General features: G+C 33.6%; 11 protein-coding genes, 3 long non-coding RNA genes and 3 pseudogenes across 32 annotated transcripts; 14 read left to right on the top strand and 3 right to left on the bottom strand.

Annotated features, from left to right (window-relative positions):
* The first annotated feature begins 4,780 nt into the window (after positions 1–4,780).
* LOC123892599 (receptor-like kinase TMK4) lies at positions 4,781–9,845 on the top strand. The gene is made up of 2 exons (XM_045942416.1): positions 4,781–6,299; positions 8,627–9,845. The coding sequence occupies exons 1-2, from the start codon at positions 4,898–4,900 to the stop codon at positions 9,724–9,726; spliced, it is 2,502 nt and encodes an 833-aa protein (XP_045798372.1). The 5' UTR covers positions 4,781–4,897; the 3' UTR covers positions 9,727–9,845.
* A 33,110-nt stretch (positions 9,846–42,955) lies between these two features.
* On the top strand, positions 42,956–43,900 carry LOC123888094 (annotated as a pseudogene).
* Positions 43,901–44,313: 413 nt separating this feature from the next.
* Positions 44,314–55,001, bottom strand: LOC123892278 (annotated as a pseudogene).
* On the top strand, positions 50,997–53,697 carry LOC123889921. 2 transcript variants are annotated; one of them, XR_006802674.1, is made up of 5 exons: positions 50,997–51,492; positions 51,647–51,744; positions 51,866–51,994; positions 52,845–53,035; positions 53,444–53,697. It is a non-coding gene; the product is annotated as an uncharacterized LOC123889921 (long non-coding RNA). The 2 variants fall into 2 exon arrangements; XR_006802673.1 differs by having other exon boundaries at positions 51,000–51,492; positions 52,849–53,035.
* Positions 55,002–62,773: 7,772 nt separating the features above from the next.
* LOC123891304 (zinc finger protein 6-like) lies at positions 62,774–63,456 on the top strand. The gene has a single exon (XM_045941141.1). The coding sequence runs from the start codon at positions 62,850–62,852 to the stop codon at positions 63,390–63,392; it is 543 nt and encodes a 180-aa protein (XP_045797097.1). The 5' UTR covers positions 62,774–62,849; the 3' UTR covers positions 63,393–63,456.
* Positions 63,457–64,344: 888 nt separating this feature from the next.
* Positions 64,345–67,651, top strand: LOC123892545 (chloroplastic group IIB intron splicing facilitator CRS2-B, chloroplastic-like). The gene is made up of 9 exons (XM_045942357.1): positions 64,345–64,495; positions 64,614–64,833; positions 65,158–65,242; positions 65,345–65,412; positions 65,614–65,664; positions 65,758–65,831; positions 66,835–66,893; positions 66,985–67,061; positions 67,479–67,651. Exons 2-9 carry the CDS (start codon positions 64,618–64,620, stop codon positions 67,593–67,595), a joined length of 747 nt encoding a protein of 248 aa, XP_045798313.1. The 5' UTR covers positions 64,345–64,495; positions 64,614–64,617; the 3' UTR covers positions 67,596–67,651.
* A 1,165-nt stretch (positions 67,652–68,816) lies between these two features.
* On the top strand, positions 68,817–69,846 carry LOC123892546. Its single transcript, XM_045942358.1, has one exon. The coding sequence runs from the start codon at positions 68,983–68,985 to the stop codon at positions 69,562–69,564; it is 582 nt and encodes a 193-aa protein (XP_045798314.1). The 5' UTR covers positions 68,817–68,982; the 3' UTR covers positions 69,565–69,846.
* Positions 69,847–70,624: 778 nt separating this feature from the next.
* Positions 70,625–75,290, bottom strand: LOC123888768. Its single transcript, XM_045937928.1, has 5 exons — positions 74,335–75,290; positions 74,151–74,206; positions 72,272–74,041; positions 71,590–71,701; positions 70,625–71,498 (listed from the first exon to the last, which is right to left on the bottom strand). The coding sequence occupies exons 1-5, from the start codon at positions 74,477–74,479 to the stop codon at positions 70,762–70,764; spliced, it is 2,820 nt and encodes a 939-aa protein (XP_045793884.1). The 5' UTR covers positions 74,480–75,290; the 3' UTR covers positions 70,625–70,761.
* Positions 75,291–83,859: 8,569 nt separating this feature from the next.
* On the top strand, positions 83,860–84,771 carry LOC123892277. Its single transcript, XM_045942078.1, has one exon. It carries the CDS (start codon positions 83,860–83,862, stop codon positions 84,769–84,771), a length of 912 nt encoding a protein of 303 aa, XP_045798034.1.
* Positions 84,772–86,719: 1,948 nt separating this feature from the next.
* Positions 86,720–91,227, top strand: LOC123888918. The gene is made up of 2 exons (XR_006802373.1): positions 86,720–90,216; positions 90,527–91,227. It is a non-coding gene; the product is annotated as an uncharacterized LOC123888918 (long non-coding RNA).
* A 988-nt stretch (positions 91,228–92,215) lies between these two features.
* On the bottom strand, positions 92,216–130,339 carry LOC123888913. Of its 2 annotated transcripts, none has more exons than XM_045938077.1 (5): positions 130,169–130,339; positions 106,857–106,985; positions 106,569–106,678; positions 106,295–106,475; positions 92,216–92,581 (listed from the first exon to the last, which is right to left on the bottom strand). In XM_045938077.1, the coding sequence occupies exons 2-5, from the start codon at positions 106,929–106,931 to the stop codon at positions 92,315–92,317; spliced, it is 633 nt and encodes a 210-aa protein (XP_045794033.1). In that variant the 5' UTR covers positions 106,932–106,985; positions 130,169–130,339; the 3' UTR covers positions 92,216–92,314. The 2 variants fall into 2 exon arrangements, with proteins under 2 accessions (XP_045794033.1, XP_045794034.1); XM_045938078.1 differs by having other exon boundaries at positions 130,177–130,339.
* LOC123888915 lies at positions 92,575–99,314 on the top strand. Of its 17 annotated transcripts, none has more exons than XR_006802369.1 (14): positions 92,575–93,131; positions 93,219–93,242; positions 93,447–93,473; positions 93,754–93,822; positions 94,363–94,438; positions 94,716–94,784; positions 94,879–94,961; positions 95,722–95,776; positions 96,273–96,356; positions 96,452–96,475; positions 97,566–97,695; positions 97,786–97,892; positions 98,368–98,422; positions 98,567–99,314. It is a non-coding gene; the product is annotated as an uncharacterized LOC123888915 (long non-coding RNA). The 17 variants fall into 17 exon arrangements; XR_006802368.1 differs by having other exon boundaries at positions 97,510–97,695; XR_006802361.1 differs by having other exon boundaries at positions 96,270–96,356.
* LOC123888914 lies at positions 100,015–101,813 on the top strand (annotated as a pseudogene).
* LOC123888912 lies at positions 107,343–109,262 on the top strand. The gene is made up of 3 exons (XM_045938076.1): positions 107,343–107,848; positions 108,317–108,748; positions 108,833–109,262. The coding sequence occupies exons 1-3, from the start codon at positions 107,702–107,704 to the stop codon at positions 109,181–109,183; spliced, it is 930 nt and encodes a 309-aa protein (XP_045794032.1). The 5' UTR covers positions 107,343–107,701; the 3' UTR covers positions 109,184–109,262.
* Positions 111,814–114,736, top strand: LOC123892276. Its single transcript, XM_045942077.1, has 7 exons — positions 111,814–111,862; positions 112,005–112,102; positions 112,189–112,623; positions 112,712–112,859; positions 114,017–114,168; positions 114,270–114,534; positions 114,636–114,736. Exons 1-7 carry the CDS (start codon positions 111,814–111,816, stop codon positions 114,734–114,736), a joined length of 1,248 nt encoding a protein of 415 aa, XP_045798033.1.
* LOC123892275 lies at positions 115,201–116,572 on the top strand. Its single transcript, XM_045942076.1, has 6 exons — positions 115,201–115,329; positions 115,412–115,566; positions 115,635–115,755; positions 115,842–116,018; positions 116,102–116,170; positions 116,264–116,572. Exons 1-6 carry the CDS (start codon positions 115,201–115,203, stop codon positions 116,570–116,572), a joined length of 960 nt encoding a protein of 319 aa, XP_045798032.1.
* On the top strand, positions 117,154–122,487 carry LOC123892273. The gene is made up of 6 exons (XM_045942075.1): positions 117,154–117,214; positions 117,319–117,408; positions 117,797–118,427; positions 118,508–119,436; positions 119,534–120,751; positions 120,842–122,487. Exons 1-6 carry the CDS (start codon positions 117,154–117,156, stop codon positions 122,485–122,487), a joined length of 4,575 nt encoding a protein of 1,524 aa, XP_045798031.1.
* Positions 130,340–144,179: the final 13,840 nt, after the last annotated feature.

Raw genomic sequence — 144,179 nt, 5'->3', positions numbered from 1 at the left:
ATTGAGGAATTCAAGAATGATACAGAGATTACTACACCTGAACCAATATCTGCTACTCCAAAGAAAGGGCATCCATTCGTACTCAAAAGAATCATCCTACAGATCTGATTATTGGTAATCCTAATCATGGAATTACTACTAGAAGGACACTTGACTTAGTTCCTAATTCTTGTTTTGTGTCTAAGTTTGAACCCAAAAATGTGATGGAAGCCCTCACTAATGAGTTTTGGATAAATGCTATGCAAGAAGAGCTAAATCAGTTCAAGAGGAATGAAGTTTATGACTTAGTTCCTAGACCAGAAAATGCTAATGTGATTGGTACCAAGTGGGTCTACAAGAACAAGTCTATGCTAGTGGGGTATTGTGATGCTGATTGGGCAGGTTGTGCAAATGATAGAAAAAGCACCTCAGGAGCTTGTTTCCTTTTAGGCAACAATCTTATATCTTGGTTCAACAAGAAACAAAATTGTGTATCTTTCTCTACAGCTGAATCAGAGTACACAGCTGCTGGTAGTAGCTGCTCCCAACTATTATGGATGAAACAAATGTTGCTGGAGTACAATGTGGTACAAGATGCTATGGCATTGTACTGTGATAACCTTAGTGCAATCAATATTTCAAAGAATCCTATCCAACATAGTAGGATGAAGCATATTGATATTAGGCACCATTTTATCAGAGATCTAGTTGAAGAAGGTATTGTGACTCTTGAGCATATTGCCATTGAAGAACAATTGGCTGATATTTTTACTAAGGCACTACACGTGGTTCAATTTGAAAAATTGCGAGGCAAACTTGGTATTTGCCTATCTGAAAAGTTATAGCAATTATTGCTAGTGTGGCGTACAGTTTTATCTTCAATTTATTTAGTAATGCACGCTGTTATGGGTAATGTTGAAACATCTGAAGATTTGGTAAGAATTCTGTGTTTGTTGATGATAAAAATGTTTCTTGTGGTGAGTAAATATTTGTTAGAAGAAGTTATGTGGTGTTCTCCCCTGCTGTGTTTAACAAATTCCAAGGAAGAATATGAGGAAGAAGATGTTGGTGATGACATTGGCGCTTCCACCAAGGCCAATGATGAATCTGTGTTGGAACATGTCAAGAAGAGTGTTCCTGAGAAGGATGCTGCACATGATGCTACAACATCTGCAGCACGGAAAAATTTGGATAACATTATGATACCTGAGTCTCCAGATAATGTTATTGTTCCTAACAAAGAAAAGGGTTCTGAAGCAACTACTACTGATAATGTTTTTGTTCATGATACCTGTGTGATCCCTCATGATGATGATAGTGGTAAAACTATGTGTGTTCCTTTAAATGTTGATGAATCTGCTGAGAAAAATTCAAATGTTATTGATGGGGACAATCTCAACCTTACTGAGAGGACTCATACTCCTAGTACTAGGAGGTTAAGAAGCAATGCTGGTAAAAGTATGGCTGGTTCTAGTGTTCCTGTCAAGACTGCCAAGGAAAAGAAAATCTTTGGTCTTAAAAGACAGTGGAGTAAGATTACTGGACCTTCTGAGCCAAAGAAGAAAATTTTGAAAAGGAAGGTAGTTTCCTCTAGTGACCCAGAATTTGAGGACGAACAATATGCTACAGCATTTGCTACAACATCCTCAAAAAGGTCTGTAAAAAGAAAGAGAATTCCTCAAGATGTATCTCTTGTGCCTATTGAGAACATTTCCTTTCATCGTGTTGAGAATGCTGACAGATGGAAGTTTGTGGTAAAAAGAAGGTTTGTTGTTGAGAGGAATTTAAGTGAAGAATTCTCACAATGCCAAGAGTTTGTTGATTTAATTAATGGAGCCGACTTGATGAGAACTGTGACTGGGTTGGGCAAGTGTTTTGAGATGCTTACCAAAGAATTTTTGGTAAACATAGGAGATGACTGTGATGATCCTAAAAATCTAGAATTTAGGAAAAAATTTGTTCGTGGAAGTATGCAAGACACTCACTGGAAAATACGCTCTCCTGAACAAGATTGCAGCAGCCAACTGGGCTCCAACTACTCATTCCAATAATGTGGCTACAGGTTTGGCTAGGTTTATATATGTTGTAGGGACCAGATCACCTTTTTGACTTTGGTTCTTATATTCTTGATGAAACTGTTCTGCATGAAAAGTTATGTGCTGTGAAGATGCCTATAGCCTTTCCTATACTGATGTGTGATATTGTTCTAGCTCAACATCCTGGCATCTGTACTGAGGCTGATAAGAGAGGTTGTGATTTGTCTTTTGATTTTAGACTGTTTGAGGGTACACAGGCTGCAGACTGTGCTGCATCATCTGTCAATCAGTCAACTGATGTTTTGCCTAGGAAGCAAATGATTGTTGACCTCAAGGTGTTTTCCAATGTCAATCCTGGTGTTCTTGATGATAATGCAAGTGGTGATACTGAGGTAGAGGAGGAGAACTCTGATGCTAGTCCTTCTATGTGACCTGCTTATGCTTTATTTGCATGTCCTTTCGGATTTTAATTTTGAGGGCTACGCCCCGATGCTCTCTGGATTGTAACATGCACAATTCATGTCTGTTGGCTTCGATACTCCAGGTCTGTAATATGCACTCTATGATCTCCTATGCTCTGATAGTCTCTACACCGTGTGTTTCTCTATGCTCTGATAACTCTGTGGAAGTGTGTATTTTGCTCCTATTCTATGGTACTGACTTTATTTGTCAGAATTTATGGCTAAAAAGGGGGAGTAATATATGTTGTGTATGATGTGATGCATAATGCTATAGCATCTAGTATAGCATGTTTGTTCTATATGATAAGCAAGTTTTGAGGGGGAGTAGGTAGAATTTATTTTTCTACTACATATGTTATGCATGTCTGAAGTACCAATATAGGAATTTATTTTTCCTATTCTATGTTGTGTTACTTTGAAATAGAGTAGTTTATTTCTCCTATCTTGAATCCACTATGTGAGTTTATTTCTCTCTGTCTGTACTCTGTGAGGCTAGATGTGTTATGTTCCGTTGTTGCATGCCTCTGATGCTTACGTGCTAGCTATCCTTCATCTGATGAATTTCTCTCTGTCTGTATCTCTCTATGCACTGGCCTAAGGTTGTTTTAGCCAAAATTTGCCAAAGGGGGAGATTGTTGGGTTTTTGAGATTGGCTAAAATTTTGCAAAAGCCAACCAGCCAGATGCTGGATCGCGATGTTGTAGCATCATCGTACAACATCCTGATACTCTGTTTTGCGCAGAATTTCTTTTTCAAATCAAAGGAAGATTTAAGTCGTTTTTATATCCAAGCACGTGCGACTATTCAAGACGTGGCTTGTTCTACAAGTTTTCCTGAAGGCGGTTTGAGAATTATTATTGAAAACAAAAATATAACTTGTTATATTTTTGAAAATAATAATTTATATTTTGGTGTGACAAACAAATTATATTTCTGAAAAAAAATATAGGGTTGGCCGCAATTTTTACAGTTGTGTTTGTCTGAAGACCTAGCTTGCACATCAAGACAATTGAAGACTATAAATATGTGAAGCCTCAAGCCTTTACAACTCATGTATTCTAACCCGTGTTCTTTACAAAGTGTGAGTTTTTAGGGTTTAGATTTTGTGTCTTTTGTCAGCCTTTCTTGTGTCAATTTGATGCAAGTTTAGGACTGTGTTTTGGTTGTTAATTGTAAGCTACTCCTAAGCTTTGAAACACGGAGTTAGTGTGTGTGATTCACTCATAAGCTTTTAAGCAAGAGTGTGGTCTAGTTTCTAGGAGAGTGTCTCCATCTTGATTATTATTATTATTGACAGCAACATGGTACGTGTTGTTAGAGGGAATTTAGGACGGGGTCTCATTATCTAAGAGGTTCTTAGATAGGATTGCACGGGTAGTGTCTAGGCGATAAGTCAAGTACCGGGTGTTGGTCGAGGGCTTTGAACTAGAGCTATTATAGTGGATTCATTCCTGGATTGGTATCCCCCAGGGTAGGTGACGTTGCACTGAACTGGGTTAACAAACGATCTGTGTTATTTATTATTCTGTCGTTTATTGCTTTATTTTATTCAGCGCCTGTCTTGCTGCAGCACATGCTATAGCATCTTGTGCAGAATTGTGTTCACTGCGTGCCAGATTTCAAATTCTAATTTGAATATCGTGTTAGAATTAATCAATGTCTCTAAATTCCTGTGTTTAAATAGGAATTGCTGGCCATTATAGGAGACTACTATCATATCCTATTAGCTTAGGTGTATTCTGGAAACAGATTTCCTGCTGTGTATTTTAACACAGTTTTCTCACTGTAATGTATCACAACCGTTCGATCTGTAACGTACGATCATGATCATTTTAAGAAATTTATCACTGAATCAATGTGTACTGTTCGATCAATAATTAATGGTTCAGATTGATAATTGTGTGAAAACTGTGTGCTATATTATTGTAGCAAATCTTGATCCGTGTATTCTTTTTTCTTATCCACACATTACAAGAGTTAAATTAGGAGTACTACTCTTATCCTCAAGTGAAACACATCATTCTACAGAAAAAAAAGTCTCGCGTGCCTTACTACAGTACTAATTTGTCTTTCTCTTTTTTCTTCTTATTATAGACAAATATTTAGGAGTTGGCTCATTTGTCTCAATCTCTCTTAACAATAAAACATAGCCATTATAATTAATATTTTATAAGTAAATTTTACCTTATACATGAATTTAAAAATGTAAAATTTGTTTATAAAATGTCATGGAGAACGTATCCAGTGAAATCTAGAAATGTAAAATTTACTTATAAAATATCACGGAATACGAATCCACTAATTAGTCAGACTCCACGCGGAAACAACTTTTCCTTATTTCCTTTTTAAGATAAAAAATATAGTACAATACATTACTTACTCTATTTATAGCCACCATTACTACCAAGTACTCCAACAATCATGAAGATATTCATCCATGGATATTTTTTGTTATCCAACCTCTTACTAATAATTTCCATCACTGCTATTATTAATGAAGGTGAATACAATGAAGCAGATTACATGTCCGACCTTTTGAAAGCACTTACCCCAACTCCAACAGGATGGTCTAACAAAACTCACTACTGCAAATGGAAAGGCATCTCTTGCAACTCTATTCAAGCTGTTACCTCTATCATGCTCCCATCAAGTTCACTCACTGGAACACTCCCTATCAGTATCAACACTCTCACTAATCTCACCCACATTGATCTCCACAACAATTCACTCACCGGTTCCTTGCCTTATTTAGATAGGCTTTACAGGGTCCATACAATATCCCTTGGTTACAATAACTTCACCTCCATCCCAGACAGTATTTTTTATGGCATAAAAGATCTCAAAACTCTTAACCTTAGCAATAACTTGAATCTCCCCTCATGGGTATTTCCTATGAAAGATTTATCTTTCTCCACTTCTTTGGAAACCCTCGATCTCAAAGCTACGAATATGATTAGCTCGTTAGATCCGGAAATGTTTAATTCGTTTCCAAATTTGCATACTTTTATTATTTCTCATAACAAAATGGACGGAAGTCTACCCCAGTCTCTCGGAAAATCTGCAGTGAGGTATTTACATCTTAACAACCAGGGAGGATATGGGTTTACGGGTACAATTGACGTTATATCAAGCATGAGTAATTTATCTCAAGCGTGGCTTCACAATAACAGTTTCACGGGTCGAATTCCCAATATTTTCAATTGTACTAATTTGTTTGATTTGCAGCTTCACTCAAATCGCTTAACTGGTTTGATCCCACCTTCCTTACTAGCTCTATCTAGCTTGAACAAAATCTCTTTGGATAACAATATGCTTCAAGGACCAATACCTTTGTTCCGCAAGGGTGTTAATGCAACATGGAAATCAAATTCCTTTTGTCGAAGCGAATTTGGACCTTGTGATTCCCAAGTTATGATTTTGCTTGAAATTTTTGAAGCTTTAGAGTCACCTTATTTTTTGATAATTAAAGGGAACAATGCTTGCACCGGAGGGTCGGCCAACGTCTTGATTTGTTGTGAAAGAGGGAAGATTGTTAGTTTTAAAATCTGGAATTTTATTTTAAGAGGAACCATCTCTCCGGCATTTTCCAATTTAATAAGTTTAGTGAACTTGACTCTTGCTGACAATTCTTTGACGGGATCAATACCATACAGTCTTACAACTTTGCCTCAACTTCAACTTCTTGATGTTTCTAATAATAATCTATCGGGAGCAATTCCGAAATTTTCATCCAAGGTTAAGTTAAATACCACTGGGAATGCTTTGCTTGGCCAAACTGGAGGTTCATCTAAAACAAACCTTAGACTTGTAATTTGGATTGCAGGTATGTTTCTATGTCCATTATGTGTGTTTCAATATTGTTTTGTTATGTTACCCTTTGGCCATGTGCATGTCTTGTTATATATTCCTTCTCATCTCGATTATAAACAATAAAAAGTTATATTTTGTGATTTAAAATATAAGTAAATTCAATTGCGTTTTGATAATATTATTCCTAAAATACTCTCTAGTTAACAGTAAAAATAACTACTTTCAAAAACAGTAAAAATAACTCTCTAATTAATATAGATATTTTTTTTCCGATAACTGTTTTATTTATATGAAACAAGTACAATAATTTTGAAATTGAAAAGTACAATATCTTTTGTTATTAACTTTATAAAATTGTAGAAACATCAAGTGGCAAATGAACTACAATCAACACCAATTAATCAGAAGCAAAAACTTTGTTAATTATCATTAAAGTTTTAGATTATTAGAGTCAATCTTTCTAACAACAGAAGTGTTAATACAAAAATTAAGTTGTTTTTTTTTTTTTTTTTTTTTGCTTAAATGCACTTTTGATCCCCCTATTTTCAAAAAAATGAAGTTTTGGTCCCCCTATTTTAAAAACCAACTTTTTAGTCCCCCAATTTTAATTATTTTTGAGTTTTGATCCTTCATCCCATTTTAAGGCTAATTTTATTGATGTGGCATTGCCACTAATGCATATCAGCGTCCACATGGACAAATTTAATATCCATGTCATTATTTATTTTTAATTCAATAAAACTTATTTTATAAAATATTTTAATTATTAAAATTATAGTATTTTTTAAAAAGAAATCAATCAAAAAATAATTCAAAAACATCAAAAATCACACCAAATAATCCGTAGCCCCCATTATCATCACCCACTTATCCAGTTATCCTTACTCTTCATACCAACCTAGAAAACAAAATAATCATGTTTCACATCATATCATCATCGTAAACTCATTAAAATAAAAAATCTCAAAATTCACAACCTCTGATTTATTAAACCTAAGAAAAAACAAACAATCACAACATGGACATGGTCCTCTTTGATTCAAATCAAACAATTCCATATTGAAAGCAAGTTTTTGTGTTTCAAGAACCTCCAACTTTCATCATCATCCAACTTTATATAAAACTAATCTAGAATTCAACTTCAAACTTAAAACAATTTCTAGGTTTTCATTCGAACTCATCCAAAGTCATAGATAGTTTAAGGCTAAATTGTAGTTTTGGCCCCCCACGTTTCATAATTGTGCGATTTTGGCCCCTCACGTTTCACATGTGCGATTTTGGCCCCCCACGTTTCATAATTGTGCGATTTTGGCCCCCACATTTATTGGTCCCCGTTGACTATTTTGACCAAAAATTGCTGACATGAATTATTCCTAATTTGGTGTTGGTAAAGAATTACAAGCGTTAAAGACAATTAGGAAACATGGAATGTTTATATATGCACTTTGTGCATTATTAGTATATGTAAATATTATATTTAGTATCAATGAAGAGACTCATTTAGTATCAAAACCAAATCTTGTATTCTTTAAACAATTAAGACACGTGTCAAAAATATTCCATGTCAGCAATTTTTGGTTAAAATAGTCAACGGGGACCAAGAAATGCAAAAGGGGGCAAACGTGGGGGGCCAAAATCGCACATGTGAAACGTGGAGGGCCAAAATCGCACAATTATGAAACGTGGGGGGCCAAAATCGCACATGTTAAACGTGGGGGGACAAAATCGCACAATTATGAAACGTGGGGGGCCAAAACTGCAATTTAGTCATAGTTTAAAAAGTATGAGTAATTTCTAATGAAACACAAAATCATCTCTAATTTCTTTTCGTTTTTAAAAATTCTAGTAGTTGAAGGTTTGATAATTAGGGTTTCAAATTTCATATTTTATAAGATTTAACAATTATTATTTCAGTTGGATATACAATTCTAATAATTAAAATATTTTATAAATAAAGTTTTATTGAATTTAAAAATATATAATAATGACATGGATATTAAATTTGTCCACATGAATGTTGCCACATCATTAGTTACAAGGCCACACCAACAAAATTAATTCCAAAATAGGATGGGGGATCAAAACTCGAAAAAAAAAATGAAAATAGGGGGACTAAAAAACTAATTTTTTAAATAGGGGGACCAAAACTTTATTTTTTTTAAAATAGAGGACCAAAAGTGCATTTAAGTTTTTTTTTTTTTTGATTGAGCCATCTATCTGACAACATCACTCAACAAAATAGATAAATAATATTGCATTTAGATTTGACAATTTAACTTATTTAATTTTCACTAACTACTCCATTTTTTGTTTATAACTCTCTCATGTACAAACATGCAGGGACATTGATGTTTACCGCTGGATTTATCATATTTATTGTGTTGATTATTTATAAACGTAAGAGGTATCATATTTTGGTAAAAAGGTTGGTCTTTAAGAAAACAAAAAACTATATTGATCACAATGTGGAGGATTTCATACAGAGTTATAACTTGTCAGTGCCAATTAAGCAATATAGATATTCAGAAGTTAAAAGAATGACAAACTCATTTAGGGACAAATTAGGTCAAGGAGGATACGGTGTTGTTTACAAAGCAAGTTTACTTGATGGACGTCAAGTGGCGGTGAAAGTGATAAACGAGTCAAAGGGAAATGGAGAAGAATTCATAAATGAAGTTGCGAGTATTAGTAGAACATCACATGTGAACATCGTTTCACTTTTAGGTTTTTGTTATGAGAACAAAAGAGCACTAATATATGAATTCATGTCCAACGGGTCATTGGATAAGTTTATCCTTAAAAGAGGATTTCCCAATACAATTTGTAGTTTGGATTGGAACACAATGTACCAAATTGCAATCGGCATTGCTCGAGGACTAGAATACTTGCATCAAGGATGTATTTCAAGAATTTTGCATCTTGATATCAAACCCCAAAACATTCTTTTGGATGAAAATTTTTGTCCAAAAATCTCTGATTTTGGACTAGCTAAAATATGTCAAAGGAATGATAGCGTTGTGTCTATACTTGGTACAAGAGGAACTATAGGATACATAGCACCAGAAGTATTCAGTCGAACATATGGTGGTGTTTCTCACAAGTCTGACGTATACAGTTATGGTATGTTAATTCTAGAAATGATTGGTGGAAAAAAGAATTATGACACTAGAGGTTCATGTACTTCTGAAATGTATTTTCCAGACTGGATTTATAAGGATCTTGAACAGGGTAATAATAATCTTGAGAATTGTTTAGCAAGTTCAAATGAAGAAAATGACATGGTGAGAAAGATTACTATGGTGAGTCTATGGTGCATTCAAATCAATCCATTAGATAGACCATCAATGAGTAAAGTAATAGAAATGCTACAAGGACCACTTCAGTCAGTGTCATATCCTCCAAAGTTTTTCTTACATTCTCCTGAAGTGTCATCATTATAAACTTCATATGTGTCTTCCTGCAATTTGTTAAAGACAAATTCAATAGAGAGTGGTGAAAGGTGAAAATGTAATTGTACTGTAATTATAATTGTAGGTATAAGTATAATTTTGCATATCCACTACACTTATTTTATTCAAATCATGTCTTGTTATATAAAGATATTCAACAACTTTCATTTCTTGTTTCAATATGATATTCAATTAGACGAATATCTTTGAAATTTAAAAAATTTCTATGACACTTGGGAGAATATAATGCATATTCTTGATATCTAAATTTGTTTCTCCACATAATATTACATTAGCTCTTCTAGAGCCTTTAATTATTTTTGAAGTGCCAGATATAGTACTAACATCAGTTTCTCGCTTCACTAAATAAGATAAATATTTTTTGTCCTTGAATATCGTATAAATAGTTGCACTATCAGTGAGACACATATCTCATATACTCATTCTCTTAAAAAATGATCAAACAAAAGATACAAGTATAGGAATAAAATTATTTAATCATACTGTAATATATATCATTATTGTCAAAGAAAGTTGAAAGCTAACACACAGCTAATTCGCGGTAAAAATCGTTCAAAAATTTGTTCACCTAGATATATAGCTAGGACACATCACACAGATAGATTTCCAATGATCATCAAACTTGGATGATCCTTAATCAAACTAGTGCAGAATCAGCTAAAGCATGTTTACAAAATTCTACATACCTTTCATGTCTATATACTTTGGTATATATCAGCTAAAGCAGAATCAATATAAAACTTGTTTTTCTTGTCCTTTTTCACAATGATAGTAATTAAGAACACAATGAGGTATACTGTTGCATGATGAGTTACAAGCTAGAAATTCATCCATCATTATGCAACTTACCAGAGGAAATAGAAAGAGCAGCCAATCCAGATTCACTACAAAAAAACACGCCAATTTACGGGGTTTTTTTTCCAATTTAGCGGGGGTTTCCAACCCCCACTGAATGTTTTGCAGGATTTTTGAAAACTGCCGATGAATAGGTTCCCATAAATTAACTGCGGGGGATTTTTTGAACCGCTGGCATCCCACTTTGAACCGCAGGTATTTTACTTTTAAACTGGGGCGGTTATTTTTTGGGGTTTCAAAACCCCCGCAAATAGGTTAAATTATTTTTTTTAAAAAAAAAAATCAAAATACTGACACTATTTTATATAGAATCATTGCAACAAAAATCTCCAAATGAGTAAAAAATAAATAAATCTTACAAGACAAATACACAGCATTTACTATATTCATTTAATCAATTTTTTTACTACATTCATACAACTAGCGATGTTACTTTTGGTGATAGAGCAAAAGGAGAAATTATTGGTGTAGGAAAGTTAATCAATAATGACTTACCTAAACTAGACAATGTTTTGCTTGTGAAAGGGTTGACAGCTAATCTCATAAGTATTAGTCAACTATGTGATCAAGGTATGAAAGTTAACTTCACAAAAATTGAGTGTTTAGTAACGGATAACAATGGTGATCTGTTGATGAGAGGATTAAGATCAAAGGACGTTACCTTTGGGTTCCACAAGAAGAAACCAATCTATCCACTTGTCTGATTACTAAAGAAGATGAAGTGAAGCTATGACACCAAAAGCTGGGACATTTGAATCTAAGAAGCATGAAAAAAGGCCATCTCAGAAGAAGTTATCAGAGGAATCCCAAAGCTCAAAATTGAAGAAGAAAACATATGTGGAGAGTGTCAGATAGGTAAACAGACCAAAGTGCCACACCAGAAGCTGCAGCATCTGACTACAACTAGAGTCCTTGAACTTCTACATATGGATCTTATGAGACCAATGTAGGTTGAAAGTTTAGGAGGAAAGAGGTACGCATATGTTATGGTTGATGATTTCTCTAGATACACTTGGATAAGTTTCATTAAAGAAAAATCTGAAAACTTTGATGTGTTCAAAGAACTATGTATTCAACTACAAAGAGAAAAGGACAATGTTGTTTTGAGGATAAGGAGTGACCATGGAAAGGAATTTGAAAATTCAAAATTCTCTAAATTTTGTGCATCTGAGGGAATTGTTCATGAGTTTGCTTCACCTATTACACCTCAAAAAAATGGTGTAGTTGAAAGGAAAAACAGAACCTTGCAAGAATCAGCTAGGGTGATGTTACATGCTAAGAAACTTCCTTATTCATTTTGGGCATAAGCTATGAATACTGCCTGTTATATTCATAACAGAGTTACACTGAGAACAGATACAACCACCACTTTGTATGAATTATGGAAAGGTAGGAAACCCACTATGAAATACTTTCATATGTTTGGAAGCAAATGCTACATCTTGGCAGATAGAGAACCAAGGAGGAAGATGGAAGAGTGAGGAAGGAATCTTTTTAGGTTATGCAACAAACAACAAAACTTATAGAGTGTATAATCCCAGGACTAAAACTATGATGGGATCCATTAATGTAGTTGTAGAAGACACAACAGGTAAACTGACGACAAGTGTGGCAGAAGATGCTATAGCATCTGACCTTTCAAGTGATGAGGCTGTTGAAGTGAAACAGTCAGAATCTGATGCTGAAGCTCCTATTCCAGAACCAACTAAAACACCAAAGAAAGGTCCTTCCATTAGAATCCAGAAGAATCATCCTATTGATCTAATCATTGGTAATCTAGATCAAGGAATAGCTACTAGAAGGACAAATGATGTTGTATCCAATTCCTGTTTTGTCTCAAAGTTTGAACCCAAGAATGTGAAGGAAGCTCTAACAGATGAATATTGGATAAATGCAATTTTAATCAATTTGACACAAATGTTTATCTACATTTCATCATAAATTGCAGTACAGACATTATCTACATTTAAAGTCAAAGTTTCGCTTTGTAGTGACTGACTTAACACATGAAGTGGCATCGGGAGGAGTCGAATCTGAAACCTTGATAGGAACAAACTCAAAGGTCTCAAACCTTCACCACCAGACCAACCCAAAACAAGAATGAAATTAACTGTTTTAACATGAAATGCAATAGTCAATAACCGAATAAACTAGTTTTTTTTTAAAGATAAATAAGTAACTAATAGTCAACGGTGCTTCTCACTAGAAATCAATTGAACTAATCTCATGGTCATAGTTCAATTTACATGGATATTGCAAGTAGAGTTGGAGTTGGGTCTCAGTTTCTCAAAAAATTTATTAAGCAAATTTGTACGCAAAGTTTGCATAGGAGCCAAGAACAGGGGCGGAGCCCTTCATGGGCTGGACAGGGCCATGGCCCGCCCCAGAATTTTTAATTTTTTTTTTCATAGGTATACTATTTAGCGGCGGTTATAAACCCCCGCTAAATAGTTTGTGTAGTTTGTTATATTTTGTTTTGCGGGGGTTTCAAACCATAAAATCCAGGATTCTTTAACAGGTTTACATTTTGCGGGGGTTTGAAACCCCCGCAATTGTTACGTCCCAGAATTCAAATGATTCAAATATACTTTATAATTTTTTTTTTTAAGCATCCCTTCTAATGTTTTATTGTTTAATAATTTATTTTGTCGAAGTATCTAAGTATATTTTTTTGGAGAAAAAAGTACTCAAATTTTTATTTAAAATAGAGTTTGTGCATAAAAATTCATGTTTGATCAATCTTTTATTAAAGAAATTTAAATTTTTGTTAGAGAGATACATATAATATTATAAACATAAATACAAAAACTAATTAAAAAGTATGAAGTTTACACATTTGATATAAAATATATTTCATAATATATTTTTAAAATTTATTTAATAAACATGTTAATGGTCCACCTTTTGACTATTTTTGAGATATCCATACTAGACAGACTCTCAATATGATATGTCTTTTTTTTAGTAATTTCTTTTGCATATTCGATTTATATTTGTAGCGGCCCGACCCAATTTTTCGGGCTAGCTCCGCCACTGGCCAAGAAACTGTAAAAATAAAAGGAAAATACAAGGAAAACACATCAAAGGTAAATACAAGTTACACAAACAAAACCATAATTTCCTTGTATTTACCTTTGATGACAGCAGCCCCTACTCAATACACCAAATTACACAGACAAAACCATAATGAAATTGCTCCATCCAATTTTTATCAATAGGTAGTGGGAATGGATTGAACACATGCTTGAACATGTACTTGAACCGAGCTATTACATTGTACCCCACAGAATCACGAAACTATTTTTTGTCCTATGCACAAATTGTCTAAAATACCAAAATAACATTTTGTTTACCAAACATCATACGACGCAAAATTTATTCAATATCTTAAACATTTGTTTTGTATTGTTATATCTTGTATAGTCTTATACTGTTATGTTTAGAACTTATATTTTGCAAATCAATCCTAAGTATTTTACATTTATTAGCTACAAATCATTGGTTGCCATATATCATCTATTTGTTATTTTTATCAAATAGAGCATAAGACAAACGTGTTTGGAGCAACGATTTATTTATTTATTTATTTTTACAAAAATGTCTGTGCAAAAAATTGTAGGTCCCTATTCTCTCTGCAAATAATTGACCAAACAAGGTCACAAGGCAGAGTACTTTTGTAACGTGTTTCACAAATAATTCAAAACAGTAGGTTCCTATCACCTTCACAATTTTTAGTCAAAAAAAAAAAAATCACCTTCATAATTTGAATTTTTCTTTTAACAAGCCAAAGAGATATATATTAATTGAAAAAAGAGCCTCCTCAACACAAAGTGTGCCAAGATAAACTACCAAAATTTATAACGGAACATAGAAAGAAAGACAACAATCAAAATCATACAAGGCTCATACATAACAAGGGACTAGACCACCAACTATGGTAGTTTGAAACTAAAGTAACATTAGTCGTCTTCAACCACCTATAGGAAAAAAGTTTGATCTTGTCCAACAACTGATGAGTAGTACTGGTTGAGCCTCTAAACAATCTGTGATTTTTTTTGTCCATATAACCCACATGCTAGCGAGCCAAATAAGTTGCAAAAAAGACCGACGTCCTCGAGATCAACCAGCTAAATAAGTGAACTGAACGAAGTGATCCCGGATAATAGTAGAACTCGTCGATGGAATGTCAATTCAAGTGCAAACTAAAGCCCAAAGAGAACCAAAAAAATTGCAAGAGATGAATATTACTTACTTTGGTTTTTTTTTTTTACTAGTCTAATGACTAGAAATTTTACTCATAAGTGTGATAAACGAGCTCGAACTCCGGCTCCCTACTTATATAATGCATTGTCCTGCCAACTGAGTTAAACTCACGGGTACTCTCATTTTTATTATAAGAAAAGAATTATTTTTTTAATTTGTAAAATATTTAATGTATCTAGTTTATAATACTCCCTCCGTCCCAAAATGTAAGCGAATTGGTCAAATAAATTTGATGTATTTAGTCTAAATTTTTAACCAAATATATTAATTTTCTTTGATTAATTTTCCCTTATATTTTGGGATGGATGAAGTATTGACTAAATATATCAAATATTATATTAATTTAAAAATTAAATTCATTCTTGTAATAAATACCGGATGGAGTAATTATTTTGCTAGCTCTAAATAAATTCAAAACAATTGCTAAATATTACCACTAGTTTTAGATAAATGCTAAAATTAATTCCGAAGACAAAATAAGTTCTACTCAAGAGACTATAAACATATCAAAATTAGGGAGATTCTATGGTGCATTCCATTTTTGGACTGTTCTACATCAGCGCAAGTTAATGTTGAGTCCTCTATCAAGTAAATATTCATTTACAAATTACAAATAAAAAAACAAATTTTATTTCAATTAAAAACAAATCATGCGTAAAAAAAAAAGATAATATATGTGATAAGCCTCAACGATCTATTTCCTTTCTAGCATCAAGTAAAGCTAATACTTGACCAAATTGAAAACCCTAAATCCCAAATTGAAAAACCATCGTGTGAGCCTGAAAACTCATGACAAATTTAACCTTAATTCCATCTTCTTGTCCCTATTAGAAATTCCATCTATTTCACTCACTCAATTGCGCTATCAAGCAATCCACCAACATAATGAACAACGACGAATTCATCTTCTTCATTCCAATGTTTTTTCGAATTCGTTCAACCTTCACTCCTGCCCTCAAGCTTCGTTCCAACAAATTTCACTCCTGCCCTCAAACTTCGTTCAACCTTCAAGCTCCAGGTTCAATATTCAAATTCGTCTTCAATCTATCAATGCTCGTTCAACCTTCAACATTCAGATTCGTTGAACTTGAAGATTCATCCAATTTTTTCATGATTTGGTTTCATAAATTGGTAATTAGGTTTTAGAAATTAGTTTATTGGTTTTTTGTATGTTTTGATTGAGTTTGAATATTTAGGCCAAAACCAACATTGAATAGGAAAAGAAAACTTCATGTCATGAACAAGCATGGATTAGCACATAACTATTTAGAAAATTCAGAATAAATAAATAAATAATAATTTGTATTAACATTGAACCATTAGAACATTACATGAGTTGATATTACTATAAGCATTTGACGAAAATTAGTAATAACTAATACGACAAAAATGCTTCGTTTTGATATACCAGGAAACTGTGTGTACTAGGAAACTACTTATACTTTGTGACTGGTTATTATTTATTCCAATTGAAGCCTGTTGTCATGGAAAAGTGGAAAAAGAATAGGGATGATCAAATAGGAAAGCCTAGTTTCAATTTTATGCGACTTTGTTTTTTTCAATTTTAGTTTTAATTTTGTTTTAATTGATTTACAATCACAATTAAAATTAAAAAAAATTTAAACATTGGGGTAATTTTGTAACTTTTAATATGATAAGGATTTAGTTGAAATATTAATAGATATAAAGATGCATGGTAAGTACCATATAAGTGGTTTGTAACATATAATTCAAAGTAAGTCAACACTATATCCTCATTGGCCAGATTATGACTGCACCAAAATAGTCCAAAAAAGGGACCGCACCATAGAATTTTCCTCAAAATTAATGTTACATGTCAAAAATCAATTTTGACTCCTCTAGAATCAAACACGTTGTCTACTACTCTTTCCGTCCCAAATGATGTATTTGTAGCAAAACATATTTGTACCAAATTATATGTTATTTTATATTAATATTTATTTTTCAATAATGCCATTTTCTATTTATTTCTTTATTTTTTTTAATTCTCTTAATTTATATTTTATACTATTAATAAAAGATATTTTGTAGATTAACTTAACTCAAAATAATTTCTTTTTTTTTTCCATTGTGTGTGAAAATGTAATAATGTAATATTGTCAAAGTTACATTCATTGAATTCAATTCAACTTTGGCATGGCATTTTTCCTTCCTCCTTCTGGTCTAGCGAATTAAATCTAGTAGGGTAAATAGTGTCATACCCCCTGCAAAATAGGCAAGTTTTGCGTTACCCCCCTGCAAAATATTTTTTTGAGATTACCCCCTGCAATGTCAAGATTCCTTGCGTTACCCCCCTGGCTCAACAAGTGGGCATATGACATGGACGAATCTTGACGTGGCATGACACGTGAAAATTAATTTATTTTTTATTTATTTTTAATTGCCAACTCAGTAATTATTTATTTTTTAATTAAAAAAAAATGAAAAAAACTTTTTTTTTTAAAGAAACTTTTTTTTTTACGGTAACTTTTTTTTTAAAGAAATCTTTTTTTTTTTAAAGAAACTTTTTTTTTTAAAAAAAACTTTTTTTTAAAGAAACTTTTTTTTAAAGAAACTTTTTTTTTAAAGAAATTTTTTTATTTAAAGAAACTTTTTTTTTTCGTTCCGTTCATATGCAGCGATTGTTCTTCGTTTTCAATTTCAATTTGGGGGTTAGGGCAAAGCGATTGTTCTTGCGTTACTATGTGATTGCAGTTTTTTTTTTGGGTTACTCTATTATTATTAGTTATTATTATTATTATTATTAGTTTTTTGGTTACTATTATTATTATTAGTTTTTTTTTCATCTTCATTTTTTTTTGGTTACTCTATTATTAGTTATTATATATATATAAGAATTTTTTTATATATATATATAATAACAACTTTTAGTAAAAAAAAAAAAAACTTTCTTTTAAGTAAGTTCATAAAAATATAACAACTTTTAAGTTTTTTTTTCATTTTTTTAATTAAAAACCCACATTAATTAATGAGTTGGCAATTAAAAATAAATAAAAAATAAATTAATTTCCATGTGTCATGTCACGTCAAGATTCTTCCATGTCATATGTCCACTTGTTGAGCCAGGGGGGTAACGCAAAGAATCTTGACATTGCAGGGGGTAATCTCAAAAAAATATTTTGCAGAGGGTAACGCAAAACTCGCCTATTTTGCAGGGGTATAACACTATTTACCCAATCTAGTAATATCATAACGAAAGGATCCACCAACATTACTGGATCTCATCGTACAATAACTTTAACTCTTCCTTTCTTCTGTTTTAGATATAAAATAGACATTACTTACTCTGTTAAAAATTACAACTACTACTGCGAATTACTCCAACAATGATGAAGATATTAAACCATTGCAACTCTACTACTCAAGTTGTTACCTCCATCAAGCTCCCATCAAGTTCACTCACTGGAACACTCCCTCCCTATCTCAACAGTACTCTCACTAATCTCACAATAACTTTACCTCCGTCCCAGAAAGTTGCTTTGATCTCTTATCAAATCTGAGAACCCTCAACCTTAGCAATAACTTGAAGCTCTCCGACTGGGCATTTCCTATGGATGATTTGAGTAACTCCATTTATATGGATGATTTCCTAATATACCCTTGTTAATTTTATAAAATTACATATTTCTTATACTATATATATTTATGAAGGTAATTAGAAACAAAAGTGCAATGACAGCCTAGTTGGTAGATGCTTCAACCCTTGAGGATAAATGATCATCTTAAACTTGTAAAAACATAATTTTGAGATTAATGTTTTTCATATGATATATCAATTTTTATTTTTACCAAAAAAATAAAACACAACTATTTTCAATTTAATTGATCCATGTGTAATTATCTTATATTTATTAATGAATAAATTTCAATCTAAAATTTTTTTATTGTATAATTATGCAACCAATAGTTCAAAGTCAATTATTGATAATTTCAAGTCACTTGACATACGTAGAGTATTATTTTCAGGTATGTAATTTAATTTTTTAATTATCAAATTATTGTTGTTGGTGTAAGCCCTAGAATTATTTATGATTGCATGATACTTGTATTGAATAATTCATTTATTAAATAAAGGCTCTTCTTTATTATGTTTGTGTTAAAATAATAAAGTCCCTAGAATAGTTAGTTCGTTAAGTGGAACGTTAAGTATGACTTAATCGTGAGAATCCAATAAACATAAGAACACTATTCTTATGGCATCCGTAGTCAAACTTTAAAGTGAAATGGGATAACATTAAAGCATAAAGGCTATTATGTTGGTAGACTGATGATCACATCTCACGGATCACAGATAAAGAGTTATGAAGTCTCCACATAGATATAAATGTTAAGGGTGACATTTGTATCAGATTGACCCACCGTGAGAATACTACATAGTGTGTTATGAAATGTCATAAGATATTCTCATAGTGATAAGTGGTGTATTCCACCCTTCGACCTGAAATCACTATGTACCCTAGATGTAGGAGTGTATTACCTTGTTGCCATTCAAACGTTATCCGTAACATGATGACTATAAAGTTGGTTGATGGGTATTCCACGAATCATGCTGAGGGACATGAGTGACCTAGATGGAATTTGCCCCTCCTACATAACAGGAGATATGTCTATGGGCCCAATATTGAACTTAGCAAGGGTGACATACTATGCCTTGTGTTCAATATAGACATAAAGGTAAAAGGGTAATTATACACAAGATATTTATCACGGAAAGGTTTGTCAGATCACGTGACATTCTTGTGACTTGGGTAGCAGTGATGTGTTGCTAGATACCGCTCACTGTTTATAATATTGAGATTAATATTATTGTCAACGTCATAGGAACCTACAGGGTCACACACATAAGGACAGTTAATGACGGGAGAAATAAGTATGACTTATTAGTGGGGTGCGATTAGTAACAGTAGGTTATTGGGCTTGCGAAGTCCAATAACCGCTTTGGCCTGAAGACAACATAAGAAGCTCTATAAATAGAGCCTTATGCAATTCAGTCTTGTCGTTACACACATAATCCGAATTTTGGAGAAACCCTAAAATTCTCTAAAACCCTAACCGCACTAAATCTCCCTCTACCGTCGTCTTGCAGCTAGCACTAAGAGGTGAATGGAAACTGTTCGTGTGGACCGGCTAGAGGTGCTGCGATCGTGCGGTGCTTGTGATCAACTCGGAATCGAGGAATTTGTTCTTCAAAGGTAACAACCGAAACCCTGATCATGTCCATTCGCAAGGATCCATCGAAGGAAAATTTTAATTTTCGCTGCGTTTTACATCTCTGTTTTGCTACGATTTTCCTTCAGTGGTATCAGAGCCACTTGTGAAACCATGAATCGGTTTGTTGCTTATTACTGTTTTATTAATATGGTTTTGAATCTGTATTAATAATAATAATAATAATAATAATAACAAGGATTAATAAAATTTGATTGATCGGTTTTAAAATATATATGTGATATATAATTCTAATACGACGTGTCGGTGTATGTGATACACTGATCGTGTCATTCATTCGAATGTTTAAGTGATTGGCGTTTAATTTGGATGATTGTGAGTGTGAGCTTCGGAACCGTTCACGGTGAAGCATCATATATCCGATCGTTCATCTAGAACTAGCAGTCCTGAAACATTTTGATGTATGACCGTTGTATTAGGGTTCATAACAATGTAAGTGTTATGTTGTTATGAAAACAGAAACGGTAAGGGTTCATATCCGAGCATCAAACGTTGATGCAATTAGGGTTTGTATCCTAAAACAGAATACAAGTGTTGTGCTCATTAAGATTTTGCTTCCGGGGCGCTGCCCCGGAGGCCCCGCAAGGGGCGGAACCCCCGGCCAACTCTACGTAAAGTGATCAATCATGGTATTTTATTAATTGGGCTAATTTAATGATAATAACTATGTGTTTATTGTTATTGAATTGCATGATGAATGGTTATGGCCTTAGTCCTTTTATTTTGTTTTGTTTGGGATTTTAAATACGGCCTGCATGTCGTGCCTCTCTTATATCTCTTGATGTAATTCTCTTCTCATCTCATACTCCCTCGCATGTAACGCGAGTATTCTTATAGTAATGTAATATAAAATTAGTAAACAGGACAGGAAGGACAGCCATGGAGATCTAACTTGGAGAAGCATAGATCGTTCTTAGGAATAGCATAGGTTCTCTCATTGGCTTGAGGGAACAAAATTTCGCTAGGGGCCATAACCATGTCATTTTATTATATTATGTATGTTGATGCATGTTGTGATTGGAGTGACGTTATTGTATGTAAGCCGTGGTGAGGTGAGATCTAATTAAATAAAAACCCTCAAAAGAATCTATATTAAGTTTTATTCTTTCCAAAGAATAGCACCCTTCAAGATCAATATCGACCAATGTATGTTTTGCCAACGTAAAGTGCATTGTCTATATTGATAAGTTGTGGTGAGGTAACCAGTTTACCTGATTGCTATTCATTGGGTCTAACTTAACTAAAAGAAATATAATATGATTATATGATTTTAGAAGCAAGTGTTGGGTTACTCCATATGATGGATTAGAATAAGTGTTATTCACCCAACGGAAAGGATATGAGAGTTGTATGAGATACAATTGGAAAGGAGTTTCCTACCTAAAATAACTATGTTTTGTGTAATCAGTCCAACGCTGACTTAGAACATAGTAAAATATGGATCTCATTCCCACTAGAAAATCTTCCAACGGGATTTTCCGAATCAAATGTCGAGGGTCATTTGTTTTGAGTAAAATAGTGGGAGGCGCATGTTTAATTAAAGGCCTAATTAAATATGACTTAAAATTATTTAATACTTATATCTTCACTTTCTTATAATGTAGATCACCATGACAAACAACAACACATCAAACAGTATTATGTGAAGCATTCTTGACAAAGAGAAATTGTCTGCGACAAATTTTCTCAATTGGCACCGTAACTTGAGGATAGTCCTCATGCATGAGAAAAAGTTGTATGCTATAGAGGGACCTCAGCCTGACCCTGAGGAGGAACCTGCTGCCAATGCTCCTAAGGCTCAAAGGGACGCTTATCAGAAGCGTGTTGATGATGCCTTGGATGCAAAATGTCTCATGCTGGCTACCATGACCTCAGAGCTTCAGAAGCAACATGAGGAAATGAATGTGTTCGATATGATCGAACACTTGAAAACGTTTTACCAAGAGCAAGCCAGAATTGAGAGGTTTGAGGTTTCCAAAGCCCTTTTTCAAGCTAAGCTAGCTGAAGGATCTCTTGTAAGTCCACACGTGCTCAAAATGATTGGGTACGTGGGGAACTTGGCAAAATTGGGATTTCCACTCAGTGATGAGCTTGCAACTGATCTCATCCTGCAATCGTTGCCGGAGAGCTTTAATCAGTTTGTGCTGAACTTCACCATGTCAGACATGGAGAAAACTCTACCACAACTATTAAATATGTTGAGACAAGCTGAACAAAACATGAGATCAAAAGGGAAGTCGAATCAAGTTCTAATGATCGGCAATGGGAATCACAAGAAGGGCAACAAAGAAAAGGGCGGAAAAGGGAAGGGCAAGGAAGTTGCCAAACCCAAACCTAACCCTAAAGCTTTGAAACCTACTGGTGGCATTGCAAAGGAGGGTAAGTGCTTCCACAATAACAAGACTGGACATTGGAAGAGGAACTGCCCAAAATACCTGGAGGACAAGAAGAATGGAATAGAGAGTTCCAACTCAGCATGTATCTTTGTTATTGAAATTAATTTATCTACTTCTTCTACATGGGTATTAGATACCGGATGTGGTTCTCACATTTGTACTAATGTGCAGGGGCTGCAAAGGAGTAGAGATTTGGCTAAAGGAGAAGTCGACCTACGAGTGGGAAATGGAGCAAGAGTTGCCGCATTAACTGTAGGAGTTTTTAATTTGACTTTACCTTCTGGTTTAATAATACAGTTAGAGAACTGTTTTTATGTACCTGCCATTAGCAGGAATATTATTTCTGTTTCTTTTTTGGATAAACTTGGCTTTTCATTTATAATAAAGAACAATTGTTGCTCCATTTATTTAAATGATATCTTTTATGCCACAGCACAAATGAGTAATGGATTATATATTCTTGATCTTGAAATGCCAATTTATAACATTGATACAAAAAGGATTAAACCTAATGAGTTAAATCCTACATACCTTTGGCACTGTCGTTTAGGCCATATAAATGAGAAACGCATTTTCAAGCTCCATAAAGATGGGATCTTGGATTCATTTGATTATGAATCTTTTGAAACATGCGGATCTTGCTTATTGGGAAAAATGACAAAGACCCCATTCACTGGTAAAGGTGAAAGGGCAAGTGATCTCTTGGCTCTCATACATACTGATGTATGTGGACCATTGAACACACATGCTAAAGGAGGTTTTCAATACTTCATCACATTTACTGATGACTACAGTAGATATGGATATGTGTATCTAATGAAGCATAAATTTGTATCCTTTGAAAAGTTCAAAGAATTTAAAAATGAAGTACAAAACCAACTAGGAAAGAAAATCAAAACCCTTCGATCAGATTGAGGAGGTGAGTATTTAAGCCTAGAGTTTCATGACCATCTAAAAGGGTGTGGGATCCTATCCCAACTCACTCCTCCTGGAACACCACAATGGAATGGTGTATCTGAGAGAAGAAACCGAACCCTTTTGGACATGGTACGGTCAATGATGAGTCACGTTGATCTTCCAAACTCCTTTTGGGGACATGCTCTATTAACAGCAGCTTATACACTTAATCGTGTTCCTTCTAAAACGGTTGAAAAGACACCATATGAGATATGGAGTGGCAAGAAACCACATATGTCTTACTTAAAGATTTGGGGTTGCGAAGTTTATGTAAAACGTCAAATTTCTACTAAACTTGAACCTAAATCTGACAAGTGCTTCTTTGTGGGATATCCAAAAGAGACGAAAGGATATCACTTCTACAATCCTTCTGAGGGCAAAGTGTTTGTCGCTCGAACAAGAGTATTCCTAGAAAAGGACTTTATTTCCAAAGGAATCAGTGGGAGGAAAGTAGATCTTGAAGAAATTCACGATCCACAAAGTAATGACACACCAATGGAGGAACAAGAGCAGGATGCACAAGATGTTGTGACACAGAATCCTGCTCATGTAACACAAGAACCACGTAGGTCCAACAGGATACGTCAAGAACCTGAAAGATATGGATATCTCATATCGGAACAAGGTGATGTATTACTCATGGATCAAGATGAGTCTGTGACTTACCAAGAGACCATTACTGGCCCTGAATCTGAGAAGTGGCTTGAAGCCATGAAATCTGAAATGGATTCCATGTACACAAACCAAGTTTGGAACTTGGTGGAAGCTCCTGATGGGGTCAAGCCCATAGGATGCAAATGGGTCTTCAAGAAGAAGACGGACATGGATGGAAAGGTACAGACCTATAAAGCGCGATTGGTTGCTAAAGGTTTCAAACAAATTCATGGCGTAGACTATGATGAAACCTTTTCACCAGTTGCGATGATTAAATCCATTCGGATCTTACTTGCCATCGCCGCATACTATGATTATGAAATTTGGTAGATGGATGTAAAAACTGTCTTCCTTAATGGGAGTCTCCTTGAGGATGTGTACATGACACAACCTGAAGGTTTTTGCATTCCAGGTGAAGCCAAAAAGATATGCAAATTACAGCGATCAATCTATGGATTGAAGCAAGCTTCCAGAAGTTGGAATCTTCGTTTTGATGAAACTGTGAAACAGTTTGGATTCATCAAGAATGAAGATGAACCTTGTGTTTACAAGAAGGTTAGTGGGAGCATAGTCGTGTTCCTAGTATTGTATGTAGATGACATATTACTTATAGGAAACGACATCCCTACATTGCAACAAGTTAAAACTTGGTTAGGGAATTGTTTTTCTATGAAAGATCTGGGTGAAGCAGCCTATATATTAGGAATAAGAATCTATAGAGATAGATCTCAGAAACTGCTTGGCTTAAGTCAGAGTACATACATAGATAAAGTGCTGAGACGCTTTAATATGCATGATTCCAAGAAAGGATTCATTCCTATGCAGCATGGCTTGTGTCTTTCGAAAACACAATCCCCTTCGTCTAAGGAAGAAAGGGATCGCATGAGTAAGATTCCTTATGCATCAGCTATAGGATCCATCATGTATGTCATGATATGTACTCGTCCAGATGTTTTATATGCCTTAAACGCAACGAGCCGATATCAGTCTGATCCTGGTGAGGCTCATTGGGTAGCTGTCAAGAATATCCTTAAGTACTTAAGAAGGACTAAGGACTCATTCCTAATATATGGAGGTCAAGAAGAGCTAAATGTAATTGGTTACACTGATGCTAGCTTCCAGACAGATAGGGATGATTTTAGATCGCAGTCTGGCTTTGTGTTTTGCATAAATGGTGGCGCTATGAGCTGGAAGAGTTCAAAGCAAGATACAGTTGCTGATTCTACAACGGAAGCTGAGTACATTGTCGCGTCAAATGCAACAAAGGAAGCTATTTTGATAAAGAAGTTCATTACTGAACTTGGCATATTCTCTAGCATTGTGGATCCCATTGATCTGTTTTGTGATAACAATGGCGCAATCGCACAAGCTAAGGAACCTAGATCTCACCAAAAGTCCAAACATATACTCAAGCGCTATCATCTTATTCGAGAAATAATTGATAGAGGAGATGTGAAGATATGCAGAGTACCAACACTCGACAATGCTGCTGACCCACTTACAAAACCTCTTGCTCAGCCGAAGCATGAGGGCCATACTAGGAGCATAGGTATTAGGAGTATGCCTGATTGGCTCTAGTGCTAGTGGGAGATTGTTGGTGTAAGCCCTAGAGGCCAATTATTTATGATTGCATGATACTTGTATTGAATAATTCATTTATTAAATAAAGGCTCTTCTTTATTATGTTTATGTGTTAAAATAATAAAGTCCCTAGAATAGTTAGTTCATTAAGTGGAACGTTAAGTATGACTTAATCGTGAGAATCCAATAAACATAAGAATACTATTCTTATGGCATCCGTAGTCAAGCTTTAAAGTGAAATGGGATAACATTAAAGCATAGAGGCTATTATGTTGGTAGACTGATGATCACATCTCACGGATCATAGATAAAGAGTTATCAAGTCTTCACATAGATATAAATGTTAAGGTAACATTTGTATCGGATTGACCCACCGTGAGAATACTACTGTTGGATATAAATTTGGTATTTATCAATTAAATATAATTGGTGGGTCCAATATTTATTTGGAGGTGATATTGTTAAAATAAAACTTTCAAAGGTGGCGTCGAAAGCCAGCTAGGTCGAAGCCAAAAAGCGCTTCGAAAGATATGGATAATACGTCCAATTTTGGTTCTGCCAGGAAGCTATCGAAAGCGCGAAATCGAACCGATGGAGAGTTGGGCCAAGCCCAAAGAAGGAACAACGAACGGCCCAAAAGGCCTTGGCGCGCGCTGAAGGAATGAAAGATGAAAGTGGAGAACGTGGTCGACGTGGCAAATGGAGGAGCGTCCAGATGATCGAGAAACAGTTACCACTTAGTAGTAGTATTTATAGTAGTTTTTCATTCAGAACAAGGGTCACAAAATTTATACAAACACTCTCTCTAAAAATTCTAAGTACTCAGCGATCGAACGAACGGAATTCGAAGGAGAAATGTATGTTTTGTGAACCATCTTTATTTGTAATTGTTTTCATTCAATGCAATTTGTTTTCCAGTAATTTTTTCCAAGTCTGAATCCAGATACTTGCTTGAGAAACTGCTACTTCGAGGCGATTCGAATTAGTTTCTCTTGTATGCTTTAAAATATTTTAATTCCTAAGTGTTTGTTTCCTTATTCAAACGAACATTCAAACAGTTTTCTTGAAGCGAATAAACACAAAATTGTCCTGAGATTTACTAGTTGATCTCGCGAGTTTAAATACTTAAACTAGCGGTTGTTTACCAAATTCCAACGTAAACAAATTGGCACGCCCAGTGGGACTGGTTTTGTGTTTGTTAAAGTTGTGTTTATTTTTATATTGTGGAATAAAAAACTTGTTACTTGCATATAACTCATGATAAGTTAGGTTATGGTTAAAACTACTCAGAGATCTAATCCTAGTAAAACTCCAAGTTCTAGTGCGATGAGTAGTGAAGCAAGTTCGAGTGGTGGAGTCGATCCGCCTCCACAAAGTTTGGTAACATCTGAGTTGGTGAATGTTCCAATATTCTCCAGTCCAACCATTTCGACTGTGCATGATGTTATTCCAACTTTGCCAGTACCAACTATGGCAATTCCGTCCGTGACTGCTGGTTTTGGACGTTCGAAACCACCATCAGGTCAGGGCTTTATGTATGGGCCTCCCCCCACACTTGGCTTAGGAATGCCAAGTTTCGAACCTGATAGGTATACTTCGTCAAGGGTAACTCCCACACCCTTAACAACTGCATCTGTGTTGTCTTTGAGACAGCAAATGGATGAGAGCAACCACGAAATGGTTAATCTCTTAACACAACAAATGGGTACTGTGTTTAATCCATTAATTCAGAATACCAATGAGAGTTATCAAATGTTGGCATTTCAAATGAGTCGAATTGCAGATTTTTTTGGGACACCTCCACCACCTCCTAGAGTAAATCCCATTACTCCACAAGTAATATTACCTGCAATGTCTTCGACCCCAGTGCAGCAGAGGCCAACCTATGTGGCTACTGAAACAGTTCCTAACCCAACACCTACGCCAGTTGTACAAGAGGAAACCTATTATCCTCACGAGGTTAATCAAATGCCTCAAGTAGTAAATCAAAACCCTCCTGTTATGAACCCAAATCCACAAGTGGTACATCAGAACCCCCCAGTGGTAATGGTTAGGAGGAACCAGGATCCTGACGAGGTAGTGCGAGAGGTGCAAAACAATAATTTGCTTGGCCAACACAATTTGGCTAACATGGTCGAAACGATTTTGGCCCAAAACGGCCTAAACACGGGTTGTCGAAGGCCAAACTTTGTCTCTGCTTTCACTGAATATGTGCTGCAAACCGAGTTACCAAGAGGTTGGAAGGTCCCAAAATACACTAAGTTTGCTGGGGACACTAATGAGTCAACCGTAGAACATATTGCCAGGTATCTAGCTGAGTCTGGGAATTTAGCGAATAATGAAAATTTGCGAATGAAGTATTTTCCTAATTCGCTTACCAAGAATGCATTTACTTGGTTTACAACTTTGCCTCCCAGTTCGATCAATAGTTGGGCCCAATTGGAAAGGATTTTCCATGAGCAATTTTATATGGGCCAAACCAAGATAAGTCTGAAAGAGTTAGCCAGTGTAAAAAGAAAAAACCAAGAGTCAATTGATGACTATCTAAATAGGTTTCGTTTGCTGAAATCCAGGTGCTTTACTCAAGTGCCTGAACACGAGCTAGTGGAAATGGCTGCTGGTGGGTTAGATTATTCAATTCGAAAGAAATTGGATACCCAATACCTTCGAGACATGTCACAGCTGGCTGACAGAGTGAGACAAATCGAAAGGTTAAAAGCTGAAAAAGTTAGAAATTCTAAGTTTCAGAAAAAGAAAGAAATAGGTTTTGTTGATTCCTATGATAATGAAATTGATTATGAAATGAGTGATGAATACTTAGATTTTGACGATAGTGATATTAATGTGGCTGAATTAAAGCCTGGGCCTCCTTACACTTGCAAATTGTTGAGGCCGTCGAATGGAAAAAATCCTATCGAACCAAAAAATGATAAGTTTGTTACGAAGACTTATACTTTCGACATCACTAAATGTGATGAGATTTTTGATTTATTGGTGACTGACGGCCAAATTATTGTGCCAAAAGATATGAAAATACCACCAATAGAACAAAGAAAGAAAAGAGGTTATTGTAAGTTTCATAATTATTTGGGACATAAAACTTATCAATGTGTTGTTTTCAGGGATTTGGTGCAAAAAGCGCTGAATGAAGGAAGGCTGAAGTATGCTGATAAGGCTAAGCCTCCAATGAAGGTAGATTCAGACCCTTTGCCACCTGCGGACGCTACCTATGTCGAAGGCTATGACTGCAACATGGTCGAAGTGATAGATGCTACTGCTCCAATCAAGGCGGTGCCTGAAGAGGAGTATGAAAAGAGGGTACGTGAGGTGTACCCCAATGCTGAGGAAGAATTGGTGGACTTCCTAAATAGGTGCAAGCTGAAGAATGCTGAAGTGATGCTTTGCCCTAGATGTAGTGCTGTGTGCGACAAAGAGGCTACTGCAGGCCTTCAAAGTGTTGTACCTTATGCTGAAAACAAGAGAAAATGGCCAAAATCTAGGCCAAATCAAAAAGCTTGGCCTTACAAAGGAGCCAACTGGGGAAAGCCTATTACCAAAGGCCTTTCGATCCAGCAAAGGCTAGGCCCCCAAAACACTTTCAAACCATCTGGGAGAGCACCTGTTAACCAATGGGTGAGTGGACAGTACGTCACTTTCAATCGAAGGATGATGGAAAATGGAAGCTCTAGCAATGTTAACGTGAACATTGTAGCCGAACCCAAGGGTTCAAAAGTGGTAGCTGGGAAAGAAACAGTGAATGCCGCCACTGAAGTCAACAAATACTCTTATAGGAATAACTATAAGGGAAAAAATCCTATGACCCGCACTCAGTGGCGAAGGTTCCAGAGGAAACAAAAGTTGACAGCAAAAGAGGCTGGGGGCAAGGCTGTTGCAACCCAGAAGGTTGAAAAGGTTGAAATGGCCAAGAGGCCAGTAAAGGAGAGTCTTTCCATAATATTGGAAGAGCCAATAGCTGAAAATGCCCAAGGAGGGGCAGAAGATGAGGATGACATGGAGGATGATGATCTCCTGGGTGAGGGGTCTGATTTTGATGTCATGGTCAATGTGGTGTCGATTCTGCCACTGGAATATGATATACCTACTGAAGTCAATGAACTGGAAGAGGACTTCGAAGCCCTTAATTTGGCTGATCATAAGCCAATGTGTTATTATGTTATGCAAAATGGTTGTGTTGAAGAGCAAAAAGCTGTCTTCGAAAAGCCAGATCTGGGAATGCAGAACCACTTGAAGGCTTTGTTCATTAGGGCAAAAGTCAATAATGTGGGAATCAATAAAGTCTTAGTGGATGGAGGAGTTGTGGTGAATATCATGCCTCACTTCATGTTGAAGAAATTAGGTCTCTATGACACAGACCTTCATTCCCACAATGTGGTGTTGGCCAACTATGAAGGAAAAACTGGTCATTCCCTGGGGGCAGTGCAGTTGGAAGTTTGTGTTGGTAGTACAGTTCGAAAGACCTTGTTTATGGTCATAGCTGCCAAACCTAATTACAATCTGTTATTAGGTAGAGAATGGATACATGGTGTTGGAGCTGTTCCCTCAACCATGCACCAAAGATTAATCATCTGGAGAGAAGATGGTTTAGTCGAGAATGTAGAAGCAGATCAGAGTGCATATGTTTCAGAGACAGGCACTGTGACATTACAGAACTTCGACAAAAACCTGGCCTCGATTGCTCCTTGTGGTGAGCAAGATGCTGCCTTCGATCCAAATGAAGTGGTATCAAAAAATGTATACCACTCAGTTAAGTTGCATCCAACCCATGGCTTTTGTTGGGAAAGGGAAGACATAGAGAAACCCTTGTGTGAGGATGCATACCCACCAGTGTCTGGATGGGTCAACCATGATGAGTTTGATGATTGAGTCCCCAGCATGGGATCGAATTACGGCTTACGCAGCCGAGAATAGAATCAAAATGGCTCTTGAGGCCATTAATGTTCAAGAAAATATGGCTGTCGAAGCTAATGATGTCTTAAGGGACAAACTGGCCTTGGAGGCTAGTGAAGTAAACGATGGAAAAAAGCAAAAGTTGGATTGCATCTATGATGATGAGCCTTTGGGTTTTGAGAGAGATCCACATAGTTCGATTCAGAGAATGCAAGCCCAAGATCCTTTGCAGGAGGTTGATATTGGAGATGGCTCTGTTAAAAGGCCAACTTACATTAGTGCCAATATAGACCCAACCTTAAGAGAAAAAATGGTCGAGTTGCTTAAGAAATACAGAGACTGCTTTGCATGGGACTATAACGAAATGCCTGGGTTAAGCAGAAATCTTGTGGAGCATAGGCTACCCCTTCGACCAGATAAGAAACCTGTAAAGCAGCTTCCAAGGAGGTTTGCACCGGAAATCATGACAAAGATCAAAGCAGAAATTGAAAGGTTGCTTAAATGCAAGTTCATTCGAACAACCAGGTATGTGGAATGGTTAGCTAACATTGTTCCTGTTATTAAGAAAAACGGATCACTTAGGGTTTGCATAGACTTTAGAGATTTGAATAATGCTACACCTAAGGATGAATATTCCATGCCTGTAGCCGAAATGTTAGTCGACTCAGCAGCAGGGCATGAATATTTGAGTATGTTAGATGGCTATTCAGGTTATAATCAAATCTTTATTGACGAGGATGATGTGCCAAAAAACCGCATTTCGTTGCCCTGGTGCTTTAGGCACCTATGAGTGGGTAGTGATGCCTTTTGGATTAAAAAATGCTGGAGCAACATACCAAAGAGCCATGAACTTAATTTTTCATGATTTTATCGAAATATTTATGCAGGTTTACATTGATGATATTGTTGTGAAATCCTCTTCCCAGGATGAACATATCGAACATCTTAAAAAATCGTTCGAAAGAATGAGAAAATGTGGATTAAAAATGAATCCACTGAAATGTGCTTTTTGTGTACATGCAGGAGATTTCCTTGGCTTTGTTGTGCATAAGAAGGGCATAGAAATTAATCAAAATAAGACAAAAGCTATCATGGAGACAGAACCTCCAGGAACAAAGAAACAGCTTCAATCTTTGCTGGGAAAGGTCAATTTCTTGAGAAGGTTTATATCAAACCTAGGTGGCAGAGCTCACCCCTTTTCTCCACTGCTGAGGCTCAAGAAAGGTGATGTATTTGAATGGGGAACGGAACAACAAAAGGCATTTGATGATATCAAGGCATACTTGTCAAAGCCTCCAACTTTAATGCCTCCTATTCGAAACAAAGCAATGAAGTTGTACATCGCAGCGTCAGATTCGACTATTGGAAGCATGCTCGCACAAGAGGATGAAAATGGCATAGAAAAGGCTATTTACTATCTAAGTAGAATCTTGAATGATGCTGAGACTAGATATAGTCCAATTGAAAAGCTTTGTCTATGTTTGTATTTCTCTTGTACCAAACTTAAGCAATATATCAAACCAGTTCATGTTTATGTTTATTCTCATTTTGACATCATTAAGCATATGTTATTAAAACCAATTTTGCATAGTCGAATTGGGAAATGGGCTTTAGCTTTAACTGAATATTCATTGACGTACCAACCCCTGAGGGCTGTAAAAGGTCAAGTAGTGGCTGACTTTCTTGTTGACCACTCGGTGGCTGAGATCCCAATAACATATGTAGAACATGAACCTTGGATGTTGTACTTTGATGGCTCGAAGCACAAACATGGTACAGGAATTGGAATCTTAATCATTTCTCCTTCAAAGATTCCAACAAAGTTTAAGTACAAGATTAATGGAACATGCTCCAATAATGAAGCCGAGTACGAGGCTTTAATTGTAGGTCTAAAAATTATTTTGGACTTGGGGGCAAAACATGTTAAAATCAGAGGAGATTCTGAGTTAGTGATAAAACAATTGACAAAGGAATATAAATGCATTCAAGAACATTTGATGAAATACTTTGTCATTGCCTTCTCGCTACTAAAACGATTTGATTCATGTGACATTCAACACGTGCCTCGGATCGAAAACCAAGAAGCAAATGACTTAGCCCAAATTGCTTCTGGTTATAAGGTAACGGGGAAAAAATTAGATGAGATAGTTGAAGTTAAAGAAAAACTAATCTCATGTGAGGTAATACCCCATCAGCTGGGGGCAAATGAACTAAATGTCGAAAGGGAGTCCGAAAGGGCTGATGCACACTTTGATGAAGCAATGACTGAAGTCTTCGTGATTGACAATTTGGCTGACACGGATTGGAGACAACCCATTGTTAAATACATAGAAAATCCAACAGGTACAGCCGATAGGAAGGTTAAGTATAGAGCCTTGAATTACACAATCATGGGAAATGAACTATTTAAGAAGACTCCTGAAGGGGTTTTGTTGAAATGCCTAAATGAAAACGAAGCGTATGTAGCAATTTCAAACGCCCATAGTGGAGCCTGCGGTGCCCATCAAGCAGGCCACAAGATGAAGTGGCTTTTGTTTCGACAGGGTTTATATTGGCCTTCCATGCTTAAGGACTGCATAGAATATGCGAAAGGCTGTCAAGAGTGTCAAAAACACGCAGGGATACAACACGTTCCTGCCAGTGAGTTGCATTCGATTATCAAACCTTGGCCTTTTAGAGGCTGGGCTCTAGATTTAATTGGTGAGATAAGGCCCGCGTCATCCAAGAACCAACGTTATATACTAGTTGGGATTGATTATTTTACCAAATGGATAGAGGCTGTTGCCCTAACAAACGTGGATCAGGAAACAGTGATCAATTTTATCCAAGACCATATTATTTATAGGTTTGGGCTTCCTGAGACGATCACTACAGACCAAGGAACGGTGTTTGTTGGTCGAAAGATGCAAGATTTTGCTGAACAATTGGGTTTTAAGCTAATGACTTCGACGCCTTACTATGCTCAAGCAAATGGCCAAGTTGAAGCAGCCAACAAGGTTATAATTAGTTTAATTAAAAAGCACGTTGCCCAAAAGCCAAAGAATTGGCATAAGACCCTGGACCAAGTCCTATGGGCATGTAGGAATTCTCCTAAAGAGTCAACAGGTTCGACACCTTTTCGACTAACATATGGTCACGATGCCGTGTTACCTGTTGAAATAATGATGCAGTCGATTCGAGTACAAAGGCAATGGGAACTACCTCCTGATCACTATGAGAACATAATGTTAGATGAATTAACAGACGTGGATGAGGAAAGGTTGCAGGCGTTAGATGCTTTGATTCGACAAAAAGAACGAATTGCTAGAGCATATAACAAAAGGGTTAAATCCAAACTCTTTGACGTAGGAGACTTAGTTTGGAAAGTCATCCTCCCCATGGACAGACGAGATCGAGTCTTTGGAAAATGGTCACCCAATTGGGAAGGACCATTTAAGATTTCTCAAGTTTTGTCAAATGGAGCTTATGAGATTGAAGAGTTAACTCCTGAGAAACGTTCAGTCAACATGAATGGCAAATATTTAAAGAAATACAAGCCAATGTTGCAAGAAATAACCATGAAAAATGAATAACGCAAGAATAAAATTTGCGAAATGGTAAAAGGAAATGCCAATAATCAAGTTTTATTTCATATAAAATCAACAATACAACCAATCATTCAAGAATGTTCAAGAAAATACAAGAAATGGTTGAATGTTGAAAGATAAACACTTAAGGTTTACCCTGAACCCGAGTTCCCTCATCCTTTGAATCAGAATTGGAAAGTTCTGAGATCTGAGAGTCTTCATCCTCAGAAGAAGGAGTTGGAGTTCCTGGGTATTCTTCATCAGGCTCTAGGGTACTGAGGAACTTGAGGTAGTCTTCATCTTCGTCATCTGAACTAGAGCTTGAGGAGTCAGAAGAGAGAATGATGGTTTCTACTACATTAGCTGGTGCCGGTCGAGGGCGAAGGATTCTAGCGCGTGGAGGTTTGGAAGCTGGAATCTTGATTCGTCCCTTTCTAAGAGGACGCAGCATGTTTGAGCTTGAGGTAGAAGAAGGAGGATTTGTCTTGTTATCCATTCTTTGTGGAGAGGTATTGATGCGTTATTTGTGCAAAATGATGAACAAAAACTTGCAAAGCGTGGGTCTTTATAAAAGGATTAAGGCGCGTTAATGGCTAGGTAGTTACAACTAACCATGGTCAGTTTGCATAGGGAAATGCCAAAGCATTAATGCCCAAAACCGTGTAGTTAATCATGTTGACTGCTTTGGAAACATGTTCATTCCATTCCTTGCAAAATGCTATTAATGAGGCTTGGGATAATGACCCAAAAGAAGGAAAGCAAGCAACAATAAAGGAATAAAATACTCAGCCAATACATGAACATGCACCATGAAAAGGCCAAGAAGGGCATACATTTAAAAAAGCATGTACAAAATTGTTCGATAGTTGCTAGTGTTAAAAGATCTACAGTTATGACATCCAAAAGAGAATAACAAAAATTTAAGACTAAAAGGAAAATTTATAAGGTCAAGATTGTTGCTGGGATGTCGAAGGAGGCTGTCGATTGGCCGCTTGAAATTGGTAATACTGAGTTCGAATGGACGCCAGTTTACGTTGTAGCATTTCTTTATCACTAGCAAGGTGCTCAACTCGCTTTTGGACAGCTAGACCATTACTGTAGTGCTGGATACCTTCACGTGCTAGCTCATCAAGCTTAACTTTTTGTGCTTCGATAGCTACTGCAGCTAGCTTTTCCATCTTAGCCTCTTCCTGTCGAACCTTTTCCTTTAGCGCTTCGATTTCAGACTGCCATTGAGCAATATTGTTCTCACAAGCCACAAGTTGCTCAAGGGCTTCATCAGAGGCAGTCTTGATAGTTGTGACCTCTGCATTGCAACTATTAGCTTGCTCGAAATGTTGTTGCTGGGTGGCAAGCAGAGATGTCAAAAGGTCGCTAGTCCTGGTTAGGAGTTGAGATTGACTAACGAATTGTTCTAGAAAGGTTTCAGCCTGAGTCACTAGAAGGAACATTGCTTCGTCAGTCTTTGGGTTCTGCAGCTTGCGGAAAAGAGCTTTGATGTTGTAATATATAGAAGAGTCACGCTCAAGCAGGCCCAACATATCCCCATTAAGAATTTCTCGCCTAAACCTGATTTCATGCTCAAACTGTTCTTGCTCAAGTACATCTCCGTTACCTTCTGTGTCCTCAAAAGTGGAGCTAGAGGTGCCATGGCTTGATAAAAGCTTGCTAAGTGCGTCTACTGGAGTTAAATCTTTTAACTCTTTAGCAAGTTCAGCTGGCAGGACAACAGTGGGAAATGGCTTTGACACGGAAGTTCCCTCTTCACCGAGTGAGTCACCAATATAGGAGTTCCCATCTTCAGAGTCGAAAGCGCCAGCACTGGGTGAACTAGATTCATGGTTTGACCCACTTGGTTGTGGTTGATTGGTAGTGGAGTGCTCACCATCAACTGTTGGCCTTTGTTCAGTATTAGCAATGGGGTCAGCTTGAAAGTTGGTTGGAGGATCATTATTGGCTAATACTGGGGCAGGATGTGTCGAAAGGATTGGTTGTGGTAGGCTTCGATCGAGTTGGTCTTCTTCATTGTTAGGCTTAAGATTGTCATCTTCGAAAGCGCGGTGAGGCGGGCTAGGAGCCTTGGGCGGTGATGAAGTTTCAGTAAGAATGGCCGTTTCGAGAGGCTGAGGAGATGAGATTTTTTCTGCAACATCTTCAGGAGGCGCATTGCTTGGTCCTTCGACCACCCCCTCAGCCGCTTTGCTGAGAGCAGGCTCATCCTGAGGAATAACTTGAGCAGAGTTTTGTGGCTGAAACAAACAAAACCATGAAAGAATGAGTAACACAGTCAAAAGCTGAAGAAATAACAAGAAGTAAGAATGGCTTACTTGGGTTTGAGGGGTAGCAGAAGCTTCAGGTTGTGAAGTTGTTTCTTTTGCAGTAGCAGAAGCCTCGACAACAGTAGCTGCAGCAGGAGATTTTTTCTGCTTCTTTTTCTTCTTTTTCTTCCTCTCCGATTGTTCCAAAGGAGGGTCTTCAGGTGATGCCAGAGTATCAGGTTGTGCCTCAATCTCAGAGGACTTGCGCTCAGGAGTACTTTCTTGGGTGGGTTGGTGTTCTTTCTTCTTCTTCTTCTTTTTCTTTTTCTCATCAGTAATGGGTTCAGCACTAGGAAAAAGATCTTGAGTAGTAGCAGCGGTAGTGTGCTCAGGGATGGTCGAGAGAACAGGAGTATCCTGCAGGCCACAGTTCAGTAAGTTCGCATTTAAGCCAAGGGAAATAGAAATCGTTGGATAAATGGATACCTCATCTGGAGCACTCGAACAAGTGGCCGGAACAGGTTTTTGCTTCTTCGAAACAGAAGGAGTTTCAGTTGAATGAGGCCTCTTGCGTGAAGCAATCTAGGAAGGGCATATCAAAGTTAACATAGAAATCTTACAGAAGTGTGAAAAGCCACAAGAAGGTAAAAGCCTACCTGTAGTTCAACCTTAGATGGTGGGGGAAGAGGCTTGCTAGAATCGCTGGAACCTGCCTTCGACTTACTCCCTACATCGAAGAGGTGTGCATAAGAGAAAAGCACGCAAGGTAAAAACGATGCAAGTAAAAGTAAAACTAAAAGAATACCTCTGGCGTTCAATTTCGACTTAATCTTGTTCAAAATAGATGAGTCGAACCCATTAGAGATAGCAGTGAGCAAGGCAGTCTTGTCGACCAGGCGTCCTTCATAGTGTCGAGACCACCAGGTAAAATATTCCCTAGTGCAGGCATGTGAGGGAGCGAAGTCGAATGGGGTAAGCTCATAAGAAGGCTGATTGAAGTGGTTCAAGAATGAATGGAACTGTGGTTCTGTCATGCCATGTTTGCCCAAACAAACCTCCCTCTCTTCCAAATATATGCTCTTAGGGAGTATTTGAGTTAAGCCAAATTGGCGAGACACCAGCTTTGGGAAGTAACCAACTAACCCAAAATCTCCAGAGGTCAAGCCAATTCGACAGGACAAGACTGTAGGCATCAAGTAAGCAGTCCAAATGTTGTTGGTTACCGTCTCGAATTCCGGTGGAGAAGGAAATCTGTGAGTAAACCAAGGAGGACCAAGTGGCCTATCCACAAAGGGAGCAAAGCTAGGCTTGAACTTCTTCAGGCTGAGGAAAGTATTAAAATACTGTTGGAAAGCCACATCATAACCAAGGCCTCTTTCCCTAGGCACCATTCTCGCCAACCTCGTGCCTTCGACTCGACGTGTTCTTGATTCCTCATAGTATGGCTCAGGCAAGAAAAGGTCAAGCTCAGCATGAAAAGTGGCAGTTAGCCATAATTGCAGTAACCAGAAGGGGCCAGCACCTAAAAAGGTGGATCCATCACCTGTTCTTTTAAGATGTTCACAAGCATCCCTCATGGATTCATAAAGACATCCAAGAATAAGCCGAGCGAAGTTGAATTACTGGCACTCATGTAATTGAATAGCCATAGGGATGAATTTCTTGGCTACTTGGAGAGATTGAGTGCAGAAGACATACTGCGATAGCCATAAGGTTAAGAAAGCGATGTGTTCTTCGCCACTTACTTCATCACTAGTCTTTCGATTCTCCACGATGTATTTAGAGTAAGACTTGTTTCGAAAGTCGAATTTGATGGTGTCGGAAGCTTTGCAAGGATCATAAGTGTCGCCAAGAGGCGATAAGCCAGTAATGGCAGCAACATCCAGCAGTGTAGGAGTCATCATGCCACATTCGAAGTGGAAAGTGTTGGTGGAAGACTCAAAGAAGTGCAAAGCAGCAACAATCATTTCCTGCTGGTATTTAAGGCCGGTCCGAGAAAGTTGAATAAGGTCATAAATGCCACAAGCTTGCCAAATGTCAGCTTTGTCACGTTGTACCCTGTCTAACCAGCCAAGGTATTGATCATTCAAAGAAGGAGCTGATCGAAACACTCTGTTAGGCGCCTTGATATAGCTAAAATTATAGGGTTCACTAATGAAAACCCTAGGAACACAAGGCTTATAAACAGGAAAAATAGACAAAACCTTGGAATTCTGACTTTTATCACTTGGTTTGGGTCCCCCAAATGCATGCACGAGGTTATCAACAGAATAAGGAAAGATTAATTGATTTTCCCAAAACTTTTGTAAATCCAGACGCAACGATGGTTCTGGAACCACATCCGTGTCGTAAGAGGAAAGAGTGGTGGCGGTCCACTTACCGGCGTAAGGAAGGAATTTTCCAACACCCGAGCCTGACGCCATTGATGAAGAGATAAAGATGGCGTGAAAGAATGGTGATTAGGGTTAAATTTGGGAATCACAGGTTGTTTGCAACGGTTGAGGAAAATCCGAGTGAAAAGAAAGTTGATGACTGGGTGATAAGTAGAAAAGTGAAGACAAGAAGTCTTTTGGAAACAAGAATTCAAGAAAGAATCGCGGAAGATGAAGAAGAAGATGAACAGTTGACAGAGAAAAATTGGAGAAAACGCAATAAAGGGAGGATATGGCTATTTATAGAGGCACGCGGTCTGTCGAAAATAACAAATTTTTCAACTCCCTTGTTGACAAATGTCCAAACCCCTTGACAGGTGGAAAGAAAAACAAGTTTTGGAGCCAATCCAAAGTTTGAAAGGCAGTCTAAACGATAGGAGAGATAAATGGAAAAGAAAGATATCCATTAATACTTTCAAAAACGCCACTTCCTCTTGCGATAAACATAGTCGAAAATGGCATTTTTGGGGGGCAATTTGTTGGATATAAATTTGGTATTTATCAATTAAATATAATTGGTGGGTCCAATATTTATTTGGAGGTGATATTGTTAAAATAAAACTTTCAAAGGTGGCGTCGAAAGCCAGCTAGGTCGAAGCCAAAAAGCGCTTCGAAAGATATGGATAATACGTCCAATTTTGGTTCTGCCAGGAAGCTATCGAAAGCGCGAAATCGAACCGATGGAGAGTTGGGCCAAGCCCAAAGAAGGAACAACGAACGGCCCAAAAGGCCTTGGCGCGCGCTGAAGGAATGAAAGATGAAAGTGGAGAACGTGGTCGACGTGGCAAATGGAGGAGCGTCCAGATGATCGAGAAACAGTTACCACTTAGTAGTAGTATTTATAGTAGTTTTTCATTCAGAACAAGGGTCACAAAATTTATACAAACACTCTCTCTAAAAATTCTAAGTACTCAGCGATCGAACGAACGGAATTCGAAGGAGAAATGTATGTTTTGTGAACCATCTTTATTTGTAATTGTTTTCATTCAATGCAATTTGTTTTCCAGTAATTTTTTCCAAGTCTGAATCCAGATACTTGCTTGAGAAACTGCTACTTCGAGGCGATTCGAATTAGTTTCTCTTGTATGCTTTAAAATATTTTAATTCCTAAGTGTTTGTTTCCTTATTCAAACGAACATTCAAACAGTTTTCTTGAAGCGAATAAACACAAAATTGTCCTGAGATTTACTAGTTGATCTCGCGAGTTTAAATACTTAAACTAGCGGTTGTTTACCAAATTCCAACGTAAACAACTACATAGTGCGTTATGAAATGTCATAAGATATTCTCATAGTGATAAGTGGTGTATTCCACCCTTCGACCTGAAATCACTATGTACCCTAGATGTAGGAGTGTATGACCTTGTTGCCATTCAAACGTTATCCGTAACAGGATGACTATAAAGTTGGTTGATGGGTATTCCACGAATCATGCTGAGGGACATGAGTGACCTAGATGGAATTTGCCCCTCCTACATAACAGGAGATATGTCTATGGGCCCAATATTGAACTTAGCAAGGGTGGCATACTATGCCTTGTGTTCAATATAGACATAAGGGTAAAAGGGTAATTATACATAAGATATTTATCACGGAAAGGTTTGTCAGATCACGTGACATTCTTGTGACTTGGGTAGCAGTGATGTGTTTCTAGATACCGCTCACTGTTTATAATATCGAGATTAATATTATTGCCAACATCATAGGAACCTACAGGGTCACACACATAAGGACAGTTAATGACGGGAGAAATAAGTATGACTTATTAGTGGGGTGCGATTAGTAACAGTAGGTTATTGGGCTTGCGAAGTCCAATAACCGCTTTGGCCTGAAGACAACATAAGAAGCTCTATAAATAGAGCCTTATGCAATTCAGTCTTGTCGTTACACACATAATCCGAATTTTGGAGAAACCCTAAAATTCTCTAAAACCCTAACCGCACTAAATCTCCCTCTACCGTCGTCTTGCAGCTAGCACTAAGAGGTGAACGGAAACTGTTCGTGTGGACCGGCTAGAGGTGCTGCGATCGTGCGGTGCTTGTGATCAACTCAGAATCGAGGAATTTGTTCTTCAAAGGTAATAATCGAAACTCTGATCATGTCCATTCGCAAGGATCCATCGAAGGAAAATTTTAATTTCCGCTGCGTTTTACATCTCTGTTTTGCTACGATTTTCCTTCAATTGCTTATTATGACTTAAATTTTTATACGCAATATAATTTTTTTTATATTTAATTTATATATTATAAATTTTATTAACGGCCCACCCAAGAAAAAAATCCTGGTTCCGCCACTGTTTAGACACCCTCCATCTCGAAGCTACGAATATGATAGGCTCGTTAGATTCGGAAACGTTCATTTGGTTTCCAAATTTGCATACTTTTATTATTTCTCACAACAAAATATATGGAAATCTACCCCAATCTCTCGGAAAATCTGCAGTAATAAGGTGTTTACAGCTTAACAACAACAGGTTCCAAGGTCAAATTTCTGTTATATCAACTATGAGTAATTTGTCTCAAGCATGGCTTAACAAAAACAGCTTCATAGGTCGAATTCCCAACATGTCCAATTGTACTAATTTGTTTGATTTGCAGCTTCAGTCAAATGAGTTAACTGGTTTTGTTCCATCTTCGTTGCTCACTCAATCTAGCTTGAAAATCATATCTTTGGACAACAATAAGCTTCACGGACCATTACATGTGTTTCAAAAGGGTATTAAAGCAACTTTGGAACCAAATAACTATTGTCGAAGTCATGTTGGACATTGTGATCATCAGATTATGACTTTGCTTGAAATTTTTTAATCTTTTAAGCTTGATGCTTTTTTGATTTATTTTTCAATTAAAGGGAACAATGATTGTACCGGAGGAGAATGGACCTTTTTTAGACCAATCAAATCTTGGTTAGGTGTGAAAGAGAAGAGATTATTACTTTTGAGATCCATAATTTTTCTTTAACATGAACCATCTCCCCGGCATTTTTCAATTTAACAAGTTTAGTGAACTTGACTCTTGCTGACAATTCTTTGACGGTTTCAATACCACACAGTCTTATAACTTTGCGCAAACTTCGGCTTCTTGATGTTTCCAATAATAATCTATCAGGACCAATTCCCAAATTTTTATCCAAGGTTAAGTTAAATACAACTGGGAATGCTTTGCTTGGCCAAACTAGAGCTTCATCTAAAGCAAACCATAGACATGTAATTTGGATTACAGGTATGCTTCTATATTTATTATATATTTCAAATTGTTTTGTTACCTTTGGTTATGTGCAAGTCTTGTTATCTATTCATTCTCATCTCAACTATATACAATAAAAAGTTTTATGTTGAAATTATATTGTTTTGATTATATCATTCTTACAAATACCCTCTCGAAATAACTCTCTAACTATATATATTTTTTTTTTTCAATAACTGTTTTATTTACATGAAACAAATACAATTATTTTGAAGAAAAAAAAAGAAAACAAAAACCATGTCTTTTTTTTTAACTTGACAAAATTATAGAAAGATCAAGTTACTAATGAACTTCAATCAAGACCAAATTGATCAGAAATAAGGAGTTTAAACCACATCTAAAATAATCTTAAATCAGATTTTGTTACTTACCATTAAAGTTTCAGATTATTAGTCATTTTTTCGAACAACCAAAAGTTTAAGACAAAAAAAAAATTAGATTGAGCAATGTATCTGACAAAATTACTCAACGAAATCGATAAATAATATTGTATTTAGATTTTACAATTTAACTTATTTAAACTTCACTAATTATACCATTTTCTTTTGTTTATAATTCTCTCTAATGCAAACATGCAGGGCATTGATGATTAGTGTTGGATTTGTCATACTTTGTTGATTAGTTTAGTTGTAAACGTAAGAAGTATCATATTTTGGTAAAAAGGTGGGTCTTCAAAAAAACAAAAAAATCTATTGACCACAAATGTGGAGGATTTCATATAACTTGTCAGTGCCAATTAAGCAATATAGATATTCAGAAGTTAAAAGAATGACAAACTCATTTCGGAACAAATTAGGTTAAGGAGGATACGGTGTTGTTTACAAAGCAAGTTTACCTGATGGACGTCAAGTGGCAGTGAAAGTGATAAACGAGTCCAAGGGAAATAGAAAAGAATTTATAAATGAAGTAGCGAGTATTAGTAGAACGTCGCATGTGAACATTGTTTCACTTTTAGGTTTTTGTTATGAGAACAAAAGAGCACTAATATATGAATTTATGTTCATTGGATAAGTTTATCCTTAAAAGAGGATTTCCTTATGCAATTTGTAGTTTGGATTGGAACACAATCTACCAAATTGCAATCGGCATTGCTCGTGGACTAGAATACTTGCATCAAGGATGTATTTCAAGAATTTTACATCTTGATATTAAACCGCAAAACATTCTTTTGGGTTAAGATTTTTGTCCAAAAATATCCGATTTTGGACTAGCTAAAATATGCCAAAGGAATAATAGTATTGTGTCTATACTTGGCACAAGAGGAACCATAGGATACATAGCACCAGAAGTATTTAGTCGAGCATTTGGTGGAGTTTCTTACAAATTCGATGTATATAGTTATGGTATGTTAATTCTAGAAATGATTGGAGGAAGAAAGAATTATGACAGTGGAAGTTCATGTACTTCTGAAATGTACTTTTCAGACTGGATTTATAAGGATCTTGAACAAGGTAACAACTTTGAGAATTGTTTGACAAATTGAGAGGAAGAAAATGATATGGTGAGAAAGATTACTATGGTAAGTCTATGGTGCATTCAAACAAATCCATTAGATAGACAATCAATGAGTAGAGTAATAGAAATGCTGCAAGGACCACTTCGGTCAGTGCCATATCTTCCAAAGCCTTTTTTATATTCTCCTAAAGTGCCATCATTACAAACCCCATATGCGTCTTCCAGCAATTTTGTAGAGATAAATTCAGAAAGACAACAGTGAAAATATGATTGTAATTTTGGTATTTGAGTACTACTTTGCATATCCTTTGGTTAAGCTTCAAAACCTGTTCATATATATTTGTAGTTGTTAATTTTTAACTACTAATGACTTTGAAGAACTTAGTTATATTCTGCGTTTCAAAATTTAATAACTATAATGACTTTAGGACTTTAAGAACTTGTAAATTTAATAAATGGGCAAATATAAGATAAAAATTCTAGTAATTACTGCATCAAGAAGAAAATTAGCAGCAAAAATTCTAAGTTATTGTAGGAGTAAGCGCACATAAAATTTCTTCCAATGAGCGACCCTTCGTTTCCACAACATTAGTAGCTATGTACAAGACACCAAGAAGACACACAATTGAGAACCAATCTTGTTTACAACACTCAAGACAAACCAACAAAATCTAATAACAAAAATCCAATTTTCCATATTTCATCATTAGCATAATTTTCAGACAAACCAACAAAATCAGTGTAGCAATTAATGCATTATCAGCATTGAAGTTTCAAAATTTACAGCAAGCTAACATAATAACATGTAATTTTAGATTCCAAATGTGTGCCTAATGACAAAGAAATTGCTTTTGCTCTGATTCTTGATGCAAATATTTCTGGTAGAAGAAGGGCAGGCACAGGACCAGCTCCAAGGGAGAAGGATAATACATAACTGCTTGAAATTCAAAAGCCACCAAAGTTAAATGAGAAATGAAAATACAAAATGAAATCAATTTTACAAAAATTAAATGACTTACAGGACAGTCGCGAGGACTGCAAGGGTGCCCGAGTATGGTGCAAGGACTTTCCAACTAAAAGACACAGAGAGAAGCTGATAGAAGATTAGTTAGTAGTTAATTAATTAATTATTATATAGTATTTAATTAAGTAATTTAGATATTAATGATATGAGCGCTGCTATATCACACGAAAAAAATCTCCCGAATGTATCACGAAAGCAGCATATTTATTATATACTCTGCACCGCTTGACCCCAAAAAAAACGCTCTGCTTTTGCTGCCACTGATACTTTTTCTCATGTGTACAAAAATGGCCAACAAATCAAACTCCAACATTCAGCAAACACTAACAATAACACTCATTTTGAGCATAATATGTTGAACAACCCAGCAAACAAAGAACAAAAGAGTAAGAACCATAGACTGTTTTACAATTTAGAAGCTTCAATTTCTTAATCTCTTCTCTAACCAACCAATTCCCCAATAATCTTCATGGATACACCATTAAAATAAAGAATTTTTAAACCCAAATTGTTATCAAAATTTTTACTTTAAAATACCCCATCTTGACAGTACTTCCAAACAAGGAAAAAATAAAACCCAGTTGAGCAACAAGTTGGCTGGCCTTGAGAGGTAATAGAAAGATATCTCAATTGAATGCAAGAATTTGAGAGAGATATTATGAAAGATGAGCAAGAGAAAATTGTATTGAAAAAAAAAAAACGGTGGTGGTGTTGTTGGGAATGAGACGAGAGAGATGAGAGAAACATGATTTATTAAATTAATAGCTTAGATGCTGCCACATCATTCGGGAAAACTTCGTGATCAACATTTTCGGTACAAGCAGCATTTCCCTAATGATATATATTATTTATAGTTGGTCATTTATGTTATTGGGTTGTTAAATGGGCTTTATGCTCTTAGGCCCATTAGGAGTCCTATATATGTAGTGTTCTTTCATATTTTAAGGGAATCAATGAAATGAATCAATTTATCTTTTATTTTATTTATCTTTCTTTATTGCTTTCCTAGGTTTAGCTTAGTGTAGCTTAATAGAGCTTCAACACTCTATCAATTGGTGCTTTCATTCCTTACACTCAATTCTCTCATGGCAGATTTTACATCTCCACTTTATCCATCATATACTTATCCATCTTGTTCACCCATTCCTCCATTTTATTCCACCAACACCCCTCTTACAACTCCATCACCAAATTTGTGTTTTAACCATGGCTACACACCACATTCACCCACTCCATATTCATCACCTAGCCCATATGCCACATCTACAGCTTATGTTCATTCGTATTCACCACCCCCACTCACACCATCTTCATCTTTCAACCCCTATAACTCATCACCCACAACACCACCCAACATCTACTCTTCACCTCCACATTCTAACCCATATTCATCCTATGTTTCACAGCAACAACCTCCTCCCATTCATTATTCAACTTTTCCTTCATATCCACATCACCTCCATGACCCATCATACCACCCACCACCAAGTTTCACCTACCCACCTTACTCTTCATACCCAAACAACGCCCCATCACCATCACTAAACCATTACACATCATACACAACTTCTTCACCATCACCAAACCCATATTCACCTTCTTCTGACCCATCCACTGTCACAACACTACCCACTCCATCACCGTTACCCAACCCAACCCTAAAGACACCACAAGCTGCAACAATCCAAAATGCTAAAATCCGTCAGAAAATTCCTACCTTTGATGGTAGTGAAGATGCTTATTGGTGGATTATTTGCTCTGAAAAAATCTTTAACAGTAGGAGCTGGAAACTATTAGATGAAGAAAAGATACTAGAAAGTTGTTTTCTGCTCACACATGGTGGCTGAGCTGGTATCCTACAGACCCAAAGCCAAGTTGGGACTCATTCACATGTGCATTACTTAGGCACTTCAAGCCTGAATGGAGACTCATTTTACCTGGTGAAGAAGATGCAAAAGAACAGACAGAAGGTGAAGAAATTCTAGAACCACTTGAGGAAGAAGAAAATCAAGTGAAAGAAGATGAGGAAGAGAAATTTACTAATGAAAATGAAGAAGATTCATTAGAACCAGTGGAAAAACAAGAAGAAACAGAAGGGTTTGTGGTTCAAGAACCATCCCACAAACTCAGTGTTCAAATTACTAAAATTTCTACTGAAATACTCACTTCTAAAAATTCGAGGAGCATCAGCATGTTGTTTCTACCATCTCTGGAGTTTGATAACGAGAAAAATGGGTTTTTACAACTTCCGGCGCCGTCACCACCGCCTTCACCACCAGCTCCGCCGCCCAAACACCCGGATTTACGTTCAATGATCGTACAGTTACCACCGTCACCGCCTAGGAAACTGCCGGAGGAGATTTTTTCTCCACTACCTTCAGCGCCGCGACCACTGCCGGACCCACCAGATCAACAGCCGCGACTGGAATTTTTTTTAACTCCGGCGACGCCACCACTCCCAAAACCACCAGATCTAAGGACGTTCGTTGAAACGCCAGTACCAAAGCCACCCTTTGAAGTATCATATCTACTACTGGCATCACCACCGCCTCCGAAACCGCCGGATCTACACTTGTCACCGAAAATGTTTTTATCTCCTCCTCCGGCGCTGCCACGTCCACCTCCAAAGCCACCGGACAAAGCATCTACAGCACTCTCAGTACCACGTCCATGTCCATCGCTGAGATCGTTGGATTTGAAATCGTCGTACCAAATTTTGTCCCACTCTAGTTTGTTTGTCATACGCGTTTTGAGGACTGAGAAAACGGCAAATAGTTCATGCGAGAGAGTGGTGCAAATATTTTCACGCAGTTTCAGCGGTACTATCAATTGATTCAATTCACTAGGGGACAAACTACATCCCTCCTTATGCCACCTATCACCCACTAAACAAATCCCTCCAATACAAAAATTGCCACATGTCCAAATTATTTTGTCTACTAGCACAACAACCCACAAACACCGCACGTGATGTAGGAGGCATCTATGTCCAGCTATTATCCATTATTAAGGCAACATCCTATGTGCAAATTTTTTATGGACTTCTTGATTTGGGCTCAAGAGTAATGGACAAAAAAAAATCATTTGGGCTGCTTCACTTCACATTCATCCAATCATGTTTCTGAACCTTGAGGACAAGGTTCAAGTGAACCCGGCGGCAATGATAGAAGATTAGTTAGTAGTTAATTAATTAATTATTATATAGTATTTAATTAAGTAATTTAGATATTAATGATATATATTATTTATAGTTGGTCATTTATGTTATTGGGTTGTTAAATGGGCTTTATGCTCTTAGGCCCATTAGGAGTCCTATATATGTAGTGTTCTTTCATATTTTAAGGGAATCAATGAAATGAATCAATTTATCTTTTATTTTATTTATCTTTCTTTATTGCTTTCCTAGGTTTAGCTTAGTGTAGCTTAATAGAGCTTCAACACTCTATCAGAAGCAACATAGAAGCAGCCTGGAAAACACAGAAAAATAAGGCTCAAACACCTTTTGCTTTAAGCCTTCGACAAATGAGAATTAAAATTATTATTACCATCCCACTAAAGCTAACAACAGTTTTTGTCCATCAAGGACGAAGCAACAACAGTGCCTGCACCAGAATCAAACACCAGGAAAAATGTATAAATTACAATGTTTGTCCGCATTTCATACTAATTCTTAAAATTTGGATTGTGTCGAATTCAACCTACAAAATTGATTTGTAAGTTGAGGGATGTTTCCCACTTGTAAACATATTTTCAGGCTATACCTCATCTAATGTGTGACTCTGAACACACCTCTCACATGTTGAGGACTGAACATGTTGAGGATGGTCCAATATCTGAACGGATATTAGATAGACTCTAGATTATCGTAAACTCAACCCTACAACATCGGTTTTGTAAGGATGAGTTACGTCCCACATAAAAACCTAATATAGTATATTAAATCTTATTGATTCGGGTCACCGACCATATTATCCACGCACCAAGCCTAATTGTCTATTGTTGGGCATGTGGGGGTGTATCGGGAAAATCTATGTCCCAAATTGAAAACAGATAAGGCCTGAAAAGAACATATAAAGAATGGCACAATTCATCTTCAAAGCTAATTTTGTAGAACCGAGTCACACTAAATCTAAACTTTTAAGACTATCAATTTTTAGAATGAAAAGTACTAACCAAAAACATTTGATGCACCAACCAGCCCACTTGCTGCAACATCTGAAGCAATTCCAGCACTGCGAAAGACAGAAGTTGAATAATAAACCACTGCATTTATTCCAGCCAATTGTTGGAACAAGAAAAGTGTCGCGCCAACGGTGACAACTGCAACAGCGAATATGTTAGAGAAATGCTACAACAATTCATTCAGCATTAATGATTTCAGAACAAACCAAAATGAAATTTAGTAGAGAAACTAAATATAATCATGACCAAGTCTTCAAAAGCTGAAGGTGAATCTAAAGTAAAAAACTATGCAATAAGTCTTTACTTAGACTATGCTTAAATACACTACAAACCTTTTCTACAATTAATAATCAAACATGGAATCTGTCTTAACTTAAATTTTCCAATATCGTCTACTAAACAGTTCAAACTTCAAACCATCCTGCTTCAGGTTCAGAAGAACCTTGACTTGCTGTTGTCAAGTCCTGCATAACCGAACGAACTATTTCTTTTCCATATAATGTTTTAATAGCTTTTTCAGCTTCAGCGATTTTCCCTTGCTGTAAAAGAAGAGATGTAATGTTCTCAGAAAATTATTGCAATCACTAAACTTTGAAGGCAATGCATTATACTCCCTCCGTCCCTATTTATAAGCACTCTTTCAAGTCTCTTTTCAAGTTCTTGGACACATTTATTACTTACTTTTCCAAACATAACCCTACTTTGCATTGAAATATAAAAAGTCAGCTACAAATACATCTTTCACCAAGGACAATTTAGTAATTGTAATATCCAAAAAGTACACATTAATTACACTATAAACTTTTCTTAATATGCGTAAAAAATGTCAATAGGAGCTTATAATAAGGGACGGAGGGAGTATATACATATACATCCGTTCAGTTGTATTAAGTTTACAGAAAATGACAACCTGGTAAAGCCACCGGGGACTCTCTGGACAAATTGACATCCCAAGAGCTAATAGAATAGATGGAATTACTGCAATTCCAAACATTGTACGCCACCTGATAATTAAACGATGATCAGACGAGGTAGAAGGGAATGCCAATTAACATTCATGCATTCACAAGGCTGGTGGATGGCATGAAAGTAACTTAGAATTTTGTTGTTGCCGGAGTTAAAAAATCGTTAATTTCAAGCCACCAGATAGATTACTGGCTTCAATCCACAAATTCACAATGGAAAACATGCATGCCCTCTATTGAAATTTGACCTATGAAGCAATAAACAGGTGACAAGAGATGAAGCAACACAATACTACATGCCACATAGGATTTCCTTCCAGAGGCAAACCGGCCACTAGTGCCGCAAGAATCCCAATACATATAAAAAGTTGATTAACAGATCCAAGTGCACGGTAGGAGAAATCTGTCCACTAAAAGAAGTCACCATAAGCCTGAGGTCCATATAAAATATGTAAACATGATCACAAATGCTAAAATAATTTATATAGGCATCACCTCAGATATGTACAGTGGTACTATCGCAGACGCAACGCCAATTCCTATGCCAGCTAACGAGCGGCCAATGATCATTGTTTGAAACACTCTGAGCAGTAGTACTGTAAATGAATTAAATTTAAAACATCCGGTATCAAATAAACATTAAAGATCAATCCTTGTATCAAGGAAAATTGACAGACCAAAGAAATCCTCCAATTGCTAGAGCCTAGAGGGATTGCATCCAACTGAAAAGTCTGGGTTCGACCAAATTTGTCAGCAAATGCTCCACCAGTAAAAGAACCGACAGTAGCACCGGCAAGTAACATGCTGACAATCCATCCTGTTCATGGATACAATATAAATCTCATGAAAATCACTAGAGCAAAACATAAATAAGGGTATTTGCAAAACATTTACAATTTCAGTGCCAATAAACTTATTTGCAACTACAAAGTACAAACTACCAAATGAAAAGGAAAGAAGAAAAAAACCTTGATGGACAGTGTTTTGAACGATACCAAGATCCTTGGCAAGGTACTCAAGATCCCCATTTACCACCCTACACCAAACAGGGCATTATCAGAGTTTCCCACCTAAGAAGTAAATCAGCAGTACAACAGATGAAATTCAACATAAGACATAAAGAAGTTGCTTATCATTCAATTAACTTAGATGACAGTGCACTAGTATAAATATGACATATTACACAAGTAGTTTACATCTGACGAGCATATGTCAGATGTAAAATGCTATATGAAGTTGTCTTTTCATCTGGTTTCAATATCCACAGATGTGAAAAATATATAGACAAAACGTTTTACATCTAGCCACAATATCCCCAGATGCAAAGCTAAACGCGGTGGCAATCCTGTAATTATGGTAAAAATTGTCTAAAATAATTTCACATATGACCATAATATCCCCGGATGTAAAAAGACTTCAAGTGATTAATAATTGGTCTCATAGTAACAGCTCTCTCACGATCTCCTTCATCTCTCACTGCTCACTCGAACCCTAGCGACCGGCCTCATCTCTCACGATCGATCTCATCTTCTCTCTCAGATCTCACTCGAACTCGGCGGCCTCATCTCTCTCACGATCGATCTCGTCTTCTCTCTCACTGATCTCACGTACTCGCTCATCTATGTCGTCTCTCTGTCTCACTGAAACATGAATTGAAGGCTGAAACGGAAATTCCAAAACCCAGTTAAACACAAATTGAAGGCTGAAACACATCTCTGTCATCTCTAGCTGAAACCCAGAGAAAAGGTCAAACCCTAATTTACTCATGAATTATGAATAATTTTTTTTTATTATTATGAATAAATTTTTTAGTTGGGTTTTTGAGTTCAGTGATATTTTGTTCAATTTGGCTTCAATCACTATTCATTCTATTTTTATGCATAAAGCTTCTTTTTTTTAGGTTTAATTGGTAGTGCATTTGCATCGAAGGGTTGATTTGGTTAGGTCAAGATGTTCACTGAAGGAGTTGACAAAAACCCATTTAGATGGGTCAGAGATGTATTATTCTTCACTCATTACTGTTGTTTTGCTATTGTTATTGTTGTTGTGTTGTTTGTTGTAAGAATGTGATGATTTTGAGTTGAATTCTTCCTAGAAAAAACTACATTGTGTTCATTAGAAGGAAGTGTCATTCATCGAGAGAAACACTTACTGGAAGACAAGGAATGACGAGGGATCCGGTGATGAGGAGTGCTGCTAATGGAATGCAAGGTCACGGGGTGTGTTTCACTTGCTGTGTTGATTTGAGGTAGGTTTGTGGTTGAATTGTGTAAAGGTCCGGTATTTTTATACTTCTGGTAGTTTGTGCTGAGCAACGATAGACGTATTTTAAACTGTGGTTCCGATATAATAAAAGAAAGATATTGTCAGTTTGATAAGAACTAGATTTGAGAGAAGGAAAGAAAAGAATTCCCTATTGGAATTGAATGAATGAACTACACTGAAGTGTTCTAGAGACCTTAACTCTGCTTTCTCTAGTCCACAAATTTCACTTTCTGGTGTCTTTAATTCTACTTGCTTACTAACTGCTAGGTTTTTTGAGAAGAAACACCGGTAATCTAGTCAAATAAACAAAATAAATCCTAACCTCCGATAAATCCTAACCTCCGAGCTACACTTGGGCATCCTTATATAGACCTCCAAAGTTACAAAAGGATAACTACCAATTAACACCCTAACTAAACCTAACTATCACAAGGGCTACAAAAGCCTAATTCCTAAACTAACTCAAACAACTAAAACAGCAACTAACTAAATAATGGAAACACATAGTTAATTAGTACCACTTTTGTTCATTCTTCTGCTATATACTTTAAAAGCTGGAACTGTGGGAGTGTTATTCCTAACACAAACACAGAGGTGTAATCCTTTATTTCTCCTTACATACACAATATTCCTGTGTCTCGGATGTATTTGGTTAGATTTCTGTTAGATAATTGTAGAATATTTATATTTATGTTGTCTTGTTAAAATTAACAAAAATGACCAATGTGCAAGCCTAGACACTCAACATTACCCAAATATTATCTGTTTCAACACATTATATTAACATAGGAAAGTTATTGCAAATGTAAAATAGCTTTTTGTTTACATTTGAGGTAGGTGATGAGGAGTGCTGCTAATGGAATGCAGAATGATTTCACTGAGGATGAATTGTCAGATCAGATTCTGCGGCCAACTCAGAATTTTCTACCACACAAGTAGGAAGTAGTATCAATGGTTCTCTTCCAAAAAGTAAGGCTTATATGTTACCAGGGGATGCTTCTATGTGCAAAGTTCTGCAGAAAAGGTATGAAATATCCTAAGAAATTTTTTTGCAATTTTTTTCATTTCAATTTTGGTTTTTAAGTACTTGCCACTACTTTCTCTGAATGAATGAAGTACTAATGTAGCACCAGCATTTTAGATTTAAGGCATGTCCGACATGTGTCAGTGTCCGATGTTGACACCGACCATGTGGTTACATTCAAATATTTTACTTTCTCAAATTATTATTGGTGTGTGTGTTTGTGCTTTATAGATGTATTATCTTGGCCTGCTGGAATTAGCCTAACTGTGTTTTGTGCCATGAAAATTTTCAAAATGGAAAACTATCTGAGTGCTCCGCCATTTTGTGCATATATATATTAGATCCTGGATTATTGCATTTTTTTAGATCATGTAGTATGAATAAGTTGATCATGTTTATGTATTGTAGGTGTTCAATGATCCCATGTCATTAACAGAGGAGGAGCTGTATGAATTACGAAACAGCTAGGCAACTTGTTTTCTTGACCTATACAATCCCGAGGTAGATTATGATGTTGCCGATGATGAGGCTTAGGAGCTAGCTAGGTTAATTTGTGTGATGGATTCATATTAATTATGATGTTTTGAATTGTAATGACTTGTATTTTGCTTGAATGTTATAACATTTTGGATGAATGAGTTGGTATTTTGCTTGAATTGTAATGACTTGGTATTTTATTTGAATTGTAATGACTTGGTATTTTGCTTTAATGACATTTGATCATATAATGTAATTGTATTTTGGTTGAATGTTGAATTGTAATGCTATTTTGGTTTTTTTTAATTACAAAATAGGATTTAAATTTAAAAAAAAAAAAAAAAACGCAGGATTTTGAAAAAAAAAAATTAAATAAAGTTACTATTTCACATCTGGTGACTTGGTCAGATGTAAAAGGTCCAATTTAATTAAAAAAAAAATTGGTCAGCTGAAACACGAGAACAGAGGTAAAAGGGGATAAATTTACATCTGGCGAATGTCAGATGTAAAAAGCGTAAACTTACTACTTCTTGTACGTCTACCTCTGACTGGGGTCAGATGTAAAATGGGGTTTTGGCCAGATGTAAAAAGTGTTTTCTGTACTAGTGGTGTAATGAAAAGGATGTAGTGCATTATAAGTCCATTGATCTTCAAACTATACAAAGATGAAATTCATACCCAAGATGATAACCAAATAAAAATACTCCGAGGCAAGCAACACCAACATATGGAAAAACAGTTCCAGAAGGCGTTCCTGGAGCTTTATTGGAGATAAGATCCTCAACATCTTCATCTGCAACGCTGTGTTACTCGGTAAACATTCCATAAACATGACATTTACAGTCATCAATGGGTATTAAACAAGAGGCATTTGTAAAAGATAACTAAAATCAACTTAAACATGATGGTACAGTACACTGGTAGGTAGGTTATTCTTAAAAGAAAAGTATTTTATTTTGTGTTATGGTTCTGAAGGGAAGGGTGCCCTGGGAATCTGTAGTTCGGCCAAGAGGTAACTAAAGTTTGCCTAAAATTACTCCTCAAAGGAGTCGAATTCAGATTCTCCCAAATGATAAAAGGTATTGACAGTACATTCTAAGAGGCAAGTTTCAGCTAGAGCAATATGATGATAAGTCAGTGGAACATGATTGTCTCCAATGCAAAACACAGTGACTTAAATAATCCAATCAGAAATAAGTCTGCCACATGTTACAAAGAGAAATGAATAATTTGAGTGACAATATTTGTGACTACAGTGTGTGATTACGTTGTGCCTACGCACTCACGTGCCCTCGCGCAAGCGCTCGCACTTTCGCCCGTTCGCGCTTATAGTTCGGTAAAATTCATGTAGGTTCCACCATTTTGTTAATAGGTCCCGCTAAATAGGGAATGAAACCCACATGATTTGACTTATGCGAAGTTACCCAAATAGAGGGAATATTTGAAAGAATGTTAAGGCTGTGCTAACGACACTTCGCTTCTTAAACATTACATAATCCAAGTATAATTTTAACTAATCGTGTGGTTGTTGGCGCAGTAGTGACTATCTAGCTTTATAATCCAAAATGACAGAGTTCAAATCCCTGTTGGGAGAATGAATAGCCAGACTAATGCCACCCCCTCCCCTTAAATATAAATAATAATATTATACCTTCCAATTTTTTGTTTTTTTTTAAGACTTGGTATCTGGCCTAAGGACCGACAGACTAATTCGAGAGACATCAATCACACTGTCCACTTGCGTGGGTGTTCATTTAAAGCCAGAACCTGAGGAGGCACTAGGAGGATTTGAACTTGAAACCTTGAGAGGAGCAAACTCCAAGGTCCTAAGCAGAAAAATGCTTCACTTTTTTTAGAGAGCTTTTTTATAGAATGATAAATAAGCTTTTATGATTAATATAATTTTAATTTTTGAGAATATTATATCGATATAGATTAAATTTGAAGAATTAATGTATACTCTCCAAAACTAGAACATCGACTCGTGCGGTGCACATGTCTGATTAGCTTTAAGATATATAATGATTAAATAAGATATGACAATTCCAATAATGTAAGGTATATGAAAAAAGTTGAGTAACATTAAACGATAGTTCAACAATAATTTTGGATAAATATTCATACAAAGAAAATTATGTTATATTACGGAAGACTTCCTTATAGACCATATTCGAAGTCTTAGTCGTATCTTCACCGTCTTCATCGATGATCAATATTTTTAATCCTTTTCTAGAAGTAACTCTTGAAATTGCACATACAACTGACCATGTGAAAATACTGGCGACGAAAGATATATCCCAACATGCTTTAAAGATTGTCCCTGACTCTTATTAATAGTCATCGCAAAAGAAATCATTATAGGAAATTGTCTCCGTTGAAATTTAAAAGGAATTCTCACGTCAGATGGTGTAAGAGAAAATCTAGGTATGAAAACCTGATCACCAATATTACTTCATGAAATTATTTTTCCTTCAAGAGCACGTTTTCACAATCTCGTAATAATATAAGTCTTGTTCCATTGCATAATCCTAATTTTTTATTCAAATTCCTTAATAGCATAACTGTAACTCCAACTTTAAGTCTCAACTTGTGATTTGGAAGTTCCGACGTATAAATCGTGTTCAAAAATTCGAGAGTATGAACATCATCCACTATTTGACCGTTTACATTTTGTGTGAGTGGAGTATCATAACTCAAATATGTTTTTTCTTCACCAGGAATTAAATCCAACATATAATCATTTATTGTGTCGACTATTGAATTTTTAGGAGCTAGTATAGCTCTATTTTGGAAATACGTTATATCGTTCATGTTTTGTAAAAGTTGGGGATAGGTGCTTTCAACGATAGAAGCAAGAGGATCACCTGAATTTGGAATCAATAAATCTGATGGAATGTCAAGTTCTAAATCATCGTCGTTGTCATCTCCAATTTCTCCATCGCCAACACTCAAAACTCATTCAGAAAACAATCTTCTTTGTTCAACGTCTGCACTCGAAACACCACCGAGAAGCCGCATGTTTTTACTCAATGTTAAAACTTCACAAAAATTCCAAAGAACCGAAGAATTAATAGCAGCATGACAACTTCTGGTCTTGTACCTTTTGATATTACTGGTAGAATTTGTCTAAAATCTCCGCCAAAAACAAAAAAATTTCCACCGAAGGGAATCCGTTTATTTTTTCATCAACAAACTTGAGAATATCTTTTAAAGTTCGATCAACAGCTTCGAAACAGTGTTTGTTCATCATTGGTGCTTCATCCCATATAATGAGTCTTGCTTTTTGTATTAATAGCGCCAAAGGGCTTTTAGGAACTATGGTACATGTTGAAAATTCCTCAACATTTAGAGGAATACAAAACCTTGAATGTGTTGTTCTACCGCCAGGTATAAGCAATGCAGCGATCCCACTTGAGGCAACTGTTAAAACTATCTCACCTTTTGAGTGTAATGCGGCTAACATGGCCCTCCAGATAAATGTCTTCCCTGTACCGCCATAACCATAAAGAAAAAACACACCAGGTTTGTTTTCGTTAACTTTTGTCATGATTATGTCATATACTTTACGTTGCTCTGAAGTCATAGTTGACATCAATCTAACATGTTCCTCAGCTAATGATTGTCTGTTATAATTCAATTCGTCGTGTAGTAAACTATTTTGTATATCAGGAACTAATGATGTGTCTGCTCTAGGCATTGGAGGATAATCTTTTAAACTCTTCCGACAACTACGTAACATAATCTCAATATCTGCTAGTGCATATTGTATCAATTGATCATCGGTTAATATTAAATCTGCAATGTTAAAATAAAAAAAAAATGAATGTGATTAGTAACATGACTATGGTTGTGTTTGGTTGTATTACAAAAAAAATTGATTTAGCAGAATTGGGTTTGATAGATTTGATTTTGGTTAAAAGTAAGTTAAACAGAATTGATTTATGTTTGGATACATTAACATAAAAATAAAGGGTATTTATAAAAAATATCAATTCTTTTTCTTTTCTTTTTTTTTGACAAAATTTTTTTTTTCAATTTTAAAAAACTACAATTTAATAAACTGCATAATAAATAATTTAAAAAGTGATATAAGCAATGTTACATGAGACATTGAAATGTGAAAGATGTTTTTTTTTTAATAGATTTCAATATTGTTGAAGGTGTTATAGTATGAGAATATATATATATATAATTTTCCAAATCACACGTGATAATAACTTTTCAATTCTCACATGATAATTATTCTCTAAATTTATGATCCGGTAGAAAAAAAAATCATTGATCAGGAAAGACATAAAAATATTTCGTGATGAATAATATAGTCAACAATAATTTTGATATGATATACTTTTAAAATTGATGGTGCTTATCAATTATTGCACATAATTTTAATCACAATTGATATACTTGTCATAATGGTTAGAAATATTGCTTTGCACTGCAGGGTTGTGGGTTCGAATCCTAGTCAAAACAAAATTAGAGTTTATGATTTGCTTGTGTATACAAACTTATAATATAAAAGATTTCCCTCTACTATAATTTTTGAATTTGACCAAATTAAGAAGATTTTGTATTATGAAGAAAAATAAACCTTCCAAAATCCACTTCTCTCAAACTCCTCCATTTCTTCCACTTCTTCCTTTTATTCATGGGTCTCTAATAAGAGTTTTTTTCTTTTTCTCCATATCATTATTTATTTGTGGCATCGGCGGATTAAGGGTTTCATGGACCTATTCTTTATCAGTCGATAAGTTTTTTTTAGATTTTTTCATGAAACAAAAGTTGACTTTGTTTTGAAATTTTTTGGGTAAATAAGTTTAAGTCTCGTGAATTTTGGAGATTTATATAAGTGGAGACATTTTTAACATTGAAGATCGTTTTGTCACTTAAACATATGGTTTAAATATACATCTATGAGTCTTTTAAGTTAAACTTTTGTAATATATTGGTCATTTAACTTCTTAAAGTATCAAATTATTCCTTTATGTTTGTAAATTGTTAACCTTTTAATAATTTTCCATTATAAATAATGTATATGTGATCGTTAACTAAGTGACATGATATGGACTTTACAAAAATTGTATTCATTACAAGACTAAGGATCCTGCACCCTACCTCCCTAATTTTTAAGCACGACAAACTTAAAAGTTGATATTTAATTTATTCTTGTTAACAAAATTTAAACTTTTGTAACAAAGTTTCTATAATGTACTAATCATAGTCGTGGAAAAAAATTTAAAATTTTGAATGATATACATGAGGTGACTTAAGAAGGGACCTAAAGTATGAAGAAAATATTTAAGAGACCAAAAATTGCTAAAAAAAATTATATTGACTACAAATGAAATTTGAGATGTTTATAGGGATAAAAAAACTTATTTAACCCTATATTTTACTATCAACAATTAAAAAAATCTCTATTAACAAAAATAAATAAACACCAAGTAATTATTCATTGGATTAACCCACTTGGGTTGGTACATTGGTATTGGCTTGGGACCTGGGAGTGTGCTCCTCTTGAGGTCTGAGTTTCGATTCTCTCTGGTGTTAATTTGAGTGGACTAATTTAACTTCTTCAAAAAAATTATTCATTGGATTAAAAAAAATAACATCCAATGGATCTCTAAAATATATAGGATATAATGAATTCATCCATATTTTTAAATGTATGGATTGAATCCAATTTATCGACAAGTTTTTTTACTTGTTGTGGATGGATTGGACGACTATTTAGTTGGATGAATGGTGTGATTGATGGATTAAATTGCTAATCCCTACTAATAAATACCTAAAGCAGGGAATATGGACTAATTAAGGTCCGCAAACCGATCCATATAACCGGCCCACAGCCCAGCTCACACGGCTTAAGACCAATTTATTTTGTTCCCTTTATACTATTTTATTTTAGACTTTGTGGGTTGAACCATTAAGACCGTGGGTTATACGGGTTCACGGATTGACCCGTGTGATCCATCTATTTGAGAAGAAGTTTGATATCGAATATGAGTTGGCATGTACATTAGTTTATAAGTGGAGATAATTTTTACTTACAAACTAATTTTAAAGAGTTGAATTAAGTCTAACACCCTATTCTCACCTTATTACAAACACGCAACAAATTTTATTGAAATACAATAAGGGCTCGTTTGGTGCGCAGGATAGGATAGTGATAGGATAGGAAATAAAACAGGATAAGGATAGGATATGATATCAGCAGGATAACAGTTATCCTCAGTTATCCTATCTTGTGTTTGGCGCACACAGGATAACAAACATGATAACTATTATATCATGTTTTTAATACATACTTGCTCATAATAATTAGTTTACTTTAAAATATTGTAATTTTAGTATAATTTTGATTTTTTTTTTATTATGTAAATTACAAAATTACCCTTGTGAGAAAATCACATGTATATTTAAAAATTAATTATTTTATTATTTATATTTTATTAATTTTCATTTTTTTTATTTTAAAATATATTTTATAGAATAAATCAGTAAAAAAAAAATAAAAATTATCCTATCCTGCTGGTAACCCAGCTCAAATTCAGGATAAGAATTTTAACTAGAGAGACAGGATAGGATAAGCTACAGGATTAACTTATCATATCCTGCTGTGTCACCAAACACTGGACTGAAACAAGATATGATACAGTTATCCTATCCTGTCTCTTATCCTGTGCACCAAACATGCCCTAAAGAAGCTTCTATGTTTGAGTTGGGTTATTTACGTTTTATTTTCAAGCCCTTGTGTAAGCTAATCGTCACCGTCGGAAAGTCATGGAAAAATCATATTTTTGATAGTTTTTTTTCCCTTTTCAAAGGCTTTTGTCCCTTAGAAACTAACGTTTTTCTTTTGGTGTGATATCATCAAGAATACATTGAACCCAACTAGTGGAAATTTGTAAGATTCTTATAGATTTGCCCAAATAATTAATGACTAACTCAACGTCAATCACGCAAACATGTTTGAGATAACAAGCATTCACCACACACATCATTGTGGACCTTTATTCCACTTGATCACACCATTTCTCTACTCCCTTCTTTCTTATTTAGCTGTAAAATGTGGATTTGTATCGATCTTAGTTGTTAATCCACCAATTGATATTATTGACTGCACTTAATAAATTAAGATGAATGTAGTAGATTGCACATCATCAATCTACCACCAGTGAGAATTCAAACCCGTAAAATGTAAACTTGTTTACCTTTTTCTATAGTACTAGTGTACTTGAAGATATAGTTAACAATAGACATTAAGAGAGGTTTTTTTTGCCATCCTACCACATTCTCTCACATTCTCTTACTAATTTCTTATTTTACTCTTTTGTTACTTAAATAATGGATTCCGTAGCGGATATAATCCACTACTTAATAGCGGACAAAGGGTATAAAAGAAATTGGTAGATAACAAAAAGAAGTTCTACTCTAAGAATATAATATGGTGCAATTTAAATAGACTAAATCACCCTTAACCCAATTATAGCTAAAGATCCATTATATAATATTGTCTAACACACATTTCCTAATAAAAGATGTAACTTTGTATATAAATGTATGATTATTATAATTATAAATATTAAAAACAACTTTTTGAAAATGATTGCTGAAAAGTATATAACCCAAGTTTCAACCTTTTATTTTATATTAGAGCTTGTTTTTATCTTTAGTTCGTGATGTCGATTTGTGAATTGTTCTCTTAATATTATCAAAAAAATTGTCCTCTTAATTATTCTCTAGATAGAGTATACCCACACAAAAATTATATTTGGTTAGAGTTTTTTGAAAAAATTATCTATAGCTAGAGAATTTAGATAATATTATTTTCAAAAAATACTTCATACGTCTTAAAATATAAAATCTCTTTAATAAAAACACAAAAATTAAAAACAAGTTACTTTTGCATTATATTTGCCAATAATGTATATTCTGTTTCTAAAATTACAATTCAATTATTAAGAGAGAAATAGTGATATTTTATTTCTCTTCATTTAATTAAAGGTATTTTAATAGTAAAAATTTAATTAATCCAGTTTGAATTTTAAAAAGGGTCTTATAAATTATGACAACAAAATTTAAAAAAATGTTTATCCACTCTAAAACACTTTTAAATGATATTAATTGTTTATCCACTCTACTTTATGCTGGAATAGGTAGAGTTTGTTGAGGTGTCGTGTTGGATCTCGATGGATCAGGAGGATTGGAGACCCTCTTGTTGTTTTGTCATACATGTAGTTGATCCTTGTCTCTGTTTATATTAAGGGGTATTCTTCTTCTCGTTGTGGTGATTTTGAGGGGTTATAGTTCATTGGTGTTTTCTTGTAATTTTATTTGTCTTTTTTTTTTTTGTTTTTTGAAGTGTACTTCGCTACTTCTGATACCTCTTTGTTGTTCAAAACATTCTCTTGTACTATTTTTATTTTAATATATAATATATAATATATTTGCCATTAAAAAAATATAGTAATTGTTTTAGCTCTTTCATTTAATTTTTGTGTAAATATTCAATATAAGACAAGATTACATCAAGAAAGAATCATAATTGATTTTAAATGACAACCTCTTATAAATTTTAAAATTAATCACAACAAAATCCATGCCAAAAGGGGTCAGATCTACTTGCAGAGAGATTAACGTATATGTTCAAGCTAGATTACAAACTTATCAAGCATTTAAAGCCAAAAAGCATATACCCTTTTGTTTTATGTGCCCAAACCACCATCACTTGATACACGTATAGGTACTTTTAAAATTTATTTTATAGGATTCTCGTGGTTATATGTATAAATTATTTAAATTTGTGGCAAATAATATTGACCATCTTTCTAATAAAAACAGAAGAAAACAAAAACATTATATAAATAAAAAAATGTAGATATTTCCTCACGCTCAAAATTTTTATAGTAGTACTATTTATGAATATGAAGCCCACATAAAAGCATTCCTCCTCTATAAACTCGAAATATGAATATAAATTATAACTTGCGTAATGTAACTTATCATATGTCATGCGTATATAATGTCACACTTCTCTATACTATATGAAATTATAATTATATATTCCCACCAAACATACCATGCTTTTAGCTCTTGATTCGATCCTTGTCTCTTTTCCGTTGAAATTTTCACAACAAACAATCTCTCACATCATCTACTTAATCTGATCCATGTGTGTTACAAATTATATATTAAGCTATATATCCCCTCCCCATCACCAAGCTTATGCATAAATTTCTACCTCTCTTATATAAACCCCTCACATATACATATTTTGTAACTCACACACACATCAAATATTTTGGTGCCTATTTCACTCACATATATATCACTAATGGCCAATGTTGATTTTCTTGAAAATTCCATTACTACCCCTACCTCCAATACTCTAAAGCTCTTTGGCATTACCATTCAAGAAGAAGCTTGTTTGATAAATCAATCTCTACCACTAATATCATCACAATCAGAATCATCTGAGCCTTTGAATGAGAGAAAATTATATGAGTGCCAATATTGTTGTAGAGAATTTGCAAATTCGCAGGCATTAGGAGGACACCAAAACGCGCACAAGAAAGAAAGACAACTTTTGAAACGTGCTCAAATGCAAGCTGCTCGTCGGTTTGTTCCTTCGCATTTTCATAACACATTCAGGTCGCAGCCGCTGCCGCAACATCATTTCCTTGCTGGTGGTGTACCATCTCAGGTACCTTCATCATCGTGGCTATACACGACGCATGCCACAGGTTCAGGAGCTTTTTTAGCTCCGGTAGCTGCGTTTGATGGGAGCACTCATTACCATAGTTCTAAATTTCATGGATTCAACGGTGGTGATTGTAGTGAACAAGGGTTCGGTTTAAATTTGCATCTTGGCCTATGAAATGTGAAACTGCCCACTTTGAGTTGTATGCGAATGTATAAATTTTAATATTGAAGTGGTTATTTTATTTATAATTGTTGGGAATTTAAATTTAATTTTTAATGCTTTTATATAAAAATACTCATAATTATAAACAAATTTAACTGTATTGAAACCGTATATAAATTACAGCGGCAAAAAATGATGTTCCACATAACATTCAAGGTGTGGTCGGGTACTAAATATGAGTATCACATTCGATTTTAACATTAACACAAATTTTCTTATCATATTGACTTTGGTATATTTTGCAAACACTTTTTTTTTTTTTAACGGGTTATGTTGGTATGTATAAAAGAGATGAGAGGTGATGGAATCTACTTTCAATTTGTGAGAGGTGATGAAAATTGAGTAGATCCTCTGTTGGTTGAGTGTGATAGAAATAATTTGAGCATACTTAAAATACTTTAAGAAGGAGCGTGTAAATAATAAAAAGAAGGTGTTGGTAATGTTATTTGTCCAAATTGAGGAGTTTGGATATATCAGCCCGTTTTTCTCACTGTTTTTTCCATTGGGCTTGACCCGTTTCAATCCAATATGATTTATTTTTATCACTCTATGAAATTACTAAAATACCCTCATCCGCTCCTTAAATTACAAATTCTACTTAGGAGGGTGTTTTTCTCTCAAAAATCTCACTTTTATAACATCTGCTGCTTAAGTACGGGATTATAATAAAAAAATGTTAGGGGGTGTTTTTTTTTTTCAAATTTCACATTTTTATATCATCCGCTACTTAAATAGATAACTGATAAAAATCTTAGTAGTGTATTTTTTTATTAAAATTTCTCGTTTTAATAACGTCCGCTGAGGCGTAGTTAATAGGATGAGTGGATGACAAAAGTAAATGTCAAACAAAGATTTTTGTGAGCACCAAAAAAAGAAAAATTGACACTAAACTAAAACAAAAGAAAAATCTTCTACTTCCATCCAAAAAATCTTCTCTTTTCTTATTGACACAAAAAAAAAAACACTTCTCTTTCTCTTCTCCACTCACTCAAATACTGTACCTGCTAAGAAGATTGTGTTTTTTTCATTCATATTTTTCGGTTAATGCTCACTCTGTAAGTGTTTCTTAATAATAATCCTACGCACCCCTCTTTCTATTACACAAAATGATGTTTTGCTCTTAATTATACTGTGTGTTATGTTTCTTAATCATTTCTATATATTTTTCAACAGATAAATGTTGCATCTTGCATCTTCCCCAACCTTATCTTTAACATATCCCAGGAAGAATCTTCATCATCCTCGTTTTTCAACAAAGCTTTCAGTTAAAACATCATTTTCTGTTCGTTGTTCTGTGCCACACACAAATAATGAAGATAAAGTTGAATATACTCCTTGGCTCATTGTTGGCTTGGGTAACCCTGGAAATAAATACCATGGCACTAGACACAATGTAATTATTATCCGATTTTTTAGTTATCGGTGTGTGTTTGGTTTTGTGGTGATTGATTCTGGCTAAAAGTGAGTTGAACCATAAATTTTAGTGTGAAAATCAATTTTAGAATTAAAAGCTCGAATTTCTAGCTTCGAGTTAGAATTAATTCTGGAGGCAAAATCAATTTTGCTCGAGAGCAACCAAACTTGTCAAAATTGATTATACATCTCTAGAATCAATATTGACTCCTCCAAAAGTTGAACCAAACATGCACACAATGTGTTTGAATCAATGTTCTTCTATTTGTAGTGATTCATATCTTATGGATTTTTTATCTGTTAGGTTGGATTTGAAATAATTGATAGTCTTTCTCAAACAGAAGGTATTCTGATGAATACAATACAGTCAAAAGCCTTGATTGGAATAGGTGCATCATCTTCTACCATTGATTCTAATTGTATTTACTATATCCTACCTCTGTATCGTTAATTGAAACATTGATTTGTAATTGATTATATGATATGTACAGGTTCTATAGGAGAAGTACCGATTTTATTGGCAAAACCTCAAACATACATGAATTTTAGTGGCGAATCGGTTAGTTTTCGTCATGCATAATAGCTAGATTTTTCATGTATAATACAAACATACACACTGAAATTGGTCCTGGATGAACTATCTGATTCAGTGCTTAATACTTATAGTTATTTTCGTATGCTTATTTGTGCTTACTGTGATTCGTCGCTTTGAATGTTACCTTTCTGTTACTGACTTATCTCAGTTTTAATATTCTTAAAGGTTGGACCACTTGCTGCATATTATCGAGTGCCATTGCGTCATATTCTACTAGTATGTATTTCTTACTTTGATCCTGGTTAGTTACAGTTTGCAAATTTGTTGAATTTTTCCTTTGGTCTTAAGTCTGCGTGAATTCTTATGTAGGTATATGATGAAACTAGCCTTCCAAATGGTGTTTTAAAGCTAGAACCTAAAGGTGGACATGGCCATCACAACGGGTAATGCTTGATTGTTAGTTGTATTTCTGTCATAACATGCTCATTAAGATATTTTAACGCCCATAACGAAATATGATTTCAACAATAGGTATTGATAGTCTAGCAAATCCGAACTTTTTACTTCATGAATGGTGAGATGGTGAATAGAATTTCTATAATCTTATCAGTGTAAGACATTGATGAACTAAGACATCCAACGTAAGGGTTGGGCTTCTAGGATGCATCAATTGTGTCATAGTAGAATTCTCTTGTCTGAATTTTAACCTGATTGAGTCTCCATAATGTCCGCAAGGCCTAGCTTAACTGGCAATGCCAATATTGCTAGGCTGTACACCTTCACCCGGATTCGAACCCTAGACCTCCCGGTGTAAGACATGCAAAGTAAGGATTGGGCTTCTAGGGTGCATCAATTGTGTCATAGTAGAATTCTCTTGTCTGAATTTTAACCTGGTTGAGTCTCCATAATGTCTGTAAGGCCTAGCTCAGCTAGCAATGCCAATATTGCTAGGATGTACACCTTCACCCAGATTCGAACCCTAGACCTCGCGGTGTAAGACATGCAAACTAAGGATTGGGCTTCTAGGATGCATCAATTGTGTCATAGTAGAACTCTCTTGTCTGAATTTTAACCTGATTGAGTCTCCATAATGTCCGTAAGGCCTAGCTCAACTGGCAATGCCAATATTGCTAGGATGTACAGCTTCACCCGGGTTCGAACCCTGGACCTCGCAGTTGTGTGTATGAGTTTCAATGTTACTTTGTCTACAGACCAAAAAAAACATGACTCCATAATATTTAAACCAGGATAATTGTTTTAATCTTGCTATAGGTAACATTTAGCATTGTATCTTAACTTTTTATAACTTTTTCTTCAATTCATTTTACCCAAAATTGTAAACATTATTTTCTTGACTTATTTAAGAACCAGCATTACATTTCTCTGTAATGCCTTTGGAAACTTTCAATTCTATAACTGGTGTTAACAATCATAAGATTATTGCAGATTGAAAAATGTGATAGGCCATTTGGATGGTTCTCGGGATTTTCCTCGACTTGCAATTGGTTAGTTTCTTGTCTACTTTCACTTTGCAAGTTTATAATCTTCGTCTGGCCTCTTCAGTAGTTTAGCTGAGTATATTTCAAAACTATGTAGGAATCGGAAATCCTCCTGGAACTATGGATTTAAGAGCATTTCTTCTACAAAAGTTCAGTTCGGTGGAAAGAAAGCAGGTTATACCTTCTAGTCTTCTACCAATCATAAATTGGTTTAGTTCTTCTATCATTGCATTGCATAGAATAGAGTTTTTCTGCTTATGCTAGTTGTGAAATGCTTAACAGTTACAGTCTACATGATTATGATAAGTGCAATTTGGGATGTATTTTAACTGTGGAACTTAATTTCACTAATAGATGGATCGTAACAAATTTTACTAAAATTACATAATTGCAGAATATATCGAAAAAAATTAGAAGTTAAACAATGTGAATATTTAGACAGTTGGTGTGACCTACAAAAGCAATAGGAGTAACAAACATGAAACCTGTGACACTGGGATTATAGAATATTACAAATTATGTACCTTTTTTTTTCGTATTTGAAATTTGATATGAACACTGTTTTCTTTTTTGTTGCCTCTTTTATGGCAGGTTGATGAGTCACTGGAGCAAGGAGTTCAAGCTGTTAGGACCTTAGTGCTCAATGGATTTAACCAACATATCAATAGATTCAATTTAGGACAAAAATACAAGTACAATAAAGTTTAATGTTTCTCAAATGTACCACTAATTTATGGTTATAGATGAAATCGATGGTTGCCTCATTGTGTGTCTGTGTGTAAAAAACATGGCCTGATCTGTTTATTCGTGCAATGCTCGCTCTCGTTCACATGGCTCTAGCAGATAATTGCTTCATGGTGAGAAAATTTAGCAGTTAGTACTAATTTACGAAATTGGTACCGTATGTGGAAAGGTAACTTTTGCTCTTTCGCTTCGTGTAAAATGAGTACATACTGAAAGGCCTGATGCAATGTTGGAGTGTATAAACTAAATGTATAAATACAGAGGAGGCAGAGCAAAATAATAGAGTGTGAACAAGGGAGTCCTAAACGAAACAACATGGTATAGAGCTCATCAAGTTTGATGATTTTTTATTTTAAATATCTTTGATTTAAAAATGCAAAATAAGTAATTTTTAGTCAAAAAAATCGATGGGAGACTATCAATTGCAATATGGGACAAACTTAGGGGGCTAAAATTGAGCAATTACAATTTGGGGAGCTAAAATCAAGCAATTGTGAAACTTAAGGGGTTGAAATCAAACAATTGAAACTTGGGGGGTCTAAACTACATTTAAGCCTTTTTAATATGGGTTTTGCTAACGTAGACTACTTGTTTTTTTAGAATGTATGTATTAGCAAGTCATAACTAAAAAGTGGTAACATACACCTTGAGGTGCTTGTTGCTAAAACACTCCTAAAAAATAAGCGGGTATAAGTTAGCAACTCCTATAAGCATTTGTTAGAGAATACACCCACTTGTTTTTTTAGAAGGTATGTTTTAGCAAGTAATAACTAAAAAGTGATTAAATACATCCTAAAGTGTACGTTGTTAATGCACACCTTCATAAAAATGAGCGGGTGTGTTATAGCAAATCTCTTTTAATATATCATTCACATATCAAAAATATATATACCATTCACAATTAAAATGAATAAATTATCAAATTGGTCGGCTTATGTGAGTAACTCGCATTTTATTTGCATTAAATTTTATGAGAATAAGTAAAACTAAATCTTAAAAACGATAAAAGTGAATGACTTTTGCTTATAATTTGAAACAAGAAAAAATGATTTTTTTTTTTTTCCTTATAATATAATATGGGACGGAGGGAGTACAACATTAGGGTAAAAAGCATTTCTCTTTGTACAAAAAAAAAAATAAAACTTCTCTCTTATTTATTAGACCGTTGCAGTATCAACCGTAATTACTGTTTTGTTTTATTTTTTTAAGTAGAAAAAGTGTTGAAAAGTACAAAGAGAATAATGATATGATGAACCAAACACTATAACGGCTCTATTTTCATTTTCATCATCCAATCCAATTCCAAACCCTATTCTTTCTTCTTCTCACTTCTCTGCAACATCATCACATCATGATCTTGGATATGGAAAGAGGACCCAGATACAACGCATACGCTAAATTGAGAGAAACAAAGCTTCAAAACAACTACCTAAGATTACAACAATACCAACAACAACAACAACAAGAACAAGAAAATGTTCTTCAACCAACAAAAATTCCAACCCCACCAACAAAACAAATCAAATTTCATGCTGGTGTTGTTTCTGGGAGAAAAGGGTCTTCTCTTATAGCTCAATCTGTTCCAGATTTCTCTTCTATGTTAAGAAAAGAGAATCGTAAACCACCGACGAATATGTTACCTACTATTTCTTCTACTGCTACATTAACACCTCCATTGAAAAACAAGAACAAAGTTTGTGGTGTTTTGTCAAATTCAAGAGGGAGTAGTAGATCCGCAAATTCTGCTGCAGAGAAGAAAAAGGGTGTTGGTGGTGGTGGTGGTGGTGAGATTCTTATGGCAAGGAAAAGCTATGCCAATTTCGATGAACTTCGGAGTTTTTCTTCGGCTACTGCAAATGCTATCAATGGTGAGAGTACTAGAAATAGCAGAGTTGTTGGGAAGAAAACTGTTCTAAGGTGTAGAGAGTTTTGAGTTCATTCAAATTTGTAGCTTTGAGAATTGAGAAGCTTTGGTGATGCCTTCAATTTTTTAAAATTTTTTTTAGATTTTTTCTGGTTCAATTTGCAATTTTTTTGCAGTAGAAAAGTGCAAGTTTAAAGGTATCTAGTGTGATTTGAGTATTGGTCACTGAGACATTATTGTAAGAAGAAGAATAGTGTTCTCATACTCCATTGATTCCTCTGTTTCTGTTGATTGGGATGGATGGACATTGTTTGTTGTATTTTGAATGAAATAAATCATTTTTTTGTTTCAGTATTTCTAATTGGTAAAGACTTTGTATTAATTGAAGTGTGTTATTGGAAAGAAACTCAAATTCTTACATTAATTAATCATATTTATTTCACATTTATAAAAGTTAAGACCTACATTATTTATTGGCGAACTAGTTAAGAATTTTATAGAACTTAAAAAGTCACGTCAATTTTGTCGCTTAAAACGTTGTAAGTTTATTCACAAATTTATCATTTACAGTTTTATAGAAGTTGAATTTGTGTTATTTATGATCTATACTACCAATTTGAATAAATGAAAGGTTTTTTTTAGTATATCAAAAAGAACTTAAAAATCTAAACAATTTTATCTTAAAAGTCAATTTTGCAGACTTTAAGCCTGAAAACCTAAGATTAATCAAAACTTGAATACATTTGCAAAATATATGGACAATGCTTGTGCTCGTTTGAGATTTATGTTGTTTAAAATGAGATTTCAAGGTGGAATTCATTTTAATCACTTTTCTGTCTTAAACATGTAATTTTTTTGTTTCAAAGTAAATGCTGAAACAACAAACTTGCTAATGATTATTTGTAGGCTAATTTGCAAAAATAAAGCATATAATAACAAAAGGGTCATGCTAAACAGTGCCCCTGGGGCACTAGTTAAGCATACTAAAAAAGGAAACAAATGATAAAGTTAATGATGAGAGAGAATAACTTTTCACATCATTAAAACATTGAATGCACAATTTACGAGATAAAATTTCTATATTTGTATCCTTAACTAGTGCCCCGGGGGCACTGTTTAGCATTTTCCATAACAAAATAATATTAGAGCAGCAATGTTACTTATTTGTCCATTAATTCAAAGAGATACCATAATCCCATTTGTACAAAAAATACACCATGATTATCAGACCAGTACAGAACAACATCTTATCAGCTGCGTCGAATTTCAAAAGGAATAAGAACTATGCTTGCAACCTACAAGGTCTACAACAACTTCATCAACCAAATTATGAAGAATGTATCCATCAATATCAACACCAGCCTCAAATGCTTCAATATCAAAATCATCCCATTTTCCGAGGGAATGACTCATCTCCCATTCGATTATTTCATCAGGTACCATCTCGGTCATACATGCACACTTCTTCACCTCTCTCTTGACCTCTTCAACCAAATTCTCGGCTTTTATGCATAATGGCAGCTTTGTCCATGCGTTGAAACCAGAGGTAAAATATTGGCAACAATTTGATTCTAGATATTCCACAACACAATCAGAGACAAATCCTTTAAGCATCGTTCTTGATTTGGAATCATCGTAACCGACAAAACTATTAAAATCAGTCCACATAGCATCATCTGTCATAGTGTCCAATTCGTTAAGAAGAAACCGATGAATTAGAAGCTGCGGTATTTCTTCCTCACTGCGTTCATTTGAAATTTGAAGCACTAGTTCAGCATTCAAGAGAACATCCTTCATATTGTTGAAATTGCTTCTAGTGAATTGTGTCCCGAAAGAATATAAACATTGCAATGCCATAGGAATTTGGTTGATAATAACAGCTAGTATCTTGCTTATACTTCCTTTATTGAAGGATGCTGCAGAATCTAGAAGTTCATCATCATGCTCCGATTGTTCTGGCTGACTATATGAGAAATTCATTGAATCGGGGTGAAAACCACGCCCTGGAATAAATCAAGGATCACAGAAGGATTAAATAAATTGAAATTAAGAATCACTTTTATATTATCGCAAATTTGTCAAGTTCAAATTTACCTGAGCTCTCGTCAAGACTACTAGAAGAAAACGAAGCTTCCAGAACAGATCCAGGGCTGAGATGATTACCACTGCAAGAGGTTCCTAACAAGTTTTCTTGCTTCGCTCCACACTAATAAGAAAACAAACCAGATATAATGTCAGGTATAATAGTCAGATTTCCAACATTCCACCGATCACAATATAAACTTTCCTATATTTGACACCTATTAGATGTTACACATAACATATATTCATAAATGATTCGAAGACTTGTGGTTCCGAATCAACTAGAATGCAGGGGCATTAAACTTTCGATGTGTCTATGTCTATGTAGTAAACTTATAGCGACACTGATGTCTAATCAATGGGATGAGGTAAAAGCAATAATAAGTTAGGGGGATAACAGGATGCAACGTGACACTATGTTTCAAATATATTAAGTGTGATCCTCCTCCCTCTAATACTGAAATATAAACAGCACCAAAAGCAAAGTTTGCATAAAAACGAGCAAAAAAAATCAGGCAGAAAAACATTTCTTATCGCAGTTTATCAAACACTATTTAAAGCAGGAAATTTAGACTCAAGCACTGTACTGCACATTTTCGACGAAAATGAGCAACTGCTAACTGTCATAGATAAAAGAAAAACGGTCAGAAAATATTCCAAGAAAGCTCAGACAGTATTGATGAAGAAGACTTACAAGGAAACCAGCATCTTCATTATGCATATGACCGTCGTGACAGATCAAATGTTCTGAACTTAGAGCAGATATCAGCTCTTGAAGAATCACGGCACTTGATTTTTGAGGTACGTCGTTTTGTTGAGAAGTTAATTCCTTCAACTTTTCTTCTAGAAAGGCACCTAAACCATCAACTTTCAAGGGTGAAGGTCTTTCGAAGTACTTATTCCTCTCATTGTTGTAATTTATCTTTTCCTCCTCCGTAAGCATTCCCATCTTTTGCTTTAAAGGGGCACTAAATGTGAATGAAACTGCATCATTGTTCCTATTGTGGCTCACCTTAACCGGTTCTCCTCGACCATCTCTATTTTTTACATTGGACACTATCAATGAGGAAGAGTCAAAGTCCCTCCTTTTCCCACTAATTGCATCATGACGAAGATTTCTCTGTTTCAAACCAACTGAATTAGCTGGAGTTGTGCCTTTGAGTGGTGTGACATTTGGTGTCCTTTTCCTCTCTAATGACCTTACATGAGACAAGGACTCATGCTGTCTATTACAAGGTTTTTTCTCTAAATCAAATTTGGAACTATCAACTTTAGTAGGTGACCTCATCCTCGTTTTACCACTTGCGCTTCTATTCAAAGCAACAAAGTCTTTAGTCCCTCTTGCACTGCTCGCACACGATGAAACTCTTTTTACTTGCATACTACACGTTGTAGATCCAGATGAAGAGCTTTCACTACTTAAATTTGGTTCTTGCGTTTTGTGTTTATAGGTAAAAGAAGATGCATCATCCTCTCGGGTCCTTAATGGCTGGCATGATGAACTCCATTTAGCCGGACCTTCGCGGGGCCTTGACATTCTTATGGTAGTCGGTTCATTCCACGACTGTTGTGAATAATTCTTCCCCTCTTCATCGGCAGCATGAGATGAGAACTTTTCCTGACTTCTTAGTAGTACAATATCTCTTTCTTGTCCATGAGAAGGAGTGAATGACTTTCCCTTATATGATGATGCCATCGAGGTAGCAGTGATCGCATCTGAAACGAGCGGTGGAGGAACATCGGGTGGTCCCCTAACCTCTGCCTTGCAGTCAATTACATCAAGCAAATTACCACAATTTTTGCAAGAAGTCTGCCCAATTAAAGGTTTGGATGTGCTGGAAACGTGACAGGATTGATTTTGCATAACCGATGACTTATTTCCAGCATCATCCATTACAATGCTGGTCTTAAGAGGACACGCGGAAGCATGATACATAAGAGTGCCTTTACCTCTACTCCCCTGCAATCCGGGTTCCAAAATTTTGGCAGCTGCTCCTATTAATCTAGAGCTTCGAGAAGCACTTTTTCCGGAACTAATTCTAGGACTCTTTAAAGGAGAAGCAAGTTTTGGATGATGATGATGATTATTGTGGTTATACTTTTTAGCTCGCGACAAAACACTTCTAATATGAAGGGCCTCCGCTCCAAACCTAGTCACCGCCTTTCTCTCACACACTCCGGTTTTCTGAAGCTTCTGAGGTCTTGAATCATGCTTTACAACTCTCATTTCCAAATCATTTCCTTGCCTATCCAACTCACAATCATTACCCAGACACCCTTTCTCATCGCCACAGCTATAATCAGGACACAAAGCTTTCTTCGATTTATCTCGTTGCGAAGCTGGAATAGAATCTAGACCCATCAACCGAGCTACCAAACTCGGAACTCGCATTTCCCTCTTTTGATCTACATCTACACCATAACTCCCATCTTTTGGAAAACCTCCACTATTTTCATTAGCAATCTATAAATCAAAACACATTCACAATAGCCAACAAAAAAATTTAGGCACTAAACATCAAAATACACCAAACTAAAAATTAACAGTCTCTTAAAGCATAATTAAGTCTTACCAAGTGATGTTTGGAATTTGGCATTTTTTCATCTCCCCTAAACTTTTTTGCACGAGCTGATATAAACTCGAAAACAAAGATCAAAACAACATCAATTTCATCATGCCAGTAACAACAAAACAATGCCAAATCATACTATTATATAAGAGAATAGATAAAATTACAAACTAACTAATTAACTAACCAGGAGTGAGAAGTTTCTTGGAGAAGAGCTTTTTCTTAACAAGTCTCTTCTTCCAGTCAATAAGCTGAAAGAAAATGCCAGCACAACCACCAGGTTTTTGAACCTTATCCGTAATAGCCAAATTCTTCACAGAAGAATCACTCATTTTTACAGCACTTTCCAAACACACCCCAAAACAAAAAAACTACTCCAAAAAACCAAAAAGACAAAACCAACTTCTTCAACAATGAATTTCTCTCTACAATGCTTAAAAGTAAAAAAACCTCCACCCCATAACAAAAGAAAAAAAAAAAAAAATTGAAAACCCTTTTACTTATTTACTTAATGAAAATTTTGCAATTGACATTCTCTTACTACCAACCACCTAAAAAAACCATCTTTTTGTTTCAGAAATGTAACCCAGATTCTTACAAAAGCATCCCAAAAACTGGTTCTTTAAGGAAACAAGGTACAATAATGTAATCTAAAACAAACCCTCTGCAGAAACCTCTGTGCTACTCACGACAGCACTGAGGAAAGAAAGCAACCTTTGATGCTACAAAACGATGAGTGACCCCACAAAGCCATAGCCACTTGCAACGTTAAAGAATCATTGAGGAACACTGCAGTGCAGAAAAATGCTCCTCCAACCACAGCTTTTTTGTTGTTCCTGTTTTTGTGTGGCGCGTGCAGGTGTGAGAGAGTGACAGAGAGGTGAGTAGGATAAGGTGAAAGAGACAAAAAGTACACAACCTTCGATCATCTATATGAATTGGTCAACACACGAAATATTTTGATATAAATACATTCTCTGTGTTGGTGTATAATATACTCCATCAGGATTCACATTCTTATATTCTTCAAATAAATAAAGACAAATTAACAACGATGAATTTGTGATAAGAGTTTTGAAAATGTAAATAGTTAGTGAATGGTTTGACTTTTACTCTCTCCATATTTTTTATCTTCGACGAAGTAGTAATTCACTCAAAATAAACTCACATATATAATTGTGAGATATCGGGTTCAAACAACGGGTCACGATGTTTAACCTAATAATTTTGACATATTTTTGTCGGTTGAGCTAAGAATTATGGACTATCTCCATGTTAAAATAAGTGTTGTAGTTTTTTTTTTTTTTTGAAAAAATAAGTGTAGTAGTGATCACTTTATTTTTATTTTTTTTATCATTATATTTGGCTCACTGAACCATCTAATCTGATTCGGAAATCAATTTTTTTATCAAATATTCTACCAAATTTAGCATCAATCACCATTATACTATCGAACAATTGGTGTAGTTGATCACTCTAAAATGTTTTTAAGGTACCATTTAACTAATTAAGCCAAAATATTATCGTTACTATTTTTAGTTATATATTATTAAAAATTATAAAATTTGATATTTACAAAGTATAAATTGAGACAAATCTAATAAATATAGTATTATTCTATGTTAACCACTTAACCTTTATTTTATTTTATCAAATATGTTAACCTTTATGTTTATACTATATTAGTAAAAAAATATCATTAAAGTAGATTATTTGAATGATATACATGATTAAAATATGTCATATGACATTTATTTTGTGACTGGGATAGTAACTTTTAATATTCAATTGAAACAGTATAATTTACTTCGTGGGCTCATAAGTTCCCGGCCAAGATTAGTGAGTGTTAGTTAAACACATATATCATCTTTGAAACTAGTCACAATTAAACAATAATGAAAATTTTGATTATCAAAAAAATAATAATAATAATAATGAAAATTTCATACAAATATTATGGCAATAAAAAAAGACTAAAATATAATGTCATGAAAAAAAAAGACTAACATATATCATCTTTGAAATTAGTCACAATTAAACTAGAACTAGAATGTCATGAAAAAAAAAACTAAAATGTTACCTCAAATTAAGTTAAAACGCTAAAAATATAATTTTATCTTCAAAAAATCAGGCTTAAATAAGTTTAAATATCTTTTGTTTTTAATTCCTATAATTTTTTTTAGTAGGTTTGGGTCCCTTAAATACTTTTTGTCACAATATTTGGTCTTTTACTTTTAAAAAAATGTTAAACAGTGCCCCTGGAGCACTAATTAAGCATACTAATATAGAAGTTTTATCTTGAAACTTGTGCATTTAACACATTAAAAACATAAAAAGACATCTTTTGAACATTAACTTTATTTTTCATTTTACTTTTTTAGTATGTTTAATAAGTGCCTTTAGGACATTGTTTAGCATAACCCTTACTTTTAAGTCAATTCCTATGTATCATTCAAAATTTTAATTTTTTTCCACGATCATATTTAAAATATTACTCCCTCCGTCCCAAAAAAAATGACCCAGTTGACCGAAACACGCATGCCAATGCATAACTTTGGCGACTAATATCTTTAATTGTATAATAGTAAAAATTATAAAAAAAATTGATATTTTGAAAATACTCATCGAGACGAATCTAACAACATCTTATATGTTAATATTTATTTTTATTTATTAGTAGAAAAATATGGTCAAAACAATATATATGAATAGTGCATATATTCAAAATGGGTCATTCTTTTTGGGACGGAGGGAGTATATAAAATTTTCTTGCAAAAGTTTAAATTTTTACGACGAGAGATGAATTAAATATGATTTTTATGTTTTTGGCGCTTAAAAATTCATATTTAATTAATGTTTTGATAAAAAAAAATTCTAAATTTTTCTAGCAGAAATTCTTATAATATTATTAACAATTTTTTTGACGCATAATAATATTATTAACATGAACACAAAAACTCATTAAAAATGTGAGAGTATACATAAATTGACTTAAAAACTGAGACTAAAAACGAAATTTGGGATACAACTCAACCTAACCTCTTCATCACAGCCACCGACACATCCTTATTAATAGATAATGAAAATAATTTGTTAAATCTCATCTTAAGAGACCCTTCCTCCAACCAATTGTTCTTTCAAAATAAAGAAGCATGTTCTTTATTTCTCATCACTCCTAATATTACCATTCACCAATCTACCCATAAATAAGTCATTCATCACTCTTACACTAGTCATCTTTCCACCAAACAGATATCTTAACTCAGTCCCCTAAAATAAAACCATCCTCCACCGGCCTATACTTGGCTACCAACACCTTATACCACAATTCTTCTTTTTCCTCTAACATCTTCCACCACAAATTTTCCTATAAGCAAAATGTTAAACTCTCCAACCTCCGTTCCAAACCACCACTTTTCTTGTCTAAATAAACACATTTTATCCCAATTAACCCAATTAATCTTCCTTGTCTCCTCACTTCCACCCTACCAAAAAATAAATAAATAAATAAATAAGGATTCAATGAAAAAATAATACTTGCGAGAGTTTTGAAGAAGAAAAGAAATAAACATAAGGCGATATAGCAAGACAGATTTAAGAAGAACCAATCGATCATTTAGGAGTACTATAGAAGTAGTATAGGGGCATACTAAGATGAGTTAGGATCCTCTCTCTAAAGGTTACATGTTAAAGATTCTACAAATATTAAAAAAATAAATAAAATAAAATATAAAAAAAACTTAAATGGTCTTTTGGTTTCTGTAAGTTGTGTGTTTTTGTTTTTAGTCACTGTATCTTTTTTTTAGCAATTCATCCCTATATATTAAAATCTTTTCATTTTAGTCCCTAAACTTAAAATCGGTAGGAAAATTCACAGGAAAACCTCTTTTGGTTTTTAGCAATATTTTACTTTAAATAAATAAAATAAAATACACATCTTTAATACAAACTTTCTGTTTTTGATACATTAATATTCTCTTGTAGTTCTCTATATAAAAAAAATTATTTTTTAGATTTAAGGAATGGTTAATGCACATTATTGACAAATTTAATGCAAAAATAATTTTTTTTATTGGTCAATGAGTTCTTATATTTTGGGACGGAGAAAGTAAAAAGTAAAATTTTTCTTATATCAAAGACCAGAGAAAATAAATGCCTTAAGTCTACATGTTAATTTTTTTCTTTCAATTTTTTTTTATTTGGGTAAAAAGGGCAAATTTTGCATCGAAAACAACATTATTCATATTTTAAATATGCAGTTCCAAGTATCTTTAACCGGTGTTCAGAGACACTATTGAACATTTTCCTTGCTTCATAAAAAAAAACATTTTCCTTTTTCTTACTATAGTACTCCCTTCATACCACAATACTATATGTTATTTTGATAATTTTACGCGTATTAAGAAATATAATTAATGTTGTATGAAAAAAAAATTATGAATTAATTTACAAAATTGTTCTTACTTTATGATTAGACAAAAATAAATTGAATAATTAAAAGAAAAAAGAGTAATAAATAGTTAAAAATATAATAAAAAAAATAATATTACATACTTTATTGATAATATAAAGTGACGTATAATTTGATACCGATGAATATCATATTGAAGTTTGTGCAGTCAACGCCTCAAAAATCTAAAAAATGTTATTTTCAATTTTAAAATTTCTTTTTTCGGTTTCCTTAACCAGTGCCCGGGGGGCACCGGTTAGCATGACCCTTTTTTATATTATGGAATGAAGACAAGAAACGAAAAAAGAGGTTCGAGTTTTTGTGTAACGTTGTGCCTACGTTTGTCTGCTGTATTTATTCTGCGCTGTGGGAGCGTCAATTTTCTTCACTTTTCCAATACTCGATGCCTACCATTTGAACTCACGCGCTTTCAAGGGGGAAGTGAGATGAGACCCACTCACTCTACAATAGGGGTGATTATGTAATTCTCTTTTCTTATTCATGGAAACAGCAAAATCACACTGGCCTTAGTTAGATTCGAACGGAATGGTACTACAAACCTTGCAAAAGTAAATTAATCATGCAAAACTTTTTGCTTTCTTTCTGCTTATTACAGTATTATTACATGCCAAAGTTACTTTGTTTAGTTTGCATCAACAAAAAAGTTTGATAATGCCTGCATGATGGGATTGGGAGATGCCATTGTTCCATCTTTTCCGGTTAAACTATTCACTTGTTTTTTTTATAAAACTTGGTGAATAATTGAATAGTAGAAATACATAAGGTACAAAATGTGCATCTATCTATATTATAAAATGCTAGTTTTAAAAACAAATATAAAAAATTTGACTTAAAAAGTTCGTGTATTCAATATTTTTAAAGTTTAACAATTATTCATTTCAATGTGAAATATTGTGCATGCTTAACTAATATTCTTAGGGAACTTGTTAATAAACTCGACCTAATGCTCAAGGTATAAGAACCAAACTAATGATCGGTGGCATTTACAATGCACAAATTGTTAAATTTGTGCATGGATGCACAACTTTATAAGATAATTGTTGACCATTAGATCAAATAAGGAACATATTTTTAGCATGGTCTGTCAGTATCAAATCTAACACCTATCATTCACTTTTCTTCATCTTCTTCTCTCTTCTCCTTCTTTATGTTCATCATCATCTATACATAGAAAAATTCCAGAAAATGAAAAATCTAAATCTAAAATTTTTCATTCCCTTAAACAAAACCCAAAAAACTCGTAAACATAGAAAATAAAAAATGAATGAAATTTTGGATCTTTATGAAGCAAATTCTTGAAAATTAAACCCATGAGAAAACACAATTTATAAATATTGAAATGAAAACCTCATATGGAAGAACTCAAATTGAATCCTCAGACTCATGAAATAATTCTCCTTCCACTGTCTGTGATTTTTCTTTCACAAATTTCGTTTTTCTTTTTTCAGAAATTTAGTTTGATAATATTGAAGTTGTTTATTTTAATAGCAAGGAAGAACCCAGAAGTTGTTTATTGTTGACATATACCGATAAAAAATCTTATAGATCTAAGAAAACTTATGGAAAAGAATTTGGGTTTACTTTCCAGAAATTTCCTTCATAAAACTCCAAAAATTCCTTCATTTTTTTTTTTAATTTTCTTTGTTTTGATTTTTTTGGGTTATGCTCAAAGAATTGAAAATTTCTATTTTGATTTTTTATTTTCGAGATTTTTTTTGAAATTATAAAGGTCATTGAACATGGTTATGAACATCAAGAAGGAAAAGAAAGAAGATGAAGAGGAAGTGAAATAAAATGAGGTGTATGTGGTTTACTGATGGAGTAATTTAACCATAAATAAATTTAGAAATTGGTGTGATGCTGTTTTGGGTGTTTGAGGTTGATGATAATGTGGCATTGGGAGGAAAAAAAATGTTGAGAGAAGTGATTGGTTAGATCTAGTGTGAGAGACACATGATAAGATGTAATGTAACTGCAAGATCCGATTGTTGATCTAAATTTGTGCATGGTGCACAAATTTTAGATTTGTGCATGCTAAATGCGACCGTATCAAGTGAGTTATAAGTAGGGCTGGTTCTGATTTTTTAGAGCACTGCTTGAATATTAAAAATGGATTTCTAAATTATCTTTTACTTAAATTTAAAAAGAATTATCCTCACACGAGTCTCTTAAATTATGAATATCTTAGGAAAAAGAAAAGTGCTAGCAACACACTCTTTAACAAACACACTCTAACACATTCTCTTTTATTGGTTAAAATTTATATGAGTCCCATAAAAGTTATATGGGTCCACTTTTTTTTTATGGGACTCATGTGAATTTCAACCAATAAAAGAGAGTGTGTTGAAGTGTGTTTGTTAAAGAGTGTATTGCTAGCATTATTCTAGGAAAAAATCTATACTCTATTAAATTGTTAAATTGGTCATTATATTTAATTCTTTATTATAAATTAAATCTTTATATCAATATATCTTCTCAATAAAATTGATAATTATAAGCAACTAATACATCAAAGTTATGTAAAAAAAGATTGAATAAATGGAAAAAAAAAATGGATCAAGTCAGACCCATTAGCCCACATGGCTCATACGTATTGGGCCAAACTCATAAATGTGTAGCCCACCAATAACTGGGCCGGGCCAAATTAACCCATATATATTGTCTGGCCCACTGGGCTGGGCCTGGGCAGCCCATTTGACAGCTCCAGCTCACATATGCCATAGAGATAAAGAGAGAGTGTTCATATAACTACTTGCGGTTAGACCATCTCCAATGGTGTAGTACCTATTAGGTACTACCATTGGAGCACAACACATTTTAGTACTTAATAGATATCAATTCTAATATAAGAACTATCTCTCTCTTCTTTTTTTGGGACCCACTTTATTTAATATATTCAAAAAATAAAAAAAATCATAACTTTTAAATTGGCATAAAAATTTAATGTCAACCATATATAGCCGTTGGTAGTCATTGTTTGTTTCTTTTTACCGTTGGAAAAAAAAATACTCTTATCATATAAATAAAAACCAAATTGAAGGATTCTACTCCTCTCAAAATTACCATTTTATTAATTATTTTAAATTATTTTTTAATTATGTAATTCTTAAAATTTGGCAATATTATTTTAAATTAAATTTTGAATTTTAATTATTTTTTCGAATTATAAAAAAAATAGACCATACTAATTTTGTAATTTTATCATTAATTCAATCAATTTATATTATAAAATAGATTATTAAATATATTGTAATGATGCGAAGTTATTGATGGGACCAATTTTAAAACTTTTTAAGAAATGCTCCATTGGAGGGGTTGAGTACCTATTAGGTACTATTATTAAAAAAATAATAAATTGATGATGTGTCCATGTGAGACCATTTAAGTACTAAAAAATGGAGTGCTCCATTGTGGATGCTCTTAGTTTTAAAATAAGTGTTGATCATTCATTAAAAAAAAAAGTGTTGATTTCAGGCCGGCCCAAGGGTCAAATAATTCAAGTAACAGTTTTAGGTCCCAAAATTTTGAGCATAATTAAAAAAAAGTTTCAAAATAATTCAACTAAATGACTCTGTACAGTTTTAAATAAATGCAATTTTAACCATATACAATCCAAATCATGTAAATCTATTAAAACGAGATACATGTAAAAAAAATTTTCTACCCTTCCTTATACCATAATTGGCCACATAGCCCAATCATTTTTCTAACCTACCCATTTAATTTATTATAATTAATCATCTAAATTAACATATTTATATAATCTAAAATAAACACTTATTATATTTAAATAGGATTTTTTTTGCCCCTATAAGAATCTTAAATTTCTTTTTTAGGCCTTATAAATAATTTTAACAAGTTTCGGTCCTCCAAATATTTTCGGTCGTATATGTATCATTTGAAATTTTGTGTTTTTTCCGCAGTCATGTTTATTACATTATAATAAAAGTCTCTCTTGCAAAAGGTTAATTTTCAAATATATGTAGTCGCAACTTTTGGTCTCTACTTTTAAAACAACTCATATGTATTATTCGAAATTTTGAATTTTTTCGACAGACACATTATAAAAATCTCTCACGCAAAAGGTTAATTTTTAAATATTTTTAGTCGCAACTTTTAGTCTCTACTTTTAAAACAACTCATATGTATTATTCGAAATTTTGAATTTTTTTTGCAATCATATTTATTACATTATAGAAATCTCTCAAAGGTTAATTTTTTTTAAGGGTTAGCTTTGGGAACAGTCTATTCTATAGAGAAGCCCTTAGGTATACAAAATTAACACAGGACATATATTTATCATTGATAATTAAAAAAAAAACACATTATTTAATACTCTATCCGTTCTTTTTTATTGGTCGTTTGGAAATCGTGTGCACTATTCATATAATTTATTTTGATCGTAATTTTTTACTAATATATAAAAATAAATATTAGCATATAAGATGTTGTTCGATTTGTCTCGACGAGTATTTTCAAAATATAAAATTTTCATAATTTTTTATAAAAGGACATAAAACAAATCAATAAACAATTTTTTTTTTTACGTATATATGAAAGAGAAAAAAAAAAAAACAGGACACACTTTTATTTTTGATACATACTCCTACGTCCCATTTTAAATGACATTTTTTTGACATTGATTTGTCACAAAATAAATAATCTATACAACTTTCAAAGCCATTTTTTCCAATTTTACCCTTTATGTGGGCCCCTATTTATGTGTGGCATACTCAACCAATTTAATCATTACTACTAGTAATGGAAAATGTAAGGACAATTTAGTAATTGTACAACTCTCTATCTTTTATTTATGCACTTTTATTAAAGTGTGTGAAATGGTCAAATATGTCATTTAAAATGGGACGGAGAGAGTAAAATATACGAGACAAATAATTTATGTTACACTCTCCAATATATATAGTTATTTATGTTACACTCTCTTTGGTGAAGGGATGGCCAATTCAAAGGGGACAAATAACTTCACTCCCAACTTCATTCAAGTTTGCAACTTTGTAAACCAAAGTTCTGCAACTTTGTAAACCAAAGTTCTGCACGTGCTACACTTACTTCAATGTTATATCTTTGCATTTTGCAATGATGCTTAGTATATGAAAGTATGATATATATGCTATCTACAAGAATTAAATCACACAAAATAACACACTCCTTCTCCTCCATAGTTTTCATTCACTAATATGTGATGGATCCATTACCCCCCCCCCCCCCCATATCACAATAATGCATCCTAACTCAGTGGCAGCAGTGGTATCGTCTCCTCGTTATCATTATCATAATGAGACAACTGATCTCCCACACGTGCCTGGTTCCAAACTCCGCCTCTTGTGCAGCTACGGCGGCCACATCATGCCACGTGACAACTCCCTCTACTATGTAGGTGGAGACACTCGCATTGTGGCCGTGGACCGCCACTCATCCTTAACACGCCTCTGTGCTCACCTCTCTTGCAATCTCCTTCATGGAAGAAGATCATTCAATCTCAATCTTAAGTACCATCTTCCCGATGAAGACCTTGACAATCTCATCACTGTTTCAACCGATGAAGACCTCCAAAATATGATCGAAGAGTATGATCGTTTGTCTTCAAACTCTTCCCCCTCCCCTTCTCGACTTAGATTGTTCCTCTTTTTCTCCAAACCAGAAACTGCTGTTTCCATGGACACTCTCCACCATGACTCTAATCATTCGTGGTTCGTGGAAGCTCTCAACAACTCAGGGATTCTCTCTCGAGTTGTTTCTGATTCCGCTGCAGTTGTTGATAATTGCCTCCTCAACCTTGATGATTATGAAGCGAGTGCTTCTAGCTGCAACGATGAAAATACTAATAATAATGTTAACAAGGAGCATTTAATTGATGTGGATTATTCTGTACCTGTGGACGAGGAGGACAACATGTTTAATTATTCATTTGATAATCTTCCTCAAATACGAGTTCGCGCTGATGAACAAAGGCCTGTTGAGATGGAGCAGCAGCAACAGCAGGAGGATAACAACTTTGACGATGTAAAAGTGGCTAACGTGAAGCAAGATGATGCTTTTCTTGTGCAATCACAGGTCAAAAGTGATCAAAATCAGCAAGAGGAACAACTAAACAATTCTACTTACGTCTTGTTGGGGTTGATTGCAATGTAAGTCCCACATTGCTAATGAAGGGAAAAAAAAGATCAAAGAAATTATATTGAAGAAGTTCCACATCGCTTAGAATGGTGAAGCAATGGGGAATCAAGGCTATATAATGGACCTAAGTTCTTTGTTTATAATTGCACCAGTTAGTAGCATTTTAAGCTTATATCTGACTTTTTTGTTTTTCTCTTGTACTCTTGTATTAGAGGGTTGAGAGATGTAGTTAGGTATTTGCTTTGGAGAGTGTGGGTGTATTGGGGGCCAAAGGAAGGTTGAGGGTAGTCTATGTGTTGTAACAATTTTCACATAGTGTTTATTCTCTGGTTGTCGTTTTTGACAACGACCGTGGTTTTTTCTCCGGTTTGGAGTTTCCACGTTATATTCTTGTGTTGTTGATTGCGTTCTTTTATTTTCTCTATGCCGGTTTTTCCCAACACGTCTCACCCCAACAAAAACCGGATCAAAATCCGCAACAACCTGCCACATATCAACATCAATTTGTCTATATTCACCGTCCTATAAGTACAGGTCAAGTGCCAATATCATCATACTACTCTTATTATGCACCACAATCACACCAACAACTTAATCAGTTCCCGGTTTATGTGATGCCTATTGGACTTGGATCTACACAACCATACAACATGGCTTTGCAATCCAATATAGCTGACACAAATGTAGTAGCCTCAGTAAGGCCACAAAGTGTTTTACCTGAAGTGAATCCAAGTGTTTATAAAGCTCCTGTAGCATCAAATTCTGGTTTTATTCAAATACCTTCCAACCAATTTCAGCAGCAATATATGACTTTGTCTCAAAATATTCATCATCCACCACACCCTATTTATGGTTATGATTATGATTATGGCGGAGCTATGCAAGAACAAGTATACTCTACACAAATGCAACAACAACATTCAAATGCAAATGCACCCTCTCAGTATCAATCCATGACCCCGGCAGTTGCTGGAGCAGCAATATCAGATGTTTCAAAACAATTTCCTATAGATAACATTCAGAAGCCAAACAAAAACTCACAGCAAATATGATCATATATTTCAAGCTAGTTTTTCTTATGTTATCTATAACAGTAATAATACAATTGAATAAGACAAGCTACTCCCATTAGTTTTTTGCTTTTCGTTTCGTGTTTATTTCTGTCTAAACTTTGTGTATTTTAATAATATCAAGGATTGCGACGGTGATCATAATTTAACATGTCGATGACATTTTTACTGGACCTATAAAATAGTTGTATTGTATCAGAGTGAGAGTAATGATGATTAGCTTAATAAGCACAGTGTATGTAGTAGACTTAAGCACATTAAAAAACCTCTAACTCCAGCACATAGTTTTCACTTTCACTTTGAAACCTCACATTTCCATTTGCATATGTCTGTACTCATGCATTAATAATTAAAACTGCTTACATTAATTTAGATTATTCTATTATTGAAATAAAAAAGACATGACACTCTAAAAAAGCTTCATACAATTCTTTGATGTTCCCTCGATTGTTGAGTTCTTCTATTTTCCATTTTAATATTAATATTGTACCTGACAAAGTATTAAATTTAAGCAAACATTTTAGGTGGTTTAGAATAAGAGTTAAAAAAAGTAGATACTAAATGATATATAATTGTTTCTAAATAAATGAGAGTTTGATGATTCTGATTTATATTCATTAGACTTAACTGATAGAAGGATATCTGTCATACCCCAATTTTTGACTTAAGATCCCACGTCATTCACATTTTTGTCCGGGATAGTCTTTATCTTTTCAAACGAAATTTCGGCAGAGAGGTATTTTAAAATACCTCATTTTTTGTTCAAGTACTCTTTTTGTTTAATTTTATTATTTATTCTTATTTTTTTTATTATTATCAATATTATTAACATTATTATTATTATTATTATTTTTAATTATTTTTATTTTTTATTTTATTTTATTTTATTTTTTTATTTTTCTAAACCCTTTCTCTTTCTTTTTCTTTCTTTACGTTTTTCTTTGCTTTTTTTTATTCATTTTATTTTATTTATCTTTTTTATTAAAAAAATCAAAAAAATCAAATTGTCCAAGAACAGCAAAGGTCAGACGCAAATTCTCCAACCCAGAAAGGATCTTTCCCTTCCCTTCTTTCTTTTTTTCAAAAATTCTGCAACACCACAGTGACAAGAGGAACACGTTAAAACAACCCCTGCATAACAACTGAACAGCAAACTCAGAGTACTGTCTTTTTTTTCCCATTTGAAACTGATGCTCTTAGCATTGGAAAGTTGAGGTCAAACCCTCCCTTTTCCATCAACACAAACCCTAGACATTTGGGTATAAAACAACAGAAACCAAACGAAATCAGGGAGAAAAAAAAGAGGGGAAGACAGCCGCAACCTGCAAAACAAAAACAAGCAACAAAACCCTAATTCTTTTCATTAACACAGAAGCCACAGCCACAACCTCAAACACAACAGCAAAACAAACCTTTTTTTTCCTCTTCAACCGTTCTAAAAAGAACAACAACCATCAAAACCCACCACCAACAATTTTTCAACCATCGAAACCAAAGAGAAAAAAAAACAAAAAAACAACAGAGGATAGAAAGAAAGAGAAGGAGTTTAGAGCGAAAGAGAAGAAGAAAAGAAAGACTTTGAAAACTGCCTCCGATCTGCGTTTGGGTGAGGCTTTTGAACTTTCCGTGCTTATTTTCGTATTCTAGGGGTTGATTAAGGGGGTGGGTTCGAATCCCCCAGGTGGTTTTTCCACCATTTTTACTTCTTTTTTTTTTTGCCTTTTTTCTTTTGGATCTTGGGCTTAAGCCCAGATCTACTATCAGCACCCCCCTATGTTGCTGTTTATCCCTCCCTGCCTTGTTTAAATTTTCTTTTTATTTTTTTTATGCCATTTAATTTATTTTTACCTTACATGTCATGATTAATATTGCCAAAAATGCCAAAAATATGTCATGTTTCTTGATGATATTTATTATTTTTGTTTAAATGTAAAAAATGCAAAAAATATGTGTTGTATGATTATCTGTTATCCAAGGGAATAAATATTTTTTCGTTAGCCTCGCGTTACATTTTTTTACTTGTCCCTTCAAAATAAAAAGTTTTTGTTCTAAAGAGGATTTGAAATGGAGTGGTTGGACGGATGACTTTCCACTCCCCGGTTACTTTGGATTTCTTGCCGGATGGCTTGTGGTCTGAGTAATCGACGCTAAAAAATAATACCCTTTTTTAAAATAATGATAATACCCTTTTTCATATAACAAAACAAAAAATTTCAAATAAATAAAAAAATACTTTTCAAAAAGAATCTTTTTCTAATAAACCTCGACTTTCGTCGAGAGATTTTTCCAACTCTCTTTTTTTAAATAAATGCCTTAATACACTTAAGCATGTTTAAATATTTTTTTCAAAAGAGACTAAAAAATATAAAAACAAATTCAAACTCTTTTTTGCCGCTTGGCTTTTAGTTTTAAAACCTTTTCCCAAAAAAGTTTAGACGTGAGTCATCTCCATGGTCGAAAATTCTAATATTCCCCATAACATTAAAACAATGGAAAATGTGATTTCTTCTTCATTTAGGAGAGTTAGTGGCATACTCGATCATGAATTCCGAGTGAGAGCCCTTCCCTATTATGAATTAAAAATCCCATTTTAACACGTTCGTGGTGGATTAAAAGGAGTTTAAAACTTAAGATGACAATTCGTCTTTCCTCCTAAAAAAATAACCAAACAAACCATTTTTACAATTTTTACCCCGAACTACGAGATTTTGATCCTTAACGGGTACGTAGTGCAAGAGACCTTGCGTCTTCCCAAATCAAAATTAATAAAATACATATTTTATTTTTCTTCTCATTATCCCAATTATTTATAAACAATTATTTACAAGCAAATCCTTTTTAGCACAAAATACACATAAACACAAGAGGTTCCCGTAGAGTACTACGGATACGAAGGGTGCTAATACCTTCCCTTTGTATAACTAACCCCCGAACCTTTTAATCTCTAAAAAATTTAATTTTGGGTTTATTCGATCTTTTTCCCTTCCCTTGGATAAATTAAAGTTCGGTGGTGAATCATTTTTTGAGAACCAAAGCTAACCAATAGCTTGGCGTCCAAAAATCACCGCGACAATATCATTAAAAGTATACTTTAGATGTGTACATCTAATTTAAGTAATAATTTGTGCTAATTTAAAATAGACATGCAAAAGGAGACATTTAAAATGGAAATGCAAAAGCTAAAAACCGAAAATAATATAGTATAGATACCAAGTAATTATAAATTTTGTAACAAAATAAAATTTAATTTCAGAAAAACTTAAAAAGTAGAAAATCACTCTTGTGAATGTTTTACTTGCAATTTTCATAAGTCTTAGTATTAGTACATGGGTTAATTAGGAGATGCTTTGACTATCCCGCATAGCATTTGATATTTGTTTTTATTGGGTTATACTTGTTTGTTTGTAGCACTATATCTTCAAAATAATAAATTAAGAGTAATTGAAGAATGGCTCACAAAATTCAAGGAATGTTGAAGAGAATAGGATTTAGATGATGGATTGGAGGTTACTCTTGTTAATTTAGGTAACCATAAGTGGCTGGAAAAAAATACACATGATAAAGTTGAGACCACTGTATTATGTATAGTAACTTTATATATGTTTTCATGTCAAAGCAAGTAATAAATAATTCCCATTCCACAGTTGATGTACTAAATGTGTAAACATTGCCAACCTAATAGGATATATAGCAAGTAAAAAGTGACCGAAAACATAATAATAAACTAATAAGAATCAAAATCAAGAGTGAAAAATAGAGATATATGCAAGAATGGCTCACAAATATTTATTGTTGTTGTTGCAGTCTCTGCAATATGTTGTTGTCTGCGATGTATCAAACTTGTTAGGAGATGATAGAACTAATTTGTTGGTTGCAGTTATTATGCATAGAGCAATTCTCTTTTTTAATGTACAGAAGCCTGAAACTAATACTAAATGAAGTGTGAAGGGTATATTTGGTATTATTAAAAGTTCACATATATGAGTCACGTTTTTCTCTGCATTTTGCTTGTCTTCTTCCCCAAATGGGGATTCAAATTTTTCAACTCATGAAAGTCCATCATCCTCGTACCAGATTTGCAATGTCCAAACCCTATTTCTTGGACTATTTAAAAGAAAAAAAAAAAATCATTGTGACCGTAACATCCCCAAAACCGCAAACTCAGAAACCATAATCCATCACCAACCCATTCAGAACAGAAAGAGAAGAGAAAAGAGACGAGGGAGGCGAAATCGAAAAAAGAAGAGTCCACCACCACTGTGGATCTCCGAAAAAAGAAGGGTTGCGGTGTTATCTGTTTTCAGCTCACGCTCGCGTTGGTAAGTTCGGGAGCTATCCATTCTCTGGTTTGTTGATCTGGGTTTAGGAGGAGGAGAAATAATAATAATAGGTTAGTGTTAAAATAATTTATTTTTATTTATTTTGACAAAAAAACATAAAACCTCGGGCCCAGGAGAGAGGACCCTCTCCATTTCTCAATTATTTGTTTTTCTTTATTTTATTTTTGTATTTTACTTGTTTGTTCTATTTATTTATCTCTTTGTCATTAAGTTTATTTATTTATACATCATATTCTCATATTATATGTTTAGATGATAGCAAAAAATACAAAAATATATATATGCGTGTCTTTTATTTACTTATCTCGAATAATTGTCACACTCTTATATTTAACAAATATTAATTAAAACTCTTTTCAGAAAAAGAAGAATCCTCAACTCTCGTCGAGAGATTTTCAAAACTCTTTTTCTTAATAAATGCTTCAAGTTATATGTGCCTTCAACTTATAGTAGTTGTTTTAAAAATATGTGTTATCTTCTATTTTTACTTTTGGTTTGTAACTTTTCAAACTAATTGTGATTAGGTACATTTGCTAATTCTCATCATGCTTAGTGAAAGAGATTTAAACAGCTTGCTCACTTTGCTAATATCTTCAACACCAACTACAACCTACGAACCCAAACCCTCCAAATTTTCTTACATACAAGTACTTGACCTACCCGCAAACGAAGTAATAGACAAAATAGATGCTACTTTTGCTCTTGCTTATGAGAGAAGCCCCTCATATAATTTCATATATCCTTCGCCTTCGAATGTTGTCTATTCCAAATCTATTGATCATTTAGTACTGAAGAAAAATGGAAATTCCAACACAGAGGATAAATTTAAAGCAAGGATGATAATATCCATTTTAGAAGCGGTACGAAAATTCTTAAGTGAGGGGAAAACCGTTACAAAGAGAGAGTTATTTTACCATTTGTCGAACGAGTTTGATAAACAAGCTATATTAGATAATAGGCTACATGACATTGCTATCATGTTGAATTGTAGTATCCGAAGTCTCAATATAGTGTCAGGAACAAGAGGTTCCATAATAGGAAATGTGATTTTTAAGACCAAGGGGGAGAGTTTTAATTGTAATATGTCACCAAAAGATATACGTGATGGAAACATCATATCATGTAGAGCTAAGTTTATTATGCTAGTTGAAAAATACACTGTTTTATCTAGGCTAGCTGAAGATGAGTTCCACAAGAAGTATGAGTGCATAATTATTACCGGTCGAGGTCAACCCGATGTGTTAACACGACAGTTTTTAAGAAAATTGAGCGTAGAGTACAAGCTTCCGGTCTTAGCATTAATGGACTGCAATCCATCCGGTATCCAGATTTTACCAATATGGATTTTATCTGGATACCGGATGGATTGCAGTCCATTAATGCTAAGACCGGAAGCTTGTACTCTACGCTCAATTTTCTTAAAAACTGTCGTGTTAACACATCGGGTTGACCTCGACCGGTAATAATTATGCACTCATACTTCTTGTGGAACTCATCTTCAGCTAGCCTAGATAAAACAGTGTATTTTTCAACTAGCATAATAAACTTAGCTCTACATGATATGATGTTTCCATCACGTATATCTTTTGGTGACATATTACAATTAAAACTCTCCCCCTTGGTCTTAAAAATCACATTTCCTATTATGAAACCTCTTGTTCCTGACACTATATTGAGACTTCGGATACTACAATTCAACATGATAGCAATGTCATGTAGCATATTATCTAATATAGCTTGTTTATCGAACTCGTTCGACAAATGGTAAAATAACTCTCTCTTTGTAACGGTTGTCCCCTCACTTAAGAATTTTCGTACCGCTTCTAAAATGGATATTATCATCCTTGCTTTAAATTTATCCTCTGTGTTGGAATTTCCATTTTTCTTCAGTACTAAATGACCAATAGATTTGGAATAGACAACATTCGAAGGCGAAGGATATATGAGGGGCTTCTCTCATAAGCAAGAGCAAAAGTAGCATCTATTTTGTCTATTACTTCGTTTGCGGGTAGGTCAAGTACTTGTATGTAAGAAAATTTGGAGGGTTCGTAGGTTGTAGTTGGTGTTGAAGATATTAGCAAAGTGTGCAAGCTGTTTAAATCTCTTTCACTAAGCATGATGAGAATTAGCAAATGTACCTAATCACAATTAGTTTGAAAAGTTACAAACCAAAAGTAAAAATAGAAGATAACACATATTTTTAAAACAACTACTATAAGTTGAAGGCACATATAACTTGAAGCATTTATTAAGAAAAAGAGTTTTGAAAAGCTGTGAATGTTTAATTACAAGGGGTAAAAGACTCTTTTTCTCACAAGGGTCTTCGTCCTCTTCTTCATCATCAGAGGGGGGGAAAAATAGACTATGTTGAGGCCTGGGATATGGTTTATCCGGATTATAATCTTCAAAGTCCAGCTGCATGCATAGACAGATTACAAAATGAATCCAGACCGATTGTAACAAAATTTCATGAACAAGAGATAAGTTTATGCACCCATCTTTAAAACTACACAAATCAGCAACACTAAATAGCAAAAAAAAACAAGTGTCATCCTCTAAGATAGTCCACATTGGATTTGAAGTTTCATGTCTAGACAAAATTTTAACCTCATTTAGGCAATGTTTTCAAATTTGATAATGGAGGGAAAAAATGATGAACAAATGATCAAAGGGCCAGCAAACTGGATCGAAAATGCAAGGCCCGGTCCAAAAAGCCCACATGGATGGCAAGCAAACAAAATCTGGTCAGAAGCAAAAGGGTCTTGTCATTTTCACATGCTCTGCCCTCAATTCAACTTTATCAAGAAACAACTATCACGCTGCTGCAATTCAAATTTCAAATTCAAATCACACACTCTCTCTCTCCCTCTTCTTTCACGTTCTTTAACATTCTTTAACATTGCTTTCACCTTCATTCAACATTCATTTCTTCGTCCGTTTCTCTGCTTCATCTCCCAGAATCTAGGTAACAATTTTTTTTCTCTCTTTGTTTTCACTTTGGTACAGATTAACTTCCACCGTTAATGATTAGTTAATGTTATTTTTCTCACAGATTCACTTCCATCGCAATCTTCAGGTAACGATAATTTACGATTCGTCAATTTGGAAGTTCATGATTTGATTTCATATTCTACTTTTGATTTTTTTTCTTCTTGCAATTTATTGTTTGTTCAGGTTCACAAATTAGAGTTCATGGTTTGATTTCTATTGTTCTTTATTTGTTTGATTTGATTCTGCTGCCAATCTCATATAGATGCTATGTTGCTCTGTATTTTTTCAGGTTCTTAACACACCAATCCAACGAAAGGTTTTTTCTTTTTCTTTTTTCTTTTATGAATCTTTAACATTGAATATGTGTGTAATCTTTTATCACCATTATTTATTGTTTTTTTCATCACAAGTTATTCATTTCTCCTTATTTTTTGAACCATTTGTTAGTTTTAGTATGACTCTTAATTTCTTAATTTGTTTGTGCTCTATCAGATTTTGGCATGATTTAATTGTTCTGTTTGGAACTTAAATTTCAGTGTATCCAAATGTAAAGTTAAGACATGAACTTAACATGATTGTTTTGTGTTGTTCTACAGCTACTACTTAAAGGTGGTGTAGCAGATTGTGCATATTGGAAGGATAATTCTCTGTGCCATAATTTAGATGTAAGTTAAACCAAGTTTTGATGGTTTTCCTAAAGGTATACTTGCTTAGCTTATTATGATTTGTAGTTAAACCATTGTTTATTAGTAGATTTCTAATTTTCAATGGAATTGATCTATTGTTTGAGTGATCACTTATAGTTTGATACTTTTAATTACTTTAGTTTGATTTAGATAGGAAGAATCATTGTCATCCCTTGAATTCCTCAGTTTAATGAGAGTTGGTGAACTACATAGCTTTCATTGTATTTGAAAACTCTCATTTGATTGTGAAAGTGAGCACTCAAAGTGTTTGAGGAAATGTCTCAATAGGAAAAAATGATGGCTTTGTGGTCTTATTTTTTTGTGCTTTTCTATACCATCATTTGTATGCAATTAGTGAAAGAATTAGTGAAAATAGATAATTTGTTAGCTTCTACATCACCAACTTTAAGGTATTTTATAAAAATGGTGTCTTCTTCATCATATATTTTTAAATGATTTATTTAAATTTTTGCAAAAATTGTATGAAATCAACTGTAATACTCTATTTGCACTTTGCAGGCCAAAAGATTTGTAGACTATTTGGCTACTTTGGTCCTCTAAATGAAGTTTTCGTGCCTCATGATTATTATATTAGGTAAGCTTATTTACTCCGTCTTAAACACAACTTATATATAGCTTCTATGTGTTGTTTTAATTTAAAGTTTTAATTTTCCAGTTCAATGTGTTATATGTGAAGTTGTATAGTGCTCCAAATTTATCATTTAGTTTTGGTCAACGTGATGGCATTATTTCTCACTTTCAGATTACTACTTTTAAATATAGTTTTTGTTTCTCATGTGAATATTTGTGTTTGTAAATCTCTTATAAGATGAGCTGAATATATTCCTGACGACTTTGACTTTTTTATTCAGGTTATTGGTAAAACATTGGTCCTTGATGAGATAATCAATTATACTCAATCATATCACCACCAAGTAGAGGTGTGAATTCTTTATCTAATGTTGTCATTCTTTGTGAAAATATGAATGTTTGATAAACTATCTGATATGTTTGATTCACAATAATTTATAGCAGCAAAGCTTTTGATAAATGGTTGCATAAAAGGGTTGAAAGTGATATAATGCTTCCAAAAAGGTTGTTGGAGAGTCTTTCACATGGTAAGCAAATAGACATGTGTAGGGGTTGAAAGTTTTTTTGTGATTGTACATGTAAATTGGTTTCATTTATGCTTTTTTTTTTGGTACATCATTTATGCATATGTTTTATTTCACACTTTTATTGGAAAGAACAATAAGCTAGAAAGAAACTATTGATTTCAGTGTTTGGTGTATGATGATAAAGGTCAAGTGATGATTATTGATTTCTGAAGTTGAGATATTTGTTCATAAACTTTGGCACTTTGTAAGATCCATCATATTTTTTAGTTTACTTTATTTCGAAATATCTTATTTGAATTGAGGGAATGAAGACTATCAAATTGAGGGGTCAAGGGTGTTGTCGTTTTCAGGCTGCAACCTAAAACAACTTTAGCAGGAAACAACTTTCACGCTGCTGCAAACTCCTCTGCACTCAATTCAAATTTCAAATTCAAATCACTTTCTCTCTCTCGCCCTCTTACTTTATTTCATGAGTTTTGATTATTTATTTTTTTTCTTTGAATTTCTGTTGAAAATACAGTTGGTTAGTTTCTATCTTTTAGTTAATAATCCCTACTTTTTAGGAGATCAAAACAACTATCCCAATTCCGGTTCCTTCCTAATGTGATGAGAATTTGCTTCATCTTTTCTCAACGTTTTTTTTTACTATTTGTATATGAGATGCCTTTTTATTTACTTGCTTTTTGTTCTAATTTGTTGCCTAATTTATTTGTTCTTTAACAAGTTAACCAATTATATTTTTGTTTCAACCGGTGGTTAGATGATTTTTTGAAGTTTCTGGAGCAAGTCCATGTGCATCTACATTATTGTCAGAGGTAAAAGCTTAATTTTTTTGGTAATGATAATTGTTTTCATATTTTTATTGATCAAACTGTAGTTTCTTTCTAATCTTCTTTGCACAAATTTTTGGTGTATCTTAATTGCCATACAAACAAGCAAATGTTTATAATCTGCTTTGTAGTTTGTAATCTTCTTTTACTTTTCACAAAAACAATAGCAAATGTTTATGAGTTCACTAAGTTTTCTGAACTATAAATTTGAGTAGTTTTTAGTTGATGTTTGAGATTTGAGTAGTTATGTTTTTGTTTTCTTTTTCATCTCATAATTCAATTTTATCGGAAAATATAGGTTTTGTACATGCAGACTTCTTTTGACTCCTAAATTTAATTGAGTAGGTAGTAAACTAAGAAAATCAAAGATTAATGTTTCAACTCACTTATTATTTGTTAGGCATGTGCATATGATATCAATAATATATATTGCTGTGAAGATGATTTTCATGATTATTATTTGTATATTTGGATTCAGAAGTCACAAAACCTTATGAAGATACTTTTGTATGGATTTGATGTATAAGCATGGAGAAAGGTTTCTTCAGCTTCTTCAAATAGAAAGGTTTCAACTTGCTTCTCAATCCCTTCCTTATTTCATCATTTGATTTCATATTCTGATTTATTTATTTTTTTGGAATGTTATTGTTTGTTCATTAGGTTCACAAATTAGGGTTTCATTGGGTAAGTTTTATGAACTTTAATTGATTGTATTTGAGTAGTATTTAGCTGAACTTTAATTTGAGTATGTGATAGAGTATAGTGCTAATTAAATTTGAGTAAGTTTCTTGGAGTATGACAAAGAAGAATGTGTCTCCGAATGGCAAAAATACAGAGCTTGTCTTTCTTAACATTTGGAAGATAGAAAAATGATTCATATATTGGAAGGTGAAAATGTTGTTCAAGAAGATAGTGCTGTTGCTTCTCAGTAGCATATCACATGTTTGCTGTAATGACAGTGATCAATTTAGTAGCTTTCACTGCTCACTAGCAATTTATTATCGTTCCTTCAAATTTTCCATAATTTGTAACATTGAGTTGTTTAAATTATAGAATCATAGAAACTTAGGGTCAACCTTGATATAGACTATAGAGTATTTTACTTTGACATGAATAGTTTTAAGAATGGAACTAAGGTTATGGACAGAGTTTAATGTCCATGCCTAATTTTTAATCAAGATTGAGTCACTTACTCATTGACAACCAAAAAAAATAAGATTTTCAATTTTTTTTATTGTAAAAGTGAGCACCGACAAAGTGTTTGACCAAATGTCTCAATATGCAAAACTATTGAAAATATTCCCTACTTAGAATTTCTGTTGAAAATATTGTTGGTTAGTTGTCATATTTATTAGGATTTGTTTCTATCTTTTAGTCAATAATCCCTACTTCTTAGGAGTTGTTAGTGGGATTTAGATGGTTTTCTCGGCACACCACTTTTTCAGAATTCCAGGTTTAGTTAGATTTTATAATAATGGTTAATTTTTTTTTTTCAATCTTTTTTTTCCAGTGTGATGTATATTGTATATTCTTATCATTATACTGATTTATGTATGTTCTTATCATAATATTTTTCATTACATGGTTAATTTTGTGTTTATTTGTGAAATAAAGATTTACAGTATATGTTTATTTGTGTTAATTTTGATATACTAGATGTAACTATCGATTCATTAGCTATGGTTGTTATATGTTTCTGAGAAGAATTTGATTTTCAGAGTGTTGTTGAATTGATTCTGGGGCATGAATAATGAATTATTGATAAAATCACTAGGAATCTTTAGTCAAATGGTTCTTGAGGTGTGACAGAGTTTTTCTAGGCAAGATGCGGTTAATTAATCAGACTCAATAGCCACAGAGGAAGCGACAAGGGATAATAGTAGTGATTTTCGTGAGTTTCAAAGGTAACCTACTACTCTCTCTCTCTAACCAATACAATTTTCATCGATTCTGTTTTAGGTTTTTGATTTACGCTTACTTATTTATTATATTAGATCTATTGGTTGAATTGTTAAGATCGAGACGTGGAAAAAGAAGGCTGGGGTCGCCTCTGTGGAAGCTCGAACTTGAAGCTTGAACTTCGACTAACTCGTGAGTTGAGGTAATTACCTGAAAATTTTTGATGTTGAGTTCGATTATGAAATTTAGACTGATTCGATTTTGTAGTAAAAAAAGTCTAATCAACGTGATTAGAAGAATCTGGTCTGATTTTGATTGTGATTTTTGCTGTTTGTGTTGAGAATTTGTGATGTGATTGAATGTTTGGTTGTTTGTTTGTTTTACAATGCGACAAATCTGTTCTCGCTGATTTGAATTTAGCTTTATATTGTGGATTTGATGTTTTGTTTTGTTGAAGTAGATTTGTCTGAAATTGAATTGCATGAATTCTATAGTTTGAGTAACTTTATCAATATTTCAGGTGTGTAAGCTAGGAACTAATTCTGAGTTGCTTATAGAATGAAAGTTCACCCAATAAAGATGGCATTAGAGTCTCTTAGCCAAAGCGTAATTATGAATTGTTCTTTAGCTTGCTTCTTTTACTTATATGTAGCTTCTTCTTTGCTCCCCTTTTTCAGGTTTATGTAAAGTTAAGGTGAACGATCATATCAACTCAATTTGAGAAGTTGATATGTAAGTGAATTTGACCAATTTGAATGTAGCAACTCAATTTTGATATTGTTGTGGAATTAGTAGTCAAGCTAAGATACTGTTATGGAATTATAGTTACAGTTCTTTTTATTCTCTAAAGCTATTTGGTTATTGGTTCTCTTGCAGAATATTGATTTGGTTATGCATCTCTAAAGCTATTTGGTTATGCAGAAATACTAAATTTGTTGGTTCGTCAGAGGTATATTTTATTCTATAATACCACAACTACATCAGAGGTATAATCAATCACTCCATTTTTTTTTTCATCATGAAATGATCATCACTTCTTTCATTTTGTTCTTTGTTTTCATATATAACTTAAAATTAAAGGTACTATTCGATACAACTACATCTAATGTAGCACAAAGTACAAACACTTCATTGTGGATAGTGTTTTTGTGATGCCTCAGTCACCGTATAAGTAGACCACTTATAGTTTGATACTTTTAATTACTTTTAGTTTGATTTAGATAGAAAGGATTATTGTCATTATTTGAATTCCTTACTTTAGTGAGAGTTGGTGAGGTACATAGCTTTGATTGCATTTTTCCTTTCTTCCAGATTCTCCTATAGATCGTTTGTCGCTGACAGAGTAGACCACCGATTTTTGTTTTTTTGTTTCAGTTTCTTTGGCTTTATTTTTTTGGTCTTATATATCATTCAATTGTGGTCTTATTTTTTTATGATTTTCTATACTATCATTTGTATGCAATTAGTGAAAGAATTAGTGAAAATAGATAATTTGTTAGCTTTTACATCACCAACTTTAAGAAATTTTATATAAATGGTGTCTTCTTCATCATAATTTTTTAAATGATTTATTTAAATTTTTGCAAAAACTGTATGAAATCAACTATAATACTCTATTTGCACTTTGCAGGCCAAAAAATTTGTAGACTATTTGACTACTTTGGTCCTCTAAATGAAGTTTACGTGCCTCATGATTATTATATTAGGTAAGCTTATTTACTCTGTCTGAAACACAACTTATATATCGCTTCTATGTGTTTTTTTAATTTAAAGTTTTAATTTTCCAGTTCAATGTGTTGTTACATGTGAAGTTGTATAGTGCTCCAAATTTATCATTTAGTTTTGATCAACATGATGGCGTTGTTTCTCACTTTCAGATAATTACTTTTAAATATAGTTTTTGTTCTCATGTACCCAATATAATTTTTAGTTATTTTTAAATTTAGAGCAATTGTTTTTCCTGCTCTGCTGCCCTGTGTTAAGTAAAGTGAGTTTAATTCTATCCTTGCCTTCAATTTTAACCCATGTTTTGTAGTTTGATGAAATATTTCATTTATGTCTTATCTCTGCATTTCTTATGTTGCTTATTTTTTCAAAATCATAGATTAAAAGTATAGTGATTTGATAGTTTTGATTTTAACCTTATGTTTAACCCTCAAAATTTAAGATGTCATACATGCAACAACTTTTCTATGCTACACTTTTAAGTGCTAGCTATTTTTTCCAAGAAGATTAGAGCTTGAATTTCCAAGAGAATTAGACTAATCTCATATTAATGTTTTACAATGTTAAGTGCTAATTTTTGACACCGTCATTGTCTAAGATTGCAGGTTTGAGTTCAAAGGATGGTAACTAAGAATATGATGGAGCAAAATTAACATGTTTCCTTTGAGCACATGTATTATTGTGAGTAAAATATTTTACATTCCTCACTCTCTGACATTGATACAGTAAACTCTTATAACTGTTAGCATTTTAATACATAGATAAATCATTGAAATCTAAATTTGCTCTAGCTCATCCAATTTCCGTTGTAAGTTTGGAATGTGCATCAACTTTGTTCTTTGTGTGATATCTATATCTATATCTATTGTATGATATTCAAAATGTGATTGGAGATTTAAAAGATAGAATTAATTAGATTTTCTTTATTTATTTTGTTCTGTTCATGTTTTGCTTTCATTGTATTTGAAAACTCTAATTTGATTTATTCTCATGTTTTGTATTTATTTTTTATTGACCGCCTTTAAACTTTATATGCATATGACTACATTTGGTAAATGTATTGTTCTATAAAGTATCTATCCAATTGATTGTTACCTAACTTCAATTTAGTATCTATAAAGGCAATTAATGTTATTTCCTTTTGTTTCTCTAAAGGTAATTAGTGTATTAAGTGAATGGTGTAGGAAACTCATACTTATTTTCTATTGGGATGTTCTTGAGTTGACTGTGTGCATGAGTTTATGGTGATTAGTTTATTACTTCTTTGAAGAGGTTTGGTTTCATAGGTCACTTTGGGGGGACACCATAATGTCACTTTTATAGGTTAGTTTATGATTTGATACATGTGTGAAAAAGTTTTACACTGTCGGTGTATACCAATTAACCTTAATTCTAATAATGGCTTCAAATGTTTATGTTACTCATCCGAGAGGTATAATTATTCATTGTTAATACTATATAATTTTACTTAATTTCTGATGTCTTACAATCAAAATTCAGTATATTGTGTGGGCAAACATGTGAATTATCATTTGATATAGTTTTTTTATCAGGTAAGACATAGTAGTGGAAAACCCACTTGAGTTGGTGCATTGGTATTGGCTTGGGACCTGGGAGTGTGCTCCTCTTGAGGTCTGAGGTTCGATTCTCTCTTGCGCCAATTTGGGTGGGCTAATTTAGCTTCTTCAAAAAAAAAAAAAGACATAGTAGTGGAAGTGGTGGAAGGTGATGCTAGAAATGTTCTCTGTGATGCTGTGGAGAAGCACCATGCTTCAATATTGGTTCTTGGTAGTCATGGTTATGGAGCTATAAAAAGGTACAAGTTCATTCTGATCACATTTATCATTCAATTGCATTACAAATTTACAATCATTGATTGAAATGAGTGTCTGATAAATACTTCATGTTCGGATAAACAACTTAATGAAAAGTTGTTCGCATAGGCGCTTAACATATAGGTACTTATTTACTTATTCTTTGAGATTGAATTTAATTGCAGGGCGGTATTAGGTAGTGTAAGGACTACTGTGCTCATCATGCTCATTGCACTGTGATGATTGTGAAGAAGCCAAAAACCAAACACTGATCTCATTGGCTGCGTGCGTCTAAATTGTCCTACAGCAATCAGAATATATATATTTTCAGCAAAAGGAAACATGAATGTTCTTTAAAGTTTTCACTAAGTTGTTTGTTCCATGTCATATTGACTCTATAGAATAAGGTTCATTTCACATTTTATTATGTTTTAAATACTAAAATTAGAACAGGATTTCTCCCTGTCCCAGCCAGTAGTCACCATGGTACTTATTTTGATTATGATCAGATTTTGTAAATGTGACAGTTCTATGCATAAATGAATAAGAATCATATGTATGCCATGATTTTGTTCATTCCTTAACTCTATTGCTTCTACGATAGACCGCGTACAAAATATGATTCTAGCTACCGAGCTGAACCAAGTTGTGATCAGGCTTTCCAGAGTCACAAACCGTGAAATTGTATCTATAATTCGCGCATTTTGTGATTAAGGAGGGTGTATTGGATTGAGATTTCATGGGATTTTAAAAGACTTTTTTATGACAAAAAAATCTTGAGGTATTCAATCAAGACTTTTACAAAAGTTAAATAAATCTTGTGGTATTCAATTAAGACAAACATGATTTTTTTTCCAGGCCAATAAAATCCGTTGGTATTCAATTGAGATTTGGTACTACTTTTAAAATGTCTACTGGTATTCAAAAGTCTACCGATTTTTGATGGATTCTTCTATGGAATGGATTTTGAGAGACTTTTTAGTTGAAAATACACTTGAAAGACTTTTTCAACAATCTCACCAAAAGCCTTGAGACTTTTTTGAAATCTCCAAGACTTTTTATTTTCATCATCACTGTATCAAATTTTTTTTTCTTTATTTTTTCATAGTTCATCATCACTGCACTCCTTCTTCTTTTCTTTGTTCACTTGTTCAAGAATCTCACCAAAAGACTTGAGACTTTTTCAAACTCTCCAAGATTTTTTACTTTCATCATCATTATATCAGTTCTTCTTCTTCTTCTTCTTCTTCTTCTTCTTCTTCTATCAAATATGTTTTTTTGCAAAAAAATATTTTAACAAATTCTACATCTTTTTTACAAACTTTTGATTCAATACAACTTTTTACGGCAATTTTTTTTTCGTTACCTTCATCTGCTTCTTTTCCCATCAATGGTGATAATGGTTTTTATTTGTGATTAGAAACATATACGTGAAAAAAATGTAAGGCTTTTTTTTTTGTTTAAAAATTTGGATTCCCAAAAAAATATAATTTCTTTTATTAAAATTTATTGATTCTTTTAAAATTTGCCTAATATACAAAAGTTTCTTAATATATAAAGTATTATGAAATCTTGATTGTAAAAAGTTTTTCGAAAAAAATCTCTCAAAATCCATTCAAATCATGTGTTAAAAATCTTGATTGTAAAAAAGTCTCTGTAAAAAAGTCTTTAAAATCTCACAAAATCAATATAGTCCAACAAAATCTCATAAAATCATCAAGACTTTTTTTGCCAAAATTGTCTCATGAAATCCCAATCCAATACACCCCCCTAAATGCCTAAATGTTTTAGCATTCCCCAAGAGCATGAATTAATTTCAATATAAAAAAATCTATTTTTTACTTAGTTGGGTAAGCATTAAAGTTCACTAAGCATTATAGTTCACTGCACTGATGTCGTTTATCTTCACTACTCATGTATTAGCATAGTAGCGCTACGAAAATAAACCTATAAGTACATGACATGATTGAGTTTTTTTTGTCACAATAATGAATATGTTTGGTTTCTTTCCCCTTTTCCTTATGTGCATATAAATCAGCCATTAAATAGGAAGAGTGACAGTTAGTTTGATTCAATATATTAAGATATGTCTTATTAGTAGGAAATTTTAGTTAGTGTTTCATTTGCATGAACAAACCTTCCTGATATTTTTAAGCCATAGACACATAAGTTGATAATTTCAAAATTAGCCTTTGTTGATATATAACACTTTATTGAAAAATAACTAAATATGCATCAGCTCTGTTTTGGAGGTTATGGTTTTTTCATGACTTGGTTTAATTTCAAAATTAGCCTTTGTTGATGTATTACATTTTATCGAAATGTCAGTGCAAGTGAGGATGAACAAAGTAATTGAAAGGATTAGTTTTCTTTGGATGTAGCTAAGTGGCTTCCCATTTTCAATATATCATGTTCAGAGCCAATAGCTACTGTGGTCATTCAACAAGATCAATCAAGTTGGAGGACAAAGAACACAAGCGTGTGATGGATGGAGCTTAAGAGAAGGAGAGATACAAGGAGAAATATATTGAAAATTCATTCAAGAACTTGACCTTGGTGACCGCAAAACATTGTTTTCTCCTATATTAACATTAATTTTTTAAGATATACCACATTCTCTTTAAGTTCATATTCTATTTCATTATATAGTTAATTGTTAAACTAAGTTTTCTTCGCCTATATAAATAATTAATGTTTGTATTATGCAAATGTTGCGTATTATGATTTCTTAGGAGTTTCTTATTTTTTCAAGCCTATCAATTATTATACAAATTTGCTTAAAATTAAAAGGATATAAAAGATATTAGTTATCTAAATTCTTACATGTTTCATTCAAAGGAATGCTAATAGTACAAATTTTCTATTGGGTAGATAAAGTGTCATAGAGCTCATGTTATTTACATACTTAGTTGTGTTTGAGATCTCTACTTATACACACTTTTTTTTCTTCTTTTCAATTGAGCAGAAAAAGGATGAGCTAATGTTTGTAACGAAGCTGAGAGTGCTATTATTAATTTGGCTCAATCCATTAGTTTGAGATCTCTACTTATACAAACTTTTTTCTTTTTCAATTGGGCATGAAAAAGATGAGCTAATGTTTGTAACGAAGCTGAGGGTGCTATTATTAATTTGGCCCAACCCATTAGCTTGAGATCTATACTATACACACTTTTTTATTTTCTTTTCAATGAGGCAGAAAAAGGATGAGCTAATGTTTGTAACAAAGTTGTGGGTGCTATTATTAATTTGGCCCAACCTATTAGCTTGAGTTCTCTAATTATACAAAAAAAAAATCTCCAATTGGGCAGGAAAATGATGAGCTAATGTTTGTAACGAAGATGAGCTGCTATTATTAATTTGGCCTAATCCATTATCTTGAGATTTCTACTTATACACACATTTTTTTTCATTTGGGCACGAAAATGATGAGCTAATGTTTGTAACGAAGCTGTGGGTGCTATTATTAATTTGGCTCAACCCACTAGCTTGAAATCTCTACTCATACACACATTTTTACTTCAATTGGGCAGAGAAAATATGAACTAATGTTTGTAACGAAGCTGATGGTGCTATTATTAATTTCGCTCAACCCATTAGCTTGAGATTTCTACTTATACGCACTTTTTTTTTTCCAATTGGGCAGAAAAATGATGACCTAATGTTTCTAAAGAAGTTGGAGGTGCTATTATTAACTTGGTCCAACCCATTAGTTTGAGATCTCTACTTATACACACATTTTTTTCTTCAATTGGGCAGGAAAAAGATGAGTTAATGTTTGCTTTGATCATTTGTTTAATGTAGCTTGGCTTTAATGCACTATTGATTCCCTATTTTAAAAGACAACTTTTTTATCCCCTATTTTGAAAAACCTAAACTTTTGATCGCTCTATTTTAAAAGCCAACTTTTTGATTCCCTATTTTTGATTTTTCTGAATTTTAGTCCTCCAACTCAATTTGGTCAACATTTTGCTGATGTGTCAAGCTCATTAATGATATTTTAAAAGTATTAAAAAAATAAAATAATTAATGATAATTAAAAAACATTTCTATGTCATTAAGCTTTTTTTAAAATTAAATATTTTAAAAGTATTAAAAAATAAAATAATTAATGATAATTAAAAAACAATAAAATAAACCTCTTTACATTATATAATAATAACTAAAAGAAACCTCTATACATTATTATATAACTTAAAATCAGTAATTTACTCAAATAAGTCAGAAAAGCAAATGCTGGTTCCCAAATAATGGAACCCTAAGAAATCAAAAACACAAATCATCACGCTGGTGTTAACATCTTTCGTCTTTGGTCGCTCTCTCTCAATCGTTCATTGACTTTGTTCTCAATCGTTAATTTTTTTTTGGGGTAATTTACTGATTTTTAATTATATATATTTTTTGGTAAGAATTTTTAATTATATATATGTATTGAGGTTAATTTTACTTATTTTATAATTATTATTAATTAATTATTTAATTAATATATTGTTTAATACTTTTAAAATATTTGATGTAAAAAAAATTAAAGACAGGAAGTGTTTTGTCAACATAAATACTACCACGTCATTAATGAGCTTGACACATCAGCATAAATTTGATCAAATTGACTTCGGCGACTAAAATTCAGAAAAATCTAAAATAGGGGATCAAAAGTTCATGCTTTTCAAAATAGAGGATCAAAAAGTTGGCTTTTAAAATAGGGGAACAAAAGTTCCAGTTTTTCAAAATAGGGAGATCAAAAAGTTGGCTTTTAAAATTGAAGGATCAAAAGTTCATGTTTTTCAAAATAGGGGGCTCAAAAGTGCATTAAAGCCATGTAGCTTATATTTTAAGAACCATGTAATGTTTTATTATGTTGTTATTAGTCTGATTTTCAATCAACCTTATAGATGACTTACATAATGAGTGAGTTGTATAATGATTATTCCTCTAATCTAATGACAATGTCGTATTATATTTAGTTTAATTTATAATGATATCGAGATATTATGTGAAATTATTTATTGGTCGTACTAACAAACGAAATATAAAATCATATGGTCGCACGGGTGGGAAATCTAGTTACCAAACATTCAGGAAACTCCTTCTGTGCCATTTCCATCATAAGCGATTTTAGAGTAAGCTGATCATCCTTGAAAAGCTTAATATTTTTGTTTAACATTTCATTGTTAGTAGACATCGGTGGATCCTTTTCAGCAAAAATTTTCACTATGTCTAAATTTTGACAAGCAGCTCCCGCAATGAACCTGCCAAATGAGTAGGAGGAATGTGAAAGAAAAAAAAACAAACAATTATGTGCATTCCAGAGACAGAGAGAGACACAAACAGATATACCATACCATCTTGCAAAATCTAACAGCTCCTGCTTACGAAGAGGTCCTGCCCTTGGACAATGCCAATCTTTTTCTTCTTGTTGTAGTTCTTGTTCTTCTAGTAATCGTAATCGTTTCTACAATGTAATTGAAAATATAATTAAATAAATAAATTAGTTCAGTTGTATGCAGATAATAATAATAATAATAATAATAATAATAATAATAATAATAATAATAATTTCAAGTCCAAATATAATGATAGAAGAAGAGATTAGTAAATCATTAATCTGAGTAAGTTGAAATCAAACACACATTCTCCTTGGGGATTGGAAGAGCCTCTTCCGCCTTGGATTTCCTTGTGCCGCTACTTTCTTCTCCTCTAGCCATAGCCTAAAATCGAATCCCTCCACGGATCGAGCACTAGGGTTTCGTTTTCCCAATCATATTATACTAAAAGATAGTGGACTTAGAGGCTCATCACCAAAACCCTAATCAAACCCTAATTGGTTTGGCCAATTGATGACTACCAACAAGGCAAATCACCCAATGATGCTTCGCCATTTTCACCCAATCATGTGATGCCTATTTTCTATCCAATTGTCATAATCCATGTGTATAGAATGAATGTCTTGCAACCAATGTATCTTTGGATCATGGTATGCACACATATATCCATCATGTCATTTGTGTCATATGTATATTGGCCTATCATGTCAACTAGGTATACATGGCCAATCAAGAGCATGGCCTATCATGTCAACTAGGTATACATGGTCAATCAAGAGCATGAGATCCTTCAATGTGCATGTCATATACCTCTACAATCGCATACATCCATATTCCGTTCATTAAAATGTCAATGCCTCATTTGTATGGTTCTTGGAAATTGTTCCTACTTATTTCTCTTCATTACCAATGTCAACTATCACACTATGTAATCATTCCTATTCCATTCTTCTTATTGGTTAACTCTTTTGTTTCACAAAGTCAACTAGCCATATTTTAAGAGCAAGCAAGTCTCTTCTCACAAGTCAGTGATTCGCCAACCTCTTCCTCCCTAAACGTTTTGCTAATCTGGTTTTCCATCCCATCTAGACCATTTTCTAACCCACATTCATTCTCTGGTTTGCATTGGAACACATTACCCCTTGCCAATCATGTCTACAACCAGTCACTCATTCATCAATTGCTCAACATTGATCGATGTCGGTTCTGTACAAGATATTGATAAGTCTCATGGTTCATGTGTGCATGATATGGTTAACAGCATCAACACTTACCATATGGAGTGTGATCCTTATAATGTAAGGCTTTGCTTTGTTTATTTTTCCTTGCTATATTCTCATAAGTATGTATAGATAGCTTGGTTTGTGATTTATGTTTATTAAACATAGTTATAAGCTTGATAACACTGTTGTCTGTGATAATTTTTGTGTTTTAACATTACAACCATGATAATGGTTATGTTTTTTCAAGTAATGCAGTTGTTTCAATTTATATAGGAATGTTTTGTGTGTATTGAGTGATGTAAATTTTAGATTTAGTTATTTTAGGACATGCTATGTTTGCAAATTTGCTACTTGATCAGCTATTTGGAAGTTTTTGTCAATGTTCTTTTATTCATGTGTGCTGGTGTTTTGATGGCTGTGTGTGGATTTTGTTTTTTTAATCTGTTCTTAATTGATATCGCGTTTTCTTGTGTCCCAAGATGTTGAATGGTTTGTGTTGTATTATCAATTGATCAAAAGAAAGACATGTTGTGGTGTTTGTAGGTGTTGGGAAGACTGCCTCAGTGTTTTGTTCGGGAATTTGGTGACTTGATTGACACACATGTTATTCTTCAGGATCCTAATAGCAATGAGCTTGAGGTTCGAATTTTGAAAAAGGGTAGTGAGATGTACTTTGAACAAGGATGGATGGTTCTTAGGGACTTTTATAATCTTTGGTTTGGGGCTTGGCTTAAATTTAGATATGTTAATCCCAGACTTTTGGTAATAAGTCTCACTTCAAGGTGGGGTATTGAAGTTCCTTACCCTTTGCACGATCCTCCCTTCAAACATATGTTAGCTACATTTGGTATTCAGCCAAAGATTGATCAATCAACGGTTGCTGGAGTTTCCTCTAATCCAATTGTGCCAACTAGATCATTTACCCGTTCTTATTTTAAGAAGTTGACATCCTATGATGTTGAGTCTGGTATTTTGGTGTGTATTCTATAATTGTTCTTTGTTAATCATATTGTACTTTAAAGTCCATACTAACATTTGACTTCATTTGTTTTGACACAGATTTTACCTTGGTATGGTTTTGGCGAATTTGCATTCGCATTTACATTCTCCCATATAGTATTGGTTGATCATATGGGATGTCGATATCCATGTAGTCTGGAGTTTAGCGTTGATGATGATGGTGAATTGGCTTGCAAGGTTTCTGGTTATTGGATGGAATTTTGCAAAAAACATCACTTAATCCAGGGCAATAGGATTCGATTTGCTGTCAATGAACCTGCATTAAATTATGTCATGTATGTCTGTGTTTATCCTCAACTAGGAACAGAAACAACCCTTAGTTATCCTTTGAGTGATGGCTCTTATCTCCCTCTATATGTATCCCAGCAATATTTTGTGGCCTCTTCATGATTATGATGTGTAATGTGGTACTCTTAAGACTAATTTCTGCCTCAAATATTTGTATGATTCATATGCGTTTTTCAATTTGTAATCCATTTAAATGAGTACAATTCAAGTTTGTGAATTGAATGTTGCTTTTAGTGTTCCCAATTGCCTTCTCAATACACACTTATTTTACATTCTATGTAACTCATAACTTAAAACTCACAAAATGTTCCTTTTATCTTATAACAAATTAATTCAAGTATGTACATTAGTTGATTTTCGCAATTTGAAGGTATGGAATGATATTGCACAACTCCTCCTTAACACTTCTTGAGGGACATGAAACATTCACTATTTTAACTAACCATTCGACCATTTTACATTCACACCTACTTAGTTTTCTTCATCATGGATGTCAATTATGATACTATGTTATCATTGTACTTATATTCTTCATATTGGTTCCCTATTTCCTTTCACAATGTCAACTAACCATACTATATCTTATTCAAGATTACATCCATAACATGGTGCTTGTACGGTGTTGATAGAGCCAGTATTTTAGATATGACTTGATATTACACAAATTCTCCTTAACAGTTCTTCAGGGAGATGAAAAACTTCATAATTTTAACTAAAAGTCAACATGCTTTGTTAGTTCATTGGACATTGATGCTACTTAATTTTCTTCCTTATGGATATCAACTATGATACTATGTAATCATTGTGTTTCTATTCTTCCTATTGGTTGTCTTTTTCTCTCATAAAGTCAACCAACCATACTTTAACAACCATATCCAATTGAATATATGAAACATGCTTTAACAGACTCGCCAACCTATTCCTCTCTAAAAGTTTTGCTATTCTGGATTTTCATCTCATTTAGACCATTTTTCATCCCATCTAGACCATTTCTAATCCATATCCATTCTGAAATTGTGGAATGTAAGATGATGGAATTTATAAGTTCCAATGTTTAGATTAGTTTTTAAATAACAGTCTTGCAATCTCATCCCCCGTTTAATTGTCCTAACCAATAGACAATGATTTGATTTAGTCATGATTATAGCAATTGTTGTGTATTCCATTGTTTATATTATCATGTGAAACTTCTTAAATATTTCAAACTGAATTCTGTTGTTTATAAGAATGTATAAAAGTTCTTGAATATTGTGAACTACACATCGAAGAATGTATAAAAGTTCTTGAATATTGTGAACTACACATCGACGTCCCTGATATCCAAGAAGATTCATCATCTTAATTAATTGACTTCGTTGGTAAAAGTTATAAGTTTCTTATGTGAGAAACTTTGTTTATACGGATTTTATATGTTCCAGTGTTTAGATTGGCTTTTAAATAATGGTCTTGCAACCTCATCCCTAAGTTAATTGTCCTAACCAATAGACGATGATGTGATTTAGTCGTCATTATATCAATTGTTGTGAATTTCATTGTTTATATGATCATATAAAAGTTCTCAAATTCTTCGAACTATGTAGCAACAATATTTTGAACTACTATGTGGTTGGGAAAGTGATGGTTAGATAAGAAACTTTCTTTGGTTGATTGCATTAACAGTCAGTATTCATAATCTTTACCATGATTGGCCATGTTAATGCATTAAACCAAATTGTGTGATTTTATACTTTTTGGTTAAGATCATATTTTGTCAAAAGTTTGGGACTTTTATTCAACTTCCATCGCATGTCTACCCAAGCCTACTTATTCAAGTTATATTCACTTGCAATTGCCCAATTAACATCTTAGTTGTGACTTTAGTCATAGGGCTTCTATAGGCTATTATATCATTATGACCTAGGCTCTATTTGGCCAATCCATTGTTCTTACCATTGCTTCTATGCGACCTAGAACATGTTCTATAATTATTGCATTTGCTTTGGGAATATGCTAAACTCATTTGCTTGCTTAGACGACCATTATTGTGACGTCTAAATAGTTCATCCTATGCAAGTTTCCAAACCTATTCGTATTCTATCTCTAAATTTTTGATTCAATCAAGACACACACTCAATTGCACTTTTGTAATTGTTATCATACTCCCTTTCTTCATATTTTACTGGACTCATTTCCATTTGATTTGTAGTAGACTAACATACACCACAATTGATAATCCACAATCATGTTGAACACATAATTTGTCTTTAGTAATTAGACTTTTTAGTTAATTGCTACTTGCATATAATCTAATAAGCTAAACTTATACTTAACAATTAACTCACATTAAACTATCCATTGTACATTTTATTCAATATCCTATTGAGTTTAACATATAAGTAGTAAAATATTTGAACTGATATTAATACCATGTGTAGTAAGTGTGTTTACATGATATCATTGAATTAAGTGGCAATTCACAAATAACTTAGATGAATTGCATTGTGATCACTACCCTTAGATGACTTTCGTAGCTTGCTTGCAACTTTGTACAAAATTATTGGATTATGCAATCTCACATAGGAAATATAAGTTCATGATTTCCCTTGCTATAATCATTTCACATCATGAGCTAGCATTAATTTGTATCACTTGATCAACTTAACACATAACACATACTCTTATCCCATTATAAATAGGTTGTCCGTGTGTTTATATGCCACTAACTAATCATATATCTTTCCATCAATTGAGACATGGCAAATAATGAGCTTGAAACCACAATTGCTTTGCAATCTTTGAGAGGTAAATACCTTTCATACCTGTGATTTGTAGTTTATGTGTATATATATATATATATATATATATATATATATATATATATATATATATATATATATATATATATATATATATATGCATTGCTTATATGTTGTCCTTTTTGTAGCTCCATTGGATCCTTTTCCTATAACACCCGAGGAAAGGTTCCTGAATGATATGCGGGTTAGGTACCGCACTTATTACCTTGAATGCAATGTTAACTACGTAAGTGTACTCATATACTCCATCAAAAAAATTGTTCTTTTGGTTTGTACCTCATTTATATTGTGTAACCAATGTCATTTTGTTAGGGTGCTGTCAAGCTACCAAGGATGTTTGCCGAGGATTTCGGGGAAGAATTGTGTCGCGTTGTCACTTTGGTTGATTCAAGGGATAATCACTTGGAGGTTTTGGTTGATAAAATCGATGAGGATGTTTATTTCACACGTGGTTGGGCGTCTGTTAAGAATTTTTACAACATAAAAACTGGTGCATGGGTCGTGTTAATTTATTCAGGTTTCGGACACTTCGGGATTACTATCCATGATAGACTTCAATTCCCGGTTTTAACCCCCACATTCGACCCACCTATGAGATTGGTTATAGATAAGTTAGATGTTCTTCCACACTTCGTTGATAATTTATCTGAGGATCTCCATGACCTATCATATGCTCATGATGAACGATTTTTTGACGTATCATTAGAAAAGACATTGACTTATTTTGACGTGTCTACCGGTTATTTGGTACGTCATTGGACATTCGTATATTTCCAGTCTTTCATAATAATTACTTATTTTAAATTTGATTTCTTAAATACAATGATCATTGCAGATGTTGCCATATGATGGATTCGGGGAGTATGCTTTCCATCAAGGAACCACTTCTATCAAAGTGGTTGACGAATATGGAAATGCTTGGTTTTGTAGTCTGATATTTGTGTCATTCCCATGCAAGCATTACAAGATTGGTGGACAGTGGGGTATTGGTGGCTGCGAGGAGGTTGATTGCTGGTTCAGTCATAACTATTGGTGCTCAGCCTGATGCTAATAGTGAAACTCTTTATGTTATTCTGGATCCTTAGTTTGCTCATAGGCATGTGTATCCTAATTGTATCAGTAATTTAGTTTATTTGGCTGTAGTAAGCATCTCTTTTCTATGTGTTTTTTAATGTGGTATGGATAAAGCTATTTTGTATGTGTACTTTATTTCAATGCTTTGTATGGATGGACTTTGTTTAATTAAGAGTATTTTTTGTGATCTTAATATTATTTGTGATTGTATTTGAAGTGTCCATTCTAGATTACATTCAAGTCATTATTTCATATTTTTGTTATAATATCTAATACACTTATACTTTCTTACAATACAAGAAAATATCACCTCTATCTAACTACATATTTGAATGGATCCTTGATTCCACTATTATACTCATTTACCATACTTTGTATGGATGGACTCTGTTTAATTAAGAGTATTTTTTGTGATCTTAATATTATTGGTGATTGTATTTGAAGTGTCCATTCTAGATTATATTCAAGTCATTATTTCATATTTTTGTTATAGTATCTAATACACTTATACTTTCTTACAATACAAGAAACAATCACCTCTATCTAACTACATATTTGAATGGATCCTTGATTCTACTATTATACTCATTTACCATACTTTCCTATGCCTTCTACTATTGAAGTACACCCCTATATTATTCTTCGTGTGGTTATACTTTCTTCCAATATAAGAAACTGTCTTCTATATCTAAGTATTATATTCATCTATTATCATGTTTCCATGTGCCTTCTACTATTGAAGTCCACCCCTATAATATTCTTCCTATGATTCTTTTGGCCAATTAGCTAACAAGTAATCATCATTGTCGTGTCATATATTTGTTGCCATCTGTGTAGCATGCAACAATGTTATATCACATCTATAACCTACAATTTTTATATAAATGGTACCTCCATATACACTCTATTCATCATAACACGAGCAATTTGTGTGTCATCACAACTTACTTCATATGGCTAAGTCAGGTAAAGAATCATATCAATCTACTACATTTTTCTCATGTTAATTTGTTTATAACCTAACACTCTTGCTTCTGCTTTTTTATTGTCTTCTATAACTCCATAGGCATGTATGTCAAGATGACCAAGGTCTCTGAGATTACTGGTGGCAAGATTGATTTTCAGTTGAGAGTAAGAGTAATCAATCTATGGTCTACACCGGATCGTTCTAATCCTAAGGAGGAAGGGGCTCTTCACATGATTTTTCTAGATAAAGATGTATGTTAAATAATTGATTCTATATATGAACAAAACCGTTGCCATTGAACTATACTATTATTTTTAATAGTCTCTTTTTTGTGTTTATTTGCTATGTAAAGTGCGGAAAGATATATGCAACTGTCCGAAAGGATTTGCTTTCTCAGTTCAAGGATGACATTGAGGAGGGTGCTGCTTATGTAGTGGAGAGGTTTATGGTTGGTAAGAACGACTCTTCCTTCAAAAGTACTCCTCACAAACACAAACTTAATTTTATGCGTGGAACTAAGCTGATTAAAGTCAAAGCTGCCGAGATACCACCAAATCATTTCAATTTCATGCCTTTCGATGAAATTCTTGCTTCTACTAAAGAGGATCAGTTACTTGGTATGTTATGTTGATTATTGTTGATAACAATTAGTATTTAAATAAGATGGTTGGTTAGTTCCTTATTTTTGTTTGTGCTTTTAATTTCGTGCTATTTGTAGATGTTATTGGTCATGTTGTTGAGAAAAATGTTATGAAAGAGACTGAGAAAAATGGCAAGATAAGTAAGCTTATGGATGCAACACTTGAAGACTTAGAGTGAGTTTAGTGCTCTAGCCATATCTTACAATCTGTATTTATGTATTGGACCATTAACTTAATGTTAATTTATTTCAGAGGGAATAGGATACATTGCACTTTGTGGGATGAACATGCCGTGAAAATGCAGCGATTTCTTGATGGTCATGATCCATCACTACCTGTCATAATTATACTTCAGCTGTGTAAACTTAGGAAGTATCTTGGTATGATTGATTTTATATCTCTTAGTTTTTTTGTCTTTTGATCTATATGGTCTGAACTTATTTTTTATGATTCATTAGGTTTTATGGGAGTTTCCAACTCTTTTTATGGAACAAAGTTATTTTTGAATGCTGAAATGCCTGAAGTGACTAACTACATAGAGAGGTTGTTATAGTGTGGCCATTTCCCCTAATATTTTGATTTTTTTTTTTTTGACTATCTATGTAAATTTATTGTTCTATTATCTTCTCTTTTTGGTATAGGATGAATGCTGCAAATGTAGAGTTGACTCAGGTTGTTAGTCAGATGTCTGGACCTCCTATCTTAAGTGTATCCGATGATTTGTTACAAACTCCTAGAATGACAATTGAGGGTCTCATTGAATCTACCCAAGTTAGATACTGTTCTCTTTTTCTCATGCACATTGTGTTTCACTTGCTAATTTTAATAACTTAATACACTACCTTTGATGTAGAAATGTTATGGCTCTGTGTTGGCTTGGGCATGTGAGTTTGATATGGAAGCTGGGTGGTTCTACCAGGCTTGCACTAAATGTGCTTCTAGGATCAATTTTGTTTCAGGGCAACTGTATTGTGATAAGTGTAAAATGCCACGAACTGCTGTGCCTAGGTATGGAGTTTAGTATAGATCCATATTTGACTATACATATTATTAACATTATTGTTATGTGTTACCAGATACAAGGTCCATCTCCAGGTTATTGATGATACAGGATCAATAACCTTTGTCATGTTTGATCGCGTGGTATTTCAAGTTGTTGGTCTCACAGCTCAGGATTTGCTCGATGCTATGAACAATGTAACCTTAATTTTAAGCTTCTATATTCTATATGTTCATTGAAGTTATGATTTTTAGTGATATCTTTTTCGTATGTTTGTATGTAGGATCCAAGTTCTCCTTCTTATCCTAAGGAGCTTGATATGTTTGTTAACAAGTGGATGCTTTTCAAAGTTGAAGTAACTGATGCCAATTTTTACCGCAATTGGCGTGGATATAATGTGAAGAAGGTTACTTCTGATGAGGACATTATTAAACGATTCACTTCACTTCATGGAATAAATGTACAATTTATCTCTTATCCATTTCAATCATGTGGATTGTGTTTCGTTTTACTGACTGATTGGTTATGTTGGTTGAATTTCAGTTGAATGATCATGATGATGACACTGATTTCGATCATTTACTGTTTGAATTAGGAGACATTGCTCCACTGGTGAGTTTTAATTGCTTTGTCTTTTGTTTATTTGGGTATGATTGTATTTTTTCCATTTTTGTTTACTCACTGTTTTGTGTTATTTGTATTTAGCCTGCACTAGATGGAGTGGAGTCAAGCAATAAGGCAGATAATGTGGTGTCTAATTCTGGACAGACTCCAACCAGCAAGATGAGTGGCAAACAAAAGGTTGGAATTGATGGATGTGATGTTACTGCTTCTGGAAGGTCAACTGCTAGGAGGGTTATTGACCTTGATCAAGATGATGCTGCCTTACTTGACATGGACAATCCATCCACAAGCAAGTTTATAGGGAAGGGGATTACTAATATTGATGAAAATCAGGTTGTAACCACCAATCAAGACAACCGTCCATGTGTGAAGATTCCGGATGCCAAGTGATAGTGTTTATCATCGTGTTTCCTTTGTTTCAATAAACGTGATTGTTCTTAGTTTCCTGTTTAGATGTTCAAGTGTCAGTGTTTATTTATCCAATGTGTACCCTTCATTACTTATCTTTGTATTGTCTTATATTTGGTGGATGCTCTGTAATGACATCTCTCTATGTACTATGTATCATTTCCTATAATATGACTTGGTGAATGTCTTTGTTGATGATCATTGTTTCTTATCTTACTATTCACATTTGTATTTAACTTAACTATGCCGTTGACTTTTGTACCTATATTAACCATGGTTATATGACTTAATCAAGTAATATTGTCAATTATATCATTACACATGTATGAGTTCTTTTGGATGTACAAAGGAAGTCAACTTGCTCCATCATGTGAATTATGATACTACATGTGCATTGATTCCTCTTGGTAATTGAGAGCTACGTTTTTTATAGATGACTACATCAATAGACTTTGTTAATATTTGCATGCAACATTCTTAGGGATACAATGACTTCACTCATGTTTGTCTAGCATAAATATATCCTCTCTTACTACTTGAGCTATAGAATTTTGTTCTGTAGCATGGCTAGCAGCATTGAATGTAGTGATAGTATACATTTACATGAGTCATGCAGCAATAATGGTATTATCTAATAACATCTTTCTACGTATCTCTCCTTACAACCATGCTTAATTGTTCTAATAGTTCTCTTTTATTGTGTTTTGTGCTTTAACAATGTGCTCTAGATGATGATGCTTCAATTCACAGTATATATGATGGTGATCAAATGATATGTGAAACTAATACTCAACAATTTAACATACCTTATAATTCAGGTATCACCCTCTGCATACATTGTGCTATTGATTCTATTTGCATTTCATGTTATGAGTAGTAACATTTTTATTATTTAGATACGCCTGCTCCATTGGATGATTGCATGGATGTGTCCGGTATTGCTTTATCCTTTCCTAACTACAGTTGTATCTCATAAATAATGTCAATAGTGGTGATTTATTGTCTGCTATCTTTACTTATATAATCATGCTTCTATTCACTACGCTATTGATCATATTTACATTTCATGTGCTCTATTAGATAATTGCGTACATGTACCAAGATATGGTATTTATTTGTATAATATCCACTTTCTTCCATTAATTGGCATAAATTATGCTTCTTTAGACTTATATTTGTCCTGGTGACATGCTTTTTGGTTGATAGCTACTGATGTTGACTTGGTCTCTGATCATTACGTGGCTCAGATGAGATGTACAACTAATTATGAGCAATTTGATGTGCCCTTTAATTATGGTATTAGTACATACAGTGTTGATTCTCTTAGTACAATTTACTATTTTGTTTATGTTGATTATTTTCCTTATCTCAACAATATATATGCAGTTTCTGATAATCCCAGATATTTCAACATCGGTCAGCCAAGTTGTGTGTGTCCAGATTGTGGTGCAATAATGTGGTACCAAGAACGTGTTAAGAGTGGCTCAAGGGTCAATCCCAAGTTTTCGCTATGTTGTAATCAAGGGGATATAGAACTTGCACCCTACAAGCAATTGCCACAACCCCTATATAATTTATACCATGGCCGTGATAGTAGAAGCAATTTTTTCATTGAGAATATTAGATCCTTCAATAGCATGTTTGCTTTTACATCAATGGGTGGTAGAATTCACACCAGTATTAATAGCGGAAATGCACCACCTGCCTTTGTCTTAAATGGTGAAAATTATCATCTTATTGGAAGTTTGCTTCCTTTGCCCAATAGACCACCTAAATTCGCCCAGCTGTACATATACGATACCGAGAATGAAATATCAAATAGGATGTCATCTGTTGGGTAATTTGTCATTTTGATTATTTTTTTCGCTCCATTGATTACATCTACTTCATAGTTGCTCACTTTATTTTATATCACAGAATGACAGATGATCCAGTTGCATTCAAGTCATCTATTGTGCGAGATATACGATATGCGCTGGACAGTTGTGGTAATCCGTATGTTCGAATGTATGCTATGTTACGGGATACCATTCATTTCCAGGAAGCTCCAACTGTTAAGTTACGTCTTCTAGGCAAACGATCCCGTGATGGCAGGCGGTATAATCTTCCGTCTGTTTCGGAGGTTGCTGCCTTAATTGTTGGTGACTTTGATGCTGCTGACTTCGATAGAGACATTATTGTTCAGACTCAAACTGGTCTTTTGCAGCGCGTATCAACCTTTGAACCGTGTTATTGGCCCTTACAATATCCGCTTTTGTTTCCTCGGGGAGAGGATGGATACAGTAGGGACATTGAGTTCAGAGATAGTCCAAAGAAATCTAAAAGGAAAAGGAAGTTTATCACTCAGCTGGAGTGGGTTGGATATACCATCCAGCAGAGGTGTAGAGATGAATCAACAGTTGTTTTTTCTAGGAGATTATTTCATCAGTTTTTGGTTGATTCTTTTAGTACAATAGAGTCTGATCGGTTGAGATATATGAGAGATCATCAGAAAGATTTAAGGGCTGCTATGTACAAAGGGTTGACGGAAGCCATTGTTAGCGGCGACTGTGATGCGAACACTACAGGTAAACGAATAGTTCTGCCTGCAAGTTTTGTTGGCGGGGCAAGGTATATGATACAGAACTACCAAGATGCAATGTCCATTTGCTCTTGGGCTGGATATCCCGACATATTTATCACATTTACTTGCAACTATAAGTGGCCAGAAGTTGTTGATTTTTTAAAAGTGCATAATCTTAGGCCATCGGATCGCCCTGACTTGATATCTCGATTGTTTAAGATTAAGCTGGATCAGCTCATAAAAGATATTAAGCAAGGGGATATTTTTGGCAAAGTCAAAGCAGGTTAATTTTTTTAGATACCACACTGTATTTATAATGATTTTTAGTGTGTCTCTTTTTTTACTCGGTTGTTAACGATATCTATATGTATATATTTCAGTGATTTACACAATTGAGTTTCAAAAGCGTGGTCTTCCACATGCTCACATTTTAGTCTTCCTTTACCAGTCACATAGAATTGTCGGTCCAGATGGTATTGACAAAATAATATCGGCTGAGATACCGGATATACATCGAGAGCCAGAGTTATTTAGCGTTGTATCTGCACTTATGATTCATGGTCCATGTGGACAGCAGAATAAAAAATCTCCATGTATGCAGCATGGTCGGTGTTCCAAATACTTCCCTAAGAAATTTACCAGTCATACAATCATTGATTCTGATGGTTATCCTGTGTATCGGAGGAGGGACAATGGTGTGTATATTCAAAAGGGTGAACATTTTATTGACAACAGGTTTATTGTTCCGTATAATAAAAAATTGTTGCTCAAATATAATGCTCACATCAATGTTGAGTGGTGCAATCAATCCCGATCTATAAAGTATCTTTTCAAATACATCAACAAGGGACATGATCGTGTTACGGCTGGATTCTATAATGATAGTGGCAACGGATCCGGTACTCAAATGATTGATGAGATAAAGACATACTATGATTGTCGGTATCTATCTGCATGTGAAGCTGTTTGGAGGATTTTTGTGTTTGATGTTAATTATAGAGAACCATCTGTTGAACGGCTAACTTTTCATCTTGAGGATGAGCAGCCAGTGATTTTCCATGACGATGCTTGCATTGAAGATATTGTTGAAAAACCATATGCTAGGTGCAGTAAGTTCATAGCTTGGATGGAAGCCAATAAAAAATATCCTCATGCGCGTCAATTGACGTATAATGAATTTCCTACTAAATTTGTATGGAACAAGGATGCGCGTCAGTGGACTCCGCGTAAGAGGGGGTTTTCTATTGGAAGACTTCATTTTGCCCCTCCTGGATCCGGTCAACGATTTTATTTGAGGACTATTTTAAATTACATAAAGGGTCCAACTTCTTTTGCTGATATAAGAACAGTTAATAATGTTACTTATAGCAATTACAAAGACGCGTGTTTTGCGTTAGGGCTTATGGATGATGACAGGGAGTTTATTCAGGCGGTTAAAGAAGCTAGCTACTGGGGCACTGGTGGTTATTTGCGTCAATTATTTGTCGCTCTGCTTCTTTCAGATCAATTACATTGTCCCGGTTTTGTTTGGACCAGCATATGGGAGTTTCTTAGCGATGATATTCAATATAAGCAACGACGTCTTCTTGGTCTACCAGGTTAGTTGTGTGTCTATATTGATAATATTGCTTTACTTAAGTATACACCTTTTTTGTTCCATATGTTTTACAATTATATATTTCTTGCAGATTTAGTGTTGACATGTGACCAGTTGAGAAGCTATGCATTAGCCGAGATTGAAATTGCATTACAAAGTAATGGCAAGAGTCTGAAAGATTTTTCTGACATGCCTCAGCAAGACGATGGGTTAGTTCCAGATAGAGGGAATAGGTTGATTTACGATGAATTAAATTACGATCGCAATCTATTAGCTGATGAGCATCGTATATTAATGTCATCCATGACAACTGAACAGCGGAAAATATATGATAAAATCATGACAAGAGTTCAAGAGAATATGCCAGGTTTCTTTTTCCTTAATGGTTATGGAGGCACAGGGAAAACATACATTTGGAGGGCTTTGTCAGCAGCATTAAGATCTAAGGGTGAAATCGTTCTAACAGTGGCGTCCAGTGGTATAGCTGCCTTGCTAATTCCTGGAGGAAGGACTGCTCATTCTCGATTTGCCATACCAATAAACATCGATGAATATTCTACATGTCAAATAGGGCCATCTGATCATCTCGCCCATCTAATTCGTCGTGCAAAATTGATTATATGGGATGAGGCACCTATGATGCATAGACATTGTTTTGAAGCCGTTAATCGTACTTTGAAGGATATTATGCAAGAGAAGCAGTTTCCATTTGGAGGAAAGGTTGTTGTGTTAGGTGGGGATTTTCGTCAAATACTACCCGTTATACCCAAAGGTACAAGGCACGATATTGTTCACTCTGCTATAAATTCTTCTCCTTTATGGTCCTCCTGTGAGGTCTTAACATTAACGACTAATATGAGACTTCTAGCGGGATGCGCAGATTCAGATATTGAGAGGAGGAGAGATTTTTCTCAGTGGATATTGGGAATTGGTGATGGGAGTATCGGACATGCGGATGATGAATGTATCGCTGTTCAAATCCCACAAGATTTGTTGATTGATGGTGGCGCTGATCCTCTTTCTAATATTGTTCAAAGTACTTACCCAAACTTATTGGAAAATATGAATGAACCATCCTTTTTCCGTGACAGGGCTATTCTCGCTCCAACGAATTCAGTTGTTGGTAGTGTGAATGACTATATTTTGGACATGATTTCCACTGACGAAAAAATTTACCTCAGCTATGATTCTTCATGTAATGAAAATTCAGCTGTCGATGTCCCGGATAATGTACACACTCCAGAGTTTTTGAATACTATTGCTTCTTCTGGGATTCCAAATCATAAGTTAAGACTTAAAATTGGAGTCCCAGTTATGCTCATGCGAAATATGGATCAATCTTCTGGGCTGTGTAATGGTACAAGGTTAATAATCACTAAGATGGGTACTTATGTTGTCGAGGGGATGATTATATCTGGTAGCCATATTGGTGAAAAGGTTTTCATTCCGAGATTGTCATTGATTCCTTCCGATAAGAGACTTCCTTTCAGATTTAAACGCCGACAATTTCCCTTGAGTGTGTCCTTCGCCATGACAATCAACAAAAGTCAAGGCCAGTCTCTAAAAAATGTCGGGGTGTATCTCTCTCAACCAATTTTTTCCCATGGACAGTTATATGTTGCTTTTTCAAGGGTTACTTCCGAAAATGGATTGAAAGTACTTTTGCCTGCTGAACCAGCCGACAATCCAGATGTTGCTCGGAACGTAGTTTACAAGGAAGTGTTTCGAAATATTTAATATTTGTAGTCATCGTGTAATTTTATATGTGAAAATATATATTAACGAATAAATATGTATGTTGAATTTTATTCGATATGTTCTATCAGTATTTTAAGTGTTATTCTCTACATAATTAATTATCCCTACTAATTAATATACGTTGTCTAACATGATATACTTTTATTTGTGCAAATACGTGATAACCAGCCGACAATCCAGGATGTGTTTGGAACCAGCCGACAATCCAAAAGTTGCTCGGAACGTAGTTTACAAGGGAGTGAACTTTTGCCTGCTGAACCAATCGATGATCTAGATGTCACTCGGAACGTAATTTACAAGGAAGTGTTTCGAAATATTTAATATTTGTAGTCATTGTGTAATTTTATATGTGAAAATATATATTAACGAATAACTATATATGTCGAATTTTATTCGATATGTTCTATCGATATTTTAAGAATTATTGTCTATATACTTAATTATCCCTCTTAATTAATATACTTTGTTTGACCTATTATAATTTTACATGTGCAAATACGTGATAACCATTTATGTCGGATTTGCTCTCATACATTACCAACATTTATTTATCCGACATCGTCCGATCTAATGATATTTTATACGTAGTTGACTCCGCAATTAATTTCGTATTTCAGGGAACCTACTTGGGTTGATACATTGATATTGGCTTGAGGCCTATGAATGTGTTTCTTTTCATATTTGAGATTTCGATTTGACTACTAACATGTAATGATGACTTTTTTTGATTGAGTGTGTTAGTTTCTTTAATTATCATAGTAGACTAGGATAGTAACTTGCCTATAACCAATTGGACTGCATGCAACGTCTTTACATTGTCAACTTCATAAAAAAACATCAACTCATACAAACAACACTTTTCGGCTACCTCCATTCTCCAGCTTTAATTTCCCAATAAAAAAAAACTCATTCCAAGAATTCCAGCACTTAATGTCCACTATAATCATTACAATGGTGGTTCTTTCCATTCTCTCCTGTACGCATATATTATACCGTATCTTTCTTTACCAACCATCCACATCATCTTTCATTACAGTCTCCTTATCCATATCTCTTCCGTTTTGTCTGCCAGAATCATCCAAGTCATGTCCAACCCGTCGGATCTTGTGGAGGCGTTGGCCACTTACGCCGCTACGACACGTGATGACGGTGGTGAGAGTAGCAGGATCGCTTCCCAATGCTCCGATCGTAGCGCTTTTGAAGGTATTTGATATAGCTTATTTCTATCGTGATGTTGTATTTATTGATTTTTAATTTTGTTCATAAAATTTGTTGGATTTGTTTAATCCCTTCATTTCACATTAGGGTTCATAGTGTAAATGGTATTTTAAGATTGAAATGGAACTTGCAAAGGAAAGACAAGTATTTTGCATGTGGAAGTAGAACAAACGTAATATTTAAGGTTGAATGATGAAATCTTACATGTTTGTTGGTTCAGTTGTGTTTTACATGCTTTGATTGTGTTTTATATAACATATTTACAATTAGGTGACTAGCAGATCTGTTTACATTCATTCAACTATAAGTATCGTGGGTTATTTTTATGATTGGAACACTACTTGGTATGGATGTGTTATGTTTGAATTGATTCCTATCCTGCTTATATTCGTTAGAATTTAACTTTATCACCAACAACTTTTTGCATTTTATCTCTTGCTATTTCCATTATTTGCGCTTACTATGGTTGTTTATTTGGATTATGGTTAAAACTAATGCCTTTACTTGAATGTATTATCGTCGATATTGATAGACTTTGTGTACATTTTGATTTTGATAGAGATGCGATTTGGCATTAGTTTTATGTGACTCTTTTATGATATGCAGTTATGACACACCGTTATGACAGGCTCCATGATGATGTAAAACCTTTCGCCATGATGACTAAAACCTGTTACATGGAATACGATCCAATGAGTGTAAGTAGTATTGTTTTTTTTAATTACAATTATTGTTTAATGCTTCATTGTTCCTCATCCCATTGTTATGTTCATTGTGCAGGGCCGAGGAGTTGTGCCAGGAATTTATGCACGGTGTGTTGGACCAGTTATCGGCAACACCGTTATTTTACAAGACACTAACCTTAATCAGATTCAGGTTGTAGTTGAAAAGGACAAGTCAGGGATGTATTTCACTCATGGCTGGTCTCGCATGCGAGACCTGTACAAGATTAGTATGGGAGCTTGGGTTGTTCTTACTTTTGTGAGTCCCTTCTTATTCCATATCAAACTCATAAACATAACTGGTATCCCCATTACCTGCCCTCTTAGAAAGCCTCCCTATAAGCTGATGTTGGAAGAAGGTTTTCAAGCCGGTTCTTGGGATGCACCTATACCCTTTTTTGTAATGCCAAAAGTTTTCACACACAGGCTCGAGAAAACTCTGACTGCTGCTGATGTTGCCAGTGGATATCTGGTATGTATTTTTTATGTTCCTGTTTTGCTTACTCTGTTTGTAGTTGTATATACAGATCAAATGATTGGAATTATGGTAGGTACATGTACATGATAAGGATGGATGCTTTTAAATATAGCGTGTGTTGTAGTATTAACGAATTTGGTTATATGCATGCTTGGTTGCTGTGATTTTCATTCAGGTAGTTTGTTTGATGTTAGTTATTGTGTTTGTTTTATGGCATACCAATCAATTATAAGTTCTTAATTTCAAATATTATTGGCTTCATATATTTTCCATGTTATTGTTTGGTTTTGCCTGCTCTGTTTGTATTTGCATATATGGTACATACATGTACATGATAAGGATGGATGCTTTTAAGAATAGCATGTGTTGAACTGTTATTTTTTGGTTAAATACTTGCATTAATAATGAGTGATTGCTTGACAGACTCTTTTCTGGAATGGCTTTTGCAAAGATGCCCTCCCCCATGAGGAGTCTAAGTTAACATTGGTTGATTGGATCGGGAACACCTGGAAAGAGTGTGAACTTCAGTTTGACAATGGCTCTCGCACCACCTGCAAGATATCTGGGGAGTGGAATGATATTTGCAAGGTCCATCACCTCGCTGATGGTGTTGTTGTCAAATTTGGTGCCACTGAAGCTTCCAATAACAAGGTGTTGTACTTCAAACTCTCTCCTTTCATTGGTGTACGAACAACTCTGCATGCTCCTTCCGATAGGCTGGTCACCAAGTTCATTCATGAGACTCAACATTACTTCATGCTCTAGATGTCCTCTTAACAAACTTTGGAACAATATTTCTTTGTTTTGCTGTTGTTTTTGCGTTGTAGTAATTTTGGAACAATATTGGCTTATGCTTGTATGAATTTGTTATGGTGTATCCTTGGTACTTGGAATACTTCTTCTAAACATTTCTTGAAATGTTAATGCATGAAGTTACTAAATATAGTTCCTTGATCCATTGATTCGATGATGAATTGCTCCAAACTATTATGTTTGGTACTTATCCCTTCATAATATTGCAGATTATTTATGCAATCAAGAAAAGAGTGAATTCTCTTTTCACCATCATGTGATATTAATTTGCTAACATCATTTGCCTTTATAGATGCTTACTCAATTATCTTCTATTTATTTCTCAAATCATCTTATTTTCCTTCCAATCACCTTGCATAGCTTGCTACCCATTGGAAGGGTATTGGGAGACTTTCTATCTTCATATTGATTCCCTATACTTTTACTATATAACAATAGACATAATTGATGCATTTGATGATAAATTGATCTAGAATTTTAAATTTGGTGCTTAAATATGGATTTGTTGATATCACTTGATTCATAATGAAAAGAATCTCAAAACTCATGAATATTTCCTTCTTGAACTCTTATTATGAACCAATTATTGGATGATAAATTGGACTGAAATTTTGAGTTTGATGTTATGTTTCTTTTTTGATCTCTCATTAGTCAAGTACTCGCATAATATAATGTGTCCTTGCAATCATGTATCTTTGTTGGCACTCTTTTCTTGCTTTGGGTTGCTATCGAACTACCATCTCAAACTTATGATTCTCAACCAATCTTTCCATTTACTTGAATAAAATTTTTACCCCTCTCTAACAATATTTGAAACTCAGTTCATAATTATATTGCATAGTTTATCACCCAATAAAATGACTTTGAAAGACTTTGGGTAATGATATTGATTCCTCCTACGTTTACCCTATAATAGTAGACATCATTGGTGCCTTGGTTGTTTCCCAAAAAAATATAGCCTTAGAATAGTGCTCCTATGTCCCAACTCAGTGTATTTTTTGTGTTGCCATGTGATGGCCAAGTGGACTGCATACCATTGAAAACATTACAAGTTGCAACTGATGACAGTGCTTTGAGAATACATTACTAGAATTGCATACTCACTTTCCCACTTTTGATATCTTTTCTTATAATAATATCTCCACACCACATATCTCAAATTGTTCTCTATATCCTCAGATCACACAAACTATGTCTAAAACATCAAGCTTTATGCAAGCTATTGGAACTGGAAGCTGCTATAGCAATTCAGTTCATCACAATTTACTCGAGAGCAATGTATCCAGTGATGATGTCTCTCCAGGATCTGAATGTGGAGGTTGTTTAGCATAAGTTTTTTCAATTACTATCCTCTTTTCCTTATGTTTTTATTATAACTGTTCTTTTTAATTTCACATATATAATTTTACAATTTTGAATTAATAAATTGAATCACATAACCTTCACTGCAAATAATTTTATATCAATGTAGTTCATGGCCGTGCTTTCCAAAACATTGTAGCTGACGGTTGTGCCTTACAGAGATCTGATCCTGGCAGTGGTTCTTCACAAGGTTTTTCATCTGTCATCCTCTTTTATATATGGTTGTGTGAGTTACTTTGATGGATTATTATCATTGAGTTGTTTTAGGATTGGTTTGGTCTCATATTTGCAACACTCAAATTTTATATCACAATATAGTATTGATATAATAGATGAATTATATTTAATGGGATTGACTCTAAGTAACAATGCATATATTTTTTATCTTGATTTTCACCCTTTTATTGTTTTGTGTATGTCCTCCAACCTATACCAATATTATAGCTATGGATCCCCAATTTGATAAGCCACATCCAGATGTCCGTCCTTATGCAATGATGACTAGAACAGCCTACATGGAGTTTGATCCCATGACGGTAACCTATAATTGATGCGTTCCTCATCACACTATTTATATACTTCCATATTATTGACATTGTATTTGTAATGTAGACTCGAGGTAAACTACCAGAAATATATGCACGTTGTGTTGGTCAGTACATGGGTGATAGCGTCATTTTGCGAGATATTAATAAAAACGAGATTCAGGTTGCTGTCCACAAAAAAACTTCTTCCAAAATTTATTTTACGCACGGTTGGTCCCAATTAAGAGGTTTTTATAACATCCATTCAGGCGCTTGGATTACTCTATTGTTCGTTAGTCCTTTGGTATTTCACATCAAAATTCGACATGTTTTTGGCATGGAGATCACTTATCCTCATAAGACTCCTCCATATAGGATAATGTTAGATTGTGATTTTCAAGAACCAACTTCAACTCGACCAATCCCATTCTTTGTACTACCTAATGTTTTTACTCATACTCTTGAAAAGACTTTGACTGCATCCGATGTTGAAACCGGAGTTTTGGTATGTATACTACCTTACACTATAAGAACTTTCACATTTTATCATGGGATCCTTTGTATTTGCTAATCATCATTCCATTTTGGGTTAATTGTCCGACAGACGCTCTTTTGGAAAGGCTTTTGCCAAGACGCATTACCGAATGAAGATGCTCAGCTCACATTAATTGATTGGATTGGTAATTCATGGAATCATTGTGATTTTAAATTCCATCCAACACCACAAATAACCTGCAAAATATCTGGCCAATGGCGTGATATTTGCAAAGTCTATCGATTGGCCAAGGATGTGGTTGTCAAGTTTGGCGTCACAAATGCCTCCAATAATAAAGTGATTTATTTCAAACTATCTCCTTATCTTGGTGTACGAACAACTATCCATGTTCCTACAACATCCAATAGTTACAAGAGGATCTATCAAAGTCAGCACTATTATATGCTCTAGAGTTTCTACTATTTAGCTATATTCTTAGTGTTCTTGAATTTTATTCTTCTTTATTTTACTTTGGATGTTTGAACGTATGTATTAATGTATTTATTATATATTAAACTGTTTGTTTGTTCATCAAGTTGTATTAAGCGATGATTCAAGGTTGATATGGTAATTTGGGCATAGCAATAAGTATTTAATAGTCTAACCACTCAAGAGTCATTTATTCCCTAACCAACTCCTTTACAATTCCAATGCTTCCTCTTCCTCTCACGCCAATTTCTTGGTTCTTTCCACCTAGCATAGCATTTTTTACATATACCCTTTCACAACAATCCTTAACTCCTCTCACATTAATTTCTCATCATCAAAAATCGCACAAACAGTATGCAAGGTGATGGGGAGTTTGAATCTTGCGATGATGGTGCAGTTGGTGGTAACATGACTTCAAATTTTGTTACCCATGGTTGTTCTTCACAAGGTATGCAACTATTAGTTTTTGCACTTTATTTGTTGTTCTTTCTTTGTGTTGATTATTTTTGATGAATTGCTCGGGCTCTGTAATCTAAACTATATAGTCCAACATGCAAATTAAGAGTCTATAACTCAGACCATCTAATTTTTATTTTTATTTTTTTTGTTTAATTTGATTTGGTATAGGTGCTTTTAATGATGATGTAAAAATTGAGAAAAAGCGAGTACGAAAGTCGGTCCCAAAGACTGATTTGTTTACGATTCCTCAAATCAACTACATGCCTGATTTTATGCATCCTTATATTGAACATATTGTTGACGTAAAACGCGACGGTAATTGTGGGTATCGTGTCATTGCGCTAGATGACAAGAACGATGAAGATGAATATGAGCTTATCAAAGAGAATATGGTTAATGAGTTGAACCTCTATAAGAGCAGTTATTTGGAATTGTATGGTGGTGAAGATCGTTTGGCTTATATCACAAATGCACTCTTGCCATCAAAGAGAAAATCCAGGAGATATAGTGTTGCGTTAATCGAAAAATGGTTGACATTTCCGGATATGGGTCATATTGTAGCAACTATTTTAGGTAAAGTTGTCGTGAAATTGACGAAACAGGGAGCATCCGAGACATTCTTTCCATTGCGTGGCATACCACCGTCTAATCCTTCTTCGTTAATTGTTTGCATTGGGGCAATTCCCGGTCATTATGTCTATGTCAAGTTGAAAGATGATTGTCCCATACCTCCAACATGTATTCAGTGGAAGAGGTATTGTTCTCCGGATGCTATTGGTTGGGAGTCTTTTTTTGTTGCTCGACAAGCCAAGTTTGATAAACTTATGAAGGAAACAATAGTTGATAGTAAGAAGAAGATTCGAGTTGGTTCCAACTCCGATGTTCCAATTGAACTTTGATTCCAATTAAACTTTGATTTGAATGGCATTTAAATTAGGCAATTCCCATATGTTTTTGAATAATTTCCTTTACCGATAATATCCATGATTGGTGTGTGTAATGATGCTCTCTCTGATAATTTCGGTGTGCTTATGATTAATTTCACTACGAGGTTGCATCCATGATTGATATACGAATGATATTCCGCCAAACTCGTGCAACGCACGGGTAGCCATCTAGTTTCTTCTATTCTATTCTATTCTATGACGATGACGATGACTGAGCACTAGGGTTTCGCATCCCTCCACGGAGCACTATAAGAGGGTTTCGCTTTTTTTATCTGTCGGGCCTACTCTGTTTATTCCCAAGCCCAGCTCATGTTTAATTGGTTTTAACCCCCACCCCACCCCAATATGGATGAAACCAAACTGTAAAATTTTAAAATAGTTAAACTTATTACATAATTTTTTTTTGTTTATACTAGTAAACCATTAACCTTGTGTCTTAATTCAAGGGCTACATATCTAACGATTCTAACCTAAAATTGTGTCCATGAATCTCAATTGCACTTAGCAAACATATTAAAGTACTATTGTTATAATCATCAAAACAGTAAGCGTGTGTTTGGTTCTGCGGCGGAGAGAATTGATTTTGGCAGAATTGATTCTGTAAAATTGATTCTGGCAAAAATTGATTTTAAGCTGAAGTGGTTTATGTTTGGATATATTCATGAAAAAGTGAGTTGAACAAAAAATTTGAGTGTAAAAATCAATTCTAGAATCAGAAGCTACGATTTCTAGCTTCAAGTAGAATCAATTCTGGAGGCAGAATCAATTCTACTTTTGAGAAACCAAACAAGTCAGAATCAATTCTACACGTCCAGAATCAATTCTGGATGCTCCAGAATTGAAACCAAACATACACTAAGTAGTTGTCACAAATTTGTAGCCGCACAAAATTACTTTATTTGTTTATCTTACTTTTAAGTCAACTCCTATGTATCATTAAAAATTTTAAATTTTTTTCCACGGTCATATTTAAAATATTATATAAAATTTTCTTGCAAAAGATTAAATTTTTACGACGAGAGATGAATTAAATATGATTTTTTTTTATAGTTTTGACGCTTAAAAATTCATATTTAATTCATGTTTTGATAAAAAAAAAAATCTAAATTTTTGTAGCATGAATTCTTATAATATTATTAACAATTTTTTTGACGCATAATAATATTATTAACGTGAACACAAAAACTCGTTAAAAATGTGAGATTATACATAAATTGACTTAAAAGCTGAAACTAAAAACGAAATTTGGGATACACCCCAACCTAACCTCTTCATCACAGCCACCGACGCATCCTTATTAATAGATAATGAAAATAATTTGTTAAATCTCATCTTAAGAGACCCTTCCTCCAACCAATTGTTCTTTCAAAATAAAGTATGTTCTTTATTTCCCACCACTCCTAATATTACCATTCACCAATCTACCCATAGATAACTCATTCCTCACTCTTACACTAGTCATCTTTCCACCAAACAGATATCTTAACTCGGTCATAAAACCATCCTCCACCGGCCTATACTTAGCTACCAACACCTTATACCACAATCCTTCTTTTTCCTCTAACATCTTCCACCACAAATTTTCCTAAAAGCAAAATGTTAAACTCTCCAACCCTCTGTTCTGAACCACCACTTTTCTTGTCTAAATAAACACATTTTATTCCAATTAACCCAATTAATCTTCCTTGTCTCCTCACTCCCACCCTACCAATAAATAAATAAGGATTCAATGAAAAAATAATACTTGCGAGAGTTTTGAAGAAGAAAAGAAATAAACATAAAGCGACATAGCAAGACATATTTAAGAAGAACCAATCGACCATTTAGGAGTTCTATAGAAGTAGTATAGGGTCATACTAAGATGAGTTAGGATCCTCTCTCTAAAGGTTACATGTTAAAGATTATACAAATATTAAAAATAAAATAAAAAAACTTAAATGGTCTTTTGGTTCCTGTAAGTTGCATGTTTTTGTTTTTAGTCGCTGTATCTTTTTTTTTAGCAATTCATCCATGTATGTTAAATTTTTTTGGTTTTAGTCCCTAAACCTAAAATCGGTAGGAAAATCCACAGGAAAACCTTTTGGTTTTTAGCAATATTTTACTTTAAAAAAATAAAATAAAATACACATCTTTAATACAAACTTTCTGTTTTTGATACATTAATATTCTCTTGTAGTCCTCTATATAAAAAAAATTTATTTTTTAGATTTATGGAATGATTAATGCACATTATTGACAAATTTAATGCAAAAATAATTTTTTTATATTGGTCAATGAATTCTTATATTTTGGGACGGAGAAAGTAAAAACTAATTTTTTTCTTATATTAAAGACTAGAGAAAGTATATGTGCCCCTAAGTCTACATGTTAATTTTTTTCTTTCAATTTTTTTTATTTGGGTAAAAAGGGTAAATTTTGCATCGAAAACAATATTATTCATATTTTAAATATGCAGTTTCAAGTATCTTTAACCGGTGTTCAGAGACACTATTGAACATTTTCCTTGCTTCAAAAAAAATATATTTTCCTTTTTCTTTTCCTTAGTACAGTACTCCCTTCATACCACAATACTATGTTATTTTGACAATTTTATGCGTATTAAGAAATGTAATTAATATTGTATGAGAAAAAATAATTAAGAATTGATTTTCAAAATTATTCTTAATTTATGATTAGACAAAAATAAATTGAATAATTAAAAGAAAAGAGAATAATAAATAGTTAAAAATATAATAGAAAAAAAATAATATTACATACTTTATTGATAATGTAAAGTGACGTATAATTTAATATCGAGGAATAATACCCTAATTTTTTATATTATTGAATGAAGACATGAAACGAAAAAAGAGGTTCGAGTTTTTGTGTAACGTTGTGTCTTCACTTTTCCAATACTCGATGCCTACCATTTGAACTCACGCGCTTTCAAGGGGGAAGTGAGATGAGACCCACTCACTCTACAATAGGGGTGATTATGTAATTCTCTTTTCTTATTCATGGAAACAGCAAAATCACACTGGCCTTAGTTAGATTCGAACGGAATGGTACTACAAACCTTGCAAAAGTAAATTAATCATGCAAAACTTTTTGCTTTCTTTCTGCTTATTACAGTATTATTACATGCCAAAGTTACTTTGTTTAGTTTGCATCAACAAAAAAGTTTGATAATGCCTGCATGATGGGATTGGGAGATGCCATTGTTCCATCTTTTCCGGTTAAACTATTCACTTGTTTTTTTTATAAAACTTGGTGAATAATTGAATAGTAGAAATACATAAGGTACAAAATGTGCATCTATCTATATTATAAAATGCTAGTTTTAAAAACAAATATAAAAAATTTGACTTAAAAAGTTCGTGTATTCAATATTTTTAAAGTTTAACAATTATTCATTTCAATGTGAAATATTGTGCATGCTTAACTAATATTCTTAGGGAACTTGTTAATAAACTCGACCTAATGCTCAAGGTATAAGAACCAAACTAATGATCGATTGTTTATGTATCAAGTGAGTTATAAGTAGGGCTGGTTCTGATTTTTTAGAGCACTGCTTGAATATTAAAAATGGATTTCTAAATTATCTTTTACTTAAATTTAAAAAGAATTATCCTCACACGAGTCTCTTAAATTATGAATATCTTAGGAAAAAGAAAAGTGCTAGCAACACACTCTTTAACAAACACACTCTAACACATTCTCTTTTATTGGTTAAAATTTATATGAGTCCCATAAAAGTTATATGGTCCACTTTTTTTTTTATGGGACCCATGTGAATTTCAACCAATAAAAAAGAGTGTGTTGGAGTGTGTTTGTTAAAGAGTGTATTGCTAGCATTATTCTAGGAAAAAATCTATACTCTATTAAATTGTTAAATTGGTCATTATATTTAATTCTTTATTATAAATTAAATCTTTATATCAATATATCTTCTCAATAAAATTGATAATTATAAGCAACTAATACATCAAAGTTATGTAAAAAAAGATTGAATAAATGGAAAAAAAAATGGGTCAAGTCAGACCCATTAGCCCACATGGCTCATACGTATTGGGCCGAACTCATAAATGTGTAGCCCACCAATAACTGGGTCGGGCCAAATTAACCCATATATATTGTCTGGCCCACTGGGCTGGGCCTGGGCAGCCCATTTGACAGCTCTAGCTCACATATGCCATAGAGATAAAGAGAGAGTGTTCATATAACTACTTGCGGTTAGACCATCTCCAATGGTGTAATACCTATTAGGTACTACCATTGGAGCACAACACATTTTAGTACTTAATAGGTATCAATTCTAATATAAGAACTCTCTCTCTTCTTTTTATGGGACCCACTTTATTTAATATATTCAAAAAATAAAAAAAAATCATAACTTTTAAATTGGCATAAAAATTTAATGTCAACCATATATAGACGTTGGTAGTCATTGTTTGTTTCTTTTTACCGTTGGAAAAAAAATAAATACTCTTATCATATAAATCAAAACCAAATTGAAGGATTCTACTCCTTTCAAAATTATCATTTTATTAATTATTTTAAATTATTTTTTAATTATGTAATTCTTAAAATTTGGCAATATTATTTTAAATTAAATTTCGAATTTTAATTATTTTTTCGAATTATAAAAAAAATAGACCATACTAATTTTGTAATTTTATCATTAATTCAATCAATTTATATTATAAAATAGATTATTAAATATATTGTAATGATGCGAAGTTATTGATGGGACCAATTTTAAAACTTTTTAAGAAATGCTCCATTGGAGGGGTTGAGTACCTATTAGGTACTATTATTAAAAAAATAATAAATTGATGATGTGTCCATGTGAGACCATTTAAGTACTAAAAAATGGAGTGCTCCATTGTGGATGCTCTTAGTTTTAAAATAAGTGTTGATCATTCATTAAAAAAAAAAAGTGTTGATTTCAGGCCGGCCCAAGGGTCAAATAATTCAAGTAACAGTTTTAGGTCCCAAAATTTTGAGCATAATTAAAAAAAAGTTTCAAAATAATTCAACTAAATGACTCTGTACAGTTTTAAATAAATGCAATTTTAACCATATACAATCCAAATCATGTAAATCTATTAAAACGAGATACATGTAAAATTTTTTTTCTACCCTTCCTTATACCATAATTGGCCACATAGCCCAATCATTTTTCTAACCTACCCATTTAATTTATTATAATTAATCATCTAAATTAACATATTTATATAATCTAAAATAAACACTTATTATATTTAAATAGGATTTTTTTGCCCCTATAAGCAGTAGCGGAGCTAGGGGTGGCCAGGCTGGGCCTTGGCCCACCCCAAAAAATAGGAAATGACTATAATACTCATAGTGTATTAATAAAATTACAAGTATATTATATGTATATTTGATTGCGCGCAATTATGTTAATTCAAACAGATAGCCCAGTTGGTTGCAAGGTGCTTGTAGTTGTTGTGTTTAGGGTTGTGGGTTCAACACCTACTACTTCAACCTTTTGCATATTTTTTTTTTGTTTTATTTTTCTTAAAAGAAAGAATCTCAACATTCCATTTACATCTTTTGTTATTTTTTATAATTGCAAATAAATATCTTTAAAAAACATTGTTTTTCATATCTATATACTTTTAAATTACTACATTATAATTTATTTTAAAAAAAATCAAATTCATCTTCTATAGTTTTTAAATTAATAGTTAGTTATTGTAATTTTTTAAATGATATAAATTTATATCTAAGAATACTCATTTACCTGATAATTTAAAAATCTAACGGAAAGATAAATTCAAAAGCTTCTTTTTGTGTGAATAAAACAACTTTTTTATCAACAAAAAAATTCACAATTTCCATTTTTTTTATAAAAAAATCTCAACTATTTTTTTTTTGGGTGCATAATTACAACTATTTTCAATTAAGAACAATCATTCTTCTTTTAATATACATGTAATATAATAAAACATTTAATTTTTTATTATCAACTTTTTGCAAGTATTATAACTTAAATTTTTTGCATGCAATATAATTTTTAGTGGCCCATCTGATTATTTTTTCCTGGCTCCGCCACTGCCTATAAGAATCTTAAATTTCTTTTTTAGGCCTTATAAATAATTTTAACAAGTTTCGGTCCTCCAAATATTTTCGGTCGTATATGTATCATTTGAAATTTTGTGTTTTTTCCGCAGTCATGTTTATTACATTATAATAAAAGTCTCTCTTGCAAAAGGTTAATTTTCAAATATATGTAGTCGCAACTTTTGGTTTCTACTTTTAAAACAACTCATATGTATTATTCGAAATTTTGAATTTTTTCGACAGACATGTTTAGTACATTATAAAAATCTCTCACGCAAAAGGTTAATTTTTAAATATTTTTAGTCGCAACTTTTGGTCTCTACTTTTAAAACAACTCATATGTATTATTCGAAATTTTGAATTTTTTTTGCAATCATATTTATTACATTATAGAAATCTCTCAAAGGTTAATTTTTTTTAAGGGCTAGCTTTGGGAAGAGTCTATTCTATAGAGAAGCCCTTAGGTATACAAAATTAACACAGGACATATATTTATCATTGATAATTAAAAAAAAACACATTATTTAATACTCTATCCGTTCTTTTTTATTGGTCGTTTGGAAATCGTGTGCACTATTCATATAATTTATTTTGATCGTAATTTTTTACTAATATATAAAAATAAATATTAGCATATAAGATGTTGTTCGATTTGTCTCGACGAGTATTTTCAAAATATAAAATTTTCATAATTTTTTATAAAAGGACATAAAACAAATCAATAAACAAATTTTTTTTTTATGTATATATGAAAGAGAGAAAAAAAAAAAAAACAGGACACACTTTTATTTTTGATACATACTCCTACGTCCCATTTTAAATGACATTTTTTTGACATTGATTTGTCACAAAATAAATAATCTATACAACTTTCAAAGCCATTTTTTCCAATTTTACCCTTTATGTGAGCCCCTATTTATGTGTGGCATACTCAACCAATTTAATCATTACTACTAGTAATGAAAAATGTAAGGACAATTTAGTAATTGTACAACTCTCTATCTTTTATTTATGCACTTTTATTAAAGTGTGTGAAATAGTCAAACATGTCATTTAAACGAACTTAGTGGCAAGTAACTTCTATATTGAACTTTTGGCTTTCACCTTTTCGATCGGTATAAATTTGAAAACAATGAAAATGGCTTCGTCAAAAGATGTCGTGTGTTTGAAGTCTCTATAATATTACTGTGTATAACTACTTTTACGTTTTACTATTATAATTAATAAATGTAATAAACTATAGACAATAATCTTATTCCGGTGAATACTTTTACAACGAGACTAATTTCGTAATATATAATATTCACCCTACCATAAAAAAATTGCAGCAACGCGGTGACTGGTGGGTAGGCACGGGTGTTATACTGGTTCCCATATGAATGTGTTTAATTAATGGATTGTGAGTACTAGTTTGTAGTTAAGTATATGTTTCAGTGGCGGATCCAGGACTCTAGGTCAGGGGGTGCAAATTTTTTCCTTCAATTAAATATTATTGCTATAATATATATTCTATTAAATTAATAATTACATATATTGAAATATTACATATATGTATTTAATATGCAAACAAATTATCTATATACTACTGTAGCTCGATGGCAAAGTTCAAATTTGGGGACTTGCAAGAACTGTGCTCGATTCCTGCATGGCTCCATTTTTGGAAAAGACAGAAAGCAATAATTATAGCAGTATTTCCAACAAGTTGGAGTAATAAATGAATATTAAATACTCCGCGTCCCCATGATACACTACCACGCGTTCCCATAATGCACCATCAGATAAGAAGAAACTGGGGTGTTTGGTGCAAAATTAAAAATTCAGAGGGTGCAAAATTAAAATAAATAAGATACTATGTGGAATTTTTAAAAGTTCAGGGTGTGCAGGTGCACACCCTCATGTAACACTGGATCCGCCCCTGTGTTTGGTTTCAATTCCACTAGAATTGATTTTTTTTTTTGTGATAAAAAAATCGAAAAAAGAGGTGCAACACAACCACTAAAATCAAGGTTGTCAGAACCGGACCGGTCATTGAACCGGCGAGCTCACCGGTTCAAGGTTCAATTGGTCGGATCGGGTTCAATCGGGGTCGAACCGTTTTTAATTAAATATATATTTTAATTAATATATAAATAAATATATATGAATAATTGCTCAATATTTCATAATTTCACATATTAAAAAGATAAAATATCAAAAGTCAAAATAAAATAAAATTTATAATTCAAACCAAATGAAAAATAGATGAAAAACAAAACCCTTTCCTATTCCTACGACGTCGTTGTTTTGTTACAGATTTTTTTTTTTTTTTAAATTTAAAACGACGTCGTTTGCGCATTTTTTTTTATATAAAAAAAAAACTGCAAAACCGCTTGAACCGCCCGGCCGGTTCGCCGGTTCGCCAGTCCGACCCGGTCTGACCCCGGTTCATGCGTTTTTTTGCCGGTCGGTTTTCTATCCGTTTTTTGCTCAAAACCGACCGTTTTCATGACCGGTTCACGGTCCGACCGGCCGGTCCGGTCCGATCGGGTTTTGATAACCTTGACTAAAATTGATTCTATCATGTTTGGACTTGATAAATGGACACGTGAGTTGGGTAGACCGGGACCTAATCTCATGAAAATGTCTAAAACAGCAGTAACCAACCAAGGTAAACGAATATGATCGGTGTGCAGTGTAAAAAACGAAAAACTGTATAGACACGTGAACCGAGGGAGGGGCGTGTGACAGGGAGGGAGAATGAAAAAGAATGAAGGGGCCACTGTTCGTTTCTTCTTTAACGTGGTTTCATTTCAATACGAGTAGAGTAGAAAAGAAAAGAGAGTATAGTACCCAAGTCCCAAAGTCACAGAATTACTGCTACTAGCGTCTCTTTCTCCAACTACTACTAGCTTGTGTATGCTAAAGATTAGGATTACGAGTACAAGTAGTATCTTAAGCGTGATTAGTTACAAATAGATTGTCCACAACTATCTCAAAGGAAGTTCACATTAGATTTTGTTAGTATTTTCATGCTTATAGTTATTCTCTCCGGTCTGTATAGGAGTATAAAAGAGAATTTACTTTTTAGATTTATTGTAAAATTAACGTATCTAGACTACAATGTTGTCTAGAAACATCAACTTTATAATAAATATAAAAATTAAATTTTTTCTTATATATAATATCGGAGGGAGTAGAAAAAAAATCTCAATCCGTCATGCCAGCCAACTGCCAAGAGAAAGAATCAAGTTACGTGCATAGTGAATTCATACAAAACAGTACTGGCTAATTATTAGCTAATTACGGTATGAAAAAGTGAGAAAAACAACGTCCTTAATTATAAAAACATTACTCTGTAATGTTATTTATATTACAAATTCAATTTGCACTTTAACTAGTGGACCTTATAAAAATGTGGCCACTATTTAATACCATATTTTAATTTACCAATAGAGCGGCCGTTACATTATCAACCAATTAATCAAGTTTACATTTATACTTACACTAGATATGTATCAAGTTTACAAGAGCTGATAAGGCTACAATTGTTACTTTAACTTGCGAATTGTGTTTAATTCAAAATTGTTTCATGGGAGATGAGAGGAGGGTGAAGAGGACAAAAAAAGTTTGATAATTTCTAAGGTTCGCATACTAGGATGAGAACTCAGTTCGTAGTTTGCATTCTAGAATACAGACTCTTTTTCTCTCAATTTTTGTTAATTAAACATTCACAGCCTAAGTAAGTAGCAAGGGGTAAATTGGGAATGCTAGGAAGTGCACAAGTGTAACAGGGGGTGCGAGAAGAAATTATCTTTTTATGAAAAGTAGTCATGTTCTTTAAAAAAATTGTCTATCAAACTGGGGCCTGTCCATTTACAAGAACGGGCCGAGTGAGGCAAACCTTTGTTGGGCCGTTCAAACTGGGGCCTATCCATATATAATATATTTAATAATATTTATTATGCTCAAATTTAATTATAAGGAGACATGTCACATACTCCCTCCGTCCCGAAATATAAGCAAAAAAAAAAAAAAGTTTTCATACTTATTAAGAAACTCTAAATTTTACCAAAACAAACAATTGAGTTTCCTATATTACCCTTGTTATAATTACTTCTTGTTAATGGAAAAAAATTAGCTTTTTGAATTTTTGAATGATGAAAGTTAAAAAGTCATTGAAATAAGCTAACTACCCAAAAGTTTGTTGGGAAACTAAACAATAGTGAATTATGACTAAGGGTAATTTTGTAACTTTAGGATTAAAAAAGTTGTCTTTTGCTTATATTTTGGGACATTAAAAAGATGTTTTTTTTGCTTATATTACGGGACGGAGGGAGTAAGTCATAACTCAATTGACAAAAATGCCGAAATTATTAATTTCAAGGAATTACCACTTCATCTAAAATAAAAAAGGGTCATGCTAAACAGTGCCCCCGGTGCACTTGTTAAGTATACCTAAAAAGGAAATGAAAAATAAAATTTATATTGAAAAGACAACTTTTTGTACTTTTGAGGCATTGAATGCACGTATTTCGAGACAGAATTTCTATTTTAACATGCTTAACCAGTGCCCCGGGCAGTGTTTTAAAAACCGGACCGGTCATCGAACCGGCGAGGGTACTGGGTCACTGGTTCATTGGTCGAACAACTGGGTCACTGGTCGAATCGCATGACAAACCAGATTAAACCGGCAGAATGAACCGGTCTCTATAATAAAACTATATAGTTATTAAACCGGTCGAATCAGATAACTCGATATTTTAAAAAAAATCATAAAAAATTTGAAAATTTCATACACTCATAATGTCACAAATCTTAAATTCAAATCCTAAACATTGTCATCTCACACATTATAATAGTACGAAATACAAATCCAAATGAATTTTAAACATCAAATACAAATAAGTTTTAAACAAAGTGTAATTGTAATATAAAACATAAACGAAATAATAAAGTGCCTAAAAAATTAATTCCAAGGAGGCATAGTTGTTTCAATAAATCTAAAATAAATAACATGACATCATAATTTCTTATAAAAAATCATCATAAGTTCACACCTAAAAAAATAACATGACATCATAGTTGTTTTGAACCGTCGGGTCACTGATCGAACCGCATGACTAAATCAGATAACTCGGTTGAATAAATTGGTGTCTATAACAAAATTGTATAGTTAATAAAAAAATTATCAAGTAGTTCAATGGTTAAAATTTCACTATAAATTTTTCTCACACTTTTTTTGTTTTTTTTTGTTGCATGGAACATAATTAATTAAATTTAGAGTAATGGCAATGCCAATTTTATTCCATACAAATAACCTCACTTTTTAGTAAAAAAAGCCCACTTTAACAAGTAATAAATTAGCCCACTAACCCAATTTTCCAACAAATAGTGCATAAGAGAATGTAGCATGCATAACCCTAAATCAGATATGTAGCATTCTTCCAATTATTTTTTTTTTTTTTGCTTTTCCAAGTTCATTCTCTCTGTTTTGCTGGCTTAATCAAAAAAACAAAGTATCAAGTGGTGTGTTATATGGTAAACCTTTATTTTTTTCCTTGCATCTTCTCTGCTTCTCGACTGAATCTCATTTTCTTCTCGTTCGTTTCTAATCTGTCTGTTTCTTTCATTTTTTAAATAAAAAAAACAAAAAAATTGACGTGAAAAAAAGTTCTAATTTTTTTCAAAGCAACATCACAACTATTTCAATGGTAAATCATATGAATATTTCTAATCAAAGATACAACACAACCATAATTCCAGAAAAAAAGTTGGATTTACATTCATAGAGTTTCAGAAAAATCAAAACAGAAAAGGGAAAGAAAAAAAAAAACGAAAAATACATTCAAACCGCCGGTTTTGAAAACCGACCGGTTCACCGGTTTTTCCGGTTTTTTCCGGTTCACACTGGTTCGATAGCTTATCCGGTCCATCAGTCAGACCAAACCGCTAATCCTTCGGTTTCCGGTCCGACCGGTTCGACCGACCGGTCCGGTCCGGTTTTTAAAATACTGGCCTTGGGGCACTGTTTAGCATTTTCCAATAAAAAAACATAAAAAATTATAATGAGACATAAGTACTCCCTTCCTCCTAAAAGTATAAGCAAAAATGAATGTTGATATTCACATCAATTTTCTTTTAACTCAATTTTTTCTTATATTTTAAGAAAAAAAAAATATTTTTTTAGTAATTGGCAGACAAATAGGTAACCGACACTATTTTCTTCACTTTCCAACATGAATTCGGATGTATCCATCGATAAACTACTAATTTTCTGTTGTTTGAAACTTGAAAGTGTATTTACAAATAATTATACTATAATCTAAAAATACAATTTTAGAAACATGATAAACTTTTAGTACGAAATTAAAATAGTTTCATGGGGGGATCATATCACGTGGTGGTGGTGGTCTTGTAGTAGTAGTTGGGAAGCCATAAAATGTGGACTAATTGTGTCAAATCAAAGAGTTGGAATAGGGATCAATTGTTGTTTGGGCCATCATGTCCTACTGTTTTGCCCTTTAGCTAGGTTACTTCTCAACAAATAATTCAAGTTTATATTAATATTTGGTACACGGCAGATAAGAAAAACATGTGTTTTCAAGTAACACAGACAGGGTTGACTATACAATTATACTCACAAGTAGTAACACTGACTCAATGAGATCATATCATATGGTACAATTTTCATTTTTCTCTAATTGCTCTAATTGAACAAAGATATAGTACAAAGTTGTTGTCATTCAAGACTTATGCATAGGATACATCATGTTCTATACGCAATCTTTGTTTATGACGTAAAATATATTGTTTTTGTATTTGACTTTTTTTTCTCAAAGGGCAAAATTTATTGAATTAGCCTTTTGGCCCAAAATAAATACTCGTAATATAGTTTGACTATGTGTATTAATCACATAATTTACTTTGATAATATTTTTCTAGTAATATATAAATGTAAATATTCAAATATAAGAGGTTTCATTTGTCTCGATAAATATTTTTAAAATATATAATTTTTAGTAATAGGTTTACTAAAGATAGTAATAATCAAATATTAGCAATTTTGTAACATCACAAATTGCTTTATGAATTGCTAATTGTCCCCATAAACCAACACAAGTATTTTTCAGTGTATATTGTCCTCACTCGCACACTTTCTTGAAACTTCTTAGAAAGTCACACTTCCATAGAGTGATTCAAGTCAAACATGTTTAACCGAGAGCAATGTTTTAAGAACCGAACTGGCCGGTTCGACCGTGAACCGGACACGGAACCGGTCCGGAACAAGAGCCAGAACCGCTAGTCAGTAAAACCGGTAAGAAACCGCTTTGAACCGGTGAACCGTCAAACCGGAAAAATTGGCCGGTTTTCTCAATTTAAAAAAAAAAAACTGTTTTTTTTCTTCTTTATTTTATTTGTTTATTTCTTAATAAAACCTCTGTGAAATGAAATAACCAAAGTAAAACCACAAACACGTTAATACCTCTGATTTTATTTGTTTTAGATTTCTAAGTTAATTTATTAATCAATTATGAAATAGAAAAATCATATGAACCAATTTTAACACCATCACTAACCAAGTTAAGTTAGTGTCTGTCAGATTTCACCAGCACCACAAACTCATGTCATCACAAAGATTGAAAAAAAAGTATAAAAAGAGGTTGAGCTTGAAGAAGAGGTAGAGTTTGAGAAGAAGAAAAAAATAGGTAGAATATGAGAAGTAGGAAAATGAAAAAGAGATAGATTTAAGTGGCTGTGCAAGATAATAGTAGAAATTTATAAACTAGAAAGTGGTAGAAATTTAGAGAAGCAGGAAAGTGACTGTGGCCTCTGTGTGGCGGCTTGCTGCTATCAAATGAATGAATTTTAGGGTTAGTGAAAAGTACTCCCTATCAAATATATATATTACCTTGTGTTTTTTAAACAATTACATTGGGCTTTTTTTTTTTAGACAAATAAATGTGTATTGGGTCATCCCATTATGTTTTTGAAAAACTGCCATTACTATTATTATTGTGAATTTTTTAATAAAAATATTATTTATCAGGTCAAATATTATATTTATTATTTATTATTATTATTATTCCGGTTCAATCGGTTCAATAGCGATCTAACCGGTCCAACCGATTGAACCATGAA

The sequence above is a fragment of the Trifolium pratense genome, linkage group LG6 (genome assembly GCF_020283565.1).
Source record: "Trifolium pratense cultivar HEN17-A07 linkage group LG6, ARS_RC_1.1, whole genome shotgun sequence".
Classification (NCBI taxonomy): domain Eukaryota; kingdom Viridiplantae; phylum Streptophyta; class Magnoliopsida; order Fabales; family Fabaceae; genus Trifolium; species Trifolium pratense.
Note: the sequence above shows the minus strand (reverse complement) of the source record. Positions and strands in the feature narration are given on the sequence as shown.

What these genes read in the sequence shown, in the direction of transcription:
- LOC123892599 (XM_045942416.1), top strand. Translation starts at nt 4,898, where the DNA reads ATGAAGATATTCATCCATGGATATTTTTTGTTATCCAACCTCTTACTA. An exon ending in ACTTGTAATTTGGATTGCAG is followed by an intron (nt 6,300 to 8,626) that starts GTATGTTTCTAT and finishes ACAAACATGCAG; the next exon opens with GGACATTGATGTTTACCGCT.
- LOC123891304 (XM_045941141.1), top strand. Translation starts at nt 62,850, where the DNA reads ATGGCCAATGTTGATTTTCTTGAAAATTCCATTACTACCCCTACCTCC.
- LOC123892545 (XM_045942357.1), top strand. Translation starts at nt 64,618, where the DNA reads ATGTTGCATCTTGCATCTTCCCCAACCTTATCTTTAACATATCCCAGG. An exon ending in TGAATTTTAGTGGCGAATCG is followed by an intron (nt 65,413 to 65,613) that starts GTTAGTTTTCGT and finishes ATATTCTTAAAG; the next exon opens with GTTGGACCACTTGCTGCATA. An exon ending in GTTCGGTGGAAAGAAAGCAG is followed by an intron (nt 67,062 to 67,478) that starts GTTATACCTTCT and finishes CTTTTATGGCAG; the next exon opens with GTTGATGAGTCACTGGAGCA.
- LOC123892546 (XM_045942358.1), top strand. Translation starts at nt 68,983, where the DNA reads ATGATCTTGGATATGGAAAGAGGACCCAGATACAACGCATACGCTAAA.
- LOC123888768 (XM_045937928.1), bottom strand. Translation starts at nt 74,479, where the DNA reads ATGAGTGATTCTTCTGTGAAGAATTTGGCTATTACGGATAAGGTTCAA. An exon ending in ATGAAGATGCTGGTTTCCTT is followed by an intron (nt 71,702 to 72,271) that starts GTAAGTCTTCTT and finishes TTTTCTTATTAG; the next exon opens with TGTGGAGCGAAGCAAGAAAA. An exon ending in TAGTCTTGACGAGAGCTCAG is followed by an intron (nt 71,499 to 71,589) that starts GTAAATTTGAAC and finishes GATTTATTCCAG; the next exon opens with GGCGTGGTTTTCACCCCGAT.
- LOC123892277 (XM_045942078.1), top strand. Translation starts at nt 83,860, where the DNA reads ATGCATCCTAACTCAGTGGCAGCAGTGGTATCGTCTCCTCGTTATCAT.
- LOC123888913 (XM_045938077.1), bottom strand. Translation starts at nt 106,931, where the DNA reads ATGGCTAGAGGAGAAGAAAGTAGCGGCACAAGGAAATCCAAGGCGGAA. An exon ending in CTGTTAGATTTTGCAAGATG is followed by an intron (nt 106,476 to 106,568) that starts GTATGGTATATC and finishes CTCATTTGGCAG; the next exon opens with GTTCATTGCGGGAGCTGCTT. An exon ending in AGGAGTTTCCTGAATGTTTG is followed by an intron (nt 92,582 to 106,294) that starts GTAACTAGATTT and finishes CTATGCATGCAG; the next exon opens with CTGGACTTTGAAGATTATAA.
- LOC123888912 (XM_045938076.1), top strand. Translation starts at nt 107,702, where the DNA reads ATGTCTACAACCAGTCACTCATTCATCAATTGCTCAACATTGATCGAT. An exon ending in TGGAGTGTGATCCTTATAAT is followed by an intron (nt 107,849 to 108,316) that starts GTAAGGCTTTGC and finishes TGGTGTTTGTAG; the next exon opens with GTGTTGGGAAGACTGCCTCA. An exon ending in ATGTTGAGTCTGGTATTTTG is followed by an intron (nt 108,749 to 108,832) that starts GTGTGTATTCTA and finishes GTTTTGACACAG; the next exon opens with ATTTTACCTTGGTATGGTTT.
- LOC123892276 (XM_045942077.1), top strand. Translation starts at nt 111,814, where the DNA reads ATGGCAAATAATGAGCTTGAAACCACAATTGCTTTGCAATCTTTGAGA. An exon ending in TTGAATGCAATGTTAACTAC is followed by an intron (nt 112,103 to 112,188) that starts GTAAGTGTACTC and finishes TCATTTTGTTAG; the next exon opens with GGTGCTGTCAAGCTACCAAG. An exon ending in TAAAGAGGATCAGTTACTTG is followed by an intron (nt 114,535 to 114,635) that starts GTATGTTATGTT and finishes TGCTATTTGTAG; the next exon opens with ATGTTATTGGTCATGTTGTT.
- LOC123892275 (XM_045942076.1), top strand. Translation starts at nt 115,201, where the DNA reads ATGAATGCTGCAAATGTAGAGTTGACTCAGGTTGTTAGTCAGATGTCT. An exon ending in GTCTCATTGAATCTACCCAA is followed by an intron (nt 115,330 to 115,411) that starts GTTAGATACTGT and finishes CCTTTGATGTAG; the next exon opens with AAATGTTATGGCTCTGTGTT. An exon ending in CCACGAACTGCTGTGCCTAG is followed by an intron (nt 115,567 to 115,634) that starts GTATGGAGTTTA and finishes ATGTGTTACCAG; the next exon opens with ATACAAGGTCCATCTCCAGG.
- LOC123892273 (XM_045942075.1), top strand. Translation starts at nt 117,154, where the DNA reads ATGGCTAGCAGCATTGAATGTAGTGATAGTATACATTTACATGAGTCA. An exon ending in TAACATACCTTATAATTCAG is followed by an intron (nt 117,409 to 117,796) that starts GTATCACCCTCT and finishes TTTGGTTGATAG; the next exon opens with CTACTGATGTTGACTTGGTC. An exon ending in AATAGGATGTCATCTGTTGG is followed by an intron (nt 118,428 to 118,507) that starts GTAATTTGTCAT and finishes TTTATATCACAG; the next exon opens with AATGACAGATGATCCAGTTG.